This window comes from Urocitellus parryii, chromosome 5 (assembly GCF_045843805.1).
Source record: "Urocitellus parryii isolate mUroPar1 chromosome 5, mUroPar1.hap1, whole genome shotgun sequence".
Taxonomy (NCBI): domain Eukaryota; kingdom Metazoa; phylum Chordata; class Mammalia; order Rodentia; family Sciuridae; genus Urocitellus; species Urocitellus parryii.
Genome location: NC_135535.1, coordinates 179,558,268 through 179,690,128, shown reverse-complemented (window position 1 = coordinate 179,690,128; position 131,861 = coordinate 179,558,268). Strand labels below are relative to the sequence as shown.

Sequence of the window (131,861 nt, the reverse complement as noted above, 5' to 3'; positions counted from 1 at the left end):
GACGTGAAAAGAGCTTTGAAAAAGAGCTACATGAAGGCACGTGATAGATGGGAAGTTAAGCTTTAATCCAGGGGCCATGAAAGGGTCAACCCCAAGCAGGGTCAGGCCAGAGAGAGGAGTAACAATAGTACCCGCTTATCTGGAGACAATGACAGACTCCTGCACAATGACAGCCACCTTGCCATGACCCTGCGGAGATGGCCTGGCTCCCCTCTTAAGTTAAAGATAAACCTCTCTGGGTCCTGCTTCTCCTCCAGCTACTGACTCACTGACCTTGGTCCCTTCTCAGCAGAACTCCTAGAAGAGCTCCCGTCCCCTGGCTGCCTGCTCCTCCTCCACTCCTGTTTTCTCATGATCCCACTCCAATCAGGATTCTCTTCAGGACCCGCCATGACCTTCGTGGCATTAAATCCCATGGTGGAGTCTCCATTCTTGACTGCCTGGACTTTCAGCAGCACTCAACACACCCGACGACCCCTTCACATCTTCTTGGATGCCACCCTCTCTTGGTTCTAATCCCACCTCTCAGTCTCCTTTGTCATTCCTCATTTCCCAGGTTCGATCTTTGGACCCCACTCTAGCCACTTCCTGGTTCCCTTATCCACTCTGGTGTCTTTAAATCTCCCTGGATGCTCTCTCTTGCCTGGGTCTCTGGCTCCTGTCTATAACTGTTTGTTCCCCATCTCCACTGAAATAGCTAATGGGTGCCTGAAACCTACATATCTCTAAAACTAAACTCCCCAACATATTATTATCAGGATCATTTTCTTCTACAGCCTCCCTCTGTTCAGTTAAAGGCAATTTTGCCTTGTAACTGCTGTTCAGGCCCCCAAATCCAAGTCATCTCAACACCCTTCCTGTGCTCCTCCTCCTAGCCATTAGCAAATGCTTTAAAATACAGCCAGAATCCAAGCCCTGCTCAGACTCCTCTGCCCCCACCCTGGGTCCCAGCTAGTGATCATCCCTCACCTGGATTATTACGCAGCCTGTTCCTTGCTTCCCTGCTTCTGCCACTTGCTTCCTCTCCCTTCTGTTTTCCACAGAGGTATCAGTGTGGAGACATACATCACATGGTGTTAATCGTCTGCACAAGGCACTCCTGGCCTTCCCTCCTTCTCCTGGTTCTCAAATGCCCCCGCCACGTGCTGCCCAGTCAGGCTCCTGTTACTTCTCTGACTTCATCTTCTTTTACTCTTCCCCTCACTCACTCAGCTCCAGCCCACTCACTGAGGCTCCCCTGGTCTCCTTGCCAGTGACCATGCTGAGCTGGTGTCCATCTCTGAACTTGCTGTTTCCCTGCCTGGAATCCCACAGCCCAGATGGATTCATAGATCACTCATGCACCTTGCTCAGATCTTAACTCACTCTCCTGGGGAAGGCTTCCCTGGCCACTTTTATGATTGACATTTGAAACTCTGCTTTATTTTTCTCCAAAAAACAGAGCACTAGAATACCATATTTAAATATATATATATATATATATTTTACTTGGAAATAAATTCAAGATTACAGAACATTTGCTAGAAGAAAGATGGTATAAGGAATACCCATGTATCCTTTACCTGATTCACAGGATTTAAATTGCTTAGGCTGTGATCCTCCTTTATCAGCCTCTCGAATCATTGGGATTACAGGCATGCACCACCATGCTCATTTTTATCCTTCACATTTTATCTCACTTGCTCCTTGTCCCCTCCCCGACCCTTATATACACACTCTACTCATATAATTTTTTTTCTCAACCATTTGAGAATTAGTCACATACATTGTGGCCCTTTATCTCTAAATACTTTATCCCTAAATATCACTATCCCAAGGATAGTGATTCTCTCACATGACCACAATCCAGTTATTGACCAGTAAATTTAAGGTTTATTATTATGATTCTTAAATCTACCCTCTATCAGTTCTGTCAATTGACCCAACAATGTCCTTTACAGCATTTCCCTTCTAATACAGAATTGAGTCTAACATTAGTATTATATATGGATTATCTCTTTTTTTTTAGTTGGAAACATTTCCAAAGCTTTTCTTTATCTTATGATAATGAGTTTTTGAAGAATACGGTCCTCCCTGTGCCCATTCAGATTTATTTAATAAGGTTTGTTTGAAGTTTCTTTATGACTGGATTCAAATTATGCATTCCTGGCAGGAATGTTATATATGTTTTGTTGAGTTATACCAGTCATGGTGGTGCATGCCTGTCATCCCAGTGACTGGGCACAATGAGATAGGAGATAGCAACTTAGTGAGACCCTGTCTCAAAATAAAATAAAAAGGACTGGGGATGTAGCTCATAGGAAATCCTCACTGAATTCAATCCCCAGTTATGCCCGCCCCCCCCCCCCCCCCGCCCCGGCAAAAAAAAGTTGTATCACTCTCAAGGTATCATATCTGAGTCACACAATGTATTTGCCCCTCACTGGTAATGTTAATTTTGATCCCCTAGGAAGGTGCTGGATTTTTCCATGTATGCATTATAGTCTGTGCCATGATTTGAGTATGTCCCCCTCCCAAGTTCAGGTGTTGGAACTTAATTGTCAATGTGATGATGTTAAGAGATGAGATCTTTAAGAGGTGATTAAGCCCACAAAGGACTCTTCCCTCTTGAGATTAAGGATCTTAAAAATAAGAGAGGCTTCACACAAAGTTTGGTTCTCTTGCCCTTCTGCCATGTGAGGACATGGCATTCCTTCCCTCCAGAGGGCACAGCAACAAGGCACAGAGAGCAACCCTCACCAGTCACACAACCTGTTGGTACCTTATCCTGAACTTCCCAGCTTCCAGAACTGAGAGAAATACATTTATGTTCTTCATACATGAGCCTGTCTCAGGTATCCTGTTCTGGCAGCAGGAATAGCTAAGGCAGAACGTTTGTATCCCCCTGCTACCCCAAATTCATATCCTGAAACCTAACTCCCAAGAAGTGGGTACCCACTTTGGAAAGTGATTAGATCACAAGGGCTCCATTCTTACAATGGGATTAATGCCTTTATAAAAAAGCCCCCAAGGAAGTTTGTTTGCCCTTTTCACCAGAGGATGCTGCAGCAAGAAGGTGTCATCAATGAAAAAGTGGGCCTTCACTGGGCACTAAATCTGCCAGCGCCCAGATGTGGACCTCAGACCTCATGGCCTCATGAACTATGAGAGACAAGTTTCTATTTTATAAGCTGGCTAGTCTGTGAATTTTGGTTACAGTACCCCCAAACAGACTAAGAAATAATTGTTGTTATTTTTTGTTTGCACTCAATAAGCAATCTGTAGAGAGATACCTTAATAGCATAAAAGTATCCTGTCCTCCTCATATTCTCATCCTAGATTTTGCATCCAATGATGATTCATGCCTGAATGAATCTTTACCATGATGACTGCAAACACTTTAATTTTTTTAGTTGTATATGAGTACAATACCTTTATCTTATTTATTTTTACGTGGTGCTGAGGATTGAACCCAGTGCCTCACATGTGTTAGGCAAGCGTTCTACCATTGAGCCACACCCCCAGCCTGCAAAACATTTTTGAAACTCCTGCATTCCTCCTACATTTATCAGTGAGCATTCAGAATTCTCCAGTAAGCAAGAACTCTTCTCATTCATCCACCAACCCACCCATGTACATACCTGTGTGGACTTGTGAATTCTTGTTTTTATTTTCCCCAATGGATTATAATTCCGGATGATTTTAGTGCTCTACTTATCCCACAACTGGCCAGTGGGAGCCTCTTTAAACAGGTTTCTGTTTCCTTTAACATGCTTTTGATTGTTTTTCCTTATCTTCCTCCCTCCCTTTCTTTCATTGTGCTCCACCCCTAGCCCCTCCTCACCTTTTTGGAGCACTTTCTTGATTTTAAACAGCCAACCAGTCCAGGCGTACCTTGTACCAATCCTGCTGCAGGCTTGGGTTTCTCTAAGGAGTTCTAGTTCCTTTTTACTTAGAAACCAACATCTGGGCACTGGATATACTTGATGCTCTAGAGTATCTTTTCTTCTAGGCCTTTTAGGCAGAAAACCATATGCATGTGAATACACATATACATGCACATTCCTTCCTGAATACCTATGCTCCTATGTAAACATACCTACACAAAAAGTGTGCTTATTTATTTGTCTAATACACTAAAATGTAAGCTCCATGAAGGAGGGATTTTTTTTTTCTGTTTTCTTTGCTGATGATTTTCTAATGCATAGAGTGGTGCTTAGCAAATGAGAAGTATTCAATAAATAGTTGCTGACTAACAGACAAGGAGGAAACAGCCCTAGACTAGTGGTCTAAATGACTTGCAAATTCTCACAGCTGACAAATGGCAACATTTTTTTTTTTTAAACCATGTTTTCAAGGCCTTAAATAGGAGCCACAGTTTGGCTAGGATGGTAGATGTCTTCACTGTCATTTACCCATCATTATGTTTACTATCCTTTTCAGATCTCTGTGGTTTGTATCCCTTCTTCTTACCTTCTGAGATTAAATTACCCTCAGTGGCCATTGGATGGGAGTTGAGGTCAGGAGCAAGGTGGCTAGGTCTGGAGGTAGGAGAGGATGGCTCAGCCCTCTCCCAGCCTGGCATGTGACCTAATGGGCCTGGGTCAGCATTGCCACAGTCAGCAGGCCTCTGACTCTTTTCCCACAGAGCAGCATCCTGGTGCTACCCAAGGATGAGCACAATGAGGCAGAGTTTGGGAGATGAGAGGAGAGAAGATGGACCCAATGGGGGTGGGGACCCAGCAGAGAGGAAGCCATCCTTGAGGAGCCCTGGCGTCATGGGAACGAGTCCTGCCACTCTGTCTGTCCTCAAATGCTATAAATAGTGAGCTTCAGTATCAGCTATGGCCAGACCAGGCCAACACTGAGAGGAAATGGATTTGTCAGGGGAGGATGGAGTCAAGAGACAGAGGGAGGGAGGAAGGGAGGAGGGAGGGAGGATGGTGGGATGAGATGGGACGAAGGGGAAGCCTCTGCCTGCTCCCACTGCATTCCACACCAGATCACTGGCATTCAGAGCCCTCCCACCAAATTTTCCAGTCCAACCATTATTCAATAATATTAGTCTACCAGAATTCCCTGCCTTTCCTACTCCTTGTTCATTCTTCCCCTGCTGCTTGGTATGGCCTTTCTGTCATACTTTTCAAGTTTATCTCAAATTCCACCTCCTCCAAGGAGGAAGTCCTAAAGGCCATCTGCAAAGGGACCTACTCTAGTTGAGTTGCTGACACTTGGGCTGTGTCTCTGCCAGTGGATCAGGGATCTGACCCTTTGGACCTCCATGAATTGTGGGCCTGACGGGTCTTCTGGGATCCCAGGAATCTCTGAATAACTTTCTGCTCTTCTCTCCCTCCAGATCTCACAGCTCTTCCCCTGCCTCTCCACAGATTTTGCTGGTTTCCTGTTACTGAGTGATTCTAGGGAAGTTTCTTAGCCCCTCTGGTCCTGTTGCAGGCTGAGTTCCCTGGTCCCAGGGGCAGTTTATTGTGCCGGCTGTTTTATTAAGGAAGGTCCTTGGACTCTATATCTGGGAGTAGCCGGAGGATGGATTGGGGAGAGGGATATAAAGAGCTGCTGTGTTGTCCCAACTGCCTTGACCTATTTCACAGGGAGCACTGGAGCTAAAATGTCCCATCAGAGTTGTCCCATGTTAGGCCCAAAGGGCCAGTCTTCTCCCCACCTGGATCAGTTACCCTACACAGGCCACTGGAGGAAGGTGTGCCCTGGGGCACGGCTGCTGTGGCAGCAGAGAGATAGATGCAGAAAGGATTAGGTACAGAAGGCTGTTCCTAGCAGTTGGGACAAGGGAAATCCCAGAGGCACCTCAGCCGCCTCCTTGGTGATACTTTATTGGACTCTTATTTCAATAAAGTGCAAGGACGTGTAAAGTACCTCGTAGAAACTCTTGTAACTCACAGACACTGTTTAGTGAATGAGGACAATATTTATTATCTGCATATTGAGTTAGGGCCTTTTGAATAACCCTGACTCCAAATCGTCTCTCCTTTTTTGGGAGAGAAAGGGGATAACGCCATGTGAGTTAAAGTCTCAAATTGAGACTTTTGAAGTGTATTTAGATGAGGCTGTATATAAAAACCACAGAAATATAAATTCAGAAATTTAAATTCAGGTCCCATTAACAGAAAACATACATCTTTAAAATCAATTCATTAATCATCCTGTGAACAGCACTATTATTGCATTGTCTTTTGGTCTTCTTCCCTATAAACATTTAATATGAATAACTTTATCTATGACACTATTATGGAATTTCATCTTTTCCTTTTGATATTCAGGAATATTTAAGAAATGGCAACAGCTCATGCCTTTCTCTGCCCTTGAGAGTACTGGTGTCACCTGTTCAGGTGGGATGGGAGCCAAGGGGCAGATGGGCGACATGGTTGGGGACCTTGGACTTGTCCCTCAATTCTTTCTCTACTAGGTGCAGGTCTAGCCTCTGACCTGACAGTCAGGCCCTCACCAGCCCTGAGGGAATGCCAACTAGGTCTGATGCCCAGGTGTCCTATGGCCAGAAATGCATGGAGCATGCTCTATGCAGCTGAAATCTGAGAGGTGTCCAATCTTGAATGGCCACTTCATGATTTTTCTTGGGGCTGGATAAGGAAGCAGGAGAAAAGACAAAATGGGAGCCCAATTCCTGCTTAGTCTCTGGCAGGTTGTGGGTACCTCTTCCTGCTAGGCCTGGAGCCAGCTAGTCTGGATCACTACTGGAACAAGTAGCACGTGGGCCCCAGCAAAAGACAGGCAGACCCTGGGATAGAATTGACATGCATGGGATAGGACCAGGTAGACAAAAAGTATGTTCTGTGAGGCTCAGACTTGGTTCTTTTTACAGAAAAGAGAAGAAAGTTGCTCAGGTGTCACTTGAACTGCATACCCAGGCAAGCAGTTATGCAGATTTGGGGACTTGGGAGCCTCCTAGCACTGTGCACTCAGGTGTAGTGAGACCAGCAGATCTTTGGTTAGCTGGGCAGAGCCCAACTGGACTCAGAACTCAGAATAGATGCCTCGTTCCAAGTCACATGTCCTCTTTTACCTCCTGGAGGGTTCACCTCCACAGGTGGGGACTTGGCAGCAATCTCCAGGAATGGGAGCTTTGTAGTCTGTCCTAGCTAGGTCACAACCAGTGTGGTCTTGGCTGAGTTACCTGGGCAAGTCCAGATCCTGTCCTGGATAGTGAATGACCATGTCAAGCCTAGCATAACCCTGCACTCACTGCCTTTAGGAAGTGAAGTTGTTGTTCTAGGAAGCAGCCTCCACACAAAAGCTCTGGACAGTCCTGGCAATAGCACCCCAGATGTGGGAGTTGCCAGTTCTGCAGAGGCCAGACTGGGGGAGCCCCAGCAGCAGTTGCTCCCCTGCCATCAGAAAAACTAAAGAGATCCAATGTCCCCCCTTACCTCCTGGAGCACTACCTCTCTGGCCATTTCTGCCCCTTGCCTCCATTTCTCCTGCATTCTCCCTACTCTCTTCCCCAATATTCAGAGGTTTGATGAGGCTGTTTAGGTCAAGAAACTTTATGGAATGTGCATTATAATAACAATTAGGAAAACTGAAGTTCAGGAGGTTGCTTAAGGCCATCAACTAGTACTGAGCAGTTAAGGACTCTGGGTCTGAGGGAACTGAAAGCTTGAGTAAATAAATAGCAATGTTTAAGGTAAAACTCTTGAGTTTTAGGGCAAGAGCTATTAATTCTGCACCGGGTGTCTTCTGAGCATATTCTGTGTCCCCAACTCAGAGTCTGGAAAGGGAAAGGGAGATCAAAAAATGGTCCCTATTTTGAGAAAGACTAGCAATTATTCTCCATCAAAGGAGCTGAGACCATTTTATTGATTTTTGTTTTGAAAACTTGGCCATATAATTACAGAAAATTAGTTTAAAAATTCCTTCCTAATTCCATCTCCTAATACAAAGTTTTTGTAATTTCTCTTAATTTTTATTAATATATAATTATTAATATATAGCTTTTATTTTTACACATGCTATATGAATAATTTTGTATATATTTTAAACTTTTTTTGGGGGGGCAGTGCAAGGTATGGAACCTAGGGCCTTGTGTATTCTGGGCAAGTGCTTTAAATTATACCTCCAGACCTCTTTTAACATATTTTAAAAACACACTTCCCTGACTCCTCAAAGACTTCATGGTTACATTTTCATGCTGCATACTATTCCCTCATATGGCCATACCATATTTAGCCATGTTTCTGTTTCTGGTTGAATCTGTTCCTCTTTTTTTTTTTTTGGTCATTATAAATAATGCAGCTATAAATATCTGCATACATATAGTTTTTTTTTCTTCTTTTAAATTATGTCCTTGGAATCAGTGCCCAGACAAGCAATGATTGGGTCAAAGGATTGGATATTTTATAGCTCTTGCTTTGTAGTCAGATTATAACAGAACATTTAACAACTAGGCATTGAGGATTCAGTCCTCACATTTTTCTAACTTACTAGTGCTCTATAACCACATATAATATTGTATGAAATAAACACTATAGACAATATTGATCAGGTTCTTGCTAGCAGGACACCTGGGGTGAATAACAGATAGTCCCTGCCCTTAGGGGTTTTTTTCCGACTAGGACACAAACCAATCAATCAAGACTACTTTGGTCATTCCTCTTAAATCTCCAGGTTCTTAAAAACACAAGTGAGTTTTCTCATCAACAGAATCATAATCTAAGGGGATGTATTTTTGGTGTTCATAAAAACAGATGACTGGTTAAAACTGTTCTTTTTACTGATTCAAGAAAGAATATCAAAGGGCTGGAGATGTAACTCAGTGGTGGTAGTGTGCTTGCCTAGTATGTGTGTGGCCCTGGGTTCAATCCCCAGCACCAAAATAAATAAATACAAATCAATCATCAATCAATCAATCATTCAGAATGTAAGGGGTTGAGAGGAATATTTATGTATCTATTTAGATATGTAAATCTGTTTTGATTTCTAAAAGTGAGTAATTCATTCCCAAACACAAGCATTTGTGTTGTAACACAACCAGATAAGAAGATCCCTTTATGGTTAAGTCCCCTCAGAAGAAAGGCCAGGACCCTAAGGGGACCACACTTAACAAACTCATCACACATGTATGCAGGTGACAGAATGAATGGGTGCCAGGAAAATGGGCCCCAGAAGGGGTCAGTAGTCCTAAAGAGGGTCAGTGTATTACATCTATCAAGTACTAAGTGCCAGGTACTATCGGAGGCACTGGGATCCAGCAGTGATCAACATATACACAAATCCCTGCCCTCATAGAAGTAAGGCTTAGGGGTGTGGGTGGAACAAATAAAAAAGTAAAACACACCAGCCTGGGACAATACAAAGGAAAGGTAACAGGGCATTCTAAGCAGACATTTTAAATGGCGATCAGAGATGCCCTCAGATGACATCTGAACAAAGCCTGGGGATGCTGGGAGGAGAATGTTCCATACTCACACCCTGAGGCAAGGCCCTGAGGGGAAGGCAGGCCAGTGTAGCCATCCAGGGGAGAACAGTAGGAGATGAGGTCAGAGGGAGTTGGGGCCAATCTGGAGGCGGCCCTATAGGCATTTTAAGTATTTGGGTTTTACTCAAGTGAGGTGGGGAGGTAGGGGGACAGCCTGAGACACAGTCTGATTTGTCCAGCGGGAGGTAATTGTGAATCTGGGTTAGGAAGCTCCCGGCAGGCCGACCCAGGCCTTGGTACTCAATTCCCTTCTGGGCACTTAGCGGTCCCAGACTTAGGTCTGAACTGTTGGGAAGGTCGGAGCCTATGCCGAACTCCAGCCAGGAGAAAGGCCTGGAAACTCAATTATAATGCCATGTGATGGTCTCATTAGCATTAGAAAAGTTCCACACTGGCGTTCTTTAGCACCAGAGTCCGGGCAGTGCGGGGGTCCTGGCAGTGGTCCACATCCATTCCGGACCAGCTGTGTATCCTCTGGCGAATGTTCTAACCTGAAGCAGACTCAGTTACTTCTTCTGTAAAATGGAATTAAATGCCCTAGCTGCCTCATTGCATCAAATGAGATCATTCGAAAGCACCTTTTGAACATCTTTATCGTTTCCAAAAGGCCAACGTGAAAATGGAGGTGACTTTAGAGGACTGGCTTTACACAGCCCTTCTCCATTCATTTTGCAAAGCGGGTCGGCTGTCAGTACCCGCCTGCTTCTCACCTGGCGCTTGCCGCCGGGCGGGGAGCGGCGGTGCAGCCGAGGGTAGGGCGAGAGGAGGTGGTGCGGCGCTCCGGGGCGGGGCAGTTGAGAGCCGCGGCGCCCCCACCTGCCTCGGGCTTTGGCGGCGCGGCTCCAGGACCCGCTCTTCGGCAGCGAGCCGGGAGAGGAGCGGCCACGGGCCCGGCGGGAGGACGGGCGAGGGGCGGCGGCGTCGCGGCTGGGCGGAGCCGCCCCCGCCCTCGCTCCCGCCCTGTTCAGCCCGCCCGGCTCCCCGGCCCTCGCCGCGCGCTTTCTCCGACAGCTGCTGCGGGAGTCGCGTCCTGACCGTCTGTCCCCTGGGGTCATCGCCCGCCGCTGTCGCGCCATGACCACCCAGCAGATAGTCCTCCAGGGATCCGGACCCTGGGGCTTTCGCCTTGTGGGCGGCAAGGACTTTGAGCAGCCTCTCGCCATTTCCAGGGTAAGGGTAACTTGGGACGCGCGAGGGAGCGGGGCGCGCTGCCTAGAGGACCTTCGGAGGCGGGGGCCCCGCGGGCACTGTGGAGGACCGCGCGGGGTGCGTCCAGGTGCGCGGTGCGCTGAGAGCTTTGCTGCCCCGCCGCCCCTTCGCGGTCTGCGAGCCCTGGAGCCCCGCGCAGTTTTCTTCCTTCGCCCCGGAAGCGCGGCGCGGCGCAGCGCGGCGTGTGGACGCACTTTGTCCACCGGCTTGGGGCTGAGGGTCTCCGCAGATCCCGCGCCGGGGGCGAGAGCTCTTTCCCGTGTTTCACAGTCGCAGAGTGGAGGAAAGCAGATTGGAAGCTACAGGAAAGTCCTGGAAAGTGAGGTGGAATGGAGGAAAGCCCACTGGAGGACGAGTGGGGTTAATTTAAAAAGCAGCAACCGAATCTTTTCACTCTTTGGACTTGATCCGTGGCCGGGTCTCACCTCCCTAATGCCTTTTAGGGGAAAGGCGGGATTTTGGAAATAAACCCAAATAAACACTATTTATTGTTCTTCTCTCCCATCTTTCTGCTTGGCATTCCCAGATTATCCAGGTGGTGAGTGGGTACCGGGGCAGGGTCCTCACTTGGTGGGTGGTGGTGCTGCTTGATAATTTAAGAGTAGCCGCATCCCTGGAAGGTTTCACGTTCCAGATTACCAGACCCATGTCCCTTAAAGGAAGTGGAACCCCCAGGGAGATCCAGAGTCAGTGTTGGACACTCAGGCTTTGGACATGTAATCTGGGCCAAACATAAGGTTGATGTCCTACAGAGAGTCGCCACATTCAGTGCAGGCAGCCAGGCGGGTGTGGGGGTGGGCTCAATAAAATTCTGTTTGTTTCTTTTGGTTCTGGGGATTGAATTCTGGTGCTTTATCACTGAGCTACACCCCCAATCCATTTTTTTTTTTAAATTTTGATACAGAGCCTTGCTAAATTGCCCAGGCTGACATGGAATTTGTGATCTTCTTGCCTCAGCCTCCCAAGTAGTTGGGATTACAGGTGTGCCTCCTGAGCCTGACTAATAACTATCTCCTGGTTGAGAGAAAAAAAGAGCAGAAAAGCACTCCCTGTGGCCATGTTCCGCTTTGAGACAGCACATTGCGTTCCCAGGCTATCTAAGTTGCTGAAACTGACCTTAAACTTGTCTCCCCAGTCTCCTAAATATCCCTCCTTTTTCTTTTGGAGGTGGAGGAGGGTGAAGTGGAAATAAAAGATCCTTGTGGGTCGGGTCTTTTTTTGACTTAAGACCCTGCCTCCAGTAACCGAAGGCATTTGGTGGGGAGTGCATGCAGGAGGAGAACTGGGGCCACCTCTTGGCTTCTCGGCCAGCCTCAAGCCTACCCACACTTCCTTGTAGGTGGGCCTGACCCAGTGAAGAGATTTCTCATCATCCTACTCCAAAAGGAGCAAGAAGCCAGTTTTAAGGCTGTACTTTCCAACTGCCTACCTGGTCCCACAGAGATCTCTTTGATTATTTTCAGAGGCACACACTGTCTTCCCAGTCTTTAGCTGCATTCTTCAAGCACAGGAATTGTGCCCCAGGCCTGGCATAGAACTGATGTGCTCCATATAGCCTCACAGGCTTATTAATAAATGCCTGTCCCAGGAGGGCTTTGCCTCTGCACATTTAGACTCACTTACCTCATAGTCCATTTCTCCCTGCTCTTTGTATCTATAATTAACCTGTCAGCCTTCCCCACTTTTGAGATTTATATATGACATGATTTTTTTTTTTTTTTTTAAGTAGTGGAGCTTATATCGGCAATCTGTTAAAAGGGTGGGAGGGTCACAAATTTGAAACCAGCCCAGGCAACTTAGACCCTGTCTCAAAACAAAAAAGGGCAGGGTGTAGCTCAGTGGTAGGATACATGCTTAGCTTGCTCAAGCCTTGGATTCAATCCTTAGCCCTGGGGGTATGGAGGAGGAGGGGAAACCTTAATAAAAATGAAAGTGGCACTGTGTAGGAATGATGGTATAGGGTGGAAAACATCACACTGAATTTATTGGTTTGTACCTTTATACGTTAAATATTTATTTATGGTATGAGCACACACCATATGCTAGAAACTCTGCAAACTCCTCAGAAATGAGAGGACACAGCTCTATTCTCAAGGTGTTCATGGTCTGGTGAGGGAAACTAATCTTGATAATGTCTCTCACTGGGGCTTTAATTGAAAAGTGAAAGTAACTCAGAGAAGGTGACGTTGTTATCAGTTATTTACTCTTCTCTTCATCTTATTTCCACATGGAGAAAATGTGAGCCTGGTCTCTTCTTAGGATGGGAAAGTCATTGTCATAAAGGGGCTATGGGTTGGTTATCTAAGTTCTTGTGCTGGTCTGGGGTCTGGTTCTTAGTGAGCTGTACCCAGGGTGAGCCTTCTATCCAAGGCTACCTTCCCTGCATCGGGATAGGGACCCTGCTTGGCTTCTAGGAGTTAAGGTATGCCAGAGTGCTCAGTAAACATGAGTAATGGTGAGAGGTGTGAGTGTTGACAAAGAGCTCTACAAATCTTCTGGTTGGTCGCTGTGCTACTTTTATTATTCTGGGCAGATATAGTTTGCTAGTATGGTTTTATATATGTAGACTTGGAGTCTCCACACCAAAGCAAACTATAAAATGAGGCTGGGACAGGAGTACTTTTTATTTAAATAACTTTATTTGCTTTCTCTTGAATTCTGCTATTAGCTTCGTCTTTGTTAAACTGCTAAAGCTTCTGAAATAGGTCTGTGATCCTATACATTTAAAATATTTTCTTTTTCTAATTTATTTTTTAATTGTGAAATAGAAAGTGATGAAATATAAATGCATCACAAATGATTATAAAGTGAACACCTGTCTTCACCCAGGTCAAGATATAGAACATTGGTAACACCCAGAGGCTCAGTAATATAGCCCTATCCTGACTTATGAAATATCATTCCCTTTCTGCATTTCTTCATAGTTTTACCACCTAAATAGAACTCCTGAATTTATTTTGCCTATTCTTAAGAGACTTAATAAAGAACACGTGTGTGTGTGTGTGTTTTGTGTGTGTATGGCTTCTTTTTGCATCTTAGTGTTTTCATCTATATTGTGAGAAACTTAAAATCACAATATAGATTTCCAGCTTTAAATGGACACGAACTGGCTTCTTTTAACTGGTGTCTCATTTACGGCTCCTGCCTTGGACTCCCTATTGATCCAGCCATTTATTTGACACTGTTCCCTAAAATTATTTTTTTTTTGGGGGGGGGTCAGTTCCTGCTCCAACCCTATAGTTGTCCATCTCCTTAATTCCCCTCCCCCATGTAATTTCTTATTTTCTTTAGTTGCTTTCAAGGGAAACCTTCAGAGAATCCACACCCAGGCCCAAATTGCTGCTCAGTTTATGTTGACTGTTTTTCTCTCCTAGCAACTGACAAAAGACAGGAAGAGGTGGGGCCAGAAATAAGGGGATGCCCTTAGTTGGAGGACTGGGCTCTTGAGTCTTGGGGAACCCTTTGCTAAGAGCCTGTGTTTTCATGGCAAGTGCTTATGCTCTTTGAGGATCCCAAGGGATGTTTAAGAATGGCTAGGTATAGTCAGAAGGTCTTTTCTGATTTTTAAGAGTGTTATTTCCAGATTCAAGTAGATTTTACATCATATCCTAAAGGTTGAAAGAACAGGGATATGTGTCAGGTTATGAAAAGCAAGAAGTGTCCACACACAAAAGAAAGCTCACTATGTATTAATGGCCCTTGTGCTGCACTCTCTCATTCTGTGAAATTGATCACTTGGGGGTTATTAGATGATGCAGCTGATCACAGCTCACATGAGGAGTGAGAAGAAAGAGGATCAATCTAAGAGGAAGGCACAGAAGTGAATGCTTGAGCCCACTGGCATGGAATTTAGCAAGCCATGTTAGAACCCGTTGACCAGATAGCCTCTGCTCCCCAACTTCCAGAACTCCAACCTTTCTGGTTCATTTTTGAGGAGAAGAGAGGGAAGAATGCCTTTTGAGTATTGTAGCTTGGCAGATGACTGAGAGGAGAACATCATCCAACCATGGGCTCATATTTTCCTGGGCTAGGGAAATTACGGGTTAGGTAATTTGTTTGAATTTGCATAATTTTCATCCACTGAACTACTTTTTAACTTCCTTGTTAAAAAAAAAAAGCATAGTGAATAATTAAAAATGAACAAAAAGGGCCATGTCAGAAAAGTAATTTTTTTTTTTTTTTTTTGCAGTACCCAGGGCCTCATGCATGCTAGGCAAGTGCTCTGCTGCTGAGCTCTACCCTCAGCCCTTTTTATTTTTATTTTTGAGACTATCTATAAGTTATCTAGTTTGGCTTCAAACTTGCAATCTTCCTACCTCCGCCTCCTGAGTGGCTGGGATTTTAGGCATGCACCACCTTGCCCCTTTCAGAAAAATTAACTTTTAAAAGATGATTTGACTTCTAGTCGGTCTTGGGGAAAAGCCTTGAGAAAGCTACCAGGATGGTGTTCTGGTAACACATCCAAGACAGGAATATAAGCTAAGTTCTGGTCCTGGGTATCTCATTTGATGAAGGATCAAGTCTTGTGCCTTTTCTGGGTATAATTCCTTATAAAGATAAAACAAAATGAGAAGCAAGCAAACTCAGTGGTTTTGTACCTTTCAAATATGAGAGCCCACTCTTTAAAAAATTGTTAAAAGTGTCCCCACCTCTCATAATATTAGTTGTACCTTTATCCATGAGTTGACTGAGAAAAATGTATGAATTCAGGAACATTTTCAGATGAACTTATGTTTTGTTCATCACAAGAGCATCCACTGACACTGAAAAGACTTGTGTGAAAAATATTTGATCCGCTTCCAGAAATTATAGTTAAAACATGTATGGGAATTTTTATATGCCAAACACTATTCTAAGAGCTTAATATATATTTTTTTTCAGTGATTGGTACCATTAAGACAGATCAGGAAACTTGAGGCATGGAAACATTAAGCACTTGGCCTGTGTCATACAGCAGTGAGTGGCTGAACAATCTGACATCAAAGCTTATAGTCTTAGTATCCATGTCAGAATAATATTTGAATAACTGCTAACATGTTCTTCAAGGCCTACTCTGCTCAGCGTGCACTTGCAGTATCTTCCATGTGTGACAAAGGGACATAGGATCCAGAGTCTGTAAACTGCAAAGCTGGGTTGTGTTGTGAAGCCTGGCCAACTGACTCCCTGGCCACCTTTAACCACTATGTCCTGCCTTGTGGTAACCCATAGCTGTTAGTATTCCATTGCTAACAATATTATCCAGCACACAATTCCGAGAGTGCTTATGGTGTTGCAGGCATCAACATGTGGGGTAGGGCCCTCCTGGGTTCCTTACTCCAAGGCTTCTTGCACCCATTTGGGTTGGCTCATTGGCTGTGAAACTGCTATGAGGCTCAGCTCAGAGCATCCCAGACAGCAGTACCTCCACTCCCTGCCCCTCCTAAAAAGCCAGAAGTCATGGTCCCACCTGGGAGAATTTACATTAATTCTGAGATTTCAAGCTCATCTGAGTAGTGGAGAACAGAAGAGCAGAGATATTGAAGGACTGGTTAGAGAAGGTCCTGTTTGGGTAGTTAGGAGAGATTTGGAGGCAATTTTTGTGGCAAATGAATATGACCAGGTAGTGAACAGATCCACCTGTGGCAGCCATGTCAAGTTCAAAATGCAGTATGTCCGGGGAAACCTAACACAAAAAATATCATTCCTTTACAGTCACTCCTCATGATTGTTGATATTGTTAATAGCTTCTTTGTGGGTGAGCCGGAATGCTCTTTTATTATCAAGGTCTGTGGTGTGCTTTCCCGTGTATAGCACATTGCCCCCTTGGTACTACCATAAACAGGAGAAACAATTTTCTGAAGAACACAGTGGTCTCTTAGGAGGCGAGTTTCTGACCAATGACATGGGGACTAATGTTTTCCAATATAATTAGTCTGTATCATATCAAATCAAATAAGACACAGAAGATAACATGGCCATAAATATGACACATGTTGGATAAAGTTCTCCAGAATGCATAAAGATAGATTAAATTTGGACACTGCTGTAACTATTTGCATCTGTTTCTTTAAAACAATAAAAAATACTCCTGCTTCTAGAACTGAGCATACCCATACTCTATAAACCAGCAATTCTCCTAGTTAAAAGCTCAATAGAAGTGGTTCCACATGAACACACCAAAGGACATGTTTGATAATTTTCCAAGCAGCACTATTTATGATTTGAAACAAATTCAAATGTCTGACAACAGCAAAATGGATAAATAAGTGGTATAATTATGTAAAACACCACAATAATGGGCATTAAGGAATTTCAGCTGTGCACAATGTCATGAATATGTGATGCACACACAGGATGTTAAAAAAGGATGACAGACAAAAGAATAAACACTGTGTGATTCAAGTTAGAGCAAGTTAATTGGGCAAAATTAACCTACAGTATTAGGAGTCAGGATCAGGGCATATCTTTGCTAGGAGACCTGTTTCTTTGGTTCTATTTCCATGGATGTGCTCTCTTTGAAAATTCACTCACTTGTATGATTACAACTTATGTCCTTGTCTGTACTTATGTTATATTTCAAAAGGTTCCTGTAGAAACTCTAGTTGTGCTTGTTAATAAAAGATCTCATAATATAGAACAGAAAGCAGAAGGCATAGGCCTCCCCCACTCTTATGCCCTAGGGGACTGTTAACCGCTGCTGCAAAATTTCCCAGCTCTCTTTTTCATATACATCGATTGCGTGCATTTAAACATTTAAATCATCGATTTAAAGCCAGATTGCCATGTCATAGTGAATTATTTAGACTTCATTGTTTTGTGCTTTTTGTCTTATTTTTACTACAATAAATCTTAAAGGCATCTTGATGTTCAGGGAAATGCACTTTGGGTTTCAGCTGAATGTGGTTGGTTCAAAACCTTGTCTATTTCATTTTCTTGGGTGTCCTTGGGCAGGTTAGCTCCTGAAAACTGTCCTCATTTGTAAATGAGTATCATAGGACTTGTCTTCAGAGGTTTTAGTGAAGATTAAGATGATGTATTGAGAGAGACTAGCACTATGGCTAACATGTAGAAGGTGTCAGGATACGGTGTACTGATAAAGAAAATTTAATGGTAGCTACTATGTACTCAGTGCCTATCATGTGTCAGTCATTGTTCTAAACTCTTTACAAATGTCATTGCATTTAACCCTTCCAGGAGCCTAATGAGATCGATACCTTTATGAAGTTCATTTGATCAGGGAAGAAACTGAGAGTAATTTGCTCAAGGTTTAGTGAGTGTTATGGTAGTGGTTGTTAGAGCCATTTCAAAATATGTGGAATTCTTAGGGACTGTTGGAAGACTTTGGAAGAACTCAATAATTTCTTGAAAAATTAGGGTATTCTCTTTTGCTGCTTGCTATTTTCTACTTCTATTTAAGAAGTGCTGGCTGGTCTTGGAGACGGAAAGCACGGTGTCTTTGAACTGCTACCAATGAGCAGGAACAGCTTCGCTTTGCACTCTGAGGTGCAACTAGATGTAAGGCCCAGCTCATCAGAAAGCACCTCTCCTACTCAGTTGCCTCAAGTCCTTGAGAAAATGGTGATAGACTAATGGAGAGCATTTTGAAACAATCTTGTTTTCAGATCAATCTATATAGCTCCTGCAACTTCTTTGGCTATAATGTGGCTTCAAAGTCTTGGCCACAGACTGGGCCCAGAAAGTCAGAAAAGTCTATGGGAAGAGAGTTTCAAGTTCTACTCTAAAATTCTATACCCCAGGGCTTGGTCCTACATTATCTCCCAGGTTAGAATATGTTAAATTTATATCTAAATACTTTGACACAATCATTAGATCCAACAGGTGGCTGTGCCTAAAGGCTCATGGCATTGAGATTGAACTTGAATTTCACATTTCTTTATCCCAGGTGTGTTTGTGTAATGCTGAATTGTAACTATCATTATTTATGTCATCTTTCTCCCCTATTTGCTGTATGAATTTGAGGTGATTTATAACAGTAAAAACATATATTTATAATATCCAAAACACAAGAACACACATATAACTTAATAAAAGATTGGAACATGGAAGAGGAAAGACAAGTTTGCCAGGAACTTTAAATCAGTTGGTTTCTGTAATTGCACAGTACATGTAGCTGTGAGTTTTCTGGCCAAAGCAAATGGGAACCATGTTGGGTTGTTTAGACATCTGGATTGAAAGTGCTTCTACGGTGCTCCGTTTGCATGGCACCTTCAGGGAGGATGTCCAACATCCTAGGGATTTTCTTTTTCTTAACTATGTTTTGGTAAGATATAGAGAAATATTATTTTAATGAACATCCCTTTTTTCCCCTCCCCACCCCCTTTTTTTCCCCTCTAGTTATGGGGATTGAACCCAGGGCCACTTTATCACTGGAGCTTCATCTCCAGCCCTTTTTATTTTATTTTGAAATGGAGTCTCGCTAAGCTGCCCAGACTGGCCTCCAATTTGCGATTCTCCTGCCTGAGCCTCCAGAGTAGCCAGGATTATAGGGGTATAACTTTCTGTGTACTTTAAAGTGTGAGCATAAACCCCTAAGTTGGTTTTTGGAGGAGCTGAGATTTTAGGTTCTAAATTTTTTTTTTTTTTTTTTTTTTGGTCTACCTGTAGCTTAACTTCAGTGAGAATTTTTAGGAGGAAATGCTATTCAACATATCTCTTGATGTTTCTAAACCTGGTGAGCATTAGACTCTCTGGGAAGCCTTAAAAATACAGGTTAGGGCTGCGTATATAGTTCAGTGGTAGAGCATGAGCTTAGCAGGCATGGGACCCTGGACTCAATTCCCAGCACACACACACAAAAATACACACACATATATACACACACATTTTAATTTATTGATTATATATTTGACTGTATAATGTATATAATATATATAATGTCAATGTTATAAAGGTTAAATATATATCAATATATTCCCCTCAGGCCCTTCTGTATAGAGACTCAGTAGATCTGAGTGGGGTGGAATGCTATCTAGACCTTTAAGCTCCTCCCTTTTGGGGGATCTGATGGCCATCCTGTTTGGGAACATTGCTTCATTCTTGCAAATGTCACAGTTCTCCCGAGTTCTTGCTCAGCTGGGTCGATTTCTAAGGTCACATGCCAGCTTCAAGGGGCAAGGTTAACAGTTTTTCATGAACACTCAGGAAATTGATCTGTTTTCCTGACCACAGGTAGAAGTCAGAACTTTTGGACTATACAGTGCTTTTTTTTTTTCTTCCCCCTCAGGGAGATGGGGAAAAAAGCTTAGTATCAGAACGTTTAAACTGTTTGACAAATATTTGGTTAAAAATCTCATATCTATCAACAAGGCAACAAGCAACATGATTTATCAACCAGGCCAGAAGAATACTTTTGAGAAAACAAAACAAACAAAAACTGGGTGCTTTTGATAGTTAAGTTGGGGGAAAAAGTTTCTTTTTTGTGCTGGGATTGAACTAAGGGTCTTCTGAGTACTTAACATATGCTGTCTCCCGTTAGTTATAAAGTGTACACATAATTGTGCTTTATATAACTTTATATAACTTTATATGACTTTTAACTGAGCCTGTGTTCCCAAACTAATTTGTATGTAGGGGTCAGGAAGCAACATAAATGAGTTTTGACTAGAGGGTGAGGCAGTAAGAAAATTAGTAGCTACAAGAATGACAATAAATGGCAGCTGGTAGCTGGTTTCTGTTTTGGGTAGTAGAGCATAGTGTGGCTTGTGGCTAAGCGGAGAGTGTGTGCCTCATCTAGAGGGGCAGAGGCTCCTCAGTTAATGTGACTGTTGCCATATGGGAATCTAAGCCCAGAATTGCCAGATTTTCTGATTTTTCCCAAAAGGCTCAGAACCTACAGGTTTGTGTGAAATTTACCTATATATAAATATTAGTAAGTAATTTAAATTAAAGCCAAAACCACGATTGTGGGCTGGATTCATTTCATGCACTTCCAGCTTTCAATCCTGAGCCTAGAGAAAAGGAATTCTATGTAATTGTTCATAGAACAGGGGTTTTAGGTAGGACTACGGTCTGAAATGTCCTCTGAGGAAATGCCTGGCCTCAGTCACTAAAGGCTGCGTGACCCTTGAACTGGTGCATTTTGAACTGTCATTAGAGAATATTTGTCACATGCAGCCACCTTCGTCTCAGCAGTCTGAACTAAGGCTCAGTGATTGTTTCTTTGCAGTAAGTGGGCATGTCAGATGCTATGTTTAAAGTCCTTTGTTGGCCACACCCCCACCCCCCTGCCCAAGAGTTCCCAGTCTTCTTAGCGTGCAAAGAACAGGCTCCAGCAGCCTGATCTGAGTTTACATCTCCAGCCTCATCCCCTTCCTCTCCCTTTGCTTCCTGTGTTTCCCCCGTATCGGTCCACATGCTGTTCCTGGCATGCTCTTTCCTGCCCCCACTTGTGGTTTTGCAGTTTTAAGCAGCACCTCTTCCAGGGAGTCTTCTCTGATTCCACCATTAGCGTCCCATCGCCTTGTTGCTTCTGGTACCATGTATGTCATATGCCTGTCTCCCCCAGAAGATTGTGAGCTCCTTGATTGCAGACTCTGTCCTTTTCATGGCTGTATTCCAGTGTCTTGGGTGGCTCCTGGAATCTATAAACAATAGCTTGTGTTTCTAGAGCTCTGGGCAGGTGGTCTGTCTGAGTTGTCCTGTTCCTCACAACGGCCTTCAGAACTGTTTTCATCCCTGTGGCTTAGATGAGAAGAGCAAGGCACAAAGAAGTAAGATGACCTGCCCAGGGAACCTTGGCTTAGTTTACAAGCTGCATCCTCCAGAAGCTGCATCCTAACCAACAGGCTCTGCTGTTCTTTCAGAACATACAAAAGCATGTCTGATGAGCGAATGAATGAAAGAGAGGAGAGAACAGAAGATGGAGGAAATAGAAATATGACATCACTGAGGAGGGGTGTTTATCTTCTTTGTCAAGATTAGTAGGTATTCATCCAGTTGTGTATAATAGCAATATCATTTAAATTTATGAAATCTACCAACATTAATAAGTTAGAGGTGCGTTGAAGAAAGCTATATCATAGACCCATTCTGCACCATTTAGAAGTGAAATCAACGTCTTTGAAAGCTTTCTTATGCCGTCAGGACCCCGGCATTAGCTCACAGGTTTTGAAGACACATCATGAACTCATAGTATAGAGGGGTGTACAGATTTCCAAGCAAGCAGCGTCTGCCCAGGGTGGGCCTGGCTGCAAAGGCGAGGGCCAACAGTGGGGGTGGGTAGGGTGGGATACTTTGGAAAACAGCAGATTGTTCCTTAGTGGGAATTGTTTCACCTAAACCCATTTAGTCTCGTGCAGTGAGAATCCTGTGATCTAGTTGTGTGGCCTTTGGGGAAGAGAGCTGATGAAGGGGTTTGGGGGAGGTCCTTTGAACTAATGAGACTGTTTCTTTGGAAGGGAGTATAGGATTTCTTTTTTCAGAGTTGAAGCTGACACCATTATGAGCTGGTTGGATGGCGTTGGGCAGCCAGGGGAAATTAGGATGGACAGTGTGGGGTAGTGGACCCTGAAGCCTGCTGTGGCCTGCCCCAGCTGACTCACCTCAGGCAAACTGCTTAACCTGCCCCTCCATTTCCTCATCTGTGATGATACAAATAATACCGCCTGCCTGATAGCATCAGGGGAGCATTGTAAGTTAACCCTTGCTGAATGCTTGGACGGTCTGCATAATAAACACTCATTAACTGATGGCCACTGTTATGATTATGGTGATGGAGAGTCAGTGTGCGGCAAGGATCCACTGGTCCAGGCTGGAGCTAGCCAACGATGACGGGCCTTCTCTCCTGCAGCTCTCTGCAGTGCCATGTTATTTGTGTATTTTATGAGGGTGGGGTTCCTGGACCCCAGCTTAATGTCCTATGCCAGGGAGTCACTCGCCACAGCTGGGGTTTGTGATACTCCAGTTTCTTGTGAAGAAGGCACAAGAATCTTCTTACTTCAGGATTTCTCTTTGGCTCTGACATTTGTGTTTGGAGTCTCTGCTTGCGTCATTCTGCTAAAGCAGTAAAGAATGGAATTTGGAGTGAAGGCATCTGGTTTCAACTTGAAGCAGTCATGCCTTTGTCACCTATAAAGTTATCTAATGTTTGTGGTAAGCTTATCATTATTATTATCTCCAATAGAAGATTGGATATGGGAAGGTTCTGTAAAAGACAAGTTCTGGAACTTGTTTTAATATAGTGTTCCCCCCCCCCAAAGTATATAACTCATGAAAGAATGTGACCTTAATTTGTTTGGGGGTGATTACATCGGAGTCCCATCTGACCGTCTGATGATATTGTCATGTAATTTTCCAAGATTTCTTTTGGCTTCTTACTAGTTTGATTAAAAAAAAAAAAGAAAAAGAAATCAAACTGAAATGATTACTCAGATTCAGGGCTCATAAGACTGGTTCTGGCTTGTCCAGAACCTGTTGGGATGTTCTCAGCAGAAATGCCACTCCCATAAGACCGTTAGGACCAAATGCTAAAAAGTCCAGACTTCTTAACAATTGAAGATCAGAAAGTAAAAAAGAAATGTATGTTTTATCTTCTCAATTATCTGTTCCCCTTCTCCCAAGTCTCATTATTTGAGTTTTGTAAGTGGATCTATTCCAGGATAGCAATATTGAGGGAGATGATTATTTGATTTTTGAAATAAAGATATTTCTGATTATTATTTTGAAATATTCATTTTGTGGACAAAATGAAATAGGCTGATTACGTCTTCAACACTAGATACATTAGATAAATATTTGTTGAGCACTTACTCTGTGCCAGTCACTGTGCCAAAGCTGGGGATACCATGATACAGAAGGTAGACCAAATTCTGCCCTCACATACCTTTCTGTTTCGTAGGTAAGGAGACAAGGCATTAAGCAAATAAATCTACATAACAGATTTGCAAAAATAATGTGACAGATGCCCCAAAAAATGGAGTGTTATTAAGTGAATGGTGAGGGATTTAGTGTAGATTAGAGGTCAGGAAAGACTCTCTGAGAAGGGACATTTAAGCTGAGACTTAAAGGGTGAGAAGTCAGGCAGAGCAAATGTGTTAAGGTCCTGAGACAGAAGAACTCAGGAAGGTCCCTGTGGTGACCTGTAGCTTTGTGGGCAAGGGGCATGAGAGTGGGGAGGGTTGCTTTAGGGACCTCAGTAAAGATTTTGCATTTTATTCTTAGAAATTGCTCTTCAATGCTGCTAGATTTAGTTGTGATAAATGAGTTTGATCGGGCATTATGCTTGTTGATTCTGGGGGCTCTCCTTGGGGATGGGGTTTTCTAGTCCACAACTATTGATGATCCTAAATAAAGTGATATTGAGGTTGGGCTGTTGAAAAAATGAGCCCACATTGCCCATTAGAAAATGTGGAATATTCATGAAGTCATACCAGCTCAGCCTTCCCAGGAAGAGGGATCAGAAAATGAGAGGACTTTGTTTACTGGCTGCTCCGGGTGACTCAAGTTCAACGGCCCAATGTTGACGGAAACGAGTAGCCTGCGCTTGTCCACGTAGAACGTCTTGGCCAGTGGCTGCCCGGTAAGATCTGAACCCTGGATCATGGGCTTTCATTTTTCCAGAGAGCAGAGCTCTGGTAAACAGATGATGGGAAAGCCAGAGAGGAAGGTTAGGAGGTCAAGATTTCTGCAGTGTTGTCCACATCCTGCCACATTCCAGTAGGGTTTTGCCTGATAAAGTCCTAGCACATTCAAGCCGGAAGGGAACTCTAGGATCAACTCACTACCCCTCATTTTGGGGGGCCAGGATGCTTAGGAGGGAGTGGGCTGTGGCAGTGGCACCTACCAGGTGTACTCCATAAGGGTAGCATTTTCAGTTTGGTGAGGGCTGATTGACTGCAGAAAACTAAGGCAAACGCTGAGATTTAGGGCCTGTGTCCTGTCTTGCTGCCTGGGAGGACCTCTTCGCTGTGGTTGAATCTTATGGAAACATCTGTGTTCACAGATCTTTACAAGATCTTCTCCCTTAATCCTCAGGAGCCAACAGTCTTCTTCAAGGGGTGGCAGAGCCACAGCTGTTGGCACTGAAAGTCTGGGGATGTTAGCAGTGCCCTGCTTGGGGCGGGGGCGTGGATTCCTATCCAGGAAGGTCTTTTGATGTTAAAAAAAAAAAAAAGTCATGGGCTGACTCTGGAGTGATGATAGTTAACATTCTTCTTGTATCTTAGTTTAGAAAATACCTAATGCCCAATAATGGAAAGTTGTAGCATTAGTACTACTCAAAATGAGTTTGCACTTCATCCATCATGACAGCATCTGTATTCACTTGAAAACTAGTTTACGTCTGTGGGACATGTGATGTTTATTCAGTCCACATGTAATGCTCAATAGGCATATGGATTTGAGTACCTATTGCAGTCATTGACTGGCTCCCCTCAAGTGTTGGTGGTCTATAAACTAGGAACCACTGGTTTAGAATCATCATCTTGCAGAAAACCATCCACCTATCCAGAAGGACCCTGATCATAGGTAATTTCTTGAATGGGAGGGAAATAAACCCACACTACTATAGTTAAAAAATCATTCTTATTTTTTTAAATTACAAACATAATTCAAACTCATTGTAAAAAGACAAATATATATGGAAATGTACAACTGTGAAAGTTGCAGTATCAAGTTTTCATCCAGGCATGTGTTAACATATAGTACGATTTTTATAGAAATAAGAAGTTACTGTACATAATGTTCTCTAACTGTGTCCGTGTGTTTTTAAAACCCTAATTGGTGACTGACTTTAAGGAAGTAACAAGGTTCAGTGGGAAGAACACTGGGTCTGGTTCATTGGGTCTGTAATTTAGACTAGTTGGATGACTAGTAATATAGTAATATACTAGTTGGGTGATCCTGCATAGGTCACAGATCTTTCTAAGCCTCAGTTTCCAGGTCTCTGGAATGAAGGACTGATATTGGTATTCCTTTCTCACAGGTCATTGTTAGGATCTATATAGAAAACGAATCTGTAAATGATAACATTGTATAAATATAAAATATTACTTGTGGTGTCAGGTGTCTTTTCATTTTTAAATGCTTTGATCCATATCAATGAATATGTAACTTGGTGGTCACTTACTCAGAGGTCTCCCTGGAGACAAATAGTAACTAGCCTGTCCTCCCTTTCGTTGCCAGGTCACTCCTGGAAGCAAGGCTGCTCTAGCTAATTTATGTATCGGAGACGTGATTACAGCCATCGATGGGGAAAATACTAGCAATATGACGCACCTGGAAGCTCAGAACAAAATCAAGGGCTGCACAGACAATATGACGCTCACGGTAGCCAGGTGAGGCCGGGGACACATTTGTTCAAAGGGTCTGTAGAATGGGAATTTCAGGTTACGCATTTCCCTCTCGTTTTTACAGTGCTGCTTCTCCTAGCATGGGCTTCTTTCTCTAAGATGGCTGCATTTTCACCTGATCCAAACAACTTCTGAATAAATACAATCAGTTCAATATTGTTAGGTGTAATGAAATGAAGATTCCCCCCCCCGCCCCCCCCCCGGGGACCATTGAGAATCCATTTAGGGTGTTGCTGCCACCTCCCTATACTGAGCAGTGGGTTTTGCACCAGGAGGTTACCACAGCAGAAGGACTTCATCACCTTAGACAAAGTGCTGAGCAAAACTTTCAGTGCACGTGAAGAAAGGACAGCTGGGGCTGAACCCATGAACAAGGAGAGCTCCTTGGGAGCTGTAATTAGTGTAGAATTTCCATTCTTCTTCCATTTAGTCTTAGAAGGGCTCCTACAAAGGTAAGATTTCAGGAGCAATCTGACAACCTTCAATGGCTATTTCCTGTTGGATCCAGTTCAGATTCTCCCTTTTGATCTGTGACCTACCCATTAATGTCTCACTAACCATAGTTCCAGAGCTCTCCATCAAGTTCTCATCTGTAAAGTATCTTTATTGCTTTCTTCTACCTTGGGCCACAGGATTGGCAGGAAGACCAAACAGGCAAGTGTGTCAAAAGTGTTTTGTATACTTCAGAGTCCTACCTTGTGGGAGGTGTACTATTTTATCATGACCCCCACAAGAGTACATTTACCTCATTTCTAAGTTCAAATATCCTTCAAGCTTTCACTCAAGCCACCTGTGCATCCCTTGATTCGTTTTTGATTTTTGATTCATTTACCAACAAACTGAATAAGCACGACTTGGGTGTGCCTGGCACTGTGCTAGGTACTGTGACATAAGTATAAACGTTCTCTACCTGCAAGAGAGGGAAAAACCCCACACTAATGAAAACCGAGACTAGGCTAAGATTGCTGCTGTGTGTTTGCTAGGAAGAAAATCCTTTGCAAGCTCAAAAAAGGAAGGCATTGCTTTGATTGAGGCCAGACAAGCTTCATGAATAAGTTGGTGCTTTGGTCTGGGCCAGGAACACTGTGTCAAGATAGAGGAGAAGCCTGTTCTGTCCTGAGCGGAGATGGGTAGCATAAGGCATACGTAGGAACATGGAGCCTCATGACTGGTGTTCAGCTACACAGAGTGTAGTGAGGGCGGCTGAGGCTGGAAGAAATCAGGGCAGCTTGGGAAGTTGCTCAGGGCCTTACATGGGGATTAGCCATCAGATTAGGGATTTTAGAAAATCACGGGGTAACAAATAGAGGGTGGGCTAATGTCAGGATGAGAAGTCAGAGGGTACAAGTTCAGGTGGGGTGGGAGGTTTTCTAATCTGTTTTTAGCATATAGTGTTCCCTCAGTGTCCATGGGGAATTGGTTCAAAGACCCCTGGAAATACCAAAATCTATGGATGCTCAAGTCTATTATGTTATATAGTATGTGTATATAACCCGTACAATCATCTACTTTAAATCAACTCTAGATTATTGATTACACCTAATACAATGTAAATACTATGTGAATAGTTGTTATACCTTATTATTTAGGGAAAAATCACAAAAGAAAAGGTCTACATATTCAGTCCAAATGCAATTTGATTTTTTCATTTACTGTCTATGTGGAGTTGATTCAGTGTGAGAATGAGGGACCCACGGATGTGGAGGGCAGACTGTTATTTACTCAGCATGGATGAAATGACAGTTTTGTTCATCTGTTGCAGATCGGAACATAAAGTCTGGTCTCCTCTAGTGACTGAGGAAGGGAAACGCCATCCCTACAAGATGAATCTAGCTTCTGAACCCCAAGTAAGTTCTTGCTCATTTTTGCTGTTCCTCTTGATACCAGCCACTTTCCGGCTTTTGAAGATTATCAGCATATTCCATTTTTTTTTCCCCTGCCCTTGGGGCCTGGGGATAGAATGGCCTGGAGAGCTCTCCACTGTCACTGCTGGGATCTGGCTCTTGTCCACTTCTTCCCGTAAAGGAACTGTGGGAGGAAAGGGCTGGAAACCCCCAGGGCAGGGACCTCAGCCTGAGCTGGAAGCCAGGGGTAGGAGAGTGATTAGGGAAATGGTGGAGCCTTCCTGTGGGTAGGGCAGGACCACCTCGAAGTAAAGTCAAGGTGGTCACTCAGCTCATTAAGGATTTCAGATAACCAACAGATCAGCCTAAGGATGAAAGTAAGTTTAGGTCCTGAGGCAGAACCTGGAAGAAGGAACGGAGAATTGTATAGTAAACCCTGCTTCTCTGCCCTGTATCCTCCTGTGAATCCTGGGGTGGAGATCTCTATTTTCCCTTACAGTATAACTTCTAGTGAGACTTTAAAATTACTAAAACAAAGTTGCAGTTATTATTGAAAAATGAAATAGGAAATCACTGCACAATTTGACAGGCAAATAGAATTTCTTAGGGCTGTAGGTTGTCCTGAGATCCCATTGTTAGTAGATCAGTCTCTCAGCAGTTAGTTTGTAGGTGATTTTATTTCTTCCTTATTTGCATATTCTAAATTATCCATAATGAATGGGTACTCTACTTTGAAGTAAGGCAATCAAATAGAAGAATGTTTAGAGTATCTTTATAAAATTTCTTACTCTAACATGGTATTTGTAACAAAATATATGTCTATCAAGTAAATGAATAATTAGTGATAAGTGAATAAGTAAGTTGATAATAACATTTGTAAATGTTAGAAGGGGTTGTGATTATTACACATTTAACCCCAGTTTGAGATTTGAAATTTCATTTTTTTTTCTAAGTTTGGGACACTAGTTAGTTTTTTAAAATTTTCTTACTTTTAAAATTTTTTTGGTAACTAGTGATTAAACCCTGGTGTGTTCTACCACTAAGCTATATCTCTAGCCTTTTTTATTTTTTATATTGAGACAGCATCTCACTGAGCTTCTGAAGGTGGCCTTGTACTTGTGATCCACTGGCTTGCACCTTCCAAGTAGCTGGTATTATAGGCGTGCACCACCATACACAGCTCACTGGTTTTTATGGCAAATGGACATATCATCAAAGGATAACATGCAGCTAGCTATCTTTGATACATAAAACAAAAATTGTACGAAATTGAACTCACATGGTACATTATTGTGTGTAAGTTGAATGGTTGAATGTGTGTTGTATTTCCCCAAATGGCTCTCATTAAAATTTCAGAAACATTAAAATTTTTTTCCATTCATAGAATAAAAATCATACTTAAAAAATCCCATTACTTTAAGGATCATTTTGCTTCTCCCATTTCAAAACTTCCACATACACATATTATTCTATTCAAGCCCTGTTAAGAAACCTCATAAATGACAGTCTATAAACTGGCTGTTGTATAAACTAATTTAAAACATGCCACAGTTAATTTCTCAGCCACTTCATTAAATTTAATATAAATGTTAAATTTTAATATGTTAAGTTTCAGATATTTTTATAACATGTAAGGAATAATTTTGTTTTGATTTGATATATCTGAAATCCTAGCTTTAACATAAATAATCATTTACATTTCAGTTAAACTCTTTATTTGAATTGTACTTGAACTTAAACATATGATCTGGTTATTTATATTAATATTTGGAGGGTAATTCTCTTCAAATTAACAAAAAGTTCTAAACTATTTAAGTATCTAACTCGAGTATATTTTCCTGTGATTCCAGTAATTCTTTATTTGTACAAAAAAACTTCCCACCTCTCATTTTTCCAAAATCTTCCACTCTAGCCATGCTGAGCTAAAGAATAAATGAGTAGGAGCAGAGTTCATCTACAATACAGAGATCTGTTAGTTCATGTAAAGCCAACCAACACCCCAGCTTATCTGAGGTCAGCATAGTTACACACCTAGTTTGTATTTCCTCATTATTGAGTTTCCTTGGAGACTGATAAATACAAAGCCCAAACAATTACATCATCCCTTCCAAAAGGCAAGCCCTAAATCCGCCTGTCTTCTGGAAAGACCAGTATTCACATGGGGGTAGAGATATTCCTTTTATGTACAAACCAGATACATTCTTCAAAGATTCTTTATAAAGCAAAAGTCAGAATTTCCAACCTGAAGTTTCCACAACTTCCATTCTAATTGGAAATACATTTTTATGTGAGGAGAAGGGAACGGGACCCTGGTTGGACACGTGCCATGTGCCAGGCACTGTGCCTGATACGCTAATATGTGGCACCAAGTCCTTGTGAGGGCTTTGTTGTCATTTTAAAGATGAGAAATGGTCTCAGAGAGGTGTAACTTGCCCATCAGCCAGTATGAAGTGGCTGCAAAACATTGAGCCAAGACAGGGTTTTCTCTGGTGCTCAGTATCCTGCGCTGCTCCCAGGGGTTGCTGTGAGACAGAGGAGGAAGGATGACATGCTGGATGCGGTCATGCATCTGTCTACACTGCTGTAGTCCAGGTGGGCGAGAGTCCCAGGCCGCTCATCTGTTGCTGTCTCCACAACCAGTTTTAATGACTTCATGTGATTCCTTTGAGTAGTTGTGCCATAAAATTACTTAACCATCCCTTGATTACTGCTGAATTTTTTTCCTTAACTTGTTTGTCTCTACTTGTGATTATCTTTGCAGACTTAGCTTTTGTCTGATATGGACAAGGTGAACTTAATTTACACAGTAAAATCTCATATGAGTTCTGACCATCTGAATAGTGAAAAAGGAATTTTAATCATAAAATATTTTTATGTTGTCTTGCATTTTAAATTAGATACACAATGAATGAAGCTGTTAGATTTTGGTGGGGGTCGGATGGTATTGGCAGATGGGGACTGGGGACTGGAGATGTAGGACTGTTTTACCACTGACCTACATCTCCATTCCTTTTTCTTTTTCTTTTTCTTTTTTTTTTTCCGGTGGGCTTTCTTTATTCAGTATTTAGTGGCAGCGTCAATTGGTAGAACCCTGGCGTGGCTCATTTTCAGAGCAGAAAATGGCCTCCATTCTTTTTAAATTTTTTCATTTTTGAGACAATGTTTCACTAAGTTGCTGAGGCTGGCCTTAAACTTGAGATCCTCCTGCCTCAATCTTCTGAGTCTCTGGGATTACAGGCATGTGCTACCACTACTGGCAAGCTGTTAGTTTTTATGTGTAATGTTTTCTAAGAAAATATTGAACACATTTTTTTTGGAGTGGGGTGGGGACAGTGCTGGGGATGGAATCCAGAGCCTGATTCCCAGCTCCAACACTGAAGATTTACAAAAGAGGATGTGGGGGCAGTGGTTAGGGAATATGGAAGGCAAAGCTACAGAGGGTTGGGAGATCTTTTGATAGCTGCTGTTCTAGGATTGGGTGTTTTAAGAAAGAGATCAGAGATCAGGAAGATTTTCTTAGGAACTCAGAAAATACGGGCACAGTTCAGTTTAGCAGGCTCCACAGAACATGCATTGGGTTGACCCAGAACATTTGGGTAGAAAGGACCTTTCTAACTGAGTTATCAGAAAACCTGTATTTTTTTTTTTTTAAAGGAACATTAGTTTAAAAAGTGGTTTGGGGTGTTTCTAAAGAAGCTCTATAGGTTGTAGTTGTAATTAGCCTCCTCCCACCCCAGCGGGGACTTCCTGCAGTGCTGTAGTGGGGGTGGAGGGTGCATTCTCAAATTACAAAGAGAAGGGAATGAGAACACCAGGAACTCACCGTTCTTTCTGCAGCTCTGCCAGGTACCAGGTACCGCCCCTGTAACAGGTAGCCCTTAAACTTCTGTCTCCTTAGCCTGTCTTTCTCCAACAAGGAACAAAAGTTCCTACTCCCCTTTGCCCTCTTTTGTGGGGCTGAGACTATCCTGCCTAGTCCGCTTCCCCTGTGGCTCTATCACTTGCTTATTTTGCTGATGGTGCCTCTTCAGTGCTGGGGATTTGACCTCTACCTTCTGTCATCTCCTAAATTACTGACCTTAGCCACTGCATGTTCCTCTCTTCTTGATTCCTTAATCCTTCTGGAATGTGCCCTTAAAAGGTACTTCAGCTCTGATTTGGATCCTGACAGCCCAAAGCATCAAAGAGGTGTCCTCCTCAGAGGTACCCAGAAGTCAGGTTTTGCTGGGCCCCAGAGAAGAATCAGAAAGCAGAGTTGATTCAGAGGGTGTGAATTGGGACAGGTGCCCATCTGGGCCTCTTCCTCAGTCAATGCCTAAGCATCTCAGTGGGTCTGTCAGAGTTCTTCAGCTAAAGTTTGAACCAGGGCCCTTGTGGCTCAGCTGACACCTCTCCCCGGCTCTCACCTTGCACTGCCCATTAAGGAGTGCATTTTGGACACCCACCTTGATTTTGCCTCTGCTCCTTGCTCACAGGAGGTCCCGCACATAGGAAGTGCCCACAACCGAAGTGCTGTGCCCTTTACTGCCTCACCTGCTTCCAGCACTGCCCCCAGGATCATCAAAAACCAGTACAACAACCCAGCTGGCCTCTACTCTTCTGAAAACATCTCCAGCTTCAACAACGCTGTGGAGTCCAAGACTGCAGCCAGCGGGGAGGAGACGAATGGCAGACCGTAAGTAGGCCCCAGGCTCTCATCCCTCTCCAGGTCTGACCTGGAAGAAGCTTTTTACACCAGCACTAGGTTCATCTGGACAGGGGAGAGAAGGCTGAACTACTACTCTAGGGAAAAGTACCTCCTGCTGTGCAGAGTCGTTATAAAAATAAATAACAAGTAAAATGTGTGTCTGGACAAACAAATCTTGTCATCATTGAGACCAGTTTGTATTCTTGTCCTGATTGCTGTGCTTATCATCACCACCTGCTGATCAAAGTCCTTAGCCCTGCACCTGGCTGTGAAATTCCTCAGTATTTTGAGCTGGGGAATTACTTGAGAGAATCTAGTGTCCTTTCTGCTTGTGTCCCCACCTGATCTGAGCAAGGGAAAATAGCATGCACAGTTGTGGGAATCGGTGTTGGCATTTTCCCACTGTGGGAATAGTGGGCCAGAAAGCACGAACAGAAGTCTGAGGATATAAATGTTGTCTACAGAATGTTTTATTTTTTAGTATTAGTGACTGAACCTGGGTCTTGGGTATGCCAGGTGAGCTTTCCACCGTACCGCTGAGCTACACCTCCAGCCCTTTTTAAAATTTTTATTTTGAGAGAGGGTTTAACTAAGTTTCCCAGGCTGGCCTTGAACTTTCAATCCTCCTCCCACAGCCTCCTCGGAAGTAGCTAAGATTAAAGGTATGCCATTCTTGACTTGTCCACAGGAATAGGTTTTGATTTGGGGGCAAAGGCACATATACCCAGGAAAGAGATGGGGCTGCAAGTGGAAGGAACTGTGGAAGCATCCTGCTTGGGATTGTCTCCTGCTTTCACAGGTCATTTGACAGCTGTCTTTGAGTCTACAGTCTCCTGGATCTTCCCAGCAGTAGGGCCCATGTCTGTTTCATTACAAACGCTGAGGATACATCTGGGAACACCAGCAGTCTATTGCAAAGGAACTGGGTGTGAGGATGGAGTGTAAGAGATGGGACCAGTTCACTGTGGGTGGAAAGGGGCTAGAATAGGTTAGGAGGTGCCACTCAAATGCCAAAGGAAGGAGGAGAGAGCTAAGGGTATAGCTCGAAGTGCAAACCAAGGGGAAAAGCGAATAATGGCAGCAAAGCCTTACCTGCTTGAGTTGAGGATGCCCTTCAGGGTGACCGCTGGACACTTGGGGTACCTGAGAAAGATTGCCATGCCGTGTTCCCCAGCTTTCTATGGACACACCCTGAAGGAAAGCTTCTAATCAGTATAGTGAGGAGCGGTGGAAACAGGGAGGGCTGTACCTCCCACATGCCACTGCTTTGGTGCTGGGGGAGGCTGAGAATGTGACCCCCTTTTACTGTCCCAGAGTGGAATGTTCCATGATCTGGATTTAATAACCCAGGAAATGACACATCCTTAATTGAAAGAGCTGCTATGTGCTGGGAGAAATATGTGCCTAAAAAATATTTTCAGTGTGGCCTTGGCTATTTTTCCTTCATTAATGTCTTCTTTCTTCTTCTCTCATGCTCCCTGCTTGCTCCCTCCACCCACCGTCTGAAACAATTAAGTTTGAAACTGTCCCCTCCTGTCACCCTCTCTGGCTGCTGCAGCCTCTGAGACTTTATCAAAAGTCTCCTTGCAGATTTTCCCAGCAATGGAGGCTTAGCTTCTGCTCCATTCTCAACTCTTTGAGGCTGAATCCAGAAATGATACCAGCCGCTCAAGGCAAAGGAGCTGCCCACATCGGCCCAGCAGTGCTGCCCTGGTAGGGATCTCTGCCTGCTGGTCTAAATTCTCTGCAAAGAATGATTCTGCCAACCCAGCAGCCACAGGGTAACCTTGCCGGCTCAGTCAGCACAAGTCCCAAGCGCTTGCTCGCTCCCACTGTTTAGTCTGTGAAATTCGCTGAGGTTCCAGAATTGGCTCACTACATAGTTTGCATCTGAGGTCATCACCCATTCCCTGGAGCTTCTTTGTCCCATGCATTTCCAAGCATCCTGGTGTGTGTGTGTGGCTGTCTGTCTTGTAGGTCTTTGCACAGCTGGCCAGAATACCATCAGCATTGCCAACTGGAAGGGCATGCTAGGGGTTCCTCTGCCACCCCTCCTTCCTCCACACATAGCTGAGGGGATGTCCTCAGCAGCCATTTTCTCTAGGCAGTTAAGCTTAACAGTCACTTATTGAGCACCTAGCCTACGGTGTACCAGGTATGGTAGCTCAGTTTGGTAGACAGCTAGCCCTTCCCTCTGCCCTCTTTCAGTTGCCTTTAGGGGCTCTGGTCAAAATCTGGTAATTCAGAGCCTGGGTTTCATTATTTTTAAGATGTTTCCCAAAGGCTTCGTAGATAGAGAGGCCTAAGCCTTGAATGCTAGCTCTGTCTCTTCTCAGCTGCCTGGCTTAGGTCTCTGAGACCCTAAGGTATCTCTAAGGTAAGCTCATACTAGCTACCTCACACCGGATTGTTTAGAGAATGCAATGAAATGTGTAAAAAGTACTTAGCATGGTGTCTGGCTTCCGGTAGGTAAGTAACTCAGTGAAAGCTACTTATTACTGATTTCACTGCCCATCGGGAGCTTCATCCCCAGCACTTCTGAGTACTAGGGGATCCCCAGGGGTGGAAGCAGGTAGGTAAATGTTATGGAGGAGGTTTGGTGATGACTATGACTTCTTTCTATTCCAGCACTGTGGTGTAAGTTTGGGTATCCAGTAGAGTTAATCAGCTTCCTGATGATGGAATGGGGGTGGAGTGTCTCTTCATGGAATAATTGGTTGCTCTCCCATAATTAACTCAGTAATCCCACAATATTAGCTCTTCTAAATTGTTTTCTCAACTACTCCCTCCACATTCATGAGGTAGATTTCTAAGCAGGTCTCAGAGTAGAAATAAAGGGATGTGTTGTTCTCTACTCAGATGATATCACAGGGATTATATGAACCCTGACTCATGTGGGGCTGGAGCAGGAGACTTCCAGCACCAAGGTGGCTCTTTGTCCCTCTAGATAACCCTTGCCTGTAGCCCAGAGAATTGTCTTGGGTGTCTGGGCGTTCCTCCTCCACATCTTGGTGCCTGTAAATTACTCCTCTAGTTTCTAGTCACAACACCAACATCTAGGCCATTGAATGCACAGGGAGCATTCAGGCTAGGTTTCCCTTCCAAAATTCAACACGTGGGGTTTCCCAGAACTTCATTTTTTTTTTCTTTTTGTAAACACTGGGATGACCAGGTTGGGACAACTCATACCTAGGGTTCTCATTTCTCAAGATGTGAGATATGAAGGAGTATTTGATCCTACCTCCTCAACACCTACCATAAAAAAAAAAATAATGCTGAACTCTTAACGTCATTTCCAGTTAGCACTTAACATCTACCACTTGGGGAAAAGATTTCTTTAATTAAACTTTTCATCTGAGATTATTATAGATGCATAATGCAGTTGTAGGAAACAATACAAAGAGATCTCTTATGCCCTTTACCCGGTTTCCTGGATAATAACATCTTGAAAACTATAGCCCAATAGTATCAAAACCAGAATGTTGACAGTGAAAAGATAGAATATTTCCATCTCCCCAAGGGTTTCTCCTGTTGCCTCTTGTAGCCACACCCACTTCCCTCCACTCCCCACAGCCTGCTCAACCCCTGGCAATCTGCTCTTCATTTCTATAATTCTGTTATTCAGGAATGTTATATTAATGGAATCATAAAGTATGTAACCTTCTGAGATTTTTTTAATTATTATTATTCTTCTGTGTAATTCTCTGGAGATTTGTTCAGGTTTTCATAAGTATCAAAAATCCCTTTTTTTTTCTGTTCTTATGGTAAAAACCACATGACATACAATTTACTATCTTAACCTTTTTTTAAGTGTATAGTAGAGCAGTGTTGACGACATGCACATTGTGCAGCGGATATCTAGAACTTACTCATCTTGCAAAAACTGAAACTGTATACCCAGTGAAGGACTCCTCCCTCCCTCCCTCCCCCCAGGCCCCTGGAAACCACCATTCTGTTTTCTGTTTCTAAGAAGTCGATGACTTTAGATACCTCATATAAGTGGAAACATGCAGTATTTGTCTTTACTTGTGACTGGATTATTTCACTTAGCATAATGATCTCAAGTTTCATCCATGTGGCTACTGTGGCTGATTTCCTCTTTTTAAAGGAAATTTAAATTTTTATCTCCTTCTTGTGTATCCATTCATCTGTTGATGGATATTTAGATTGCTGTCACCCCTTGGCCATTGTGAGCATAGCTGTGCAAATATCTCTTTGAGATCCTACTTAATGGTAAGAAGTTGATTGGTCTCCTCAAAAGCTGGAGAACAGGGCAAGGATGTGCGCTTACCCCTCTTATTCAGCATACAACTGTAAGTTAGAGTCAATGTAATGAGTCAAGAAAAGGAAACAAAAGACATACAGATCAGAAAGGAAGACTATTTAAAATTGTCTCTGTTTATATATGACATGATTGCCATACAAGGAAATTTCCCCTACAACTCTTAGAACTAGTAAATGGATTCAGCAGGAATATCCCAAAGTAAACATACAGAATACAAGATAAGCATAAAAAAATCAATGCATTTCTTTGTTCTGGCATTGAACACATGGACACTGACATTAAAAATACAATGCCATTTACAGTTACTCCCTTCTGTGGTGGATGTGGAAGATTCTCCTATGATGGACCACTGGTTAGGCCAAAATAAGTCTTTAAAAACTTAAGACTGAAATAGAATCAAACATCTTTTTCAGCCACAAAGGAAGAAATGAGAAACTAGAAACCAATAGCAAAAATAAATCTAGAAAAATCACAAATATGCAGAAATTGAACACAGTCGAATAACCAATAGCATAAGAATCACAAGAGAAACTGGAAAATATCTTGAGACAAATGAGAACAACAACAACAAAAAACAACGTATCAAAACTTAATGGAGGGGCCAGGGTTGTGGCTCAGTGGTAGAGGGCTCATCTAGCATGTGCGAGGCCCTGGGTTTGATCCTTAGCACCATATAAAAATAAATAGAGATATCGTGTCCAGTTACAACTAAAAAATAAATATTAAAAAATCCCCAACTTAACGGGAGGCATTAAAAGCAGTAGCAAGAGGGACGTTTATGGTGGTAAATGCCTACACTAAAAAAACAGAAGACCCAAAACCTAACTTTACACTTTAAGGAGCTAGAAAAGAACAAATTAAACCCCAAGTGGAATGAAGAAAATATTAAAGATTAGAGCTGAAATAGAGAAGAGATTTAGTAGAGAAAATACACAGAACTGAGAATTGACTTTTTTTCAGAAACCCATAGAATGGGCAAACCTTTGCTAGAGCATGAAAAAAAAGAGAACAGTGAAATAACAAAAATCAGAAACAAAAGAGTAGACATTGCCACAAACCAGTGATGTCAATCGTAATAATGAAAGGACAAGAGACTGCTGCTGAAGGGTGGCGTTTTGTGATTGTCTGTTAAGGCCGATTGTCTGTAGTTTTGTACAAGTCCTGCCGCAGTCTGGCTGGGCACAAATCACGAGCCACTAAAGCAGGAACAAATTTTATTTTTTCTACTGCAAGAAAAAACCTCACACACGCTCCTGGGGAATCCTCCCGAAAAGCCACGAGGCTCCTCCAGCAACCCCCAGCCGGAAATATCTCCCCGGGAAAACCCTCCTCCTGCACTTCGACAACCAATGGGAACTCCCGGGGAATCCCCGTGAGAACTAAAAATAGCGCGAGAACTCAAAATTAGCGCTAGAACTCAAAAGTAGCGGCAGAGGCGGATATTAACGCCTTGCCTGTCAATCAATACTATTGGCAAAATGCCAGGGGCCATACAGACTCGGCTGTGGCTCTCAGCATCTCCCCCCTTCTGTTTAATTAAACAACAAGTAATGTGGCTTAGGGACCGTGCCTGTTAGGTAGTCCAATTCAACATATGGTCCTTACCCGTCATCGGATGAACTGACCTCTAGGCGTCAGCCTCCTGTCTTAGGTTGGTACCACTGCAATCGGATCATACCCGTCACTGACTACCGGTCCAGCATACAGCCATACTTGTGGATAGGCCTTTGCACCAGTGGGGGGGTGAGGTTCTTTGCCTCACCTCTGTTGGCCCCCAAACTTGTCCTTGGTGCCAATGGGGGGGTGAGGTTCTTTGCCTCACCTCTGTTGGCCCCCAAATTTTAGACCATCACTAGTAGAAGGGAGGAGGATGAAAAATGCCATGACACCAAGCCAATTGAGGGCTCCTTTGAAAAATTGTACCACCAGTGACACCATCAGCAAAGATGCCAGCATTACCACAATTCGCTGCACCAACAGATAGTTCACAATGCATACAAGTGATACATAGTCCAGGCAAGTTGTGCAAGCAGTTCAAAGTAGAGGAATCTGTCAATATGTCCATTTCCTCCCAAAGTAAATCTACTCCTTGATTGAGCATTACTTGTTGAGTTATTATTCACTGATGCATCAGTTTATACAGTTTGTTGATAGCTACCGAAGAAGCTGTAGTTTGGTTTTATCTTTGTCTTCACCGGCACTGGGATGAAGATAGGAATTCTGGCAATGATGCTAGGAAAAAAATTATGTAACATTCCAACAGGCATTAAGAAAACAATTTTTTGAACAATTTACATTATCCTGAACAGAATTATTAAATATAATGAGAAGGAAAGGTGAAAGCAAACAAACAGATCTGTTAACCTCCTTATTTGTTTACATATTAAAACAATTTTCAACAGCTGTTTACCCAATCTAAATTAAACCATTAAAATCACGTGAATAAAAAAAAATTCGGATCCATTTATTCATGAGCGCTCCTCATATAAGATATATGGACATACACACATACAGACATACAACACAAAACAGAAGTGTGCGCACATAACATACAACATATAAGACAATAATAAAGGCCTTGTAGCTTTACCTAGGTGAAATCTCCATTGCAATGTTTAAAAACTCCACAGTCAAAAAATAAAACACAGTCAAAAAACAAAACTGATCAGAAAAACATTAACCTAGGTTTGTATGAGCTCAAAAAATAAAATAGAACTTTATGATGTGGGAAAAGTGCAATAATAAAATAGATATTGAAAAAAGGCACCGTGGTTAATCACTGTCGCAGATGTAAGAATAGCCAAGCTGGAGCTCTGGATATCAGCTGTTATGGATTTCAGTCAAATCATCTTCTTTTTCTGTAGAAATTGTTTTGGTTAACCTCTCTGGAATCCAAATCGGCTGCTGTTCTCCCTGTGGGAACACACAAACGGAACCCCGACTCCAGACAATAACTGGGTCGGGACCTTTCCATTGTCCTGTTAGAATATCTTTCCAAAGTACCTTAGGCTTATGTACATTTTTCGGATACATATGTCTTTCCGCAGCACTAAGTCCTGATGAATCCAAATTTAGAAAGTTTAGAGTAAAAAGGGTTATTTTAAGTTTATCTTTGGGGGATATATACCCCTTTCCAATTCCCTCTTTTTGCTTTAATAAGTACGTTTTAATAGTTTGATGAGCAAAGCAATCTTTTTTTCCGCCAAGAAGGTATCTCGACCACCTTCAATTTAACCTTTTAAAGCCTTTCATTTATCATGTATACTGTACTTTTAAATGTACTTTTTCACCACCTACAGCTTTACTCTTTAAAATGAGGCTTATATTCTGTTTAAATCGCTAAATGTTAGTTTACATGGCTGCCCTTCAACCAAAGGCTCTTTTTTTTTTACTCCATTAAGAAGCTTTGTCTCAATCTGCCATGTACAAATACCTTTTTTTCTTCTTTCTTCCTTTCTTAAGCTTTTAAAGTAAGTCTAGTTTCCTCAAAATCTTTTTAAATGGCATTTTACAACTTTTTACTTTACCACACAGAGATTATCTCATCTAGAAACATTTCTTTTTCCTTTAACCTTTTATATTAAAATATATTTCCACATCTTGAATCTTTTTATCTCTTTTTTAACCATTAACCCTTTTTATAAATTCACATTCTAAAACAACCCTTATAAAATTTCTGATTTAGACAAATTACTCCACTTTAATAAGATGAAATATTTTCATGTTTTCTAAGGTACTATTATACTGTAATTGAAACCCAACTGAAACTTCTTATACTCTCTGTATATAAATTACACATGATAGAATCTTAACTCTTAGTATTGTTTTAGCAAAGACACAGACCAAAGCAATATTAAACCTTTTTTTTCCCATTTACCAATTTATGAAAACCCACATAATGTTTAAATATATTACCTTATGGAACTTAATAAGTAAAGAGTACTTGATTTTATATTTAGTGGTTGATATTTTAACACTTTAGCTTGGTAATTAATCAGATGTCTGTAAAAACCAAGATCTTAGACAAATGTAGTAAACAGAACTAGCCATCTCTTTCTTGTTGAAGAAAAATCCTTCTACAGGATACCATGATGGTCCCATTGATAGACTTAATAACTCGTCTGTAAAAAGCCATGGGCTACATTTTTGTATTGTATCAACATATGCCCTAGCTGTTCTTGGTCTTACTGGGGTGCCTCCTTTCTCTAACAATTTGTCTTCCTCAGAGGCGAACAAATTCAAACCTTGAGTCAACCATTTTCCCCAGTTTGCCTGAGAAAGTTCTAGGAACAGGCAACTTGAAATAAAAACAAAATAAATCACAACAAGAACACATTGTTTTTTGAAATGGTCACCCATTTTTTTTGCTCTCCTTCAGGAGCGAGCAAATTCACTTACCCCCAAGCTTCAGACATCCCACGTACGGACCACCAAATGCCGCAGTCTGGCTGGGCACAAATCACGAGCCACTAAAGCAGGAACAAATTTTATTTTTTCTACTGCAAGAAAAAACCTCACACACGCTCCTGGGGAATCCTCCCGAAAAGCTGAAATAGAGCTGAAATAGAGAAGAGATTTAGTAGAGAAAATACACAGAACTGAGAATTGACTTTTTTTCAGAAACCCATAGAATGGGCAAACCTTTGCTAGAGCATGAAAAAAAAGAGAACAGTGAAATAACAAAAATCAGAAACAAAAGAGTAGACATTGCCACAAACCAGTGATGTCAATCGTAATAATGAAAGGACAAGAGACTGCTGCTGAAGGGTGGCGTTTTGTGATTGTCTGTTAAGGCCGATTGTCTGTAGTTTTGTACAAGTCCTCTATTTTCATTTTGATTTTATGCCTGTTTGTTTCATCCTAGCTTCTTCCTTTACATTGCTGAATATTCTGTTTTAGACATGTCCCACACTCTGCTTACCCATTCACCTTTTGGAAGACGTATAGGTGGTGCCTAGTTTTTGGTTATCATAAATAAAATTAAATGTTCCTGTAAACGTTTTTTGTGCAAACATTCATTTTAATTTTTCTGGGATAATTGTCTAGAAGTGCAATGGCTGGTTCATAAGGAGGCTGTCAAGCTGTTCTGCTGTGTCTGTACCATCTTACGTTTACACCAGCAATGTAGGAATGATCCGGTTTCTTCACGTCTCCTCCTTTGCTGTTACTACTATTTTTTTTTTTTTCACATTAGCTCTTCTGAAGTGTAGTAATATGTCATTGTGGTTTTGATCGCATCTTTTTGAGGTCAGTGGTATTGAACGTCTTCTCCTGGGCTGCTTTACCATCAGTATGTTCTCTAGTCCTTGGTTGATAGGTGGCTTGCAGACATCTGTTCCCAGTCTGCAGCTTGTCCTTGAAGCTCTGTGCAGGATCTTTCACAAAGCAAGTTGTTTCTTTTCAGGAAGTCCACTTTATCAGTTTGTCCTTTTATGGATCATGCTTTTGGTGTCTGAGAACTCTTTGTCTGGTCCTAGAGCCTGAAAATTTTCAACTATTTTTTTTTCTAAACAATACATACTTTTACTTTTTACATTTAAGTCTTGAGGCATTTTGAGTAAATTTTTTTATGGTGTATGAGATTCAGCAAATAGTTATTCCTGGGATCATTTTCCAAAAGGCTGTACTTTCTCCATTAAACTCTTTTGCATCTTTATTAAAATAAAACAGTTGGTCATATTTATATGTTTCTATTTCTGTATTCTCCATGTTGTTCCACTGATCTATGTATTTGTCCCTTGTCAGTACCACAGTCTTGATTGCTATAACTATAAACTAAGTCTTGAAATTAGGTAGACTGGTTCCTCTCTCTTTATTTTTACTTTTCAGAATTGTTTTAACTACTCTTGTTCTTTTTCCTTTTCATATATATTTTATTTTTATTTTTAAGTTTAATTTTTGTCTTGGCTTATAGTACTGGGGATTGAACCCAGGGGCTGTCTACCCCTGAACTACCTGCTGTCCTTCCCTTTTGGCATAGAGATTGAACCTAGGGGCACTTAATCACTGAACCACATCCCCAGTCTTTTTTATTTTTTGTTTTGAGACAGGGTCTCCCAAAATTGCTGAGGCTGCCTTTGAACTTGCAAACCTCCTGTTTTAGCCACCCAAATTGCTGGGATTATAGGTGTGTGCCACTGCCTCTGGCAATCCAGAGGCAGTGGCACACACCTATTTTTATTTTAAGTTTTGAGATCCAGTCTTATTAAGTTGTCCAGTCTGGCCTTCAACTTGTGATTCTCCTCTGTAGCCTCCCCACCTCCAGAGTAGCTGGGTTTACAGGCATGTACCACCACATCCTGCTCATAAGTTTTAGAATAATCCTATTTAATCTTATAAAATCTTATGGGATTTTTAAAGGCAAATTGAAGTAATCCTATATATCAATTTGGGAAGAACTGACATTTCTAGTTTTGTTTTGTCTTTCAATTCGTGAACATAGTATTATGTTACTTATTTAGATCTTCTTTAATGTCTTTCATCATTATGTGATATTTTCAGTTTTTGCAAGTCTCATACATGTTTTGTTAAGATTTACAACTATGTAGAGGAGGGCAAATCTACTTTTTGAGCATGTAAATGGTATTGTATTTTTAATTTCAGTGTCCATGTGTTCATTGCCAGTATAACGACATGCATGTGGCTTTTCTGTTTATCTTGTGTCCTATATGTTTAGTTTGATGTATTCTTGGGAGCTTTTTTTTAAGTATAGTTGTCATCTGGATTTTTGTCAGTATAAAGTTGGGAAATAGAAGAAGAGTTGGTGTAAAATTGGTTATTATTAATTGTTAATCTTTAAAAGTTTGGTATAATTCTCTAGTCAGACCATTTCTCTTTTTTTTTGGGGAAATTTAAAGATTACTGTTTCAGAGTTATTTCCTTAATTCCTTAATGGTTATAGGGTTATTCAAACTATTGTTTTCACATTGGGTGAGTTGTGATAGTTTGCGGTTTTCAAGAAATTGGTTCACTTCTTTTGAATTGCCAAAATTAAGTGTGGGTGGTCTGTTCAGGGTGCGCCTTACTATTCTTTTGTGTCTACAGGGTTTGTCGTGATGTCCTGTTTCCTTCCCAATGTTGGTAACCTATGCCATGTCACCCTGTTTTCCTTCTTCAGTTTAGCTAGCACTCTGCCAGTTTTATTGATCTTTCCAAGGAATATATTTCCCTCTGTCATTTTTTCTCTTTTTTCTCTCATTGATTTATGTTCTTGCCTTTACTTCCTTCCTTCCGTGTGCTCTGATGGTATTAGAATTTTTGCTTTTCTCTTTCTTGGTCCTGGATGTTAGAGTTTAGATTTATTATTATTTATAAATTTATTTATCATTATAGGTTATTTATTATGATGATTATTGAGGACTTAGATGACTTAATGACTTCGGTGACGACTGATTTGACTTCCCCTATTTAGTGCTATTGGTTTCCTTCTCCACTCCTCCCCCCAGCTATGCACTGTAGGTTTACTGTTTTATTTTTTCATTTTCATTCAGTGTGATGTATTTATGATTTCCTTCAGACTTCCTTTTTGACCCATGTATTATTTAGAGGTCTGTTTAATTTTCAAGTGTTTATAGAGATTTTCCTGTTTTCAGTTTCTGGTTTGAGTTCATTGTGGTTGGAGAACACCCTTGGTGTAATTTCAGTTTTTTTAAACATTGGTTGAGGTTTGTTTTATGGCCCAGAATGTGGTCTCGGTGTGTGTTCGTGGACCCTTGGAAAGAATTCATTCTGCTTTTGTTGGGTAGGGGATTTCAGATGCCCATTAGATCATGTTGGCTGATGGTACTGAGTTTGTCCGTGTCCTTGCTGATGTCTGCTCAGTTCTGTCGGGTCTTGAGAAAGCAGTATTGAATTCTGGAGCTATAATTCTGAGTTGGTCTAGTTCTCCTTTTAGTTCTATCCATCTTTCCATATTTTGAAGCTCTGTTGTTGTAAGGTGTGTTAGCTTCTCGGTAGGTTGGCCTGTTTGTGGTTGTGTCATGTCCTTTTCTGTATCTGGTGCGTGTATTTATTCAGATGTCCACTTCATCAGATAGTAACAGAGCCACTCCTACTTTCTCTTGATTAATGTCATGAGATATATATATATATATATATATATATATATATTTTCCATCTTTTTTACCTGCTTATATTTTGATATTTGAAATGAATTTTTTTTTGTTGACAGCGTTCTTGTTTTAGTTAGGATTTATATACAGATTACGAAGCTGATGTCACAGGTGAGGGCTCACGTTAAAACAAAAAGCCCTTTTTGTCGCCGCTCTGTTAACTTCATTATTTTGAAGGAGTTGACTTTCATTTCAGGGTGGCTGGGCTGAAATGAAATCCATGTCCAGAGCTATGGGCTGCTTTTTTGGTCCTTGACCTTGTGACTTTCTTCTGGCTCCAGCTGCTCTTTGGCTGAGGCAGGCCTGCAAATCATAGACTAGACTCAGCCTCCAAAATCCTCCTCTGGAGGTGAGCTAGCTCAAAGGGAGTTTCTTCTGATGTTCTAAAGATCACCTCATCAGGTTGGGCAGCCTGGCCACACTATCACTGAGTTCAAGTCCTGAAATAGTGGTTTAGAAAACACTGAGCATTTAGGAAACTGGTGCACAGCAGCTCCAAGCATGACTCAGAGAAACAAGGACTAGGAAACTTTATGTAATGTATAGTTACTCCATAGGAATTGAATTAGATTAAACTCCTATATTTTATTATCAAAGCTATAAAGAGTAGGTTTAGAAAAATGTGATCCACCAGTGTTCACCCGAAAATGTTTTTCTCTTTGAGACTCCGTCATGTGGATTATATTTTGTGAAACCATATGGATTAGTCTGTTTTCCATTGCTGTAACAAAGTATCTGAGCCTAGAGACTTTATAAGAAAAAAAGGTTTGTGCTTCAGCTTTGGAGGTTCAAGGGCATGGTCCTGGGATTGACTTGGCTCTGGTGAGGACCTTATGGTGGATAACATAATGGTGAGAATGTGTACAAGAGGGAGAGATCCTCTGGCAAGATAGTAGCCAGAGAATGGAGAAGGTACAGGTTCATTCTTTGTCACAACTCACCTAAATTGAGTTCCATAAGACTATGTTGACCTGAGGGCAGTGCTCCCTACTAGGTTCGACCTCTTAAAAGTCTACTTCTAACATTATCATACTGAGGACCATGCCTGTGACACATGAACTCTTGGGGAACACACTTAGGTATATCCATACCTCAGCATCAAAGAAAGGATTTTTTTCCTCTGTTGTTTTTATATACACAAATGGGACTTTTGGGTTCCATTTTTTTTTTCTTTTGATATTGGGAATTGAACCCAGGGGCACTTAACCACTAAGCCACATCCCCAGCCCTTTTTAAATTTTATCTTGAGACAGGATCTCACTAAGTGGTTTAGGGCCTTGATAAATTGCTGATGCTGGTTGCATTTTTTAATGCATATTTTGTTGTAATTATTTTTTTAAAACGTTGTGTTATCATGTTAATACCAGATAGCCTAATGTTAAAGACTAAGAGTTTGGGTCTTAGGCAATTACTATTTGTGAATTAGGCATATCAATGTTTCAGGTAAGGTAATGGATATTGAAAGTGCTTTATAAATTGTCCAGCAGTGATGTTATTACTTGGGAATAAATGAGTAAGTAGTAATTTTTTTTTTTTTTTGTTATCTTGGCCTCTGAAAACTGAGCCTTCTGTGGCTGCCTCCCCTGCTAACCCAGTTCCTCAAGTAGTGTCTGGAGTGCTGACCTGTCCTGCACAAGCCCCCTTATATAATAACTGCTGGAGCGGGTGCTCTTCAGGCAGGGCTTTCTGTGTATTCCCTGGCATGGAGGCCCACACATCCTCCCAGGGTCCCGGAACTATTATGAGATGGTCATTGGCATTAGCATGGCTTGTCTCATAGACCCTAAAGGGAATGTCCACCATGTTGTTTGAAAGTACCACCAGTGACCTTGCCCTCTTCTGTCCCTGGACCCATGACACACAGGAAGCATGGGGTTTATGGATGTTGTGGACAGACACGTGGACATGGGTAGTTTGCACTACTGTGGACACTACAAGACTGAAAAGATGGTGAAAACATTGGTCATAATTTGTCCGTGAATATGCTTTCTCTTCAGGTTATAGTGGGACCAGTAAATCCCCAAGAAGAAAATATTCTGTGTCTTATCTGGGGAAGGAGGATATTATTTAAAGTATACCTAAATCTATTTAGTTAAGTTATAATTTTTGATGATTAAAATGGAGGAAATGATAAACCAATGAGGAAAGATAGTATTTTTTTTTAAATTAGAGAACTATTTTTATAAGGTTGTTTGCTGGAAGAATATGTGATGGCCTTGTGGTTTGGTTTTTTTTTTCATTTTTAATGTTTCCTTGGAGGCTTCCAGACATAACATACACCAAAGAAGAGGAGAAATTCTTCCCAAGAACATTCCTTGGTCTGCTCTTGATTTTAAAATAGTTCTAAGAGTAATAGAAAAAAGATTTGTCAAAAATAATGGAATGCTCTGGCCATAGGGCAAGTTCCAAGCTAAAAAGTCGGGCATGTCACTCAGGGAACGGGGCTGAGTTGGTGAGCCCAAGGGAGGAAGACCCTTGGTTAGAGCAAGTGGTCAGGGTGGCCCACAGGCCTGCCGTGGGAGGCTCCCACACTTCCTGCAGATGGAGGAGAGACAAAGGCAGAGACCAGCTGCCCTGGGCAGGAGAGCCGGGGTGGCTGCTTTCCCTCCAGCAGTGACCAGCGTTTCTGCTTAAATGCTGACCTTCTCTGGCAGCAGCAGAGCTTGCGTCACTCTTTGGGGGCCTGGTCCTCTGTTGCCAGAACAGGACTGGAGTCCTGGGGAAGCACCTGCGGCTTCATGGCTGCGACTGACTCAGCATTCAGCTGGGACTAGGCCTTTTTTAATTTTTTTTTTTCTTTCAGTACTGGGATTTGAACCCAGTGGCACTTCACCACATCCACAGCCTTTTTAAAGTTTGCAACACTAAGCTGATGAGGCTGACCTTGAACTTGGGGTTCTCCTACCTCAGCCTCCCTCCTGACTAGGTGGGATTGCAGGTGTGAGTCATGGCCCCTGGCAGGACTGAGGACTTAAAGTGCCCCAGGAGGCTCCCCAGGCTGCCCCACAGATTGTCAGAGAAGAGAGAGAGCAGGAGGGAGAGAAGGAGGGGGGGAGAGAGAGAGAGGTGGGGAGAGAGAAGGAGAAGTAACTGGGAGGAAAATTGCATGGGAAACATAGACCTTGATTTTCTTTTTAAAATCCAGTGTGAGCTAATTACACAATGGGTGGGTGGGAAGCGAGTGAATAAACATAATTTGTATAATTATTGGCACCTGCACACATTCTTAAAGCTGGGAGGCTGCCTAGCGGGCTGGAGAGCTTGCAGCATTATTACTTAGGAACTACGTACAGGTGATTTATGTACACGCCTATCCATTTGCGTCAATAACTTATACCGCCACCGATCCATCGGGTGTTTATTTGCTTTTTGTTCTACTGGCCACATGTTCCTTTGTCACCTTCTGAAGAAGCAGCCGAAGTGAGAAGGAGGTAATATGGGGCAGGAGCTGGGGACCGCTGTCCTGGAGAGCCCCCGTGAACCTTCAGGACCAGGGGGAAAGAGAGGGGGAACAGGCACCAGGTCCTGTGGCATTGTTGGTCACTAACCTGATACCTACAGAGCTCTGGCCCTGGGGCAGGTATCCAGCAAGTCCTGGGCAATAAAACAGGCCAAGTCCCTGCTTAGCTTCCGGGGGAGACAGACACTACCAGAATAAAGAGATGCAGATACAAAACACAGTGAGAAATAAGTGGGGGGTAGACAGTGGTGGGGTGGGGTGGGTGGTTGTAAGTCGGGTCAGGAAGCCCCCTCTGAGGAGTGCATCTGAAGGAATCCTGAGTGCTCTGGGGGTGTCTGGGGAGACATTCCAGACAGAGCAGTGCTGCAAAGCCTGCAAGACAAGCTGGCTGGCCTAGGCACTGCCCAGGGCTGCTCTGCTAGAGGCTGGGTCAGGAGCTGCATTTGGAATGGGAAGCCGGGCTACATCTTTTAGGGCCTTTTCCTATTTCTGTAGTGAACATTTACTCTAAAAGTTGAATTTGATTAAACTTGTATTTTTTTTAAATAGACAAGTATCATTTTTTTTTAGTTGTAAATGGACAGAATGCCTTTGTTTATTTTTATGTGGTGCTGAGGATCGAACCCAGTGCCTCACGCATGCTAGGCAAGCACTGTACCACTGAGCCACCACCCCAACCCCTTAAACCTGAATTTTGTTATTAAAATAAGTAATTGGTTTAAAGTCAGATGAGATTACATTGAACCATGTCTTGATAGAGTCTGGGTCATATATTTAAAATATCCTACTGGCCTCTGGTTGAAACCAAGCCTGTCCTGCAGCTGAGATTGGCCTCAGAGGGACAGTTAGGCAGCTGGTCAGTCAAGTCATGGTGTGGCTTGGACGCTCAGGAGAGCTGGGGCGGTGAGGAGGGTCAGATTCAGGATAGATTCTGCAGGAATCTATCCTGTAGAACTCACTGGAGTCTCCTGTTTACCTTCTTTCCTTGAAACCTGGCAGCACAGGCCTCCTCCCACTGGAAAAAGGAGCAGGGGTGGGGAGGGTGGTGTATGTGTGTGTGTGGGGGGGGTGAGGGGGACGCTCACAGCAGTGCCTGTCTCATCCTGTTCTGGGGCACCCAGAGGGACAGGAGGAAGGCACGGGAGGCAAGGCCTGGCTTCCCTAGTCCCTGGGCTCAAGCTCTTCACAGTTTGCAAAGAACGTGCTCATTGCATGGTCGCCCCCATCCCTGTGAACTAGGCAGGACAGATACTGTAACCGTGTGATAGGTGAGGCTGGAGCTGGTGGAGACAGGGAAAGCCTGTGAGGTCCACAGGAGTGAAGAACAGTGATTTCTGCTTATATGAGAGGAATGTATGTGGTCCCTACTCAGGGGACTCAGCTGAGATTTTAGTGGTCAGATTGTGGTCAACATATTCCCTCTTCCAAGTTTTCTCTTGACATGTTTATGTAATTTAAAAAGAAGTAAAGCATTCCCCTTCCATTGGATTAAGCCAAAATGTAATTGAATTACTAAAACCATTAGGAAAAATAACCTCTTGCTGCATTGAAGCCGTAGGCAGCTTTGACTACGAGGACACCCCGTGGTATTGGCAAAAAGTCTACAGTTGGGCTGGGAGATGGGATAATTTCTACCCATCCATTGAATCAGGGGTATCTGTTGGGAGTGGGGGAGTGTCTGGTGAAGTCGTTGTTCACTTCTGATATGTCCTAATAAATTTCCAAACATTCTTTACAGCTTAGACCATCCTCAGCCTTCAGGAGGCCTTGCCATCAGCAAAGAATCTGAAGTTTACAAGATGCTTCAGGAGAAACAGGAGTTAAATGAGCCCCCGAAACAGTCCACGTCATTCCTGGTTTTGCAGGAAATCCTAGAATCAGAGGAAAAAGGTAATCAGTCCTACCTACGGTCAGAGGCTCTTGTTCAAGGCCTGGTGTGAGGGTTGGTCATTGATAACACAGGTAAGTGCAGCTGGAGTAGGTAGAAAGAGCACAGGTGCTTGGAGGCTTGAGCTAGTATCCTCCTTAGTCTCTCAGGTAGCAGAAATTGTAGGCACGTGCTCCTGCATGGACTTGGCGTGGACCGCATTGCTTGGCATGGACTTTATTTTTTTGCAGTGCCCAGGGCCTCATGCATACCTGGCAAGTACTGTACCACTGAACTCCATCTCCAGCTCTGACTTTTAAAATGCTAAAAGCTCATTAAGGGGGAGAGAAAGGGGAGGTAGAGAGAGGGGCCCATTTTCCCTTTGGAGCCATGGGTTTGTTTTTGTTTTAGGGTGCATGACTTCTTGAAGGCCTGAGAGTCCCTCGTATGGCCACATTCTCGCCCTATGACCTCAGGCTAGTCTCTGAACTGTTCTAGGCTCAGGTCTCATAAGCTGTGCAAAACACCTCTCACTGTGACCAGCACAGAGCAGATGCTGAGTGATTATGATGATGTTTGAGACTTCATTAGGAGGCTGCCAGTCAGCTTTAGCTTGTCCATGGTGAGATCTGGTGTCTGAGGCACCCAGGGCCACCTGGGGTGGTTCTGCAGGTCTCAGGAGACAGTTCTCATTGTATACATCTCATGTGTATTTATTATAGTGATGTTCAAGCAGAGAGCATTATTATTCATTTAATAACCAGCATATTGTGAGAAATTGGTGAAAGTGGATGTGCTAAGGAAGGGATTCCTTTTGCCCCCCGATGTGGTGTGGGGACACACGTACCCAGGGCCTGGCATGTGGCAGGCCAGTGCTGTACCAGTGAGTTACACCCCAGCTTTCTTAAAAATTTGAGACAGGATCTTGCTAAGTTGCCCAGACTGGCCTTGAACTTGGAATCCACCTGCCTTTGCCTCTCAAATAGCTGTGATTGCAGGCATGCACCCCTATGCCCAGCAGGGGATCTTTTTCCCCTTCCCATTCATGAGGCCTGTACGTTGGCAGCTCCTGTCTCCCCTGCTCCCAGGTAGCACCTCTTGGATTCTCATTTTTGGTCATTACTGGTGTTTTAGTCAGCTTTTTTTTTTTTTTTTTTTTTTTGCTTCTGTGATCAAAAGACCTGGCAAGAATGATTTTAGAGGAGGAATTTGGGCCTCACAGTTTCAGAGGTCTCCGTCCATGGACAGCTGACTCGGTTGCTCTGTGCCCGAGGGGAGGCAGAATGTCATGGGGGAAGAGTTTGGTGGAAGAAAGCAGCTTAGGCCTTGGTATCAGGGAGCAGAGAGAGACAGCTTCCCTCACCATAGACAAAATATAAACCCCAAGGGCATATACCCAGGGACCTACCTCCTTCAGCCACACCCTACCTGCTTACAGTTACCACCCAGTTAATCCCTATCAGGGGAGTAATGCACTGATTAGGCTAAGGCTCCCATAACCGGATCATTTCAGCTCTGAACCTTTTTACATTGTCTCAAGCATGAGCTTTTGGGGGACAGCTCAGATCCAAACCACAACACCCAGTCCTTATGATGCCTGGCCCTCTACAATCTCTGTCCCTGTCTTCGAGGCTCAGCCATCTCTCTGGCTTAGACCACATTGCTTGGCATGCACTTTATCTTTTTTTTTGCAGTGCCCAGGGCCTCATTCATACCTGGCAAGTACTCTACCACTGAACTCCATCTCCAGCTCTGACTTTTAAAATGTTAAAAGCTCTTGTCCTCTTCTCAGACTATCCACATGTGAACAGAGTTGGTACTCCTAGAAGGGGTGCTTGGGGAATCTCCTGGGGGAACCTGCTTCTGCCAGACTGCAGAGGGCTGACTTGTCTGTGCAGGGCCTCCAGGGAGGGTCAGAGCTGAGTGCCCTGGGCAAGGGGAACCTCCCCCTCAAACCCTTCTGTTAGAGTTTCAGTTTCTTCTGGGGAGGACCTTTGTGCTGAAACTTCCCAGCTCCACACACCCAGCACCTGGGTTCCCTCCCCCAGTGGTGTGAGTTCTTTAGAGAGTGGTAATTTATACCCACAGGAAATTAGGAGAACGTTTCTTTTATGCTAAAAGATATTGTTCTACCAGCAATCTCCTTTTTTGCTTGGAGAACTTGTGCAGCTGGGAAGAAATGAGCCAGACTTTGTATTAGTTCCAGTATTAGGCCTGACTGACGAAAGACTTGGACTTGGGCTCCAACCCTTGAGGATGACAGGTTTGTCAAAACATGAGAAACACGGTTTATATTACTCCAGGTGGATGTGAATCAAGACGGGTGAAGTCAGTCAGCCCAGCCCCAAACTAGGACATAACCAGAGGATGCAGAGTTCACCTGGGCTCATAGAGGAGGACCTGAGCAGGAAGTTGTCAGCTCCATGCTCATTAGGGTCTGGGCTCCTTCCATCCTGTGCTCCATCAACCAAACCCATGGTTTCCATGGTTTCCTGGCTACTTCGTGGTCCTAATTGGCAGCTGGTGGTATTCCATCCATCATGCTCATTTCCAGGCACCAGGGAGGAAGGAAGGGGACAGGGGTGATTGGGTAATCCCCTTTCAGATGAGCCAGCTTTCTCTTTCCCACAAGTCCCACTACTGTTTCATTTACATTATATTGATCAAGATCTAGTCACATGGCCACACCTAGTTGCACAAGAGTCTGAGAATTACATCTGTATCCCTTAGGCTATATGCCTTCTTGCCCCAAAGAAAATCAAGATCTAGCTAAAAAGGAAGAAGGAAATAACAGATCTTGTAGATTTTCCTGTCTCTGAATGTGTACTTTAGTTTTTCACTGAATGCAACAGGATAAATTCCAGTCCAAACATCTGTCTCATGCAGAAGGCCCTGGGGGAGGGAAATCAAATACCTATTTTTACTTGGAATGAAATGGTCAAAGCCCAGGGCAGTGGCGGGTACATGGTTAAAGCACCCAATGAGGGTTACTGTCATTTGGAAAGGTCTCTGGTTCAGAGAGCAGTGCCATGGGGCAGAAAGCACTGGCATCGGGATCTGCCCGAGCTGCTATGAGGCCTCCAGCAAGTTGCTGGTCTCTCTAAGCCCTAGTTTCTTCTTCAAGTTAGGCTAATAATGAGGACCTCAAGGGGTTGTTAAAAGGTGAGGGTAAAATGGGTCTTGTAAAGTGCCCCATGCACAGTCAGCAAGGTGCTCAAGGAGGTTTAGTGATAAACCTTGGGAGACTCCTTTTGGACGAAATTCACCCTCTGCACCAGGAGAATAGGGCCTTGGGTTCCTCACACTTCATCTTGCTCTAGAGAAATGCAGAAATCTGCAGGCCAAAGGAGCCTTTATGGTTTTTCATTTTGATGGATTACATATAACGTAAAGTTTACCATCGTAATTCTGTTTAAGTGTTCAGTTCAGTGGCTTTAAGTGCATTCACATCATGCTATTGTCACCACCGTCCATCCACAGAACTCTTCATCTTGCAGAACTGAAACTTGGTACTCAATCAAGAATAACTCCCCATTCCCTGCTTCCCCAGCCCCTGGCCTCCTCCACTCTGCTGTCTCTGAATCTAACAGTTCCAAATACCCCTCATGAATGGGATCACAGAGTTTGTCTTATTGTGGCTGGCCCATTTCACTTGGTATTAACGTCCTCAGAGTTCATCTGTGTTCTTATCATGTGTCAGAAATTCCTTCCTTTTTAAGGCAGAATTCTATTCCATTGTGTAGGTCTATACCACCTTTGGTCATCTGTCTATGGGAGGGAGATTTAACATGCTGAGATGTCATGGGCTGATAGCACAGTGGTGGCCAGAGCTTCCTTAGAGGAGTAAGCTGGCCACATGCTTCTGCAGGCTCATTTTGACTGGTACCCGGGATTCCAGGAGGATCCTCCGATGTCTGGAGTCTTAACAGAGGACCACCAGTGCTAGGTTAAGGATCACGAGCTTGATTCTGTAAGGCAGTGTGGAGCCATGGAAGATTGTTGTGCTGTGAAGTGGATAGAAAAACAAGTGTTTTATTTAGATCATTTTCAGTTTTTTCCCTACGAGTGTTTGAGATGAAGTCGTCACTGAAAGAAGAGAAATTTGGAAATGTGTTTGGTTGCCTGGAGTCCAGTAGCAAACTAGTTGAGAAGTAAGGAAGAAGAGAGATTTCTTTGAATTTCAGTGTTGGCTGTATAAGTGAGAGGAAAAAAACCCCGGAGCCAGCAGGTGGCGCTGCAGGACTGAACAAGTTGCTGTGCTGCTCCATCCTCCACGTGGACTCTCCCCCGCCCCAGGGTGAGAGTAGCTTTCATGCTCCAGTTAGGAAAACCAGAACTGTTACCTAGGGGACAAAATCATCCCAGCAGAGAACTAGTGACTAGAGAGAATCATGGAATGGAGGGGCAGGATAGCTGTGGGCAAAATATGCAGGTGATCACACCAGCCAGAGGCATTCTGAACACCCTTATTTTGAACATATCTCAATTCTTGTTTCAAAAACACCGGTCAGCATATGGGGACTCATTTTCTGAGTAGGTAGAGAGAAGAGGCAGCATCCTCATCTGTCAGCCCCAGGACTGCCTAGCATGGTTGTGGTTATAGGAAGATCCTCTCCTACCTCCTTCCCCCAGACAGCCATCCCTCTGCCCTTGTCCAGTGGCTCTTGGGTCTGGGTCCAGTGGTTCCTGAACCGGCAGCAGCATCTATGAACTTATTGGAAATGTAAATTCTCAGGCCCCATGCTAGGCCTACAGAATCTGCTGGCAGGGACCCAGCAATCTGTGGCTCAACGAACACAGCTGGTGAATCTGATATGCAGTAAAGTTTGAAGACAGTTGCTTTTGCCTCAAATAGCAGGTATATGGTAGTATTTTCTGTACCTGGAGATGGGATCTCTGCACCTGTGGATGCTAATTGAGCTTGTTTGGGGTAGGATGCTTCTATGAATTTTCTGGAGTTTCTCTTAGGGCCTTGGATGCTCATAGGTGTCTGTTCAGAACCACCACTGGTGTGGAGGCATCTCTAGCTTCTTTAGTCAAAGCATGCGGGGCCAAGACTATATCGTTCTGCATCTGTCATAGCATTTCACAATTCATTTCCATGTTATTTGTGGATAGTCTATTATTTACTAAGCCCCATGCTAGGCTCTGTGGGGAACTAAAAAATATACAAAACAAGGTTCTGGTATTCAAGTTGTTTACAGTCTAGAAAAAAATCTGTGTAAATAGCTGACAAATATAATGGTACTGCCAGAATACATTGTAGTAAAAAAAAAAAAAATAAGTGATGGGAAAGCCCAGCCAGCTGAGTATATAGCAACAGTAGTGGTAGTAACAGCTTATTACTCTGCCAAGCTACCACGATAGAGGGCTCTGTTCCCTGAGATATGATGAGATGAGCTGTAGGCATTTGAGCATCTAGCAACTGGGTGCTTATTTCATATGCACCAAGCTGACTGCAGAAGATGTAGTAGATGATTTTCCTCTGGCTGCTTGTAGCATGCTGTACTGGAATGATTTGGGGGCAGGGGAGGGAGGAGGTATTTCTTTCTGCAACTAGAAGGGTGTTTTGTTTTTGTTTTTGCAGTGCTGGGAATCAGATTAAGCGCTTTTGCACAGTGCTAGGCAAGCATTCTACCACTGAGCTACATAAGCCCTCTTTCCACATCTAAATACACTGTATTTTGGTTATCAGATATTGCTTTTATTGACTTATTTATTTATATCCATATAAGGTGTTTGTAAGTTCCTGTATCAGTGTTTGCATGCGTTTAATTTGCAATGTGTGCCCAGGTGCCTACCATTGTAGAAGGGCTTCATGTATTTTTAAAAGTCTCTTTGTATGGCAGTGAAGGAGAAAATGAAAATTTTATAGAAAAGGAAAATAGGAGATCTGAGAAGTTAAGTAACTTTCCAGGGACCTCACAGCAGAGTCACATCTGACCCCAGTGCCCATGATCTTACTTGAACATATCTAGAAGCGGCTCTGAGAGAGCCGAGTGAGAAGTCCGCAATTCTGCACTTCCCAGCCAATGTAAGTGCTTTTGTCATTTCAGGGGATCCCAACAAACCTTCAGGATTCAGAAGTGTTAAAGCTCCAGTCACCAAAGTGGCCGCATCGATTGGAAATGCTCAGAAGTTGCCCATGTGTGACAAATGTGGCACTGGCATTGTGTAAGTATCTACCCCCTGCAGTCCACAGAGGCCTTGCAGGTTGGATAAACCGTGAAAAGGAGGAAACCTTATGGGATATGCAACATCTGTTTTGGGTGGAAATGAGACAAATCCTACCTGGACAAAATGGAGCAGGGAGGCTGCGTAGGTTTGTGTTCCAGGTCCTTAGGTTCTGAATGTGTAAAAAAGCAGGGCTGCCCTCTGCTGAGGTGGAATGGACTTCCAGATTAATGTCTGGCCCCAGGGAATCAGAAGCCCTTTTACATTTGCTGCTGGAGGCCTGTTAGGAGACCGTGGTCTGCCCTCTGACGGGAGGGCATCAGTGGAGAAGCCCCAAGCCCAGCTCGGGAAGGATGGGCAGAGCCCTGGTGTCACCTGCAGGTGCTTGTAACTAACAGAGCCCCCTCCTCCCTCCCTCCCTCCCTCCCTCCACAGCGGAGTTTTTGTGAAGCTGCGGGACCACCACCGCCATCCCGAGTGCTACGTGTGCACCGACTGTGGCACAAACCTGAAGCAGAAGGGCCATTTCTTCGTAGAGGATCAAATCTATTGTGAAAAGCACGCCCGGGAGCGCGTCATACCCCCCGAGGGATACGACGTGGTCACTGTGTTCCCCAAGTGATGCAGCAGACGTGTGCCCACAGCTGACCTCCAGCCAGCCTGGCCACACCTTGTCCTCTGAGTGTTCTGGACCCCCTCCTGCTCAGAGCTCTGTTCTTACTTGACCCAGTTCTGCCCCTGCTCCTTCAGCACTGAGTTCCGCTCCTTGGCTGGCTGACTCACTCTGGCTGTGGGGTGCCTGCTGTGGAAGAGTGTTTTGTCATTGTCCCCTCGCCGGCATCACTGTGCATCTCCCTCACCTCGGCTCTTCTCCGCTGCAGACGGACATCAGTCAAGTTTGAACCAATCCAAATTTAACATGTTTGACATTAATTTTGTTTTTACTCAATAAATAAATTTGTAGACTGCAAGACAGCCTGCTGTCTCTGATCATTCGGTCGTGTCTTGTTCACTGCTTGATGAGATTTCTAAGGCCTCTCCTCTTGTTCTAGGTTTCCTACTTCTCAGGTGTGAGGAACGTGGCATCTGAAGCTATGCACTTGTATGTCTTTGAAGCTTGCTTCAACTTATCTTTTTTTGATGGTAATATAAAATATAATGTTTTCTTTATGTCTGGCTGTTCTAGGGCTTATCTGAGGAAAGGAATGATTCCTAAACAATGGATAGAGAGTTTTACCAGTTGTCCTTAAAATATTCCTCAATAAATCCATGTCCAGGCTGGTTGTGGCCATCACGACCACTGTTCTTTGTGAAAGGAAGCAACCTTGGGAACATGGGCAGCAGCCACATCAAGAGCTCAGGGAAATGGCCAGTGTGTCCCCATCCCGAGAGAGACTGAGAACCCTGGCTGTTCAGAGGCCTTGAGTCAAGATCTGAGGTCACCGTAGATTATCTCCCAGTGACTAATCCCCAATGAAGTTGATGGCTCAAACAGTGGTGCCCTCATCCCTCCTGAAGCCGAGATAAAATGTTTGCTGAGAGAAGTGGGCAGGGCACTCCAGCCAACCCACCTCCCTCCAAAGAGCAACTCGGTTGGCTCTTAAGCAGTATTGATAGTTCATGCCCTTCATTGATGTAAAGGGTTAGGGTTGGTAACCTTTATTGATGATGGGTCTCTTAAATACCTGAGCCAATCAACTCATGAAGAGGAAGGTTTATTTTTGTTCAGTTTCATAGGTTTCATTCCACTGTCACCTGGTCCTGTTGCTTACCTGTGGCGTGGTGGCATGTCATGGTGGAGAGCATGTGGCAGAACTGTTCATGTCGGGGCAGGGAAGCAAAAGAAGAGGAGAAGTCCAGGATCCTACTGTCCCCTTGAAGAGCGTGTTCCCTCGGGGATGTAAGATCTCCTGGTAGGCCTCACCTCTTCCACCACCTATTGGCACTGTGGGTAGGGACCAGATCTTTAACCCATGAGCCCAAAGACTACATTTAAGACGCAAAGATACATTTCAGATCCAAACTATACGAGGAACTAATTAGATTAATACTAATAATGATTTTGGTTAGCAATGCTAGGATTTGAGACCAGAGATCTGAGTCAAGAATGCACAACAGTTCTAGCACCACAAAATCCTGAGGTGAAAAAAAAAATCACTTGATATCTAAGCTCCTATTCTTACTCTCCAACTTTTGCCATTAACAAGTCCTCACTTGTTAAGCAAGGTGGCTTAAGCTTTGCAATCAGATCAGGCCACAACCCTGTTGACCTTATTGCCTTGGGGTTCACAATATGGACTACCTAAGCTCATTTCCTCTGAGCAAGGCTCCCATTCCACTGGACCAATTGTGCAGAAACTAGAAGATGCATTGGACATATTATGGGACGTCCGTCTCCCTTGTGACCCAATAGCCTCAGGTTATATTGAATGCTTCAGTGGTCTTTTAAAAATGAAATTGTCCTCTTACACTGACTTGACATTACACTGCACCCTAATAATAGCAATTTATGAACTTAATTCTCAACAAAGATTACATAGACAATCTCCCTTTGATACCATCCCTTGCCCCCTGGCCCCCGACTTATACCACCACCTCTCAAAGATTCTACAGAACTTCCTTAAATGACTGATAAATGTATGGGTCATTCTAGGACAGACAACACTGCTTTACAAGTGCAAGACATTGTTGCTCCAGGACCTGGGAATTCTGTCTGGATGACTGCCCAGAAAGAGGATCTCAAAGACCTTTCCCCTCTATGACAGCTGACCTTGGGATAAACCTCAATCCCTACATCACTGGTATCAAGGTGATCTTTCATTTAATGCCTCCCCTACATACATTAAGGAATAGCTAAAGGTATGAATCTTTGTTATATCTATAGACTTCTGACCATCTTTGTTTGCTCCTTGGTGATTGTTTATGGTGCCATCTTGCTGACAGGCCACTACACGTTTTGTGAATGCAGAAACACCAACTCTAATTGGGAAACTCATCTTTTTACCAACTACACATTTTGCCTGCTGGAAACTTTGATGCTAAATTAACCCCATGAGCAGGGTCCCCCTTCATTTATGGTCACAATTTCTGGACTTAGTGGTCATCCTTTCCAAATTTATTCCCTCAGAATGCCTACTTCTGGTGAGAATCCTCTTTGAGACCATTGATGACTTTGCTTAATTCATTCGACATGATTGCAGCATGCACCATATGGCCATGTTCTGCTTTCCTTGTGGCTTAGACTTGGGACTGTGCTATGGGTGATGATGATTACAGATGACCCAACACCCACTGCAATCAAATCTTATGAACCAGAAGGAAGTGATGCTCAGTTTGATGACTTCAAGTTACCATCTGATACTCCCAAGCATCCAGAATACGTAAACTTATGAAAGGTACCTAAATATTGGGACCATCTCCCCTGGCTTCAGAATAACACACTTAATACTAGACACTTTTGGGCAAGATATTCATTTTGCAGGGCATTGGACAAGAGCATCTATTCTTCCTTTTGAGAACCCTTCTATCAAGCCACCAAACAATCGTCACTCCTCCTCTGATGGGAAGCTACTGCAGTAGATAACATGATGAGGACCCGCCGCATTGCCATGTCATGGAAATAGGCAAGTACGATCCAGCTCTGCTATTTTCCCTATGTTTTTCAGGAAATTGGCACCTGCATATCAAATTGTCAAGGTATCTCACCTAGGAAATACCGTTACCATAACAAGAATACAGGAATCTGAGGATAATGATCAAACATTTACATGTAATCATGCTATGAATTTTAAATTTACTGCTGCATTTTTTGACTATTTACTAAGACCATGCTTACTGACCCTTATGATGACTTCTTTGAGTATGAAGATGATTATGAGACAGAAGTCATAGTCAATACTTCTTCCACTTCCACCGCTCCATTAACTGACCACCCTGCCTTTGATTGGACCAAGAACTCAGACCACATATATCAATTCAGAAAAAAACATACCTGCCTTACCCAAGCCCTTGGGTGGGAGTGACCAGATACACTTTTTGAGTCACATTCTGAACTCTGGAGTCACTTTGTGTGGGAGATTTCCCTAATCAGCCTCACTATGGTATATTTAATACATAGAGAAATAACTCAACCGACATTCTAGTTTGTAATGTATCTTTACCATCTGTGGATGTTTGACCAAGATATCAGCCTTGGGAACTCAATCTTACAGATTTCCTCTGCCTATCACAGAGCTGGTACCACAACCATCTCTGATAATTCAAAGACAACAGAAGGATTTAAATAAATGGTCTGCTAACAATACAGGTTTCTCTGCAAGAAAAGCTATCATCAAGAGAAGCTGTTCATTAATAATTCCACCAGACATAACGTCTTTCATATTAATTCAGCTTACGTTGGTCTGCTGTGCGCAGATATGCCCACTGAGGCAACATATAGGTACAGTAATTTTAATCAGAGGAATGTGATGTAAACTATGAAAGCAGCAAACAATGACATTATGTTTAACTTCCTTGGTAAATATTGGCCTAGGTAACAGTTCTTTCTACTGGCACACTTATGCTAATGTCTCTGAGTCTGGAGAAATGCGTATCAAGTTCTTTGACATCACATTTGACCCATCAAAAAAGATGTCCTATAACAAAGGCAGGTATGACTGGACTTCTCATTAACTATTACAGGGAAACCTCTCTTGGAATTCTCTCTACCTTTTGGATAGGTGACTCTTTTTTACGCCACTCTGGCAGACAGAACTATTTCCTTCTTCTCTTTGTAAATAACTTGGGTGGAACTGATTCTTCTTTAATGGTAATGCCTAACATATTCGATTCTGGATTGACTGATGTCGAGTATGGTTTTATGGGTCATATGTTAGTTATTGTCCCTGCTGATGTTTCTGTCTTGATGGTACAAAATATCACTATGGCTGGAGCTTGTTCATTTACCTTTTCTATTTTAAGAATATGTCATATATTGGATAGTTACACTTCGTCAACTGTGCACAATTACCCAACACCATACGATGTTGTACCTCAGGTTCTGAACCACACCTATGCCATAGAAGGCAGCCAAAAGAGCATTTTACAACTTACCACTACCATTTTTTATTATGAACCCTCCCAATTCATGAGGAAAATCTGAGAAATGGGGCTTGTGTTACTTCTGACCTCACTGAAGTCAGATTAAAGAAGCTGATGATAGATCACTAACTTGGTGGCACTTCACTGGCCTGCTTTTTCCAACAACTCTGCATAGCACTGCATATAGACACGGGACTCTGCCCTATTACTTCTATATGCTTTTGCTCCTGCCCAGAGTCAAAACATGGGGCATGGTAGATCTTATTGCGCATCAACCATTGTACAATTCTTCCTCCATGTTAAACACAGACTTAGACTTTAATAAGGTATTTGTGGCCCCCCTAACCTTTGAAGATTGTTATATTAAACATAATAATATAGCACCTTGTATTATTGATAGAGGTGGATAGGAGGTGGATACAATTCAATATATAAATTCTTTACTGCACATTATAAGAGAGCAGTTCTGTTTCCACCATTCTATGAACCCGTTAGAACAAAAGCCCCACCTTTTATTCCCCGACTCTCTGTTCCTATGAGAATGCTGATTAAACCTCAAATTCAACCATTCAAGGTTACAATGAGCCTCATGCGAGTCTCAGAAAGGATTTAGTCACATACAGAAAAATATGCATACACATTATTTGCCTTTGCTTCAGTTTTCTTCCAAAGGGAGACAATATGGACATTGACCCCTGCAGCTAGTGGCCACTGGGGCCTTCCTTGTTGGCTCAGCTATTGGAGCTTTGATTGCTGGAGCTATGACTGAAGAACTTCCTGTCCAAATCTCTTCCCTCAAACAGGCCTCTGATGCACAAACTCAGTCCACACCTGCAATTTCTAGTTCTCTGCATGCAGCTATGGTCCTCACCCATAAATCATCTGAAGAACAACTTTTGTTGGAAAAACAGTTCAAATCCAGCTGGACTTCACAAGAACTGAACAAACAGGTGCTTAAGATGTTAAAGGTGCTAAAATCTGAAAATGAATGTTTACATTTGGAAACTTATGGACTTAGCTTTTGCAGATATCAAAGATTTATTCCTCACTGGAATTGGACATGAAACATCTACATATCCGTTCTAAATCCATCAGAGGACTCAATCTGTGATGCATCTCATATGTATCCCGTTGGACTCAGTTGTTATTACATACTGCACACATGTGGTCCCTCAGAAATTGGTAATGATTGGGAAAGGCCCAGAGATAAATTTTATTGGTTACAGTATAAGAACCTTGCCTGGTATATTTCTGAGGATGATGTAGACCAGCTGACCCATGACACCTTATATCTGCCAGTGACCTTACGACAAAAGTCCTCTCCTCCACCTTAGCAACTGTTTCCTTCCCTAATGCCTTGAATGACTTAGGGAACTATGCTTTCCTTACATGTTCTATGCATAATTATACTATTTACAGGTATCACAGTGACAACTACCAGGACACCCTATACCTACCAGCTGGATGCCACTATACCACTAATGCTTTTACTCTGAAATCTCCACCCTCACCTTTCAATCAAACCATACCTTTGGCAATGGGACCGTGTTTAACCCGATTTCCTTCAAGAAATATGAGGCTTTGGACAGCATACCAAATCTATTGCAGATCTTAACAACATTTTGCAACAGAACCAGGAGGCGATTGAAGCTTCCAACCAAGAAATACAGTAGTGTTTTGCAAAAATGGACAGTGCAGTGCATGATCTTGACCAGGTTGTGACTTTGGTTGACAGATCAAACTTTATCCTTAATCACATCCACATGAGAGGCATGAAGACTGTACCCTTTGGGAGACTGTACTCAACTTATTATAGCTATACACCTATTGCAGGTGGAACCCTTTCCATTGGATTACGGAAATCCATAATCTTCTAGTTGCTCTCATTCTGTTTTACGTAGTATTTCCCATTTGTCTTTGCTGTTGCAGACACATGGGGAAAGACACTGGGAACACTGACAACTGGGAGGAAGCTGGACATGACTTCCCCTAGCATTTGAACCAACAGCAGGGCACCCATACTTCATACATACTGTGTTCACTTCTTTAGAATACATTTTATATCAGTTATTGATACCATGTTACATTTCCTTCTAGCTACAGATATTATTACTCTCTTTTAGCCCTGGCTCATGTATGTTGTGTAAATTAGGATTTAATCTGGACGCTTTCCCATTGGGTGATGTTTCATGCCATTTGTTTCATCACAATTTAATTGTGCATTGAAGGTTGTATTGGAAGATGGCGGCGGGGAGTGAGTGAGCCGCTCTGTGCTCTGCGCCACCGCGACCGCAGCGTATGTTGCTGCTTCTTAAAAGAAGAAGTAAAGATCATTAAAGGAGATCTGTCGACAAAGATTCAGCACCGTGTCAAGAAAAGGGCCTAGATGGAGTGAATCCGCCACGACTTCAGCGCGAGCAGTAAGGCTGCAGCCCCCGAGCTGCCCGGGTCCCTGGGCCCCTTCTCATTCCCCTCTCCGCCTCTCCGCTTCGCTTCTCCCCCGCCATCTCTCCTCCCACGCTCACTCCCTAAATCTAGATCTCAATCTCTTTCCCCCACCCCACCCGCTCTCTCGCGTGCCCAGTACCCGGCCCGCGCAGGCCCTGAGGCGCTGCCTCCCCTCCCCCAGCCTGCACCCCCTCCACGGGGGTCCTGAAGGCCACAGCTTGGCCGCTGCCGCCGCCGCCGCTGCAGCCACCGCCGCTGCCGCCACTGCTTTCCGCGGAGCACCTTAGAAAAGACTCTTAACCGTGAGAGTGAGCTGCCGAGTAAAATGGAACAGCTGATAAGATGAGTGACAATTTAAAATCTAAATGATCCAACATGGCGGCGGACTCGGAGAGATCAAGTCTCTAACCCCTTCAGCTGCACGGGCATAGGGAAAAGTAAACTGTCAAAATACTGTTCGCTCAGGACCACTAGGCACGGTTGAGCTGAAGTGGACCCCAGGCGAACGGTCTAGCCTTCTCAGAACACACCGAGCCCGAATTGGCTGCATTCTAGCTCCGGTTCGCCTGCTTCATGTGACTCAGCACTAATGATCCTACTGAAATAACTAGTCGGCCCACCTGAACTCAAAGAGGTAAAAGCCAACTGAGCACCACAGCCAGACCCAGGGAATCAGGAGTGACGCAGGACTAGCGGCGCAGAACTCCCAGCTATCGCTATCAACAGTGCTGACAACAGGTCCCTTGCACCAGCTATCAGGGGAGTTGCTGCTACCTGAGGGCAAACAAATTCGCTGGGGGCCCTCAGCCCCAAGCCCTACAAACTTAGGGTCTGAGGGAGGCAAACAGAAAGGGTGTGCCCAGGCACCCATGAAAACAGGGCTCCCAGGAGCAGCAGACCTGGCGTGTAGTCAGTATTGTGGTGAGTGTCACAGGTGAGCGGGGCCTGGCTTGAGGAACCACAAGAGAAGGCCCTAGGCACTCAGGATTGGAGACCCGCACAGTCTGGGAAGAAGAGCTGAGGCACAGTGATTGGTTCCCACCTATCAAGAAGAGAAGCCTGGCCCAGTGGGCATAGCTCCACCAACTGGAAGAGAAGTTAATCGAGCTATATGACTGCATTTATTATTATTATTTTTTTAATGATTATTATTAGTATTTTTTTATTTTTTTTATTTTATTTTCACTTTTTGTTGTTGATGTAGTTGTTGTTCTTTAACTTTCTTATTAATGGTTTCAATTTTTTTAAATTCTTTTTATTTTATTAGTATTACTATTATTTTTTAAACTTTAATTTCTATTTTTTACTATCATTATAAAATTTTTTCTTTTTTTTGGTTTTAAATTTTTATTTTTTTCGTTTCTTCTTTCTTTCTTTTCACTTTTTTTTTCTTTTGTCTTCTCACTTCTTTTCAATTTTCCTATTCCCCCTTCCTTGAATTCTACCTGCATACACTCATTCTCTTTAGTGACTTCTTCCCTCCCCTTCTAATATCTCTCCTCCCCAGTGCCTGCAAGCTAGGCAAACCTGCAACCCATGGGCGGGTCAGGTCCAGCAACCTGCCAAGTGACAGAACAGCTACACGTGCCTGCAGGGAACGCGGACAGGACCCACAAGTAGGACAGGGCCGGTGGCTTGCTGAGGGGCAGGCCAGTCCCCTCCCCCAGTGTCTGCAAAGTAGGCGGGACTGTGAACACCGGCAGATGGGCCGAGCGGCCTGCTGAGGGGCGGAACCGGCCCCTCCCCCAGTGCCTGCAAGCTAGGCGAACCTTCGACCCATCGGGAGGTTAGGCCCAGCAACCTGCGGAGTGACAGAGGTGCCCCTCGTGCCTGCTGGGTAGGTGGACCTTTGACCGACCAGCAGAGCAGACCTAGGGCCTGCCAGCGTGGTAGACGGATCACACCAATTGGAGGATGATCACAGCCACTACCTGCCGTGCAAGGGTGATTTTTCAACTATACAAGAGCAATATAAATAAATAGAGAGAAAATTTCAAAACACAACAGTTTCACCAAGCAGAAAGAAACGCCAGCAGTATGAAAAGACAAGGAAAGAAAGGATCACAGGCAATGCAGGTCAACTCAACTTTAGAAGAGGTAATAGGTGCAACAGATGGAATGTCAGATAGAGAGGTCAGGATATACATGCTTCAGATGATCTGGAGTCTCAAGGAAGACATGAGACAGCAAAATCAGATAATGAAAGATCACATTGACAAAAAAATCCAGGAAGTAAAAGATCAATTTCACAGGGAGATAGAGGTAATAAAAAACAAACAAATAGAAATCCTAGAAATGCAGGAAACAATAAACCAACTCAAAAACTCAATTGAGAATACTACCAGCAGAGTAGATCACTTAGAAGAGAGAACATCAGACAATGAAGACAAAGTATTTCAACTGGAAAAGAACATAGACAGCTCAGCAAGTCTGCTAAGAAACCATGAGCAGAACATCCAAGAATTATGGGACAATATCAAAAGACCAAATTTAAGAGTCATTGGGATACAGGAAGGCACAGAGCTCCATACCAACGGAATAAACAGTCTATTCAGTGAAATAATATGAGAAAACTTCCCAGACTTGAAGAATGAGACAGAATCCCAAATCCTAGAAGCCTACAGGACGCCGAATGTGCAAAATCATAAGAGATCCACACCTAGACACATTATAATGAAGATGTCCAACATACAGAATAAGGAGAGAATTTTAAAAGCTGCAAGAGAAAGAAAGCAGATTACATTTAGGGGTAAACCAATCAGGATAACAGCTGATCTCTCAACACAGACTCTGAAAGCTAGAAGATCCTGGAATAACATATTTCAAACACTGAAAGAAAATGGGTTCCAACCAAGAATCGTGTATCCGGCGAAATTAAGCTTCAGGATAGAAGATGAAATTAAAACCTTCCACGATAAACAAAAGTTAAAAGAATTCGCAGCTAGAAAACCATCTCTTCAAAAAATCCTTGGCAAAACATTACAGGAAGAGGAAATGGAAAATAACATTGAAAACCAACTATGGGAGGTAGGACAGTAAAGGGGGGAAAGTAGTCAAAGAGGATAACAAATCAGGTTTAGTAACATTAGTAAACAAATATGGCTAGAAGAACAAACCATATCTCAATAATAACCCTAAATGTTAATGGCTTAAACTCACCAATTAAGAGACACAGGCTAGTAGAATGGATCACAAAACAAGACCCAACAATATGCTGCCTACAGGAGACGCATCTGATAGGAAAAGATATTCATAGACTGAAGGTGAAAGGTTGGGAAAAATCATACCACTCATATGGACTGAGGAAACAAGCAGGAGTGTCCATACTCATATCTAATAAAATAGATTTCAAGCCAAAGTTAATCAAAAGGGATAAAGAAGGACACTTCATACTGCTCAAGGGAACCATACACCAACAAGACATAACAATAATAAATATATATGCCCCAAATAATGGTGCAGCTGTGTTCATCAAGCAAACTCTTCTCAAGTTCAAGAGTCTAATAGACCACCATACAATAATCATGGGAGACTTCAACTCACCTCTCTCACCACTCGACAGATCTACCAAACAAAAGTTAAATAAGGAAACTATAGAACTCAACAACACAATTAACAACCTAGACTTAATTGACATATATAGACTATACCACCCAACATCAAGTAGTTACACTTTTTTCTCAGCAGCACATGGAACCTTCTCAAAAATAGACCATATATTATGTCACAGGACAACTCTTAGACAATATAAAGGGGTAGAGATAATGCCATGCATCTTATCTGATCATAATGGAATGAAACTGAAAATCAATGATAAAAGAAGGAAGGAAAAATCAAGCATCACTTGGAGAATGAACAATAGGTTGCTGAATGATCAATGGGTTTTAGAAGACATCAAGGAGGAAATTAAAAACTTCCTAGAGTTAAATGAAAACACAGACACAACATATCGGAATCTATGGGACACATTGAAAGCAGTTCTAAGAGGAAAATTCATTGCTTGGAGTTCATTCCTCAAAAAAAGAAAAAAACCAACAAATAAATGATCTCATACTTCATCTCAAAATCCTAGAAAAAGAAGAGCAAAACAACAACAAAAGAAGTAGAAGGCAAGAAATAATTAAAATCAGAGCTGAAATTAATGAAATTGAAACAAAAGAAACAATTGAAAAAATTGACAAAACTAAAAGTTGGTTCTTTGAAAAAGTAAATAAAATTGACAGACCCTTAGCCATGCTAACGAAGAGAAGAAGAGAGAGAACCCAAATTACTAGCATACGGGATGAAAAAGGCAATATCACAACAGACACTTCAGAAATACAGAAGATAATCAGAAATTATTTTGAATCCTTATACTCCAATAAAATAGAAGATAGTGAAGGCATAGATAAATTCCTTAAGTCTTATGATCTGCCCAGATTGAGTCAGGAGGATATAGACAACCTAAACAGACCAATAACAATAGAAGAAATAGAAGAAACCATCAAAAGATTACCAACTAAGAAAAGCCCAGGACCGGATGGGTATACAGCAGAGTTTTACAAAACCTTTAAAGAGGAACTAACACCAATACTTTTCAAGCTATTTCAGGAAATAGAAAAAGAGGGAGAACTTCCAAATTCATTCTACGAGGCCAACATCACCCTGATTCCGAAACCAGACAAAGACACTTCAAAGAAAGAAAACTACAGACCAATATCTCTAATGAACCTTGATGCAAAAATCCTCAATAAAATTCTGGTGAATCGGATTCAAATACATATCAAAAAAATTATACAGCATGATCAAGTAGGATTCATCCCTGGGATGCAAAGCTGGTTCAATATACGGAAATCAATAAATGTTATTCACCACATCAATAGACTTAAAAATAAGAACCATATGATCATCTCGATAGATGCAGAAAAAGCATTCGACAAAGTACAGCATCCCTTTATGTTCAAAACCCTAGAAAAATTAGGGATAACTGGATCATACCTCAACATTGTAAAAGCAATCTATGATAAGCCACAGGCCAGCATCATTCTGAATGGAGAAAAATTGAAGGCATTCCCTCTAAGATCTAGTACAAGACAGGGATGCCCTCTCTCACCACTTCTGTTCAACATAGTCCTCGAAACACTGACCAGAGCAATTAGGCAGACGAAAGAAATTAAAGGCATAAAAATAGGAAAAGAAGAACTTAAATTATCACTATTTGCAGATGATATGATTCTATACCTAGCAGACCCAAAAGGGTCCACAAAGAAGCTATTAGAGCTAATAAATGAATTCAGCAAAGTGGCAGGATATAAGATCAACACGCATAAATCAAAGGCATTCCTGTATATCAGCGACAAATCCTCTGAAACAGAAATGAGGACAACTACTCCATTCACAATATCCCCCCAAAAAATAAAATACTTGGGAATCAACCTAACAAAAGAGGTGAAAGATTTATACAAGGAAAATTACAGAACCCTAAAGAAAGATATAGAAGAAGACCTTAGAAGATGGAAAAATATACCCTGCTCATGGATAGGCAGAACTAACATCATCAAAATGGCGATATTACCAAAAGTTCTCTATAAGTTCAATGCAATGCCAATCAAAATCCCAACAGCATTTCTTGTAGAAATAGATAAAAGAATCATGAAATTCATATGGAATAATAAAAGACCCAGAATAGCAAAAACAATACTAAGCAGGAAGTGTGAATCAGGCGGTATAGCGATACCAGACTTCAAACTATACTACAGAGCAATAGTAACAAAAACAGCATGGTACTGGTACCAAAACAGGCGGGTGGACCAATGGTACAGAATAGAGGACACAGTAACCAATCCACAAAACTACAACTATCTTATATTTGATAAAGGGGCTAAAAGCATGCAATGGAGGAAGGATAGCATCTTCAACAAATGGTGCTGGGAAAACTGGAAATCCATTTGCATCAAAATGAATCTCACTCCAGTAAGATTGGCAGCCATTAGGAAGTCAAACAAGAATAAGTGCTGGAGAGGATGCCGGGAAAAGGGCACTCTTGCTCATTGCTGGTGGGACTGCAAATTGGTGCAGCCAAATTGGAAAGCAGTATGGAGATTTCTTGGAAAGCTGGGAATGGAACCACCATTTGACCCAACTATTCCCCTTCTCGGTCTATTCCCTAAAGACCTAACAAGAGCATGCTACAGGGACACTGCTACATCGATGTTCATAGCAGCACAATTCACGATAGCAAGATTGTGGAATCAGCCTAGATGCCCTTCAATAGATGAATGGATAAAAAAAATGTGGCATTTATACACAATGGAGTATTACTCTGCATTAAAAAATGACAAAATCATAGAATTTGGAGGGAAATGGATGGCATTAGAGCAGATTATGCTAAGTGAAGCTAGTCAATCTTTAAAAAACAAATACCAAATGACTCCTTTGATATAAGGGGAGGAAACAAGGACAGGGTAGGGACGAAGAGCTTGAGAAGAAGATTTACATTAACAGGGGTGAGAGGTGGGAGAGAAAGGCAGTGAGAAGGGAAATCGCATGGAAATGGAAGGCGATCCTCAGGGTTATACAAAATGACATATAAGAGGAAAGGAGGGGTAAGACAAGATAATACAAATGGAAGAAATGATTTACAGTAGAAGGGGTAGAGAGAGAAAAGGGGAGGGGAGGGTAGGGTAGGGTAGGGGGGATAGTAGAGAATAAGACAGACAGCAGAATACATCAGACACTAGAAAGGCAATATGTCAATCAATGGAAGGGTAACTGATGTGATACAGCAATCTGTATATGGGGTAAAATTGGGAGTTCATAACCCACTTGAATCAAACTGTGAAATATGATGTATTAAGAACTATGTAATGTTTTGAACGACCAACAATAAAAAAAAAATTGTGCATTGAAAAACCTCCACTTTGGCTGATACTCATATGTAAAGCTACATACATTACTAATTTGTGTTCTCCTGTCATCTATGAGACATACATACCTGGACTATCAGAAGTCATCTTCAACTCGAGCCGCTGCTTTGCCATATTAACCATCTCATGCCAAATTAATCATACTTTAGGTGATGGCAAGATGTTTACTCCAGATGATTATGCTGAATATAAACTTGTGAACAACATTATGAAGTCCATAACAGAAGTGGATGACATCTTACAACACAACCAGAAAGCCCTGGAAGCCACTAATACTGACATTCAGGCACAATTTAAGAGGTTGGACTCATTCATTCATAATCTGGACAAAGTAGTCATACTGGTAGATAGATCAACATTCCTCCTGAAACATAATATAAATGAAATAAAAAAATTGTTCCCTATGGAAAACTATCTACCCTGAACTTACTCAGGTTCCATACCTTTTGAGACATTGGAACCCATGGCACTGCCTCATTGAAATCCATAACCTCTTTGTAGGTTTCTTCATCACTATATTTGCTTTGAGAATTTCTCTTTCCTTTGAAGGAAAACATCTGCACCCACCTACCGATCCTTAATCTTCAAAAGATGCCTTCTGCCCGAAGGAGGATATATAGGAGATGTCCCAGAAATGTGCTTTATTGCACACATTGCCCTGCAATCCATAAGACTACCTTCTTTGTTCATTGGTATAATCTAAATTGCTGGTCTCTACAAGAATGATACTAGGTAGACTTATTCCTAATTTTCCCACTAATCTGTGTGATTTATGTAACTTGGTGTGGATTTATCTGGCAGATTTGATTTGGATATGTACCCCTTAAGTTTTTTTTTTGCCATTTGCTTAGACATAATTTATATGTACACTGTTATAGATCCCAAAATGGATGGATGGATCATTTATTGATGCTTTGCTATTACCTTCTCCCTTGTAAGAAACCTATATTTAATTAACTTTGTACCATCCTTGTTTCTTCTGGAACAACTGCCCCTGCAGGAATTGCACAGGATATTCCTGACTAAATGGGTCTTTTCACCTTTGGCACAGATTGCTTGGAAACCAAACCTTACCTTCTCTACAAGAACTTGCTTGTATCAGATATGTACACCACTGATATTGCACTATTGGATTAGGATTGTTGATCATTGCTTATCACAAAACTATTCTTCCATACATGAATGCTCTTTAATACCTGCTGTAATTTATTCTGTTGATGTATGACTCCCCCTTCACTCAATGCTTGATGAAGAGTCAGGGGTGGACTGATATGAGTACCAGAAATTATTATAGGATTATTGACTGTGGATTATATTAATTAGTGTGTGTGTTAGATAAGGATGGTAAGCATTATGGTCATGATGTAATGTAAACTGCAAAAGTTAAATAAACTGCAGAACTTAGATAGACTTAAGTTAGTGATGTAAGACCATACACTTGGGCATAGATCCCAGAACTCACTCAGTTATCAGCTGTAAGCACAACTGAACTAGAATTTAAAAACCCAGACTTCTGGGGTGGTGGTGGGGCGATAGGACTAACAGGACCCAGAAAGACAGATGGAGGCCTCCGTCCCTGTTGTGCCCCCTGTACCAGACTCCTTTGGCCCAGGTCAAGTTCCAGCAACCCGGATTTAAGACACATCCCAGGTGAGCATCTGAGACCCTTGGGTGTAGACTCAATTAGGACTTAGTATTTAGGATGTGTGCCTGAAGTGTGATGAGCATCAATAAAATAGATTTAATTGAAACTAACTGCACCTGAGACTGAGCCTGTAGGAACTGCCTGTGACAAAACTCCTGCATCTTTGGCAACAACTGTCTGTACTTAATTTTTCACAGGTTGATAAAAGATAATTCACAGCCCCACCAACAAGTTTCTCTGAGGAATTTTCTTTATAGCTATAGTGCTAAGGAAGAGTTGCAAAAAGGATTGTAACATTAACAAGAGATGTTCTACTTATTTCTAATACATTAATTTTTTTTGTTTTTTTAGGGATATTATTAAAAGTTAATCTGACAATTATGAAAACAAAGCCAACAATCTGAAATATTTTATTTCACAACATTCTTATAATTTCCAGATTTTTATTTTTCTGATTTATAAATGTGTATACACAATGAGTATATTTACATTATAACTGTATTACATGATATCAAAGTTAACATAAGTGAGTGCACTCACAATCTAAAAATAAATATTTTTAATTCATGTGATTTGATAAGATTTAATTCAAATTGGGTAACTGAATAAAAATAAACGATATCTTCAATATTATTAATACTACTTTTTCTAGCTGGTTAAATGATCTATATATTTTCTAATTTCTATAATAACTAACACTTATATCTATTTATTCTAACAGTTTTCTTCAACAGAAAAATCATAACTAAAATCATTATTTACATTTACCTGATGCCCTGACTATTAAATTTAGGGTAAATGACTTTAATTATATAAATATTCATTACAGGAGATACTTATTGACTTACAAAGTTAAGATGTTAACCATTAGACAAAATGTCAAATAATCTTAACTCCTTAAATTTTATGGGGTAATACACATTATTGGTGTTTTCATAAATTGGTAAATAAAAAACCAAAGGATTTAAAATTACTAAAAACAAGGTTACTAAGAATTAAGTCCCAACAGGTATAATTGTATCTACTTAAACATTGTCACACAAAACTGTCCAAAAGTATTGACTACATCTCAACTGAAATATTTTCTCTTATTAAAATATAATAATTTATCTAGATTTAGAGATTTAAAGGGTATGTTCCAAAATGTAAGCAACAACAACAAAAAAGATTCTACAGATGAGAAAGAAAGACTGAAAAATTCTAGCAGGGAAGAAAGAAATGCTTCTGCTGAGAGGGGGGAAAAACTGGAGAGTTCTAGAAGGCAGAAAGAAAATGTTTCTGGGTAAAAAAAATCTTTATATTTGGAGACTTTAATGGTAGGAAGAAAAAGATTTTTCTGAATGGGAAAATTTTTGTATGGTTATATACAGGAAGGTCTAAATAAATGATAAAGAATGTTTAGGTATGTAAAGAGCAAATTTGTATGTAACTAAGTAGTTTATGAATATATGGAAAATCAATTAAAAATATTTAACACTTTTCCCCAAGATCAAATATTAATATGCAAATGTAGATTAATTAACAATATAGATTAATTTCTAATGCCTGGTAAGTTTTACTATCTAAAAAAGAGCTAACTTTAAAGAAATTAAGATTTGTACATTTTGATTAGATAATACTATTATTTTTAAATACCACCTTAAATTCCAAATTTCAAGGTTTTCTTTAACAGGTAAACTTGATTGACTTGAAAACATCAATGTAACTGATAATTATTGCTAAATTTTATTCATCAATTGTATCTCTATCTCCTAAATATGTAAGTCTTCAAAGTATAAGGTTTAAGAGAACATTTTACTAAGCTGATGCTCTCCAAACTAAAGTTTTATAAAATGGTCTCTCACAAACTTATAAAATAATAACAAATAATTGGAAATTTAATTCTATCATTTAATCTTTTATAATTATATAAATATTTTATAAAACTTTTATGTTACTCTCTACACTGAGAAGTAAACTAAGCTATATTTTTAAAAGACAATTAAGAGACACTAGCTTATTTATAGGGTAGCAAAATGAGGTAACACCTTTCCTCAAGAAGGGGTTAAGAGTTCTCTTAACTCGTCTGTTTTATGTTTTGGATATGACATTAAATTATATGGAATAGTTTATATTGATTCAAAAAATTATACTCAAAACTTTATAAAGTAATATCCAAATAAGAAACTAAGATTAACTAAGATTAAACTAAGATTAATTAAACTAAGATTAATTAATTTAAAACACCTAACCTAATTTTTGCCAAGTGACCCATTGTTATAAAACTTAAGAAGTATACATGAGAATCTCCTAAAAGTCTACTTACTGTCAACAGATAACTGCTGCTAATATCTAGTATATAGCCTTCTAAACTGTTTTCTATACATATAGGTATACATATTTTATAAATATGATATCATTGATATTTTCAAAACATAAAATCATTTTAAATTACACATAATTAGTGTTCATTTACAATGTTGTTTTTAATGCCAAATTTTGAATCTTATAATTCCTTTATCCAAAACCTTATATTAGACATTTACATCATTTTTACTACCTTAAAAACAGAGTTATTAAAGGTATTCATGCAGCTATGTCTTTATACATAAAAATATTGATAATTTGATAAAAGTCCCTTAAGATATTATTGCAAAATCAATGCTATATAAAATTCTAAGTTTTAAAAATAATTTATTAAATCACTATCCTAAACAATACTAATGATTCTTTTCTACCCATCAATATTCAAAGTATTAGATCAACATAAGATTTGATAATCATAAAATTTTTTTCTTAAATTGGTAAATAAAAGGCTATTCATTCTTCTATTTCACTTTTTATTATTAGTAATAGATGAAAGAAATTTTTTTCCTATGCTCACTGAACATAGATATTTCTTATTCTGGAAATGTGTCTATTCATATCTTCCATGTCCTTTATAGAGGTCATATCTCCTAAGTTAAAACTCTCACTTCATGCCAAGTGAAGATACCATTCAAGTTCATTTAAAGTTAGATTCAAAGGATAAATTTTTTTTATACAACTCTCTCTCTCTCTCTCTCTCTCTGTGCGTGTGTGTGAAATATACATTATATTCCTTAATTCATAACTATTATAATAATTAAATGTTTTTACTTTTGTTAATTTCATATTGTATTTCCCTTACAAAACTTAACAATCATTGTCTGTTTATAACTTACCGGGGTACCAATTCTAATATAGCAACTTAAGTTACTTTAAGATAATAAGGCCATTACCTATAAAACAAATTGTAAAACTGTCATTCAACATCTATATTGATTCTATTTTATAATTTTTTTGCTCAGCCCATTAGTAGAGACAAAAATCAAGTCATACATTTGGTAAAAATAAGCTTTCTTTTACTGAATGCCCTTTACAGCTCAATAATATTGACTTTAATGATTTTCACATGCCTAACAAGTAACCTTTGCCAATTTTCTTGGGCACATGAAAATATTTATTGAGTCATTTCTTATTATTTAAATACTTGTGCTATACTAGGCATTGTCTGCAATTTAAGGCTAATAATACTCTGACTTATATCAACTTTTTTCTTTGATTTAAAATAATAATAAAGGAGGAAAACAGAACCCTACATGTCCCCACTAAATCTCATAAAATTATTTTAGAAAAAAAATTTCTTTAAATTGTGATAGTTTTTAAAAGTCTCACTGCTGTTGAGCAACACATGGAGCCATAGAATAAATCAAATTCCATCAGGTAGAGTCTATACATATTTATTTTCAGAAAAAAATCAACCTGTCAGTGTGGAAACAATTGAAAAACCTGACACTGCAGGTTGGACAAACAGTTCAACAATGGGGAGATAATAAGACTTCAACTACAATGTTTATAGCCATGCTGGCTTTGAGCTGTCAGGTAAGTAGAATCCATGGAGAGACTTCAGTAGACCCGTTCCCAAGATCCACCTTTAATGTACCTAGTGATGTGAATTCATCCAAGTGTTTATTAATGACACTTACATGATGGGAGATTTTACAGATAAACATTACACTTATTCATGCTGCTGGATTTAATTATACTGGCTACAGTGGGAACCTACCTATATGTTGGTTCCATGATGAGTATGCTAGCTATTTAAAGGTAACTTTTGAGGAAAAAAAACGCATAAGAAGAACCTAAACCAGCCTACCATACTGGTCCTTGGAACTTAAGGTTATATGTCTGGACTGTTATTAAAATGGGATGATTATTGAAATGTAATTTTCTCATAACAATCCAGTTATTTCCATAGAAAATCCACCAATATTTTTCTGCCCTAATTATTCTGCAATATAATTTGCCATCTTTCCTAAATGAGTGAAATCTACAAATGCTTTTCCAGTGCAACATAAAATCTCTAGAGGTGATAGATATGTTTTGGATTGATCTTCAAAAAATTAATAAAAGACAATCATATCAACATTCCAATTCTTACAGAAAGCTCAAAGCCAAGAAGGCTTAACATGGGAGCAATTCCACTAAGTGCGTTTTATTTTTACTTCTTAAAAAAAATTGCAAGCAACCATGTTTAATTTGGATTCTTAATTTAGTAAAAGATAGAAGCTAAAAGTATAATTGAGTTATCTAGAACTATTTTCAGAATATAAAATGAGATTGAATATACAATCATTCTGATTCTTTAAAACTTCATGTGATTTAGATTACTCCCTATTGTTTAGGTATTACTTTGCAACCATGAAATGAAGAACAAATTAGAGCCTGGAAAACTGATTGATGTTATGCTAAATACATCACTAATTCACATTTGGGTTTATAACAGTTATTTCTTATGTGATGATAATTTGGGTCTTATATATCTTAATGTATCCTTTCAGGTTTCTATTCTCATATTGACTATATTTATGGACATACTCCATTCTCTCATGATGCTATGATCTCTGGAAATTTCATTGGTAATATTCTAACTTTCAGGGAGGATGATATTTAAAAAGATCTCTGGCATTTAATTGCAGCCTCAGATATTCTACATTATACAGATGGCTCCATACCTAACTTTATAGGCAGAAACTACAATCAGGGTTCCTGCTATGGCCTTTCAGCCCATATTTAATCCTCTTATGTGTAAGTAAAACAAAAGGAGGCAGAAGCCAGGTGCAGAGGCAGAATGCCTCCTCATCCAAGCTTCCAACTTTATTTATAACAATAGGTTACTTTAGGTCACTGGCATCATCAGTACATTATTGTTCATTGTGTCATTAGGCAGGTTACAGAGTTAGCAACTTTATGCAGCTTATTCCTCAGTTACATACTACAGTTGCAATGTGCAATGTTAGGAGCTTTGTGTAGCTCTCAAGAAAGTCCATTGTTTAAAATTAATATTAAGTGGACAGGTTCAGACTCAGCAGAGCTTGATGACGCATTGTGGTTGTCTAACAAGAGAGTTTCTTTCTTCCCAGGAGCTGTGTGTCTGAGATCAAGGTCAAGGCTGATAAGACTCTAGCATAGAGCCTCTTCATGCAGGGCATTGCTAGAGCAGCTAGGCATCCTGTATTCTTGTACAGAAATTTTCCCAGACACCAAGTATGCCACAGCCATGAAGTCATCAGAGACTCTAATCCCAAACACAGAACCCTTACACTTATGTTTTAGTTATTGGAAATATAATAATAAGAAAACATAGATGATAAATATCTTGTAAATATAAAAAAAAGTAACCAAAGCTCATTTTCTTAATAATATGGTTCAAAATATTCCCAAAGTCCTATAGAATTAGGTAAGTATTGATAAAGAAATTGAGAGTGAATTATACTCTAAAAACTGTTGTTACAAATATTGATAATGAGCTTTATACTCTAAAAGCGATTGTTACAAATATTAATAATGAAAAATGTTTTTTTCAAACAAAAGATTAAATGCCATGCTAACTATGTGTGTTACTGAAGCCAAATATCATACTTCCCAATGAAATTCAAAATAAATTAGAAATCATCTAATGGATGTTTGGCATAACAATAATAATGGCTTAAATCTCATGTAGATACATTAGAGCACCCAGAATATTTAGAATATTTTGACTCTGCATCTCTGGCTGATCAAATACTTTATAAATTAATTGACTCCCATTCTGGAAAGCCGTTGAAACATTCTACATGATATATTATTGAAATGATATGTTTGATACTAATTCTTTTGTATATCATAATAATAGATCAGGGATCCAGTGATCCAGTGACTTGAAGTAAGCACCCCCCGATTTGCATTTAAAAATTACAAATGGGAAGATATCAAGAGCCATCCTTGGGCTATGTGTGAACCAAAAATCAGCATCACAGCCAGTGAATAGGAGAATCTGGTGTCTGGAAGCTTCCAGTGGAAATTTTCTCTGGCCAAGACTGACTAGACACATGTGAGTCCCATTCAGCTCTGCCCCAGGTTCCACACAGCACTGGAGATAGGGTGACCTACTGTAGCCACATAATTTCTCAGAAATGAGTGTAACCTGCCAAGATGCCAATCAACCTGCTCACTTCAAGACATCAGGAAGGAGACTCCATGCCTGAAACCTTATCCCTGCATTTGATGTACCCCTTAAATAAACCACAGGAGGAATTATCTAATTGTTTAGCCACAGTTCCCCTGTGGACTGATCTATCAGGTGCTCTGCTTCAAAAGTATAATTCTGACTCTGTTTCTTATCTCTTCACTATTTCTGACTTATCTTATCTGGGGGCTTATATACTCCTGGGTACAAGAAGGAACCCCTAACAAGGTGCTGGTTGCCTCTCCATAATGACCTATATGGTGCTTGCTTGGACAAGGGATGTACACGATGACTCTGAATGTCATCTTACATTTCAGGTTTTCTCCACATTATTTGAGGCTTTTGAAAAAATCTAAATGAATGCAGAAATCAAGTGAAAAATTGTTTTTTAGACTGACCATCATAACAGTTTATTTTGCAGATGTATCTATCAAAAATTTTTTTTCTCATTCCTAATAAGCTTGTCTTTAAAATAAAAAATTGAGTTAGATTATGGCCAAATTTGGGAACATAGGAAAACTCATAGCTTCATGTGGCAATATGCTAGGATTCAACAAGATGGTCTGCATTCCCTTATGAAAACAGAACTTTGAAACTGAGTGGGTGAGACTCTCTAGAAAGCAGACTTGCTTTTTGTTTCATTGAAAGGAAGAAATAAGATCTTTCCCACCTTCATTCTTTACACATGATTGCAGTTTGAAAAACTTATTTTCTTTTAATGCAAAATGTGAAAAACTCGCTTTTAGTAACATCTGTTCATTTGTTTGTTTAGTTTTTCTTCTGGAACAATATGTACAATTTTTTCTTACCTGTAATCTTCAACTCTCTGGACAGCATTTCTTTCTCTTTCTCTGTATTCTCTCTAATCCTGCACATAGTTATTAATAGTTCAGTGTATAAAAGGGTTTTATGAGTCTGAATTCTCATGTTCTTTCCTATATCAGTGCTTAATGACCTCAAGGATTTGCATACAGCTGATCTGAGCTGATTGCTGTAATTAGCATGTATAATGCTTTCTTTAAGAGTGGTCTCTTTTCATGATTTTTTGTTCTCCTTGCTGAAAGTATCCAGTTCCAGAATAGTGTAATCATGCAGCTGTGTGAATGAGCATTTGGAAGACCATTTGTAAATGAGACAGAATGAAACCATTAATTCAGGTTTGAGGGAAAGGTGATTGATGAATACACGTTAATTTTCTAGTAATATGGCATTCTTTTGATTTATTCAGAGCTTTTACAAGTTAACATCGATCTCAAAGATAGCATTACAGTGCATGCTTTATTGTTTTTAAAAATGATTTCCTACTATGGGCATACTTCAGAAGCATTGTGGATTCAGTTTAAGATCTCTGAAGTAAAGTAAGTCACATGAATACTTTTTCCCAAAGCATATTAAAGTTATATTTGCCCTATATTGGAGTCAATATATTAAGTGTGTAATTGCATTATACCTAAAAATGTACATGTTTTAATTAAGAATACTTAATTATAGACCACAAAGCAAATCTTGGCAAGTACAACAACGTTGTTATAATTCTTTGTATCTTACCAGATCATAATAAAATGAAATTAGAAATCAATACGAAAAAACCCGAAGAAACTATATGAACACATGGAGATTGAACAATAACCTTGAATGTTGAATGGGTGTTAGAAGAAATCAGGGGAGAAATTAAAAATTCTTAGACTCAAATGAGGATAGAGGTACAACATACCAGAATATCTGGAACACTATTAAGGTCATAAGAAGAAAGAAGTTTAAATTTATGAGTAACTACATAAAAAAGACAGAATGATCCCAAATAAACAACATAATGATGCATCTCAGCATTCTTGAAAAAGAAGAATCAGTTCCAAAAACAGTAGAAGGAAGGAAATAATTAATCAGAGCCAAAATCAATAAAATTGAGAATGAAAAAATCTATACAAAGGATCAGTGAAACAATTGATTTTTTGAAATGATAAATAAGATTGATAAGCCCTTAGCCAAACTAAACAAAAGAAAGAGAAAATCCAAATTAATAAAATTAGTGGTGAAAAAGAAGAAATCACCAGAGAACATCACAGAAATCCAGAGGATCATTAGGCAATGTTTTGAAAACTTATACTCCAATGAATTGGAAAACCTAGAAGAAATGGACACATTTCTAGATACATACAACCTGCCAACACTGAATCAAGAGGACATCAGAAACCTAAACAGACCAATAACTAGTAGTGAGACACAAACAGTAATACAAAACCTCCCAGTAAAGAAAAGCTCAGGACCTGATAGGTTCTCAACGGAATTAAACCAAATCTTTAAAGAAGAACTAATGCCACTTCTTTTCAAATTATTCCATGAAATAGAAAGGAATGGGACACTTCAAAATTCATTCTGCGAAGTTGGTATAACATTTATACCAAAAACCAGATAAGAGCACATCAAGGAAAGAAAACTTCAGATGAAATAGCCCTGATAAACTTACATTCAAAAAATCCTCAATAAAATGTTGCAAATCATATTTGACAACATATTAAGAAGATTATTGCCAAATCTTTAACATAGATGAGATGCAAGGATGGCTTAACTTATACAAATCAATAAATAGAATTCATCACATAAGTAGAATTAAGTACAAGGATCACCTAGTTATCTCAATAGTTGCAGAGAAGGCTTTTGACAAAATTCAGCACCAATTCATGATAAAAACATTGAAGAAACTAGGAATAGGAAGAACCTGCTTTAACATCATAAAGTCTACATATGAAAACCCCAAAGCCAACATCAGGGTAATGTGGAAGAAGTGAAATCATTTCCTTTAAAATCCAAAACAATGATATTCACTCTCATCATTCCTATTTGATATAATGCTAGAAATTTTAGCCAGAGCATTAGGCAAGAGAAGGAAATAAAAGAGATAAAAATAGGAAAGGAAGAAGTCAAATTATTGCTGTTTGCAGATGATACTATACTATACTTAGAATATCCAAAAACTTCTAGAACCAATAAACAAGTTCAGGAAAGTAGCAGGTTACAAAATCAACATACAGAACTCAATAGCTTTCTAATATACCAAAAATGAATTTGCTGAGAAAGAAATCAGAACAGTCCCATTCACAATAGCCTCAAAAACACAAACAAACAAACAAACAAACAAACAAAACCTTATAAATAAACCTAAACAAGGAAGTGAAAGACCTCTACAAAGAAAACTACAGAACACTGAGGGAAATTGAAGAAGACACAACAGTAAAGTCTTCCCATGTTCATGGCTATGCAGAATCAATATTGTTAAAATTGCCATACTACCAATAGCAATATACAGATTTATTGTAAAATGCCAATGACATTCTCCATAGAACTAGATAAAAATGTCCAAAGTTAATTTGAAAGAATGAAAGATCCAAAATAGCCCACAACAATTCTAGACCAAAAAAGGTAATGCTAGACATATCACAATACCTGACTCAAATTATACTACAGAGCTAAAGTAACCAAAACTGCATGGTAGTGGCATAAAAACAGATATATAGAACAATGGTGAAAATAGAAGATACAGAGATAAACCCACACATATAGTCATCTGGATCCTTGACATAGGTGCCAAAAGTATACTTTGGAGAAAAGAGAGCCTTTTTTAACAAATGGTGCTCGGAAAACTGGTTATATACATGTAGAAGTATGAGACTAAGTCCTCATTCTAAGGGTCTAATGTACCATTAAAAAAAGTGTGGAAAAAATAATTTACTGCTAAAAACTGCTAATGAATCCCTGAACCTTTGGCAAATCATAATCTTTTTTTGTTGGAAAAGAGTTTTCTTTAACAGTTGATGGCTGCTGATTATTACTCAAGATTAGGATGGCTGTGGAAATTTCTTAAAACAACAGTGAAGTTTGGTGCATCAATTGACTCTTCCTTTCATGAGAACTTTCTCTGTGTAGCATGTGATGTTGTTTGATAACATTTTATTCACAATAGAACTTCTGTAAAATTGGAAAAAAATTCTTGCAGACACTGCCACTGCTTTTTGAAGTAAATTCTAAAGGCTTTGTTGTCATTTTGTCATTTTGGGGGAAAATCCAAATAAGCTGTCGAGCTTCACTTGCTGTTAGTTGTCTTTTAAAATCACCAATTCTGGAAGTGACGAAACTCCACAATCTGTACCTTAATCTTTGGGTCAAATTTCTGTTCAATTCTACATGTAGATGTGTTAATTATTCAAGGACTGTTTGTCTGAGATGGTGATATGTGGTTGGTTATTCTTAAATTACCTAATCTTTCTCTCCTCCCCCTTCTAGGCTAGAGATGCCAAAGTAACCAAAATGTTTTCAAGATTCATAGCAACGTCATTGTCATCCGATTACCAACCACCAGATCTCAAAATATCCTATTCCCCACCACCAGAGCAGCATTAGAAGTCTCCAGTCATCAATCCTTTCCTAATCTAACCCCACCCTCTCTTTCCCCCTCACTAGGGATAAAAGAAACTTACAGCCCAGGCTGAGTTAAGATTCTTTGAGGATGCTGAAAACTACAAAATGGTCATGGTAATTAAAAATCTAAATAATGGAGGACATATCATGTCCATGGATTGGACAACCCCACAAAGAAAATGTCAATTCCTCCTAAAGTGATATGCAGGTTTAATGTAATACCTGTCAAAATCTCATCATCCTTTTTTTTTGTAGATACAGAAAAGATTATTCCAAAATGTATCTGAGAGTAAAAGGAACTAGGATATCTAAAACATTTTGAAAAATTAGTAAGGGGAAATCTAATATTGCCTCAGTTTTCAAGACAAAAGTGTTAATAATAGGTATGTAGATCAACAGAACAGAATAGATTAAAAGTAGACCACACAAATATGCCTAACTGCTTTTTGAGAGATGGTCAGCCCAATTTGTTAAAGACTGAATAATAATAACACTTTTTTTTAAAGGTCACTCATCTTAATGAGTTGTTCCCTCATGACAAGATCTAAACCTAATTATTCCCAGTGCCTCACTTACAAATACTGCTATTTTGGAGTTAAGGTTTCAACATACGAGTTTTAGGGAGACACAATGATTCATCCCATAACACATAGATATGCATCTCTAGGTGCTGAAGAACTTTGAGCTTCTTAAAGTCTTCCAGGGAAGGTTCTTTCAAAGGCACTTTGTATTCTGGTGAGCATAGGCCAATAGGTCTCTAGTTATTTGCCTTAATATAACTAGTTAATACTGAGGAGGAGTTGGAGGGGTCCCTCAGAGCCCCAGCCAACATGGTGCATTTCTTTCTTTGAATCCTTAAAAAGCACAGCTCGATCCAGGGAGTCTGAGGTCACCACCCTCATCGTGGGCAAATTGTGACAGGAAATATCCTCTTGTATTTCACGAACTAACTTAGTGTATGCTTCACCCTCCTCACCATTGGCTTACCCCTTCCATGGGAATTACTCTTGACCTTGTGGCTTACTGTGGACTTGTATGTTTGCCCCCAACCTAGAGCAGCCATCAAATGGCTGGAGAGCTAGAACGGCTATCGGAAATTTAAATAAACAAAAATAAAACATCAGTAGTGGTAATCAAATATAACTAGTTCACACTTAATGTGTAATCTTAATGTGTAATCTTCCAGTATGTTTTTGTGCACTTATATATATAATCTTTAGGAAGGAGAATATATTTTACATAGTGTTTTCTATTTTCTCTTTTATTTAAAATTAAATCACAAGTATACTTTTTATAAAAAAATATTTTTAGTTGTTGATGGACCTTTATTTTATTTACTTATTTATATGTGGTGCTGAGAATCGAACCCAGTGCCACACACATGCAAGGCAAGTGCTCTACTGCTAATTTATGACTCCAGCCCCATGAGTATACTTTTTTATAATTAAATATTCTTTTAAACCCCCATACGTAGAAATGTCACTTAGGCAGAGCCAGGATGCAAGCTCCTTAGGCAAAGGGACTGATTTTAAGACAGTGACCTGTGTGTGTGTAAAGAATATATGTAATATTGATATGCTATTTATTATACCATAACTCTAATATAATAATCATACATAACTTTATGGGTATATGTATTTATATTGATAGATACATATAGATATGTGATTGTTTTAATATCTGCTCTTTTTCCAGAACCAGACATGTGCTGGGGCAGTATATGGTGTTGAACAGCTAGTAACCGCACTTTCTTGGATGTTTTTGAATTTTGTCATTCCAAAGTTTCAAAGATTACACAAGACAAACTTCTTTGAACTCTCATTTTTATTTGTTCATAGTTCATGTTTATTTGTTCATAATTATTGATCTGGCAACTGTTTAATTTCATAAGGATTAAGATTCTAAGAGATTGTTGGTACATAATAATTAACTAATACTTGTGAAATATCTTTGAATTGAAATTCTTTCCAATGTAGAGTTCACAAGTTATAAAACAAGCCTGGGAGTTTTACTTTGCCTTAGCAGTGGAAGTGAATTGTCGTGGTTGTTATTTTCATTTTTCTCATATTTAATATAGTGGATAAAATAGCTACCTGTTTCATGGGTTGATTATAAAATAATTACAAAGTCCTTCATGAGTTTCACAGACTCTACAAAAAAGATTTTTTTTTGAAATTTGGAAAAGCAATTTATTTTGTTTTAAAATACCTTAAAATCCTGCTTTAGGGCTGGGGCTATACCTCAGTTTGTAGAGTGCTTGACTTACATGCACAACACCCTGGGTTCAATCCCCAGCATCAACACACACACACACACACACACACACACACACACACACACACACAAAATAACCAAAACAAACCAAAACCAAAAAAAAAACAAGACAGAAAATCTACTTTAAAAATTCTATATACTTTATTTAAAAATCTAATAGTAGCATTGCAGAAGACTGTTTCTAAATTAGGAAAATTAGATATCCACATGCAGACAAATGAAACTAGACCCTCTATGTCACCAGTTACACATAGCAACTCAGAATGGCTTAAAGACTTAAATATAGGCAAGTGCAGTGGTGTACACCTTTAATGCCAGTGGCTTAGGAGGCTGAAGCAGGAGGATTGTAAATTCAAAGGCATGCTTCAGCAACTTAGCGAGGCCCCAAGCAACCTAGCAAGACTCTCAAAATAAAAAATAAAAAGGACCAGGGACTATTGTTATGTTTAACTAAAAAGAACAAATAAAATAAAGGGCTGAAGATGTGGCTTAGTGGTTATGTGCCCTTGGGTCAATCCCTGGTAAGAAAGAAAAGAAAAGGAAAGAAAAGAAAAGAAAAGGAAAGAAAAGGAAAGAAAAGAAAAGAAGAGGAAAGAAAGAATGGAAGGAAGGAAGGAGGGAGGGAGGAAGACTCACATGTAAGCCCTTAGTTTTCTAATCTAATTAAATAAAACAGGGCAATTGCTTTAGGACATAGTACTGGGCAAAGAATTTTGGATATGACCCTAAGTGCGCAGGCAACAAAAATAAAAACTTACAAATGGATTACATTGAAGTAAAAAGCTTCTGTGTAGCAGAGGAAACAATCAACAGAGCAGTAGATGATATCTATAAGCTATACATCTGACAAGTGGTTAAAATCCAGAATAAAGAACTCAAAATATAGCAAAAATAAACCAAAACCAAAACCAAAACAAACAAACCAAAAAAATAACTCAATTAAAAAGTGGGCTAAATATTTGAATAGACATTTCTCAAAAGAAGATATACAAGTTACTACCAGATATATGAAGAAAAACCTCAATATCATTAATCATCAGGCAAATATAAATGAAAACCACACCTCACCCCAGTTAAAAAGGTCATTATCCAAAAGGGAAAAAATAGCAAATACTAATAAAGATGTGGAGAAAGAAGAACTGTTAGAACACTGTTGGTAGAAATGTAAATTAGTACAGCCATGTGAAAGCAGTATGGAGGTTCTTCAATAAACTAAAAATGGATGACAGAATCCAGTCATTTCATTATTGGGTATAGCCCCAAAGGAAACACAAACAACATGTCAAAAAGATATCTGCACTCTCATGTTTATAGCAGTACTATTTACAAGAGCCAGGGTATGGAATCAACGTCCATCAATGGATGCATGCATTATATATATGCACATATACATATACATACACACTATTCAACCATAAAAGCATGGAATCCTGCCATTTTCAACAGCATGGATGAACCTGAAGGAATGTTAAGTGAAATAAGTCAGGCACAGAAAGGCAAACATGGGATGATCTCACTAGTAAGTGAAATCTAAAAAAACTGAGCTCGTAGAAGTCAATTAGAACCAGGTGCAGTGGTGCACACCTGTAATCCCAGTGGCTCCGGAGGCGGAGGAAGGAGAATCCCAAGTTCAAAGCTAGCCTCAGCAAAAATGAAGCACTAAGCAACTCAGTGAAACCCTGTCCCTAAATAAAATACAAAATAGGACTGGGGGTGTGGCTCAGTGGTCAAACACTGATGAGTTCAATCCCCAGTACCCCTCCCCCGCAAAGTTGAAGTTCATAGTAGTTTCCAGGGACTGGGGAGAATAAAAGGAAAGAGGCATGGGGAGAAGTCAGTCATTGGGTACAGTGTTTTAGTCTGGTAGGAGGAATAAGCTCGGGTGTTCTATGGCACAGAAAGGTGAATATAATTAACAATAAAGCATTATGCATCTCAATATTGTTAGAGAAAATTTGAACATGCTCTCCATAAAGCGATGATACAACTTTAAGGTATACATCTGCTGAGTTGATCACTACCCAATGTATACAAAATGAATCAAAACATCACACTGTAACTCAAAAATATATAAAAATATGTGTTAAAATATTTCCTTTATAGAAGTGGTATGAAGAGTGGCATTTTGACTTTATTTCATTTAGCTCCTGATCTAATCTATATCATGTTTTTATCTGTGGAATCTGGACATAGTGGTCTTTCTAGAGGATGGCATTTTGATGTGGTGAGGTCCCCAATCCTTGGTGTCCTGTATGGGGCTCTGTGTGTTCATGGCCAATTCTGGGGTCTTCTTCTTTTTTGGGCTGCTTCTTAAATTATAATTGGCAGATATGATGTGTCAGCAATCCTTCTAGTTCAAATGGTCTTTCTTTGTGTATCTTGGCCAAAACATTGCTATTACAAAATGACTTGTTTGTTTGGTACTGGGGATTGAACCAAAGGCTTCTTTCATCCTGACAAGCACTTTACCACTAAACTATAGACTCAATATTTTAAAAAATATTTCTTTTAAGACAGGATATCTTGCTAAATTGCCCAGGTTGGCGTCAGACTAGCAATCCTCTTGCATCAGCCTCTGGAGTAGCTGGGATTACGGGTATATACCACTGCATGGGGACACAAAGTGATTTTTGAAGATTAAATGATCCAATCAGATGGAAAATGTCTGGTGCAGAAGACCCACTGAAAGCCACTTTAATTTTATGGTGTTGATTATATGCTTATTATATATTGAAGTAGCAGTGCTGTGAAATCAAGCTACTCAAACTTTCAAAAACATATTTTGGATTAATAGATGATTGATGTTTGCTAACACTATAGAAACTTCTAGAATATTGCCCATAGTACATAACTTTGTAGTTTTCATCCCTGTTATTTTGAATTTCATTTTAGATATACAGAATTCTCTTTTACTCTTCGTATTTATTTGGTCTATAGTGAGCATTGAGCGGAAAGTGCACACTATACATGCTTTGAAATATACTGGATCCTTAACATTTCCAAAAAATTCATGTTAATGAAAAACAGCATATTTAAAGAAATTCTGTGAGTCTTAAAGCTTTTTTCATATCTGCAAGTTTCTAGACACTTTTAAATATTTGCAGGGTTGAATAACTGCAGTCTATTTCTTCCCCAGGGAAGAGCAGGCAATGCAGGCTAGGACTACAGGACCCTGAGGGGAATGGATATTCAAGGAAGCTAAGGAGGGGTACAGCCAGGGGGCTTTCCTCTGTTGTGTTCAGGCAGTTTCTTTCCATTACAGGGTAGATTCCCATCAATTGTCTGTTTTACCCTGGTATCTTCTGGTAAAAGTCACTGAGAGAATGTTTGTTTCTTCTGCTTGTATGAGGATGACTTTCACAGAAGGGATATCTTTTTTTTTTTTTTTTGCCTTGTGGTACTGGGGATTGAGCCCAGCCCTCTAAGCTCCAGGCCTGTCCCTTTTAAAGTTTATTTTGAGACAGGGGCTTGCTAAGTTGCCCAGGTGGACCTAGAACTTGTGATCCTCCTGCCTCAGCCTCTGAATTATCTGGGATAATTGGTGTATCCTACTGTGCCTGGTGGGATATTCTTATAAATCTTTTGTCAGTTTCATAGGCTGAAGCCAGCCCTTTGAAAATCTGATAGTTTTCAACTTCAAATGTTTTAGTTGGAATGACAGTTAAAATGGGAATTTATCAGTACTTAGTGTCTTATGTTTGTTCTCATTTCTACCAGCAGGCCAATGTGTACTGAAGATAAACAACACTTACCGAAAGTTCAAAGGGCACACAAGTTTGGTGACAAGAACCCACTATATTAATAGAATCACTGGAGTCTAAGCTTCCAGTTGCATTTACGCATCTTACCAATGGCTCTCTTCATTGTCTTGGTGGTTTGCCTTTCTTGTTTGATTCTTTTTTCTCTGTGGAATCGAAGGCATGCCAAAGGGAAGCTCCCACCTGGCCCCACTCCTCTTCCAATCATTGGAAATATTCTACAGTTAAATATTAAGAATATTGACAAATCCTTAAGCACTGTAAGTATGACTGATTCTCTTTCAGTTGTTTGCAACGAGTGAATAACATAGCCTTAGAGGTAAATAAAATATGGTCTTGGGTGCCATGTTTTAAAGGAAGTATCCACTGGCTACCTGGATATGGTTTTTTGAATGTATATAACTAGAAGAAAATGGCATCTATGAGGTGACTGTTGAAATTGTCAAAAGCAGGAATTCTCTATCTTTACTGTGACCTAGGTCTCTATTTTAGTATTTATTCTTTGATGAGCTCTAATGGGAACGAAACTGTTTTCAGTTTTAGCAAAATCTACTGACTTAACAGAGCTCCAACACTAAATTTTCCTGAAGCACATATTAACTTGAAATCAAGGAAGTGACTAAGGGCTCAGGAATTTTGACAATTCCTATAACATTTACCAACTTAAGAAATCAACCACTTCTCTGCTCCAAGTTTACATAGTGGTACCTCTCCAAAGGAATTATCTGAAACCTATCTTTCCCCATTGATAGCTCAGTTGCTGTAGCACTGCCCTAGAAGCTCCTTCTTCCTGTGCCTTGGGCTCTGGATCAAGATTGTGTCAGCATCTGGTTTACCCATTTGTTAATTCACGGCTTCAGGCAGGTCTTAAGATTTCTCTGAGGTTTGAGCTCCATTTTCTTAAGATGTAAATAATAATGATTTTGCATGGGTTATCTGAGTATATCATACATTCAGCAATAATTAATGACTATTTTGCATAAGGCACCATTATAGATGAATACAGGGAATTTTTGATGGTAAATGAAAATTTTAAAAGAGTGGCATTATAGAATTTGCAGTCTGGAGAGTAGGCAGATACTATGACTAGTTTGCCAAGTTTTCCTGTATTAGTAAAATGTACAGATTTTTGGTGCTAAAAGGATGATATTGAGAATGAATAACAAGGATGATTATCAGTGTAAACATGTATACATGGGGCAATTTGAAGGAACTTTTTTAAACAGTAAGAGAAATAAATAATTTTATTATAAGTATAGTCAGGAAGGTTGAAATTGATGCAATTCTAGGTTTGGCAGGAAAAGTTTATTAAGTCATATAAACAGATGCATAATATAGTCTCTGTCATATAATTGGAGCTGAATAATAACAATAGCAATCTTACTAATAATATCATGATAAGTACCATTCAAATGTATTTTCTTATTAAATTAATGGTTCTAAAAGTTGAATTCCTTCATAATTCCTTTATAATGGTACTAATGAGACTGTACAAATAAAAATATTTCTTTCAGTTTTTTACATTTAAGTATTGAAATTCTCACTTTTCTGCATCTCCTGCTTCTTTTCCAGCTAGCAAAAGATTATGGCCCTGTATTTACTGTGTACTTTGGCATGAAGCCCACTGTGGTATTATATGGATATGAAGCTGTAAAGGAAGCTCTGATTGATCGGGCAGAGGAGTTTTCTGGCAGAGGCAGTTACCCAGTGATGGACCACATTTTCCAAGGATTAGGTATGATTGTTTTTTGGGGGAATGTCCTTGGGTGGATAAGTTGCAAGAATCCAAACAGGTGAAGAAATTGAGAAATTAGAAGCACTTGAAAAAATTTTATGAAACACACATTTCATAATTCTAAACGAAGCCTATGAATAAATTGTTTTAAAGTTTTATTAAATTTTGAATCAACATATATTAATCGTTCATATTAATGGGGTTTGGTGTGGTATTTCAAAATATGCATACAATCTGGACTGATGAAATCCTTCCTTCTTTTATCCACCCTCCTCTGCTCCTTCCTGACCTCTAATAATCTCTAATAAATAAATTTTCTCTAAGGTATGTTAACTCATTTCCCAAATCTATGAATGTGACATAATGTCCACATGAAACATTAAATTCAGTGAAAGTAAACCATCTGACCACTAATGCTCTATGAATTTGTGCTTAAGACGCTTTTAATTTAATTATGGCCAGTTGATATTACGAGCAAGCGACTGAAAGAGAACAGGGGAGGTAATGACTATAGCATTCTATTCACCAAATATTTTGCTTCTTGGACTGAAGCATGGATCTATGAGGCTCTGTTAGAAGCCTGGTTAGTATTCATGGAATCATTGTGGGTTTGGACTATTTCCAGACCTGCTTTAATCTTTTATTCTTCTAAAAAACCTAAGAAGTATTCAAATCCAATAGAATACAAAGCATAAAGCACAGATATACTCTGATAAAAGGATCAAGGAGAAATGCATAGGGATTATACATTGGATTGAAATTATAAAAGCTTTTTTAAAAATTTAAGTACAGATACTCCTTGATTTATGATGTGGTTATATCCCTATAAACCCATCTAAGCTGAAAATATTCTAAGTCAGAATACATTTTGTACACTAACATCATAGTCTAGCATCAACCATTTACCTCCATGATTGCAAGGCTGACTGGGAGCCCTGGCCGACTGGGGCTGCTAAGGATCAGCACTGCATGTCAATAGCCTGAGAAAAAAATTAAAGATTCAAAATTTGAAGTGTGATTTCTACTGAATATGTGTCCATTTTGCACTATTATAAAGTAAAAAAAATATCAGAGATTAAATCACTGTTAAATTGGGGACTGTCTATAGTTGACTTGTCCAGTTTGGGAGCTAACTTTAAATTATTCAGCTTTCTGGTGGATCACTGGGTTCTGGAACACACAGATAAATGATCCTTTTCTTCTCTACATTGTGTGATAAGAGCTTCCTATGCAAATTGCCTATAATTTTGTTCCCCTTCCCCTTCTCCTCTGTATCTTGTCTTGAGTTTAGAAGTCTGAGTTTGAACTTACTGATGCTAAGACCACATTATGTGGAAGAGATTAAACAAGTAGAGGTGGGTATTAAGATGCGAAGAGCTATCTGTCCATGACTATTTCCTTTATGTGAGGAATAGATTATCAGGAGATTCCTTCAAATGCAGAAGAGTTGTCTCACATTCTCTTGAGAATTGCTACCTCTTGATGATTCTCCTAAAATTCACTTACAATCATAAAAATCATGCCTGAAGAGTCCTATGTTTTGGGCTCACTGTGATTTATTAACTGTGTGATCATAACAGCAAGCATTTTATTCCCATAATCATCAACATTCTTTCCAGTATAATGGGGACAGAACACTGATTCACAGAATTGTTCTGAGATTTTGAGGAGCTGATGGGTGAGGAAGAGCTTAATAATATGTAAGATCAAGTGTCTTGACAGTCAAATGCTAGGTTAGGTGACAAGAGGTGGCAGGTGAGGTGGGGCTTAATGGGAATTTCTGAAGCTGCCACCACTATATTTACATTCCTGGTTATGTGTCAGTGTCATTTCCTGAGATGAGTGAGATGAGTACTCGGGTAGAACTCAAGACCATGGAGGATATTCATCTGTGCTCTTTTTCTTTTTGTCTTTATAGGAATTGTTTTCAGCAATGGTGAAATGTGGAAGCAAACTCGTCGTTTCTCCCTCACGGTTTTGCGGAATATGGGGATGGGGAAGAAAACCATTGAAGACCGAATTAAAGAGGAAGCCTTGTGTCTGATAGACGAAATAAAAAAAACCAACGGTGTGTATAATTATTTGTATAATTAACAGTAATAAGGTAGACTAAATGCTATTACAAGTAGAATTTTAGATAAGGATATGGAGTATCAACTAAACCAGAAATTTACTTTTTGCTCAGGTGACAGTAGTAAGAAGTGGAGTGGTGAGGGGCATAGCCACTTTTAGGACAGGTTGACAGGTCTTTAATATCATTACCCTTTGGCTTTCAATGTCAAGCAAGATTCATCTCTTTGGTAGTGGAAGGAGAAAAGACCAAGGAAAACAGTAAATAACATTTAGGTCAGGCATGGATGTGTCACAGAAATTTTTTTCCTATTCCATGGGCTCTATCTTAGTAACAAACAGGGTCACACCTAACTGTGAGATAAACTGGAAAATGTGATTAATTATGTCCAGAGGAAGAAGACGAGAACATGCATTTTGGGAATTAACTAGCAGTCTTGGCCATACTAACTTTAAATCTAAGTAACTTTTCTAGTAACTTCTTAAGAAACATTACAGAGTCCACCCAATTCTTCCAATGTGCATGGTGCGATTTGTCTCATATGGAAGAGTGTAGGAGAGAAGGGGGAAGCAGCCACTGTACAAATCTCAGTGTATGGATGTGTGTATGCACCTACAGGCCTGGAGGACAGGGGAAAGGAGGAGAAAGAGTGGGCAGGAGATCAGGCAGTAAGGGGTAAGGTCAGGATCATAAGGCATAGGTTGTTTTAGAACCTTATTATTTAAATATTTTAAAGCACATTATTAAATTAATAATACTTTATTCCTATGGTGAATAGTTGTTGTGTTTATTTATATAAATCTAGTTTCATTCTTAGAATAAATTTTTGGAAATGGATTAAGAGTGCCAATGAACCTTGTTTGCTACCTATTATGCAGGAAGGAAAAGAATGAGAATAGGGGCATATACTGTGCATATTGTTCTGTAAACTTATTTTTAGATATAATATATGGAGTTGATAGTCTCATATATTTGATTTTAAAGTACTCTCAAGAACATTAACTGAATTCTCTTATTTCCGATGTACCATAATTTAATTAGCCAGTCTTCTACTTTTGGTCAGATGAGTTATTGCTGGTCTTTGGTGCTATTAATCCAAAAAAATGAAATTTATACAAAACATTGCAGATCTTTGACTATTTCCTTAGAATAAAATTTTGGAAATAGAATTAGCAAAGTAATTTGGCTTTTAATCCATATTAAATAGGACGTGACTTTTTTTGTACTTCATTTGGATTTCCTTTCTTTGTCTTTTATGCTACTGGGAATGGAGTGCAGGGGTGCTTTGTCACTGAGCTACATCCCTAGCCCATTTTACTCTTTTGTTTTGAGATTGTGTCTCCTTAAGTTGCATGAACTGGCCTTGAACTTGTGATTTTCCTTCTTCAGCCTCTGGAGTAGCTGAGATTTACAGGCAGGTACCACCATGCCTGGACTTACTTTGTATTTCAAATAGAATTTACATTGATGGGTTCCACTTTCCCATGGTGACCGTGACCTTCTCTCAGCTTTCACTGGCATTCTGCCTCATTCCACCTACTCTTGGGGACCTCAGACTCTTGGGGACACCCATTTCAACATTGGATGTTGCTAAGTGTTGGAAATGTCTTCCATAGATTGAGAAAAAAACAGTGTGTCCTTGAAACTTCTACTTTTCAATTGAGCTATTTGTTTCCTTCTGGAGTTATAGGGCTGTGGTTGTCACTGCACAGAGGCAGGGTGCAGACTAATGCTGTCACACAGGCTGACAGGATGTAAAAGTTTTATTATTCATGTCATGGTGATTTCTGGGAAGGCAGTAATTCCCAAGCAGGTATGAAAATGGTGTGAGAAAGAAGGTATCACTGACCTTATCACTTGAGGGTTTCATGGTGTTTTGGAGCAGTGGCCAGGATGGGGTCCCTGTGCAGGGCAGGGCTTGCATGGATTAAATTTCCTGCTTGTGCCAATGGAGTGAGCACTTGGGGTTTTTAATCTGCTTGTCTAGATGTGGATAGAAGAGGAAGACAAAGGAATAAAGCTATCAAATATTTTTTTTTTTTAAAAATGAGATTGCTGGGTGTGTTGGTGCATGTCTGTAATCCCAGTGGCTCAGAAGGCTGAGACAGGAGGATTGGAATTTCAAGGTCAACCTCAGCAATTTAGCAAGGCCCTATGCAACTTAGTGAGACCCTGTCTCAAAATAAAAAATAAAAAGTGCTGGGGATGTGGCTCAGTGGTTAAGCACCCCTGGCTTAATTCCTTAGTACAAAAAAAGAAAAAAAAGAAGTTGTATTCTTTATTATGTAGGAAACTACATAATTATAGTGGATTTTTTTTCAAATATCTGAGTATGACTGCGTTTATTTCTTATTACTCTCTCTTCTATAAGAAAATTATACCTGGATTTCCAAGGAGTGTTGTGTTAAATACAATTTCAAGTTCCCTTACTCTTTTTTTTTTTTAGTTGTAGATGGACATAATACATTGTTTTATTTATTTATTTTAATGTGGTGCTGAGGATCAAACCCAATACCTCACATGTGCTAGGCAAGTGCTCTATCACAACCCCAGCCCTGCCTCCTCCCTCCTCTTTCTTATTACTCTTTACTCTTTATTATTTGGTTGCTGAGTTTTCTACAGGCAGCATGAGAAAGTGTCTACATGAAATGATTTTCATGCATTTTCCTTTTTGTGAGTTAGAACATTTGGAAAATAATGAAAGGGTCGGATACTTGGGAATAGAAATTAAACAATCTGTAGCTTATTAGTCACTTTTGTTTGGGGAAAAACAATGAATTGATATTTAGGCATGTGGAGTTTGTAGTGATGATGGCCTGTCTAGGAAGTTCACCCTTCCAAGTTATTTTAAATAATACTTTTAAGATTTATATGAGAATTGTGTACTAACTTCTAATTTCCATTGTTTTTAGGATCTCCATGTGATCCTACCTTCCTTCTGTCCTGTGTTCCCTGCAATGTGATAGTCTCTGTCATTTTCCAGAGTCGTTTTGACTATGGTGATAAGAAATTTCATTCCTTGATTCACTATTTTCACGAAAATTTCCGACTTGTAAGCACTCCCTGGATACAGGTAAGATCCAGTTCTACTTGAATGTGAAATTATCATTGGACCCAAGTCCATCTGCTCACTGCTTAAAAGCCAATACTTGGGAGATAAGAGTTGATGGGAAGGAAATCTGATTTATTCAAGGGATACCACCCTGAGAAGATGGAGGTGGGAGGCTGTGATACCTTAAAAATGAAGTTCATCAGAGAGAACTCTGGTGCAAAAAGACTTTCCTGAGCAGGAGAGGGGATTGTAGACTTGAAGGCTACATGCCCAGTCACACATGCAGGTTCATTAACCATCTCCCTCCCTTGGGGGGTGTTTTCCTTTCTCTATTACTGGAACATCTTTGTGATAATAACCAACTTGCATCTCCTAGGCCAGTCCTTAGAATTCTTTAGGCAGACACTTTATTTTCCCTGCAAGTTAAATGATATTCCACTTTTATTTAAAGAGCTGGATTAGCAAATCTTTAGCCCATGCATTGATGTTATCTGAAGACCATCAGATGTTCCAGATTCTGAAAAACTAAAGAAAGAGAACTGATTAGAAGGTCTTGGAACCTGAATTTTTCTTATTCCTTTTTCTTGCAATAGTTGCCTCCAGCAGTTCAGTCACTTAAAGATGGTTTTGTTTAGAAATCATAATGCTGGGCAAGGGAATAGATAAAGAACGACTTTTCAAGGGACAGTTTTCAAGACAGGGTGAAATATGACAAAATGATGTAGCCATTATTGCTGTTACAATTCCCCTTTAGTCAATCATTCAATCATTAAGACACTGAACAGGGGAGAAGAGCAAAAGGCAACTTTCACAGAACAGCTTCAATCTGTTAAGTGGCTTCAGTTTGGGAACCATCGGGTAGTGGGAGATGAATGATATCACCTCCAGAATTGACAATTTTTAAAGTTGATTATAAGTATGTGGAGCGAGAGTGTTGATTTAGGTTTTCCTTCAGTTACAAAATAATTTTCTATCTAATTTATTGCCCAAACCTACCTCATCCCTCTGCCCTATTTCAAAATGGCTCAAATGATGTTTATAAAGCTATTATTTGTAACCTATTTGTGAGATATAAAGTTAGTTTAATGGTTCAGATGAAATTTATAACATGAAGTAAAGTAGAACAGAAAGAAAAATACAGTATTAGAGTCATTCATTTTAGAAAATTTGTTTGAGAAACTTTTTTAAAAAAAATCTATAAGTATAGAGCTTGATGATGTAAAATGTATTTCTTACTATGTAAAAAAATTCTAGTAGATTTTGTTGTACAGTCATTAGCTACTGAAATTCTGTGTGGATTTATAAGGTCATCATGTGCTCTATCTGGGAAAAATCTCAGAGAACAAGTAGCCTACCCCTTCAGTTAGCACCCAGAGGTATTAAGCATTTCTGAAAGTAGCTTTGGCAAGACAACCAGAGAGCTACATCTGAAATCTAAATTTCTGTACATTTGTTAACCACAGACATTTTATTTGTGTCCTCTCCTTTAAATTCCATGTATGTTTTAGTGCAGGAAGTACTCATTTGTACTCAGCACGTAGCAAAGTGGGTGACATCTAATAAGGGCTTATAAATGTTTCTTGAGTTAATGAAGGATTTTTTTCCTCTTTCAGCTCTATAATTTTTTCCCTAGTTTACATTATTTCCCAGGAAGTCATAATGAGCTCTTTAAAAACGTTGCTAACCAAAAAAAGTTTATTATGGAGAAAGTACAAGAGCATCAAGAATCTCTGGACATCAATAACCCTCAGGACTTTATTGACTATTTCCTGATTAAAATGGAAAAGGTATAATATGACTCTGTCTTTATATCTCATGCTTGTGGGTAATGTCACTCAAAGATGAGCTTTGTTTTTCCATTGTTTGTGCAACCTTCTGTTAATGCAAATCATTGAGTGTCTTGCGATATTTAAAAATTCTCAGTGGTGAAATGACATGAAAGGATTTGTATTTATCATGATAAAGGCTGTTCTTTATTTGGGGATGAATTGATACACATATACAGTCACACGTTCAAGACTGATGATAATGACACTGTTCATAAAATAAACTCCATGAGCCAAGGGTAGTGGTGCATGCCTGAAATTCCAGCAGTTTGGGAGGCTGAGGCAGGAGGCTCACAAGTTCAAGGCAGCCTCAGCATCTTAGTGAGGCCCTCAGCAATTTATCAAGATCCTGTCTCAAACTAAAAAATAAAAAAAAGGCTTTTGGTGCACCTCAGTGGTAAAACACCATTGGTTTTAATCCCCAGTACCAAAAAACAAAACAAAACAAACAAACAAGAAAGCATCCATGAATGGAAGGCCTAACAATTAGTTGAACACAGGAATAGATAGAAATCTGGGGAGGCTTACCTTTGGAGAGATTGCAGGAGACTTCACAGTTGAGGTAGGTTTTGTGAAACTCTGGCTTAGATTAATAGGGAGGGTAAAATAGTTCCAAGGAATGATAATTGAGTGGTTAAGTGTGTGGAAATTTTGAGGAGGTAAATTTAACTTGATTTTAACTGAGGAATGGTGGTGGGTGTGATGACTGATGAAATTGAGAATAGTGATGAAGTTGGGGAGTGTGTATCACTGGAGGTCTGAAGGGTAGATTTCGACATGATGAAACAGACAGTGGACGCTAGAACTGACAGGGAGTAGCAGTGGATGACATAATAAAAATTATGTTTGCAAGACATTACGGGGTAACTGATTTACTCTAGTGGGTGGGAAAGTGAGGACTTAGAAGTTTGTAACTGGTTTTATTTTAACAGTTTAAAGGAATTCTAATATTCTTCTTACTTCCCCTTCAGCTATAGCATTAATGTCTGCCTTAATTTACCAAATACTTATGTTATATTGAATTATTTTATTTTACCTGGAAGATATTTTATTTACCAAGAAACTATCACACATCATTTCTAGGAAAAACATAACAAACAGTCTGACTTTACCATGGAAAACCTGATCATCACCATCTGGGATCTGTTTACTGCAGGAACAGAGACAACAAGCACCACAATGAAATATGGACTCTTGCTCCTGTTGAAGCATCCTGAGGTCTCAGGTATGAGTACAGATGACAGGCAGATTGAAGTCCAGGTAGGTGTTAGCAGACAACACTGCTAACTGCTCCACTGTTTACCTGCATAGAAAATGTACTAGAGATACTTTCATCATTTGTACTTTTACCTACCACTGGATGGATTCAATTGAAATTAGATCACTGGAAAAAGAATGAAATGTTTAAACAACACAGATCAGAAGGCCATGGTTGTTATTCTTGCTATGGTGCAGAATCCTTGATTTGCTTTGGGACCGATGCAGTAACATTTGTCAAAGGATCTGGACATCCTATAAGTAGTTTCTGACCACTATATATGACCCCTTTGTTCTAGATAAAACTCCAACTCCCAAACCGAAGAGATAGCCTCTTTCTTTCTCTGGAAAAATCTCTTTTGATGTGTCTTCCATGTCTAGATAAATATACCTTTGTCAAAAGATATTTATACTCAAATGCATTAACAATGTAGGGATTTGCTCAAGAAACTTACAATATTTCTCAATCAGAAAGGCTAACTCTCCAACTAAAAAATAATTGTACCCCAATTTAAAAAACCCTTTCTTTGCCGTTTTAGAAAAATAAAAATTTCCTCACAAACATAACGTCTCTTGCAAATGCAACTTTTTCATTTTCCCACCTCTTTTGTGTTGTATCCTCATCTAGGAGGACATTTCCTTCATTGCTATATCATGACTTTGATCTCATGCATTGCAACACATTCAGTAGAAATAAACCTCATGAGACTTACCTCCATGATATCAGCACTTTGTTTTAGGTCCTTCTACCCTCCCATTTTTTATAAGGAAAATAAAAGCAAAACCTTAATCTTTCTTTACTAGTGTGCATTGTGAGATATGGTGCTCCTGTGTTTCTTTCACATGACCTATACTCTCTCAAAACCTATGCAAAACCTATGCTGAATATGAGCAGAAACAGTATGTGTTATTTTACAAACCTTTAAATCTTGTGTGTACTTCACAAGATGTTATTGTGTCATGTTTCCCCATCACTTCCATTTGGATTTCTTTTGCATCATGTTTGTAGGTGTTTTCCTTTCCTTTCTTCCCATCACAACTCTTACTGTGCCATTCTATGCCATTCTGATTTTATAAGTAGTTCCTGACCAATATATATGACCCCTTTCTTCTAGATAAAACTTCAGCCCCTAAATCAAAAAGTGAAATTCCTTGTCTGAAATTCTTTTTTTCTTCTTTACAGCTACCAAAGTTCAGAATTTTCACATGCTCCATTACAAAGTTGCATTCTCCAGGTGGTAGATAAATGTAACCTGACCAAAGTGGTAACATGGCATTGATACTTTGGAAAATGGGTTTAGACTCTAATAGTGGTGGCTTAACATTCTGATTGTACTTGTGAGCAGCTGTGTAACCTCAGCCTCCTCACTACCTATCCATGTTCCGGGTCTCTTATCTGTTTCACAGGGATGATATGGGAAAGACCACCTATTACCTGGGTGTCTTTAGGAAATACACTTACTTCTCTGGCCAGGTTTCTTTCTAGACTAAACAAAATAATACCCAACACACAGTGCTATTTTGAGGAATTATACTGTAATGAATTGTGCAGTATGTCTGTCATATATTACATTCTAAATAAATGTTAATTTTCTTCCTGTTCCCTTGTGCTTAGTCAACCAAATATCTTATTCTGTTCTTCTCTTTATTAAGCATTTACTGCACCGAGTACTTCTTAACCTCTTGGAATTTACAATAATATTTATAATAAAAGCTGGCACACACAAAGTGGTAAACTACATGGTTTTTAATGACTTTTTAAGATTCCAGATCTTTGAGTCTACACAAAATAGAGAATCTGGTTTGAAAGCTGAACTTTGTTGGACAATTATGTTTTATATGTGTATATATTTAGGTAATTAATTGACATCTAATTTCCCCAGGAAGTTAAAACTTCTATTTTTCCCTTATGGAGGTAATGATCCATAATTTCCCTATCTTCCACCACAATGATTAAGAAATCAAATAAAAGTTATTTCACATCTTTTTCATTTCATCTAAATTATCATTTCTTCCTCTCCAGCTAAAGTCCAGGAAGAGATTGATCGAGTGATTGGAAGAGACCGCAGCCCCTGCATGCAGGACAGGAGCCGCATGCCCTACACGGATGCTGTGTTGCATGAGATCCAGAGGTACATTAACCTCCTTCCCATCAACCTGCCTCATACAGTGACTCAGGACGTTAAGTTCAGAGAATACATTTTTCCAAAGGTAAGAGATAATTAATCTGTGCTTCTCCTTAAGAACCTTAGGCTGTCAATGATTCCAATGTGAATTTCCTAAACTTCTAAGGGAACTCAGGCATTTCACCCTCTGTCCATGTGCTCCTTTCTTTCTTATTTGTTGACACATTTTCTAAATAGAATAATGGTAGCAACCTCAGTATACTGATAGCTCCACCCTCTGCCTGGTTGTTAGTGCAATCTGCTTCCTTGCTCTCCCAGGTATGTTTTATTATTCTTGCCAATTAACCCGTGTCTTATATTCCCATCTCCCTCCCTCCCTCCCTGCTTTCTGATTCACTTATTTATAAAGAGCTTGATCCAATAATCTCCTTCCTCCTCCCTGACTTGAACTATTGAACCCAGTCTGCCAGAGAAGACTCTGCAACCCAGCAGGTTGGTCTTATGATCACGAACCCACAATAGATGGGTATAATATTCACCAATTCTGAATGTGTCTCAAAGGTACTCAGAAACCCTGTTTTATAACTTTACTCATCTTGGGTCACCAGGTGCCACAATGACTCTTTTAACCTTGAACTTTCCTCAACACCCCAACTCTCTACCAGCTCCTTTATTCCAGGTGACTTGGTCTTCCACCTGACAGAGGAAATCAGAGCACTGGGAGGAAGTCCCTCAATTCCCTTCCTCTAGATACACACACTTAGCTGCATCCACATAATTCTCTTTCATGTCTGTCACTGTGAAAGAAATCCCCTTTTATCTAAAGTAAACCCTTTAAAACTGCCGCATAGCTCCTTTCTCCTTACTTTTTAAAAAGATCTTCCTTAAATAATAATTTCTTCTTGCCTCTTCTTTTTTCTTTTTTTTTGGGGGGGGGGGGGTGCTGGGGATTGAACCTCTGGCCTTGTGCATGTGAGGTAAGCACTCTACCAACTGAGCTATAGCCCCAGCCCCTTCTTGCTTAATCTTCATCTTTTCCCTCTCTTCTGGCTCCTTTCTATCAGCAGTTGAACATACTCACATCTCTTACATCTTAAGAAAGATCTATCCTTAAACTCTAATCCATTTTGCTCAAACTTTTCTCAACCATTTCCTCAAATTCAAAATTCCCAGAAAAAGTGGTTCGGTCTAGCCACGTAAACATTTCCCAATTGATCATTTATTCATCAACCCACTGAAAATTGTCTTCCGTTCTAGTGATGCTGTGTTCATCCAGGTCATAGATGGCTGCCATGTTATTAAATTTAGCAATTTAATAACAGGCCTGATTTTGCTTGGCTTATGGCAGTGCCCATATTCTTCTGGATGTGTCACATTGTGATCCACCCACTTTCCACAACAGTGGCACAATCTCTATTTCTCATGCTAAGTATGTATTTTCAATATTCTTTATCTTGTAGAATGTTGAATAACATTTGTTGAATTCTAAATGCTGAAGATAAAGAATGATATAGTTTTGTCTGCCTGAAAATGTCTTTATATTAGCTGTTAATCTGTAATTTTGTGGGGCAGGAAGGTGATTTATTTCTCCCCAGATGTTGGAGTTTGGCCAACAAGTGTCTAATTTGAGAGTGACCCCGAGATTCTGTAGAGTTCACATATAGAATTTAGGGCTCTTCTTGTCTGGCCCTCTGTTTTCTGGGATTCAGCCCCTTTCTTTTCAGCTTCTGTGTGGACAGCATAGCTGAAGCATGTCACTAGTTCTTCAAGACAGTGAGACTGATTATTATAGTCACCCAATATCCCCCCCCCCACACACACAGTGCTTGCCCTAGAGGTAAAACCAGTTCCTTTGCATTTGGGATCACCCCACAATATATGTAGGTATGTGCATTTGTATCAGAGATTATCTGATAGGATTCTCTCAACTTTTCCCTATTCACATTTCTTTAACTTTGCTGACTTATTCTTTTGCAGTCTCCTTGATATTAACACTATCCAATAAATTTTAATTTCTGCTCTTTTCAACTTTATAATTTTTATTTACTTATTATTGTTTCTTTATAGAACTTAATAGCATATCTACTTTTATATAGGGATATAATAGCTACTATTTATTTCTTTATAATTATTCTTTAAATACTTGGGCACATTCATAATATCCATCTATTTAGATGTTCTTGTGTGATAATTCCAGGATATCATGGGGTCTTTTTTTATTGACATTTTTCTTTATGGGTTACATTTAGATATCAAAATATTGTGAAAACTTATCATTATCATCATGGTAATAAAATCTCTCTCCTTGAGCACTTTCACATGTGGCAGTATGTATGTAAAAAGTTTTTTGGGCTGGAGGTGTAGCTCAGTGGCAGAGTTCTCACTTCCATTAGCAGGACTCTAAGTTCAATGTCCTCCCTAACGTCAATTATAATAGACTATGGTGGGTTGTTTGCATTTTACTAGTGATGGAAATGTAGTACTGAAATATTAGACAACTTACATGTGGTAACATAACTTCATTAGATAGAGGCAAAGATTCCATTGACTCTGAAAAATAAACTGAATGTAGAAGTTGGAAATTCTCTCTCCTTTCTAAAAGAATATGCTGCAATTCAATTAAAAGAACATACCAACAGGAGGACATCTGTTTTAGTCAGCTGTTTTGCTCTTCTGAGAAAAGACCTGACAAGAACAATTTTAGAGGAGGAAAAGTTTATTTGGGGACTCATGGTTTCAGAGGTCTCAGTCTATATATGGTCGACTTTATTGCTCTTTGCCCGAGGTGAGGCAGAACATTAAGGCAGAAGGGTGTGATGGAGGAGGGCAGCTCCGGACTTGACACGAAGCAGAGAGTGAGATTAAGATCAGCAGATCAGGGGAAAATACATATTCCAGCAGCATTCCCTCAGTGACCCTCCTCCTTCAGCCATACCTGACCTGCCTAGTTACCACCCAGTTAATCCATGTACTGATTAGGTTAATGTTCTCATAACCCACTCATTTCACCTCTATACTTTCTTGCATTGCCTTATACGTGAACTTTTGTGGTATCTCATATCTAAACCATCACAGCATCCTTACCAGTTTCTCATCTTGATGGGAAATTAAATGTTTTTCAAGAATATGGACATTCAAGCTACTGAGGTTCGCAGAAGACTTCAAGTCAGTTCTCAAGAAAATAAGCGGGATTTTCAGTGACATCAGCTCTGTTAGACAATATTCCAATTTATTCATCTAGAGCAATGCACTTCAGGGAGTTTCCTTGATCTTCTGCACAGGAAATGCTGTGTCAGACTACACCCTGCTGAGGATGGCCTTGCAGGCAGTGGACAGGGCCCTGGACCAGGCATTACATGGTTAAGACCTTTTGGGCTTGGCTGTTCATTTGTTATGTGACATGGAGCAAATATATTCTCCTTTTTGTGCCTCCCACTCCCCTCCCTCATCTACAAGATCTATAAGAAGATTAGGTGAGGGATTTCTAATTGTTTTCAAGTTCCATGATTCATTTATAAACTAATTCATGTGTTTCTCTTTCTGAAAGGGCACAGAAATAATGGTGTCTCTGACCTCTCTTCTGTATGATGAAAAAGAGTTTCCCAACCCACAGAAGTTTGACCCTGGCCACTTTCTGGATGAAAGTGGCAACTTTAAGAGGAGTGACCACTTCATGGCTTTCTCAGCAGGCAAGCAAGCTCTGTGTTCATGTGTGCATCAGGGGTCAAGTGAGGAGAAGGGAGACTTCTCTGTCTCTGGCCTGCACGAATTGCCATTTCTATGAGGCCAGAGGCATGTTCAGGTTGTTAGGTTTTTCTCATTGGGTTGGAGGCTCTGCCCATTGATTCTGCTTCCTGACCCTGCAGAGATTCTGAAGAGCTCCTAGAAGTCCAGTTCTACCAAGAATTTTCTCAGTTACCTTGAGAAGTCAGTTTAATCAATAACATTACTGAGCACCTTATGTGTAGCAATCCCACACAGAGATCCAGGGATACGAAAGTGAATAAGAAACAGGTCTTCCCTCCAAGAGAGAGGAAGATTAATTCACAGGCAATGAAGCTGCAGTGTGACCAATGCTATGCTACAGGCTGCTGTGAGAGCATAGTGAGATGAGCTCCTGACTGGTCTTTTTGAGGCAGGGGAAGAGCATTTAGAGGGCAAGGGAAATTTTTTTTTTCAGGAAATAACATTTGAGTATTTTGCTTAATTTGTAAGGGTCTTTGTAGGAAACAGGTGGCAAACACTCAAAAATGTTAGTTGAAGGGTCTAATGAGGAGGCTGTTTTGGGAGGCGTGCATAGGACAAGGGAAGTGGCCAAGTGTGCTATTAGGGACTAGCATCAGCAAGAAGATGTTTCCATCCCAGGTTGGAAGGTGCAAGGGAAGGAGGGTGTCCCTGGAAACTAAATAGACATTTAGCCAAGCTACAGTGGATGCTTAAACTGCAAATGCGTGTATTGGTAGTTGAATAAATACAGTCACTGCCAGAAGTCGGAAGTGGGAGGGTGGGACTGAAGCACTAAGTACCCTAAGCTCTTTAACACTCAGTTGTATGAATTCTAAGGAATTGGGTCCTGGCTTAATACTGTCCCTAGAAGCCAGTTTCCAGGAAACAGATAGACAGAAGGAAAGGAAGAAAGGGAAGAAGAGAAACCAGGTTTGTGGATGAATAGAAGCCAAGCATTAATTGTTCATTGATTAATATATTCATTAATTCTGTATTATTTAAGCCTCCTCGTGTGATAACTCAGAAATAGAATTAATAATTGATTTGTGTGTCATTTTTAGGAAAAAGAGTTTGTGTTGGAGAGGGCCTGGCCCGCATGGAACTGTTTTTAATCCTGACCAGCATTTTACAGCATTTTACCTTGAAACCTCTGATTGATCCAAAAGACATTGACACCACCCCAAGTACAATTGGGACAGGCTCTGTACCACCCTCCTATGAACTCTGTTTCATTCCAGTCTGAAGAAAGGGAAGGTTGCCAAATTTCTGAAAGAAACCCTACAGCCTCATCTGAACAAGTCCCCCACCCCCCCCAACGGCTTGTGTGTCAATCATTCTGTATGCCCTAACAGGAGGAATACCATCCATGAGCTCTGTGTCTTCTAATTTTCCCCACCCTTCAAAATTCAGTTCAAACTTCCTGCATAAGAGAAACCTCACTGTTGAAAATCTAATAAAATTCTTGTTGTAATACAGTTCTGAGATGATAAGCTAGAGTGCATCTTCAGTGTATACCAAATAGGAAGAAACTTATAAATTAAATATTTTATTTTAGTAAAAATTAACAATAAGAAATTATTTTCTGATTTAAAAAATATTTAAAAGAAAATACAGAATTTATGCATCTCTCACTTCTATGTAACTCTCTAGGGGAATGATTTCTTCACAGTTTGTTCAATATGCTTTTGTCTTTTCCATGGTTATTAAATTATAATTATGTGTGTACATGTACATGTGTGTGTTGTACATGTTTATTCATGTATGTACAGGTATATGTATGTGTATGCATACAGGGAGGAAACATGGAAAGATCGTTTCAGTCAGAGGGAACAAATAACATGAAGTAAAATCTGAATTTGCCAGTTTGTCCAAGGATACCTTTTCTTTTTCCCTCTAATGGTTAAACACTACCCTCTCATGCACATGGACAAATAGACCTAGACAAATTAAGGCAAATGAGAAGGGAATATGTATATTTGGTGATATTGAACACACAGAGGAATTCTTACATATGTGTATGTTTAAGGTAGCTAGGATTTGGAGATGACATTTATATACTGTTATAGATATTTTTACAGGCAGTATGAATAAATGTAACTCATAATGTCACATTATTTGGATATTCCATAATTGCCAAAATTATTTCCCTATTCAAATCTATATAGTTATGTGATATTTAGATTATTTTTGAACTGTTAATGTAAAAATGCTATGTGCACATATACTTTTATTCCTGTACTTCATCAGGGTGGTTTCTGAGATAGTAAATGACTGCACAATAGTGTATATGAGCTTTTACTTCAGAGATGGTGAAACATAGTGCATTCAATATTATATAAGTGTTTACTTTTCTATTATGCATGTACCTAAAGACTATGTTGTTGTAAATCATGGGGATCTAATCCTTTGGTAGATTTAGTAATTTTTGGTTTCCTTTCATGAATTTTTTGTAGTAGAAAATTCTATCATCTGAAAATAATATTTCATTGCAATGATCAGAAATTTCTAGAAATAATGTCTTTATCTATGTTTCTGTATTTCTGTCCACGTCTTGTTCCCTCAGTGACAACACATACACATGCATACAAACATATACACACATATGTAAATTAAAATTTTTTTTTGACAAATGTAAAGCTTTGTAGGAATAAGATAACAGAGTGATTGGAATAGCTACATGGGGAAATCTGATATTTTATGTGATTTTACCCTGGAAGTGATTGTGGATTTGAAATCAGGATGTAAAAGCTGGAAATGTTGACTACAAAATGTCACATAGAAAATTTAGAACTTGAAAGGAATTTTTGCCAGATTCTCAGGGATACAAGAAAAAAATGGAGTTTAGAGAACATCAAATAGGAAAGATAAATATCTTGACTTCAGTTGAATCCTGAAGGTTAGTATGAAAGTCAATATCTAATATTAAGTGTAGGCCTAAAGTTCAAGAGTCTTAACACCAGAGTTCTGGTTTAAATAATTGTAATCACTGACTACATTGATCCACTCCTAAACATGCTTCTTAAACACATACTCTTGACTAAACAAAAGTAAAGTCATCCTGAGCCTCAGATTATCATGACATTATTTGATGTACAATGTGAAACAATAATTGAAGAACTACAGACAAACATGTGATCATGTTATATCTGATATGAGGCATAGACATCTTCTGTAGTTTCAGTTTTTGAAGATTTTTTGTTCATCAGATCAACCCAAATTTTCTATATCTGTATATTTATAAATTTGATTGTGAAATTAATAATTTTCTAATTCAGTACCACTTTCAAACATTTTTTAAAAATCTGGTGATCAAAGAGACTTATGTTTAATTATTGTTTTCATGGATAAGAATACAGAATGGAAATACTGCTGTACAACAGACTCCCATGAAGAGTACTTGCATCCCCAGTTTGCTCCCAGCCAACAAGGATCTCACCACCTAAGGGAAGACTCAGACCTCTGACCCTTCTTTCAAAGATGGAGTGTCTGGGTTGGGTGCAGTGGTACACACCTGTAATGCCAGAGGTTGGTGAGGCTGAGGCAGGAGGATAGTGAGTTCAAAGCCAGCCTCAGCAAATGTGAGGCACTAAAGAACTCAGTGAAACCATGTCTCTAAATAAAATAGAAACTAGGGCTGAGGATGTGGTTCAGTGGTTGAGTGTCCCTGAGTTCAGTCCCCAGAACCTCCCCCCACAAAAAAGAGTTTCTGTTCTCCAGTCACACTGAACCCTCACCATGCTCTAGTGCTCTAGGCATGGATATTCTACTCCAGCTGAATACCATGTTCCTCATGAGGATTCTCCCATTACCACCACGAAAGGAAATGTGGACATGGAAGGAGACGCATGTGATTTCATGGAGAACACAGTTCTGCATAATGGGGCAATAAAAGCATGTGTGTGTGCATAATATGTGCACATGTAGATGTGTGAGAGGTTGAGTTGAGGTAGTAGGCATGTCTGTATGAGAGGGAGTGAGGGAGGGGGAGGGGAAGAGAGGGAGGGAGGATTAAGCTCATTTAAAAAAACTTCCTTGGAATTTGCGGTCCCTTTAAGTTATAATTAATATTTTCTTCCCCTGATTCCTGCTCTGATGTTTTGGTGATTTCTCTTCTTTTTCTTTTACAACTTAAGAAATAATTTTCCCTAGATGTAGGAAAGACCTTTTCTTTCATTTCTTTATTTCACTAGAAGAGTCTAGATAATTATCATCAATTCAACTCTAAACCCTCTGAATTGTGAAAATCAACAGTGACACAATCAAATCCATTACATAGTCTACTGATGCATCATCTACCAGTTTTATCTTTTGGAGAGCAGTGGAGCAGAGGAAGGGAATTGAGGGGGGAAAGAGGAGGAGGGATGGGAAAAGAGAAGAACTGAATGAAATTGAGCAAATTATGTCCTGTAAATATATGACTATGTCATAGTGAATTTCACATTTCTGTATATCTACAAAGCACTAATTAAGAAAAAAACTATGAATTAATAGGAGGAAGACCCATAGAGTAGAAGAAGGGGAACTGGGGAGGGGGAATGGGAGGGAAAGGGGAAGTACTTGGGAACTGAAGTGGAGCAAATTACATTCGATGCATGATTATGTCAAAATGAACCCCAATATTAATGCATTATGAAAGCATAAAAAATCATGTGACTTAAAAATAATAATAGAACGCTCTCCAAGCTTCTGAGGGCTCATATAGGTCTAGAGGCCTGGAGCTCAGCTCTCCTCTTATGAGCCCAACCTTTTAGTTTGTCTGAGGTTTTCCCTTGGTCTTCTTCTTGGACTTCCTTTGTGTGTATTCAGCTTCTCTTTTGTCTTAATTTGCTCTTTTGGGCAGAACACATACCCCCAACCGCCCAAAAAAAGGTGCATGGGAGATGTCATGGTTAATTCTGGGTGTCCTCTTGGCTGGATTAAGGGAAACCCAGGTACCTGGTAAGGCACGATTTCTGGGTATGTCTGTGAGGGTGTTTTCAGAAGGAAGGGCCATTTGAATCAGTGAACTTAATAAGGACGATTTCCCCTCGACCAACATGCATGGGCACCATCCCATAGGCTGAGGGTTTGGAGACAACAGAAAAGCAGAGGAAAGGCAAATTCCTGTTGACCTTCTCATCTCGAGCAGGAACACCTTCTCCTGCCCTTGGACAATAGAACTCCAGGTCTTCCAGACATGGATTTTTAGACTTGCATCAGTTATCCTCAATTTCATAGGTGTTTGACCTCAGATGGAATATCACTCCATCAGCTCTGTCAGTGCTCATGTCTTTGGACTTGGACTGAGTTACAGCACCTGTACCCTTGGTTCTCCAGACTGCATATGTTCTACTGTGGGACTTCTCAGTTTCCATAGTCATTTGAAAGAGACAGTTCCTGTAATAAGTACCTTTCTATTATCTATCTATCATCATTTTGGTTATCTCTGAAAAACAGGAAATCAATTTTATGATATGTCATTATTTAGCTAAGAGTTGTCTGGACATAGGTTTCTGGGTTGTAATTAGTTTTTCTTATAGTCCTTAAGCCTTATCTTTAGTGAATTCTAGTGTGCTGTACACCTTTTGGAAAGTTGTATTTCCTCCTGAATCTTGATCCTTCATATGAAACGTGCTTTTTTTTTTTCCTTTTGAAATCTGGAAATATCTTTTTTCTTTATTTAACATTAACAAAGATTAAATGTATATCAATTGTCTTCCAATAACCCTTTAAGATAAAGAGCCCAATAAAAGTTAAAAGCAATTGATTAGAAATCTATATTTTCTAGCCAGTTGGTTCGGGCTCACCTCCGGTCTTTGCCTATGTGATTTTGAATAAGATACTTAACAAAGCCTTGTCTCAGTCATTTGGATAGTAATTGGATATAATAATAATGTCATAGGCTGAATATATGATTCTTGAAACCCATGAATTTTTTTTTAACTGTATAAGATCTGCCAAGCATACAGCTCGGGCTTCATGAAAGAAGGTTCAGTTCATAAGAAATTGCTAGTGAGTTTTAAATTTAAGAGACAGACTCTCATTACCTTTAATACCAGCTCTGAGATGGCTTCTCCTAGCTCCCACCTCCAACCACCTAATGGAGTGGCGAGGTTTACAGAAGAGACTAGCGAGAGAGGGAGAGCATGCCAGGGAGTGGGCTTTTATTGGGGAACAAAAAATTCCAGGGAAAATCCCATCCAATGAAGGTTAAGGAGGGCAGCATCCCAAGTCAAGGATGACGATTGGGTCTTCAGGTCAGTGGCCAGGCAGGCCTCTGCACAGACAAGCCCTCGGACCTGGGAAAGGGTGGGGAAGGCTCAGACACAGCTGTGTTTAAGCGCCTCTCACCCAGCCAGGGAGGTAACTCCAATCACGTGGGAGGATGGCCTCCCACAATAAGATAAAACTGACATTGCAGATGTGATTATTTACCAATTAAGAGGATTAAAAAGGATCATGAGATGGACAGATTCTACTGAATGATCCAGCTGGATCTAATAAATATAATCCCAAGATCTTTATAAAAGAAAGATAACAGGATATGAGGAAGGAGCAGATATGATGACTGAGGTTGGATTGACATGAAAAAGGGGATCCTGGCAGCCTCTGAAAGTTGAATAAGATAAAAAAAATGGATTTTGCCTTGGAGTCTCCAAAAGGAACCATCCCAGCTGACAGAATCTTCTTATCCCAGGGGAGATAACATTAGATCTTTGAACCCCAAAAGTATAAGATTTCTAATTTGTATTGAGTTAGTTGTTATATTTGTGGAAATTTGTTAGGGTAGTAATGATGACTAGTAAGTAAATTAAAAAAAATAAAAAAGAAAAAAAGAAAGCAAGAAAGAAAAGGAGCAGAGTGCCAAAAGCAGGGTGAGAGGAATCAGAAGTTAAATGATGGGAAGGTGCTGGTGAAGGGAAGATTATAAATTTTAGAGTTGGCAGCATTGAGAAATTGACCTTCCATCAGGACTTAAGGCTGCCTGTTGTTCTACACTTTTATAAACAATTAATTAATATATTTTCATTTACCAATTAAGAGGATTAAAAAAGAATACAATGTAATTTTCATCTACACTTTTAATTTTCCTCTATTTCTTATGTTTTTTAGTTGACATGTAGTTCCCATACATATTTATGGGATAATTGTGATACATGTATACATGGAAGGAGGATTAAATCAGGCAAATTAATGTGGCCATTTTCTCAAATACTTGACCTTTCTTTGTGGGGAGGACATTTAATACCTCTTCTTTTAGTAATGTTAAAATATGCAGCCCATAATTGTTACATGTAATCACTGTGTTCTTTATTTGATTATTAGAACTCACTTCTCTTGTCTACCCCAATCTTTGTACCTTTAACTGGCTTCTCTTTCCCCATCCACTTTCACTGTCATCCCTTCCCGAGTTCTGGTATCCATTGCTTATCATTACTCTAAAAGTTTGACTTTTTAATATTACATATAGGGGCTGGGATTGTGGCTCAGCAGTGGAGTGCTCACCTAGCACGGGCGGGACCCAGGCTCGACACTCAGCACCACGTTAAAAAAAATAAAATAAAGGCATTGTGTTGTGTCCATCTACACCTAAAAAGTAAAATGCTTTAAAAAAAATTACATATAAAAATGAAATCATGTGGTTTTTATCTTGCTGTGCCTGACTTATTTCACTTCATGTAATTTCTCCCAGATTTACCTTGCTTTAATAGAGAAATCACAGTGATAACTCACAAGCAAATTAAAATAAACAGTGTCTAATGCAAATATTACATTATATGAAGAGGAAGCATTTATTTTTTTTTTGAAAATGGCAGTTTGTCCAATGGGGGTTGGATGTTTACTGGACTTCAAATAAATGTATGATGAGTAGAGGTCAGAGAAGGCATGCCTGATAGAGGAGTGGGTGGGTTAGTGGTGACACCACAGCAGAATGATAGACCCACTGCTCTTCTTCAGACAGGAACAAAGCAGACCTGGTATGAGGGAGGCACAGAAATACATTCATTCACAACTGGGGTGGTATCAAGATCCTTTGGGTCAATCAGAGATTTCAGGTGAAAGTTTTGTAAAATGGTGGTCAGGAATAAAAACAGCTCTATGCGGGCCAGACCTTCTCCTGCACACCTCCATTTTCATGAAAATAACCTAGAGAGAGAAAGAGAGAGAGAGAAGGAAAATACTCCTTGAACAGTATATTTCTAAGTAGAACAAGAAGAATGTCGAGTAACTATATGATGAATGTTTGGATGAATGACTGCAGATGGGTAGTAAATCAAAAGGCTGGATGATTAGACAGACCAAAGGATGAACACCTTGGATACCCACCTAATATTTTTCCAGCACTTTTCATTCAACCAATATTTATTGAGAACCAGCTTTCTTCCAAGAACTTTATTAACCATGTTCACATTAAAATCATTGTTTTGACACTTCATCTTTCCATCAATCTTCTCCCAGAAACAAACGTTCATTACTTGCATTCCCTGTTCCCAGTCAGATGTGCCATGATCTTTCCTTCCATTCATCAGATCTGTTTAGTTCCATCAGCTTTAAACATACAATGCAGTTTCAAGCTTTATCATGTGCTGTTCCTTTTGACTAGGATGCATTTCATACTTCTCTCAGATCCTAGATCCAATGTCATTTTTCTGTTATACTCTTTGTGATTCTTCCAGGCTATAGATTCTCATTCTCTTTGGCTTCAATCATCAATGAAGCACAGATTATTTGAATCATTGTTCTTTATTTTTCTAGTCTGCTAAAACATGAGTTCCATTATGGCAGAGCTTAAATTTTGTCATATTAGTATCTATAGTGCCTTATTTAAAAGCAAGTCTAAATAGTCAAAGAATAAATTTAGGCAATTGTATGCCAGAGACTCAGCACACACTTTAGGTGTAGAAGGCCCCATATCCTAAGGAGGATCTAGATGTAGGAAGATCAAGGTGCTTCAGTGTCCTTAAAGATTAATGTGCCCCACTCCCAAGGTTTTCTGACCCTCATCTACCAGTCAGAGGCTCTGGAATTTTTGACTAAGTGCAAATATTCTGTTCCTATGGTTCATTGTCTTTGTTAAAATGCCTACCTGTCTTCAGTCCTGTTTCTTTGCCTCTTATGAGGCAGCTCAAATGTCCTTTCTTCTATTTGAATGTCACTCAATCCATTTTATGCTTCACCATTTGGAATGAGAGAACAGGCAGGAGACATTTTCTCCCTCTGCCATCATGAAAAGTCAATCCTTTCTTCTCTCTCCCACAGTATTAGTCATATTGGATTACAACAATCTGTTTATTCATCTGCTTGGCTAACTGGGGTGTGGGACTCTTTGGTGGTCCATTGTGTGCTGTGGATACTTACAATGTCCAGAGCTCAGCAGAGGCACTACATAGAAGACACTCAACAAAGCTGTGGGGTTAGATACATTTCACAGGGCAGATGAGGACAGTGTAGATGAATCTAATCTTCTAAGAAGAGTTCTGGGAGGGCAGTGTTGTATTCTGTGGCATGACTCAATCTTCCCTCTCTGTAACTTTCTTACTTTGGAAGAACTAGGTCAATTTTCCCTAAGCCCTAGTAATCAGACCCAGGAACAATTTTGTAGCATGGTCTTGCACAGTGCATGGGCACTGGGAGTGTTGCTCTGATTGTGTATAAAGATCATTTCTACCAGCCACTAAATAAGCACTGTGCAACTTTAACTGATCCCATGAAGATGTCTTGACCCCCGAAGTACCAATGGAAATAAATTTCTATTACCCGTTGAAAAAGGTATGAAGTACTTACTTTTTTGAATTTGCCACCCTTATCCAGGAAATGGCCAGGGTCAAACTTCTCAGGGTTGGGGAATTCTTTGCTATCATGCAGCACAGATGTCAGTGATGTTATTATGGTTGTGCCCTGCAATAAACAGATGTGGATAAACCAAGTTGTAAAGAAGTCATGGAGCTAGGGGAAATGTTGAAATTTACTTAATCCAAACATTATGATCTATAATAAGAAACCCTTGTTCAAAGAAGAGCAGTGTATTTCCAGGTAGGCAACCAAGTAATAAAATGCATGAGTTTAATGCCAGTGGCTACAACCTTGCTAAAGTGCCCCCAATAGCTTTTGATGCAGTGAGTACCTGTAAACCACACCTTTTGTTCTCCTTATCATTAAGCTTGGATGCTCGTGTCTGCCCCTACTCAATATTCTATCACTTCAGTTTTCATACATCTTTGTATAGGATTCTACTTTAAAATGGGCCTCTGTTGGCTTTTGAAATGTCCAGGATATTGTTTATAAGACCTTTCTGGGATAATAAAAATATAGCAAAAACCAAATGAATATTTTACATTTTCCCAATATTTGTTTCTCCTATTTTAGAAATGTGGGTGGGGGGGGGCTCTTCTTTTCAAATGGTTCTAAGATTGCAGAATGAGGGGGAACATCAGAGTTTGGTTGGTGGCTGCAGTCAATTTTTAACTATGTTTTGAAAAATTCTGAGTCTGGGCTTGGAGGTGTTAAAGCATTCTCACTACCTAGAAGTGGAGAGAATACCTCTTTCCTGGAAGAAGATGAACACCTCCTGAAATGGCAGTATTTTTAAATAACTTTACTTGGGCAAATATTATTAGGCATTTCAAATAAACAACTAAGAGGCCACAAAAAGAGGAGAAAGAGGATGGAAAGGCAATAAAAGTAGTCCAAAAGTAGGGAATATGAACTCCCTCACTTATGAGCCCAAATTTCTTTGGTATCAGAAATATGACAAAGAAGTTTCAAGAAGCAAACCTGGAAAATAATCTATCACAAATATAAACACAGATGTCCTTAATAACCTGTAGAAGATCAAATCCTGCTATGTGTGTACTTAATAATATGTATGAGAAAGGGAGACCAAAGCATATGACAATATATGATCAACAGATGCAGAGAATCCATTTGATAAAATTGTACCCTGTGACAAACAAAATTACATATTTTAAGAAAACACCAAACAAAAACAAGACAAAGCAAACATTCCTCATCTAATAAAGAATATCTGCCAAAATGTACATAAAACATTACACATAATAGTGTCATGTTAAACTTCACCCCCTACTAGATACACATAAAAAAATAAGTTCAACACACCACTTCTTTTTTTTTAAGAAATTATTTTTTTTTGAGAGAGAGAGAGAGAGAGAGAGAGAGAGAGAGAGAGAGAGAGAGAATTTTTAATATTTATTTTTTAGTTTTCGGTGGACACAACATCTTTGTTTGTATGTGGTGCTGAGGACCGAACCCGCGCCGCACGCATGCCAGGCAAGCGCTACCACTTGAGCCACATCCCCAGCCCTCAACACACCACTTCTGTTCAAAACTGTTCTGGAAATCCCAGCCAGTACAATAATGTAATAAAGAGAATTAATTTCACTAGATTTGGAAAATAATAAATAAAACAAGTGCTAACTGTTATGGGTCAGGCTATATGGGCAATGACCAAACAGACTCCATTTACCCTGAGGCTCCATATCATGTAAGAAATGCTTCTCTCATGGGAAAGCCCCACCTCTGTACCCATTAGTAGTTACTTAGCTTAACATACTCAGAAACACAAAATAGCAATTCTTATACAATGTAAAATTGTTCTCTTCCTTTCCCATTTTTCTTTGGCAATGTATCTTGTCAGAGATTGATTGGACATTAGTAACCATTCTCTAACTTGTAGTGATCTAGGGTCATTTTGACCCGCTTCCCTTCTGCTTGCTTGCTGCTCTGCCAATCTGGAAAGTTCCATGAGAAATACTAATGTACTCATTGCACTGTCTCACTATCTGCCTAATTCAGCTTCTGTACCTGCTTGCTTCAGCTACATCAACCCAGATGTGTTTTTTGCCTTTAAATATCCTAAAGTGCTCAGGCTCAGAGCTGTTCCTTGCAGAGACAGTTATGGGTCCTGTGGGGAACAGTCTCCAGCCAGCCTGCTAAACAAAGACACTTCAATTTGAACAAAACTGGGACTTGGTGTGTTTTCTGAGCATCCTGCCCCACAACACTAACCTAAATAGCAGGATAATGTACATAAAAATTTCAAATTCATTTAAACAAGTTGTTATCCATGATGACTACATTTAAGAGTTCTAGATATAAAGTCATTAAAATAAAAAGTATGTGTCCATATGCCAAGAAAAACAAAATTGAAAAGGCATTATTTAAATGGTACAATTTATATTAGCATTTGAAATATTAGTTACCTATCTATATCTACAGATTCATGAACAAAAATATTTAACATGTCAATTCTTTCAAAATTAGTCTGTAGATTTAATGACATGCTGAACAATAGCCCAGGAGAGAGTTTTAGGAAACTAACAAACTGATTCTAAAATTTGTTTGGAGAGTAGACAAAACAAACTTTAAGGAGCAGAAGAAATGGGGAGAGTTCACCCTGCTGGATGTCAGGAACAGTCAGGGAGCCTCATGGCCTAGTCTGGCCCAGCACTGAGTCCATCAGGGTGCTGCATGGATGAGGTTTGTACTTCTCTCATCTCGTGTTGGCAAGGATTGGGTCCATACTACAAAGTTGGGGACTTCAAGATCACTGAAGTACAATGTGGGAGAAATAATCTTACCTTGGGTACATAGTGGTTTCTGAATTTAATGTCACAGGCCACTGCATGGGGTGGGATGGTTGGGAGGAGGTCTGTGTATCTCTGTATCTCATACAAAACAGCTGTGTGTAGGACATATGGTTCTCGTCCTGCTTGCATAGGATGTGGTGTCTGCCAATGACATGGTCAATTTCTTCCAGGACTTGAGCTGATAAGGTAAAAATAAGAACTCATAGAGGGTGCTGGAAGATGGCAAAAGCAAGCTAGGCAACAAGTCCTGGTCTCCTCACAACACAGAAGAAGGCAGTGAAGGAAGAGCAGAATGGAGAGGTGGGTGAAAAAAATAAATGCTCTAGAACGCGATATCTTTTTAAATCTAATTTGTTATATATGAAGGCAGAATGCATTATAATTCATATAGAGCACAATTTTTCATATCTCTGGTTGTATACAAAGTATATTCATACCATTTGTGTCTTCATACATATACTTAGGGTAATGATGTCCATCTCATTCCATTGTCTTCCCTACCCCCATGGCCCCCCTTCCCCTCCCACCCCTTTGCCCTGTCTAGAGTTCATCTAATCTTCCCATGCTCCCCATAGTAGATGAATGGATAAAGAAAATGTGGTATATATACATATATATATATATATATATATATATACACACACACACACACACACACACACATACACACAATGGATATTACTCAGTAATAAAAGAGAATAATATCATGGCATTTGCAGGTAAATGGATGGAGTTAGAGACTACAATGCTAAGTGAAGTTAGCCTATCCCAAAACACCAAATGCTGAATGTTTTCTTTAGGGCTCAATATTACAAGCCTGAGACCTGGATAGGCTAGAAGATAGATTAACAGAGTAGAAAACAAACTCAAATTTCCCGAACCCAGAACCAAATCTATGGATGAGAAGCTGGATGGGGCAACAGAGAGAGAAAGTAGGGGAGAGCAGACATCATCTTAAGCTCATTCACTTAAAAACTTTTGGAAAAACAGACAAAATTTAAAGTGAAATGGAAATAGAAGGCTACTTCAAACAGCAAAAACAACTTCAAAACCAAATTGTGAAAAGAAAGCTGAACCAGGAATCTGCAGTCATCTTGTGGGGCTCTCGGCCAACCAGTTACCCCTTTAAATCTTCCCACACTCAGACAGCTGTGAATCAAATCAAAGGGAAGTCCCTGGCAGTGGGAGTTCTTAAGAGTCTGTTCAGAAACAACTTCTAGAAGTACCACTACTAGCCAAAAATTTATTGATCCCCCTTACTGTGAACAGTGGGAATGAACAGGCTGGTGGGGTCCTGTGCCAGGAAAGTGTACCCTGCTCAGCATCCAGGCAAGGATGTTAAGCTCTGTGCATCATCTGCTTGCTTGCTTAACTCAGACAACAGTGAAGCATCTTTGGCCCTGAAGAAAGAAAGCAGATTCACCCTGGGAGGATTAGGGACAGTCCCCATAATTGCAGAGCCAAACTAGAGGGAAGCTGCCTGGCTATCCAGTGACATAGAATCCTAGTGGGAAATTGCCAGAGGCTATGCTGCAGAAAGGGACTGATACAAGCCTTATAAAGAGGTGCACAGCCTGAACCATAATCACAACTGGCAAGTGACAGGATACTTGTGGTATATTCTATCAGACTTAGTAGGCAGAGGAAATCAACATCTGGAATACACAACCTGGGGCTGTGGAAACTAGAGCCCAGGTGAACTATTGGAGACTCTTTCTTGCAGTACCTCAGAGAGTGGTGTCAACCTGGGGAATGCTTCTTTACCACAGACCTTCTGTGGAAAATCCACAACCTAATTTCCTGCACTCACAGACAGTCATCAGGATCTTTACTACTGTGAAAAGGACTTATTAGAGGGGTATAGATACTTAAGGACCCACAACAAACAGTGGCATTTCAGAGCCCTGAACTAAGCACACTTGGCCAAACCACAACACTGCATCCTCTGATCAGTGAACTGCAGTCCCCTGAGCTGACAAACAAGAAGCTACTAATAAGAGGTTCATAGCAACTAGGGAATTGGCTCCTATTCCCTTGCAGCTTGGGAGAGATGTATAGTCAATACTGATGGACATCTGCTAAATGTCCAAACCCCAGTGAAATGCAAACCCGGATTCAACAAGAATTTCCTTTATCTTGAAATGGTATGTTATAAATAATGCTAATGTCAACTTTGATCACATAAAGAACTTTTTAAAAATATTTATTTTTTAGTTGTAGTTGGACACAATATCTTTATTTTATTTATTTATTTTTATGTGGTGTTGAGGATCGAACCCAGGGCCTTGCATGTGCTAGGCAAGCATTGTACCACTGAGCCACAATCCCAGCCCCACATAAAGAACTTTTTAATTTGAATGATAATTGTTAATCCAATTGTCAACATGATACCTTCAACCTATTTGAATGAATTTCATATAATGGTTTAAAGCATTAACTGGAATCAATCTTCCTATCTTTTTTTTTTTTTAAAGCAGTATTTTGTATCTGATTCTCTTGCCTCCTACACATCCTCTGGCACCATTTTCTACTTCTTCATTTATTTCTCCTTTCTGCATTGGTGTAAATTACCTTTTTAATAGTCTGTCTCTCTCTCTCTCCCTGCCCCTCCAAAATTCAGTGGAAAGTATCACCAATAGATTTACCACTTTGAAGATGGATTTTCAGGCCTTGACGACAAAGTATATAATCTTTTTTTTTTAAATCTTCTACCTTTATTTATTTATTATTTTATTTACTTATTTATTTTTATTGGTTGTTGAAAACCTTACAAAGCTCTTGACATATAATATTCCAAACATTAGTTTCAAGTGAGTTATGAACTCCCATTTTTACCCCAAATACAGATTGCAGAATCACATCGGTTACACATCCACATTTTTACATAATGCCATACTAGTAACTGTTGTATTCTGCTTCCTTTCCTATCCTCTACTATCCCTCTCCCCCATCTTCTCTTTCTATCCCCATCTACTGTAATTCATTTCTCTCCTTGTTTTTTCTTCCAATTCCCCTCACAACCTCTTTTATGTAGTTTTTTTTTATAACCATGAGGGTCTCTTTTCATTTCCATGCAATTCTCCTTTTCTCTCTCTTTCCCTCAAAGTATATAATCTTAAAAAATAACATTGACCATAGAGAAAATATGTAAAGAGACAATGAACAGAATATTCAAGAAATCTGGGATAACATCAAGATGCCAAATTTAAGATTCATTGGGGATAGGTAAAGGCTCTGAAATACAAATTAAAGAAATGCACAATCTTTCCACTGAAATAATATCAGAAAAAATTACAAACCTTAAGAGTTAAATGAAAATTCAAATACAGGATGCCCACAAGACTCTGATTATTAAACTTGATTATTAAAACCTGATTATTAAAATGTTCAATAAATGAAAAGAAGACCTAAGAAATGAAATAAGAAAGAAAACTAAGGTGTTGGAAGACTATTTCACAAAGAAATAGAGATATTGAGAAGAAGTTAGTCAGAACTCCTGGAAATGAAAGACACACTGAAACAAATAAAAATTCACCCAAATCATCACAAACATATTAGAATGAGCAGAACATAGAAAATCACAGCAAATGACCATGAAACAACAAAGATCAGGGGTACTCCAGACTTTTGACATTTTAATATTGCTGTCATAATTTAAACTTAAATGTTTCCTTTATCCCTGATGCATTGTTTTATTACACTACCTTTAACAATGGAAAACTATAAAATGCAATAGAAATGTCAAAATTCACCTAGAGTATTTGCTGTGCAACAATATGTTTTGATACTTTTCTTTGTGCATATATTTAATCAAAAATTAAGGATTAATTTATTTACCCTTTACAAGTCACTGTCAATTTATTAACAAGACATAAGCATTGACATACTTGTATTAGTTAAGGATTTGCATCGATCTGCAGTATATTTCCAAGAATTGGGAGAGGCATGGGTCCTGGTGAGAGTTTCCGGCCCCCAGATCTCTGTCTCCATAGTAAGAGGAGAAGAGATAGAAAGAGACTGATCACCAGGACCACAACTGGATCCATTGAAGCCTTCTCCTTTTACTGAGACAGCTGTGACCTTGCAATCATGATAAAACTTTTGTGGTGTTCCCTGCTAGTTCAGAATATGTCCTATTAACATGAAGTACTGTACCAACCAACTAGATGAGTTCCAATCCCTTCTGATTGTGCATTGGTAACCTGGTAAGAAAAAAAAATATATTGTTGTCTAGTGTGGCTCTCCTTTGCAAACTTCTATCCATGACAATATAGTTTAGCCACTCTGGGAAGATCCCAGGAATAGACATTTTAAAAACAGGCAATAAAATGAACACATAACCACACAATGCCTGGTGGTTCCAAAGTTCCTCTACGATTAAGAAAAGAGGATTTTATCTAAAACACTGCTCAACATGCTGGATTCTCAGCATGATTGACTTGGGGGGAAATAAGGGTATCTCTGACTTCTATATAAAAATATTGAACATGTAATACTTCATCAAACAATAAGATAGTTCGGCTTTGAAAATCAAGTCTTTTTAGTACTTTTAAGTGCTGAACTAACATCACAAGTGCCTAAGCATAAGCTAGGTTCAGACTCAGCAGAGCTTGATGAAGCATTGTGGTTGTCTAACAAGAGAGTGTCTTTCTTCCCAGGAGCTGTGTGTCTGAGATCAAGGTCAAGGCTGATAAGACTCTAGCACAGAGCCTCTTCATGCAGGGCATTGCTAGAGCAGCTAGGCATCCTGTATTCTTGTACAGAAACTTTCCCAGACACCAAGTATGCCACAGCCATGAAGTCATCAGAGACTCTAATCCCAAACACAGAACCCTAACACTTATGTTTTAGTTATTGGAAATGTAATAATAAGAAAATGATAAATATCCTGTAAATTATAAAAAAAGTAACCAAAGCTCATTTTCTTAATAATATGGTTCAAAATATTCCCAAAGTCCTATAGAATTAGGTAAGTATTGATAAAGAAATTGAGAGTGAATTATACTCTAAAAACTATTGTTACAAATATTGACAATGAGCTTTATACTCTAAAAGCTATTGTTCCAAATATTAATAATGAAAAATATTTTTTTCAAACAAAGGATTAAATGCCATGCTAACTATGTGTGTTACTGAAGCCAAATATCATCCTTCCCAATGAAATTCAAAAGAAATTAGAAATCACCTAATGGATTTTTGGCAAAACAATAATAATGGCTTAAAACTCATGGGGATACATTAGAGCACCCAGAATATTTAGAATATTTTGACCCTGCATCTCTGGCTGATCAAATACTTTATAAATTAATTGACTCCCATTCTGGAAACATGTTGAAACATTCTACATGATATATTATTGAAATGATATGTTTGATACTAATTCTTTTTATATCATAATAATAGATTGTGATGCCCTCAGATCAGGGATCCAGTGACTTGAAGTAAGCACCCCCCATTTGCATTTAAAAATTACAAGTGGGGAGATATCAAGAGCCATCCTTGGGCTATGTGTGAATCAAAAATCAGCATCACAGCCAGTGAATAGGAGAATCTGGTGTCTGGAAGCTTCCCGTGGAAATTTTCTCTGGCCAAGACTGACCAGACACATGTGAGCCCTATTCAGCTCTGCCCCAGGTTCCACACAGCACTGGAGATAGGGTGACCTACTGTAGCCACATAATTTCTCAGAAATGAGTGTAACCTGCCAAGATGCCAATCAACCTGCTCACTTCAAGACATCAGGAAGGAGACTCCATGCCTGAAACCTTATCCCTGCATTTGATGTACCTCTTAAATAAACCACAGGAGGAATTATCTAATTGTTCAGCCACAGTTCCCCTGTGGACTGATCTATCAGGCGCTCTGCTTCAAAACTAGAATTCTGACTCTGTTTCTTATCTCTTCACTATTTCTGACTTATCTTATCTGGGGGCTTATATACTCCTGGGTACAAGAAGGAACCCCTAACAAGGTGCTGGTTGCCTCTCCATAATGACCTATATGGTGCTTGCTTGGACAAGGGATGTACATGATGACTCTGAATGTCATCTTACATTTCAGGTTTTCTCCACATTATTTGAGGCTTTTGAAAAAATCTAAAGGAATGCAGAAATCAAGTGAAAAATTGTTTTTTAGCCTGACCACCATAACAGTTTATTTTGCAGATGTATCTATCAAAATTTTTTTTCTCATTCCTAATAAGCTTGTCTTTAAAATAAAAAATTGAGTTAAATTATGGCCAAATTTGGGAACATAGGAAAACTCACAGCTTCATGTGGCAATATGCTAGGATTCAACAAGATGGTCTGCATTCCCTTATGAAAACAGAACTTTGAAACTGAGTGGGTGAGACTCTCTAGAAAGCAGACTTGCTTTTTGTTTCATTGAAAGGAAGAAATAAGATCTTTCCCACCTTCATTCTTTACACATGATTGCAGTTTGAAAAACTTATTTTCTTTTAATGCAAAATGTGAAAAACTCGCTTTTAGTAACATCTGTTCATTTGTTTGTTTAGTTTTTCTTCTGGAGCAATATGTACAATTTTTTCTTACCTGTAATCTTCAACTCTCTGGACAGCATTTCTTTCTCTTTCTCTGTATTCTCTCTAATCCTGCACATAGTTATTAATAGTTCAGTGTATAAAAGGGTTTTATGAGTCTGAATTCTCATGTTCTTTCCTATATCAGTGCTTAATGACCTCAAGGATTTGCATACAGCTGATCTGAGCTGATTGCTGTAATTAGCATGTATAATGCTTTCTTTAAGAGTGGTCTCTTTTCATGATTTTTTGTTCTCCTTGCTGAAAGTATCCAGTTCCAGAATAGTGTAATCATGCAGCTGTGTGAATGAGCATTTGGAAGACCATTTGTAAATGAGACAGAATGAAACCATTAATTCAGGTTTGAGGGAAAGGTGATTGAATAATACACGTTAATTTTCTAGTAATATGACATTCTTTTGATTTATTCAGAGCTTTTACAAGTTAACATCGATCTCAAAGTGCATGCTTTATTGTTTTTAAAAATGATTTCCTACTATGGGCATACTTCAGAAGCATTGTGGATTCAGTTTAAGATCTCTGAAGTAAAGTGAGTCACATGAACATTTTTTCCCAAAGCATATTAAAGGTATATTTGCCCTATATTGGAGTCAATATATTAAGTGTGTAATTGCATTATACCTAAAAATGTACATGTTTTAATTAAGAATACTTAATTATAGACCACAAAGCAACTCTTGGCAAGTACAACAATGTTGTTATAATTCTTTTCATCTTACCAGATCATAATGGAATGAAATTAGAAATCAATACCAAAAAAACCCGAAGAAAGTATATGAACACATGGAGATTGAACAATAACCTTGAATGATGAATGGGTGTTAGAAGAAATCAGGGGAGAAATTAAAAAATTCTTAGACTCAAATGAGGATAGAGGTACAACATACCAGAATATCTGGAACACTATTAAGGTCATAAGAAGAAAGAAGTTTAAATTTATGAGTAACTACCTAAAAAATTCAGAATGATCCCAAATAAACAACGTAATGATGCATCTCAGCATTCTTGAAAAAGAAGAATCAGTTCCAAAAATAGTAGAAGGAAGGAAATAATTAATCAGAGCCAAAATCAATAAAATTGAGAATGAAAAAATCAATACAAAGGATCAGTGAAACAATTGAATTTTGAAATGATAAATAAGATTGATAAGCTATTAGCCAAACTAAACAAAAGAGAGAAAATCCAAATTAATAAAATTAGTGGTGAAAAAGAAGAAATCACCACAGAACATCACAGAAATCCAGAGGATCATTAGGCAATGTTTTGAAAACTTATACTCCAATGAATTGGAAAACCTAGAAGAAATGGACACATTTCTAGATACATTCAACCTGCCAACACTGAATCAAGAGGACATCAGAAACCTAAACAGACCAATAACTAGTAGGGAGACACAAACAGTAATACAAAACCTCCCAGTAAAGAAAAGCTCAGGACCTGATAGGTTCTCAACGGAATTAAACCAAATTTTTAAAGAAGAACTAATGCCACTTCTTTTCAAATTATTCCATGAAATAGAAAGGAATGGGACACTTCAAAATTCATTCTGTGAAGCTGGTATAACATTTATACCAAAAACCAGATAAGAGCACATCAAGGAAAGAAAACTTCAGATGAAATAGCCCTGATAAACTTACATTCAAAAAATCCTCAATAAAATGTTGCAAATCATATTTGACAACATATTAAGAAGATTATTGCCAAATCTTTAACATAGATGAGATGCAAGGATGGTTTAACTTATACAAATCAATAAATAGAATTCATCACGTAAGTAGAATTAAGTACAGAATCACCTAGTTATCTCAATAGTTGCAGAGAAGGCTTTTGACAAAATTCAGCACCAATTCATGATAAAAACATTGAAGAAACTAGGAATAGGAAGAACCTACTTTAACATCATAAAGTCTACATATGAAAACCCCAAAGCCAACATCAGGGTAATGTGGAAGAAGTGAAATCATTTCCTTTAAAATCCAAAACAATGATATTCACTCTCATCATTCCTATTTGATATAATGCTAGAAATTTTAGCCAGAGCATTAGGCAAGAGAAGGAAATAAAAGAGATAAAAATAGGAAAGGAAGAAGTCAAATTATTGCTGTTTGCAGATGATACTATACTATACTTAGAATATCCAAAAATTTCTAGAACCAATAAACAAGTTCAGGAAAGTAGGAGGTTACAAAATCAACATACAAAAAAAATAGCTTTCTAATATGCCAAAAATGAATTTGCTGAGAAAGAAATCACAACACTCCCATTCACAATAGCCTCAAAACCACAAACAAACAAACAAACAAAACCTTATAAATAAACCTAAACAAGGAAGTGAAAGACCTCTACAAAGAAAACTACAGAACACTGAGGGAAACTGAAGAAGACACAACAGTAAAGTCTTCCCATGTTCATGGCTATGCAGAATCAATATTGTTAAAATTGCCATACTACTAAAAGCAATATACAGATTTATTGTAAAATGCCAATGACATTCTCCATAGAACTAGATAAAAATGTCCAAAGTTAATTTGAAAGAATGAAAGATCCAAAATAGCCCAAAACAATTCTAGACCAAAAAAGGTAATGCTAGACATATCACAATATCTGACTCAAATTATACTACAGAGCTATAGTAACCAAAACTGCATGGTACTGGCATAAAAGCAGATACATAGAACAATGGTGAAAATAGAAGATACAGAGATAAACCCACAATATAGTCATCTGGATCCTTGACATAGGTGCCAAAAGTATACTTTGGAGAAAAGAGAGCCTTTTTTTAACAAATGGTGCTGGGAAAACTGGTTATATACATGTAGAAGTATGAGACTAAGTCCTCATTCTAAGGGTCTAATGTACCATTAAAAAAAGTGTGGAAAAAATAATTTACTGCTAAAAACTGCTAATGAACCCCTGAACCTTTGGCAAATCATAATCTTTTTTGTTGGCAAAGGGTTTTCTTTAACAGTTGATGGCTGCTGATTATTACTCAAGATTAGGATGGCTGTGGAAATTTCTTAAAACAACAGTGAAGTTTGGTGCATCAATTGACTCTTCCTTTCATGAGAACTTTCTCTGTGTAGCATGTGATGTTGTCTGATAACATTTTATTCACAATAGAACTTCTGTAAAATTGGAAAAAAAATTCTTGCAGACACTGCCACTGCTTTTTGAAGAAAATTCTAAAGGCTTTGTTGTCATTTTGGGGGAAAATCCAAATAAGCTGTCTAGCTTCACTTGCTGTTAGTTGTCTTTTAAAATCACCAATTCTGGAAGTGACGAAACTCCAAATCTGTACCTTAATCTTTGGGTCAAATTTCTGTTCAATTCTACATGTAGATGTGTTAATTATTCAAGGACTGTTTGTCTGAGACTGTTGATATGTGGTTGGTTATTCTTAAATTACCTAATCTTTCTCTCCTCACCCTTCTAGGTTAGAGATGCCAAAGTAACCAAAATGTTTTCAAGATTCATAGCAACGTCATTGTCATCTGGTTACCAACCACCAGATCTCAAAATATCCTATTCCCTACCACCAGAGCAGCATTAGAAGTCTTCAGTCATCAATCCTTTCCTAATCTAACCCCACCCTCTCTTTCCCCCTCACTAGGGATAAAAGAAACTTACAGCCCAGGCTGAGTTAAGATTCTTTGAGGATGCTGAAAACTACAAAATGGTCATGGTAATTAAAAATCTAAATAATGGAGGACATATCATGTCCATGGATTGGACAACCCCACAAAGAAAATGTCAATTCCTCCTAAAGTGATATGCAGGTTTAATGTAATACCTGTCAAAATCTCATCATCCTTTTTTTTGTAGATACAGAAAAGATTATTCCAAAATGTATCTGAGAGTAAAAGGAACTAGGATATCTAAAACATTTTGAAAAATTAGTAAGGGGAAATCTAATATTGCCTCAGTTTTCAAGACAGAAGTGTTAATAATAGGTATGTAGATCTACAGAACAGAATAGATTAAAAGTAGACCACACAAATATGCCTAACTGCTTTTTGAGAGATGGTCAGCCCAATTTGTTAAAGACTGAATAATAATAACACTTCTTTTTTAAAGGTCACTCATCTTAATGAGTTGTTCCCTCATGACAAGATCTAAACCTAATTATTCCCAGTGCCTCACTTACAAATACTGCTACTTTGGAGTTAAGGTTTTAGGGAGACACAATGATTCATCCCCTAACACATAGATATGCATCTCTAGGTGCTGAAGAACTTTGAGCTTCTTAAAGTCTTCCAGGGAAGGTTCTTTCAAAGGCACTTTGTATTCTGGTGAGCATAGGCCAATAGGTCTCTAGTTATTTGCCTTAATATAACTAGTTAATACTGAGGAGGAGTTGGAGGGGTCCCTCAGAGCCCCAGCCAACATGGTGCATTTCTTTCTTTGAATCCTTAAAAAGCACAGCTCGATCCAGGGAGTCTGAGGTCACCACCCTCATCGTGGGCAAATTGTGACAGGAAATATCCTCTTGTATTCCACGAACTAACTTAGTGTATGCTTCACCCTCCTCACCATTGGCTTACCCCTTCCATGGGAATTACTCTTGACCTTGTGGCTTACTGTGGACTTGTATGTTTGCCCCCAACCTAGAGCAGCCATCAAATGGCTGGAGAGCTAGAACGGCTATCGGAAATTTAAATAAACAAAAATAAAACATCAGTAGTGGTAATCAAATATAACTAGTTCACACTTAATGTGTAATCTTAATGTGTAATCTTCCAGTATGTTTTTGTGCACTTATATATATAATCTTTAGGAAGGAGAATATATTTTACATAGTGTTTTCTATTTTCTCTTTTACTTAAAATTAAATCACAAGTATACTTTTTATAAAAAAATATTTTTTAGTTGTTGATGGACTTTTATTTTATTTGCTTATTTATATGTGGTGCTTAGAATCGAACCCAGTGCCACACACATGCAAGGCAAGTGCTCTACTGCTAATTTATGACTCCAGCCCCATGAGTATACTTTTTTATAATTAAATATTCTTTTAAACCCCCATACGTAGAAATGTCACTTAGGCAGAGCCAGGATGCAAGCTCCTTAGGCAAAGGGACTGATTTTAAGACAGTGACCTGTGTGTGTGTAAAGAATATATGTAATATTGATATGCTATTTATTATACCATAACTCTAATATAATAATCATACATAACTTTATGGGTATATGTATTTATATTGATAGATACATATAGATATGTGATTGTTTTAATATCTGCTCTTTTTCCAGAACCAGACATGTGCTGGGGCAGTATATGGTGTTGAACAGCTAGTAACCGCACTTTCTTGGATGTTTTTGAATTTTGTCATTCCAAAGTTTCAAAGATTACAAAAGACAAACTTCTTTGAACTCTCATTTTTATTTGTTCATAGTTCATGTTTATTTGTTCATAATTATTGATCTGGCAACTGTTTAATTTCATAAGGATTAAGATTCTAAGAGATTGTTGGTACATAATAATTAACTAATACTTGTGAAATATCTTTGAATTGAAATTCTTTCCAATGTAGAGTTCACAAGTTATAAAACAAGCATGGGAGTTTTACTTTGCCTTAGCAGTGGAAGTGAATTGTCTTGGTTGTTATTTTCATTTTTCTCATATTTAATATAGTGGATAAAATAGCTACCTGTTTCATGGGTTGATTATAAAATAATTACAAAGTCCTTCATGAGTTTCACAGACTCTACAAAAAAGATTTTTTTTTGAAATTTGGAAAAGCAATTTATTTTGTTTTAAAATACCTTAAAATCCTGCTTTAGGGCTGGGGCTATACCTCAGTTTGTAGAGTGCTTGACTTACATGCACAACACCCTGGGTTCAATCCCCAGCATCACCACACACACACACACACACACACACACACACACACACACACACACACAAAATAACCAAAACAAACCAAAACCAAAAAAAAAAAACACAGAAAATCTACTTTAAAAATTCTATATACTTTATTTAAAAATCTAATAGTAGCATTGCAGAAGACTGTTTCTAAATTAGGAAAATTAGGTAGCCACATGCAGACAAATGAAACTAGACCCTCCATGTCACCAGTTACACATAGCAACTCAGAATGGCTTAAAGACTTAAATATAGGCAAGTGCAGTGGTGTACACCTTTAATGCCAGTGGCTTAGGAGGCTGAAGCAGGAGGATTGTAAATTCAAGGGCATGCTTCAGCAACTTAGCGAGGCCCTAAGCAACCTAGCAAGACTCTCAAAATAAAAAATAAAAAGGACCAGGGACTATTGTTATGTTTAACTAAAAAGAACAAATAAAATAAAGGGCTGAAGATGTGGCTTAGTGGTTAAGTGCCCTTGGGTCAATCCCTGGAAAGAAAGAAAAGAAAAGAAAAGAAAAGAAGAGGAAAGAAAAGAAAAGAAAAGAAAAGAAAGAAAGGAAGGAAGGAAGGAGGGAGGGAGGAAGACTCATATGTAAGCCCTTAGTTTTCTAATCTAATTAAATAAAACAGGGCAATTGCTTTAGGACATAGTACTGGGCAAAGAATTTTGGATATGACCCTAAGTGCACAGGCAACAAAAATAAAAACTTACAAATGGATTACATTGAAGTAAAAAGCTTCTGTGTAGCAGAGGAAACAATCAACAGAGCAGTAGATGATATCTATAAGCTATACATCTGACAAGTGGTTAAAATCCAGAATAAAGAACTCAAAATATAGCAAAAATAAACCAAAACCAAAACCAAAACAAACAAACCAAAAAAATAACTCAATTAAAAAGTGGGCTAAATATTTGAATAGACATTTCTCAAAAGAAGATATACAAGTTACTACCAGATATATGAAGAAAAACCTCAATATCATTAATCATCAGGCAAATATAAATGAAAACCACACCTCACCCCAGTTAAAAAGGTCATTATCCAAAAGGGAAAAAATAGCAAATACTAATAAAGATGTGGAGAAAGAAGAACTGTTAGAACACTGTTGGTAGAAATGTAAATTAGTACAGCCATGTGAAAGCAGTATGGAGGTTCTTCAATAAACTAAAAATGGATGACAGAATCCAGTCATTTCATTATTGGGTATAGCCCCAAAGGAAACACAAACAACATGTCAAAAAGATATCTGCACTCTCATGTTTATAGCAGTACTATTTACAAGAGCCAGGGTATGGAATCAACGTCCATCAATGGATGCATGCATTATATATATGCACATATACATATACATACACACTATTCAACCATAAAAGCATGGAATCCTGCCATTTTCAACAGCATGGATGAACCTGAAGGAATGTTAAGTGAAATAAGTCAGGCACAGAAAGGCAAACATGGGATGATCTCACTAGTAAGTGAAATCTAAAAAAACTGAGCTCGTAGAAGTCAATTAGAACCAGGTGCAGTGGTGCACACCTGTAATCCCAGTGGCTCCGGAGGCGGAGGAAGGAGAATCCCAAGTTCAAAGCTAGCCTCAGCAAAAATGAAGCACTAAGCAACTCAGTGAAACCCTGTCCCTAAATAAAATACAA

General features: G+C 39.5%; 2 protein-coding genes and 1 pseudogene across 2 annotated transcripts; 2 read left to right on the top strand and 1 right to left on the bottom strand.

Annotated features, from left to right (window-relative positions):
• Nucleotides 1–10,367: 10,367 nt before the first annotated feature.
• Pdlim1 (PDZ and LIM domain 1) lies at nucleotides 10,368–57,343 on the top strand. Its single transcript, XM_026394784.2, has 7 exons — nucleotides 10,368–10,618; nucleotides 25,778–25,929; nucleotides 27,707–27,791; nucleotides 32,264–32,463; nucleotides 50,070–50,221; nucleotides 56,255–56,372; nucleotides 56,808–57,343. Exons 1-7 carry the CDS (start codon nucleotides 10,523–10,525, stop codon nucleotides 56,992–56,994), a joined length of 990 nt encoding a protein of 329 aa, XP_026250569.2. The 5' UTR covers nucleotides 10,368–10,522; the 3' UTR covers nucleotides 56,995–57,343.
• Nucleotides 57,344–89,496: 32,153 nt separating this feature from the next.
• On the top strand, nucleotides 89,497–106,717 carry LOC144254833 (cytochrome P450 2C21-like). Its single transcript, XM_077798398.1, has 9 exons — nucleotides 89,497–89,665; nucleotides 90,978–91,140; nucleotides 93,059–93,208; nucleotides 96,124–96,284; nucleotides 97,877–98,050; nucleotides 99,173–99,314; nucleotides 101,370–101,557; nucleotides 105,020–105,161; nucleotides 106,260–106,717. The coding sequence occupies exons 1-9, from the start codon at nucleotides 89,498–89,500 to the stop codon at nucleotides 106,439–106,441; spliced, it is 1,470 nt and encodes a 489-aa protein (XP_077654524.1). The 5' UTR covers nucleotide 89,497; the 3' UTR covers nucleotides 106,442–106,717.
• Nucleotides 106,718–113,132: 6,415 nt separating this feature from the next.
• Nucleotides 113,133–121,775, bottom strand: LOC144255089 (cytochrome P450 2C27-like; annotated as a pseudogene).
• Nucleotides 121,776–131,861: the final 10,086 nt, after the last annotated feature.

Bases quoted from the DNA above. Each gene is read 5' to 3' on its own strand.
- Pdlim1 (XM_026394784.2), top strand. From the start codon at position 10,523: ATGACCACCCAGCAGATAGTCCTCCAGGGATCCGGACCCTGGGGCTTT. The intron at 10,619-25,777 runs GTAAGGGTAACT...TTTCGTTGCCAG, and splicing joins AGCCTCTCGCCATTTCCAGG to GTCACTCCTGGAAGCAAGGC. The intron at 56,373-56,807 runs GTAAGTATCTAC...CTCCCTCCACAG, and splicing joins AAATGTGGCACTGGCATTGT to CGGAGTTTTTGTGAAGCTGC.
- LOC144254833 (XM_077798398.1), top strand. From the start codon at position 89,498: ATGGCTCTCTTCATTGTCTTGGTGGTTTGCCTTTCTTGTTTGATTCTT. The intron at 89,666-90,977 runs GTAAGTATGACT...CTTCTTTTCCAG, and splicing joins TTGACAAATCCTTAAGCACT to CTAGCAAAAGATTATGGCCC. The intron at 91,141-93,058 runs GTATGATTGTTT...TTGTCTTTATAG, and splicing joins CCACATTTTCCAAGGATTAG to GAATTGTTTTCAGCAATGGT.